Genomic DNA, 144,179 nt, shown 5'->3' with positions numbered 1-144,179 from the left:
TGAATGGCATTCTTTGAAATTTCACACAATGCTGTTTGGAGTGGAATTTGTATCTTTGCAAATATAATAATGAAAGTAATTTCTACGATGTTTTCTCATCAAAGAGCCCAGGCATTCTGTGATTATGACGTGATAATCCTAACACGTATATTGCATAGACCACTCATATAATACACGTTTTTATAGGGAGATGACATTTTGTTTCCAGAGGATATTTCAATATTAGTGACATTAATTTTATACTTCACTGGAAATCTATTAATTCAAACTACGAGTAAAATTGGTCGTTACCTGGGCGTTAGATAGGCTACGTAAGTGTGAATAGCAAATTTGCAATTTCTTCTTAATAATCCAATTAAAATAATTAAACGCATCGCACGATTAATTAAAAACTCTCCGGAAAACTGTTTCTTTAGACTGGTTCGATTTTTTAAACTGCAAATATGGATTTTTATTTTGGGTTCAACTTTTAGTATAAAATCCTGATAATGCTGATTAAACTCATATAATCACATCAGAAACGTAGAAACACGATGCAAAATTGATAAACCACAGGGTCATTAAAGACAATAAAATAACTTCTAAATTAAAAGCATAGCTTAATCCGAGTTTGCTCTGAGAGTAATTATCGATAAAATACGATAATATTTACAAATATCAAATTAATTTTGATAAGGCTTCGGGATTTCAAAACTGAATCAACGAATGCAGAGATCGGTCTCTTTTGGAAGGCGTACAAACGGAATTTAGATTGTAGATTAATTTCGATATGAATTAGTTTACTTTTCGTTTTGATCACAGACTGATCATGATTCAAGAGTTTCGACTATGGTTTCAGATTATGTCAGAAGTATCAAAATGTCAGTATAGTACCTCTACCTGATTCTAGTATGCACCAACAACGACCATCATTATCGAATAAATACGCATCTTTATATCGCTGACAGGTGAAACACACCTTCGGGGGAATCATCTAAATTTTTTCAGGCAAAAATCTAATTTTTGGCATCTTTGGGGAAGATTTCATGGTCGCTAGATTTTTATTAACTAACATTTTCTTTATTCTAGTTAGGGAAGACTACTCTGAATTAGGTCTTTGAGTAGAGTAGACACTGTCTCCAGCATATGTTCTGTTACACGTTTACGTCTGAGCAACTGTCTTTGCAGCAAATCTAATTAACAGATAAAAAAGATTATATCGCTTAGAATTTATTTCTGTGGAAATTCGCTAAATTTGCAACCTGCTAAAATTTGCATTTAGCTGATAGATTGAGAGATTATTTCGCGTACATTGTTTTAATACATATGTATACCTAAGATAGTATTATAGTTTATTTTCCTCTTACAACTGTTTATACGTCATTTCCGGAAAACATATTAATATTCAAATACTCTAATTCTGTACAGAACAATTATTACAATGTTTGATGGTTTTAAATTCGGACGCTTTTCATTATAGTTGCAATTTACCTGAATGAATTTTACGTCAAATTACTATAGCGAGTAGATTAAGCAATTTTAAACTCTCGTAGCTACCTGCCTATCGTGTGAGGCTGTTGTTATCGTAATATAAAACGCTCTCATTCTTATTACAATATAGCGTCCGATACCCCGCCGTTACAATTTAGCAATCACTGATACTTCATCATTGTGCACTTACCTTTCCATTAAATGGTCATTCCTGACAAGAACGAAACATTACACAGAATGGGAAGTACCACGTAACATTCGAACATTTCATCATCGTGTCATTGAAAGTCAAGAATGTCATATAATCGAGATAGAATTACAAGGTCAGCTCTCGTTGGAATATAAGGAAAATTGGAGAAAGCTGTATCGGAACCAAGTATCGTAAATGCTTTGTTTCCGCAAACGCCTTTGATTGTCTATTTTAGTCATATAAGATGTATTTAAAAGACATTTCAATCAGGAATCTAATCACGTTCTCAGTGGAGCCCATTTTCATCATTTATTTTTCTTCCTGTCTAATTTACCTTGTATTTTTCGGTGATCTTGAAACAGTTAAAACGACAACTTTTACCAGTCACTAATGTCTTTAAAAGAAAATCGATTAATTTTACGAAGTATTTATTTGGAAATAACAAGCCATCCTTTCCTAGTTCGTGATTCGATGTCTTTGAGCAAGCAACATGTTTGAATTATTCTAAAAGAAAATATCATAGTAGAAAGCTTCGACACCTTAAGCAAGATTTGTACATTTTACATCACGTTTTACGCCTCGTAACAAAACCCTATAAAAGAAACATGCTTACTACATTTTGAGAAGTAATGAATGGAAAAAGACATAGCTGTCATCGGGAACAGTCTTTTTCAGGCTAAATCACCCTCTCTATATGTGAACGAACCTATTCAAAAGTATAAGCACGAGAGACTCTTAAAACGTTTACGAAGGTTTATTCCGAATCAAAGCGCCCAACTTCTTTGAAGTGTGACCTACACAAGGACATGATGATACGTGCTTAGATGAATCCTCTCTCATCACATTAATTCCTCCATCAATATCATTCCTGTGAAGTATGTAATTTGTGCTGTTGGTTGAGCAAAATCCTTTCTTTGTGTAACAGAAATTATGGGTTTTGTTCACTCATTTCTATCTCCAAGTTTTTGCTTCTTTGAAACTGTTTGATAATTGCTGTCCTCAGAACGCTATATTAGAGAGCAAAGAACGTCACGATTTTCTTATTAGTGTTCTAGAGATGGCTTCCGGTACAACAGAAAACGTGCACCAATATCTGTTTCACTGTGAAGTCTGCAGTTTTACGAAAAGAACCCCCGTATTTTTAATCTATTTTATTGTCATATACGATGTAGGGAAGTCACTCTTATTATAGACATTGCTTTATTTAATAGGAAAGCGTTCAAGAAAAACAAGTCCCTCACTTTTGCATTAAAGCTCTGAATACATCAATCAAGTTACTCGGAACAGGAGAACACGCGCAAAAATGTCGGCGTTATTATAAATTATTTTCCCTGGAAATGGTCTGTGACAGTGCAACAATTAAAAATAATAGTGAAAGTGCTAGTCTACTGTTCTTTTCATCTGAATCTTTTCAAAGACTCTGCTAATCACGATATCGATACCAAAAGATGGGAAGTTATTTGCACTCGCTTCCGGTTACGTCATATAATAGTTTCCGAACCACTGGAAAAATGGTATTTGGCGACAAAAATACCGTTAATTTGAACACTTACTGTCAAAATTCTATCAGATAAACATTAATGATTAGTTCAGCCATTTTTGTGTTAATTGAAGTTTGATCGCCATAAACAATTGGGAACTAGCATTTTCATCTCAATTTTCTCTGTTGATCATGCATGTGACATACATTGTTAAAGAAATTATCGATTTAGAAAACTAATACGATTTAGAAACCATTAAATTTGATAGAATACATCTATTTTCGTTTTCTGTCGTGTTCTTTCAATCTTTTCTTCCTAGATAAAAGTTTAATTTCGATTTTTTTATTGCTTTTTCACATTGTAAAAAGTACATGTATTCTAACATTGTTAGTGTTGTTTCGGTCAGAATCGCATTAAACATATAGAATAAAATGAAAAGAAATGATTGTGGAAAAATTCCAATAAGTATCCTATCAAACGTTTCCATATCCCCTTTTCTCTGATTATGAAAGGTTAACTTCAAGAAAAAGTTTCTTCATAACCAGGAAGTAATTTTTTCACATTGTTTATTTTCCTCTTTTAGAACATTCAGGTGATCGAAGGTTGTATTTGAAATACACTTATGATATTTTATCTGCACATTAATCCTTTTTTTTGGTTGAAGAATTATACAAACACTGATTAAGCATGAGAGTCCATCAAAGCTAATGGCATTTCAGATGGATTATGTCATTATTTTCTCATTTTTCTAACACTCTGGAAAAAAAGCTTTTGAATAGTAGGCTTAGCACCTGTGGAGTGAGATCACGTGGGTTTCCTCTGAAGCATTCATTCTGCTTAAGTATCTTTTGTTGCAAGAAACCTTTCTCGTCGTAATCATAAAAAATCATTAATCTTTAACTCCTCATTAAAAACCATAAACTGGTCTTCTTGATTACTTGATAGATATATTTCTTAAGTGGAAATAATCAATGTGACATTTATGTCATGGCGCATATGGGTGGATATTTACTGGCGACCGTTGGTGACCTGCAGAAGCGCTCGATTCGTGCATCAGGGTAAAGGGCAAAGATTACGGGTATGAATGGATGTCATCTAACGACACTAAGAGGTCAAATGAGAAAAAAAACCGTAGATAATTCAATAACCCACACATTTGACGAGGCTGGCCGTTGTGTACTCGTTAGCAGGCAAGAGGAATGGTTAAAATAAATGCCCCCTGTTGTCTCGTGTTATTTATTTTCCTCATCTTTGCCGATTAGGACGGAAATCGACGGGCAGTTAATTGTGAATCATTATTCTTCCAACTTTTGATCTGTCACTTGGCAAGTATTTGCAAACCTTTCATTAGTTTGGATAAAGTAATCTCGCAGAATATTAGAATTAAAGTTTTACTCCGGGCGAAGTCTGGGAAATTGAAAAAAAGGACATATTTTAAAAACATAAGTGTGAGTTACAACAAGGCACTAGATTATCCGATATTCTTCAATAAAGATGTACTCTGCTATGAAATACATGTCGCGTTATTCAGTGTTGGCCAATATAAGAAACTAGCTCCCAACATTCAGTGAATTAATACCTCAAGTATATTTCAAGTTTGAAATTTTGGAAGAAGACTTATATAGGCTCTGCCTGCTATCTAACTCTTGTTATGTTATTCATAATGAAATATTTTAAATTAACTCAAACTTTGATATATAGAATTGAACACGGTCGCATTGAGTCCTGTCTGATTAGATTGAAGATTTGAGACAGCGCTGTTTACCATGAGATTGATATAATGACGTCATAAAAGACTGACCATTAATTTAAAACAGAATATTAGTTATCTATTATGATCAAACCGGAAGCTGGTTCCGCCACACTGGAGAACTGAATGGCCGAAGCTGGCAGGCTGATAGTGACAGTGACATAAGAAAGTTTTATTGCATTTTCATTATTTCCCGAACAAGTTCACACGACAGTCATTTTATCGTCTCTAATTGACGTTAATGTGCTAATTGACGATTTTGAGTCGTTCCGTCACTACATTACACATTTCTGCTTTGACATCTTCCATTTTCTCTCACCAACATCGCGTGACGACGCATTCGTCGCCTATAATAAGACCGTTTTTCGCAGTTCTACATTAGGCATAATAAGAACGAATCGCCTGTTTTATTGCTGTCCACACAATAATTCCCGCCGCCGATAAATTTGTTACGAGTTCATGAAATGTTAAGCATTAAGTCTGATTTTTCATTAAGAGGTTTGAGTCAATGCTAGATTCCCCCCCTCCCCCTTTTTATTTTGCAATGCTATATCATTGTGAATAAAAATCTTAGAGACTTCTAATATTATGCATTGAAGCCTTTATCAATGGCTAATGATAATTTCGCCCGAACTCATTCCAGGTAAAGGTACTGACGTTGAGTTAAGTTATTACCCCGCCTTCAATGTTTTACTCTCCCTCCGTTTCTTTCTTTTTGAAACTCCTCATACAACAGCCAGATTTATAGCTTCAAAGGATACCATAGGTATTCCATCAGCATTGTTATCTGCCATTGTTCTCCTAACGTGTAACTTACTAATCATTTGCAAAATACTTATCCTGGAAATGAAATGAAATACAAATTTCAAATTAAAGCACCACTGAAAAATCAAACAGACCAAATATAAAGGATTAATTTCATGAACAGTGAGTTGTTTTATTTCAGGATAGTAATTAATCAATGTGGATGTTTTAATGGAAATTTAAAAACTTGGCGAAGCTGGAGTGTGGCGCCCAGTGTGAAATTCCACCTGCAATTATTTGCATTACCCGCCGTCATTCCAGAAGTTGCGCAATTTATGATCAATTACATCGAAGGAAACACCTTAATTAGCCATTTTTCTCAGTTTTTCTTGCAAGGTGTCCCGATTTTGTTTTGCATTTTTTTTTTAAATTTACAAGTCATTACAATGAAACAATGAAATGAGTATTTAGAATTTTAATTTTCTTGTGATGCCTTTGACTCACAAAAGTTTATTTTCCCTGTTTAATGATAAAACATTTCCATTTGTTAAGAGAATAACTGCTGAAATCTAAGGCGTCTCATTCATGTTTATATATAACCTGTACATTTGATACATGTAAGAGATAAAGGAGAAATCATACCGACATAAATGAAGATGATCGAACGTGTTAATTGAACGCGTGCTAGTAAAAATCTTCCCTCATTCACTAGATATTTAACGAATGTTTACACCGAGTAGTTTTATTTGAAAACTCTATAAGAGAACACAAGTATAAAAAATCATCAAATAACGACTAAATTTTCGTTGTAACACTCATGATGCCGCTGTTCACGATGACTTTCGTTAGGAATTTTTCTTCTTCACGTACCCGTCTCTTGGTTTTAGAGTTGCAAAAGGAATGCAACTAAACAGTTCAGAATTATTTCAGTTTTGTTGTTGCTTCTCACCCACAACACTGCGATTCAACAAGAAAAAGATATGTTTTTGTAAAGATCGTACAATACTCGGCAACATTCAACTTGATCGCTCAACGTGACATGCAAATAAGGGAATAATAAATTTACGCATTCCGTAGAAAAAGATCTTCATAATCTCATCGAAATCTTTAGCGACCGGGCCAAACCATTCGAACACCCGCCATTTTCCCGCCTAATTTCCTATTTACATTAATAAAGGTTTCCAACAAGATAAAGCAATCCCAGCGCAAATGATCTTGTCTTCTTATTTCAGATAAAGCACTCATTTCCAAATGTTTAATTTGGTCTCGGTAATTAGGAAACATGGAAAAATGATGAAGATTTCAGATCAGAGATCTTTGCTTGGCTTGTTGCTGATGACAAGATTAAACATCTCACCGTATTATACAAATCTTTTCTTAATCACACTCTGCTGCTTTGCATAGTACACTTTGTCGTTAGAGCAGATTTTATCACGTGACCTACCAGAACGTTTAACAACATCGGTCGTTCATTTGACAGTGATTAATACTTGTAACATACTAATTTCTTCACAGTATATACTAGTGATACAACTACAGACTAAATGAAAATAAATTGCTTTCCACAATAAAGAGTATTCCAAAAGAAATTTCCTTGGTGAAAAGTACAAAAATATGTTCAATGCACCGCATGATTACTTTGGTGTATTCACACTTCATATCTAAATACAAAATAATCTGCATTCATTTATAAATATAATTTCACAAATCATTAATCAATATGCTTGAAGACGAAAAAACAAAAAGGCTTTTTAGTAAAATTCATTTCCGGTGCACAGTTCTATTAATATTTTTTTTACGGATATTATATATATCAGGAATTTTGATATGTCAATGGCCTGAATCAATCCTAATCAGAACAATATTGTCAATCATTGAATCGTGTTATATCCTATTTATATTTTGTAAAGCCAAGTATGTAATAAAGCTACGTGACACAAATCAGTCGAGTAAAATTAAAAAAAAAAATTAATTAATAAAAAATCAACATAATTAAAGTAAGCCTATGAACTGCTTTAAATTAATGTAAATAATCAAGCGTACACTGTATATACCACCGCATGTACATCCAAAAGTTAATCGACTCTTCCTTAAATTAGTCAATGATTTTTTTGTTATTTGTATCACATGTGTTTCTCTCTCTCTCTCTCTCTCTCTCTCTCTCTCTCTCTCTCTCTCTCTCTTCTTCTTCTTCTTCTAGTAATGATGTTTAGCTATCTTTACTCAACAGATAAACTAAGAACGGCATGGAGTCGGGACATGACCTCGCTACATTAATAGAGACAACAATCTAAATATTACCGTGTTTAGCACAAAAGCATCACACCGATTCATTAATACTATTGACCACGCCATTAAATTTGATAGAATTGTAAGAAAATGTGGGGATACTTAGCAATTTGTTCCGTTCTATCTGATGGTTGTAAACGTGAAGATGCCCGTGAACCCGTTTTAGAAAAGGCAACGACCATCAAAAGCTATTTGTTTAACACACAGGATTAAGTGAGATTTACAAAAATGCTATTGTTTACATTCGTGAGTTTTTAATGAAAGAGAGGCTTATGCGATAGTAATCCAAAGTGTTGGTTATATTTACAAGCAATTTGGAAATAACTTCATTTTCATATCGATTGAAATATTCCAAAAATGAAACTTGTGTAAATGTAATCTCAAGTTAAAGTTTCTGTGACTAAACTGAGGAAGGGGCGGCCTGACGGACGGGCTGACAGACATATTTCATCGTCCTCAACCTTCAGCTGAAACAGAGGGAAAATTGGTTTAAACATTAATCTTTCATTAGTTTATGCACAACTATACGAGTTGAAGTTTCTCTATTTGATTTATCATTTTAAAACAGTACAGACTTTAAACACCTTTTACACGTTCATTACTTGTACATTCTGGAAAAAACTTATGTACATGAAAGGTGAACATAACGAACAATGATCAATCTCATAACTCCTATAAGGAATACAAAATAGAGAGTTGGGCAAACACGGACCCCTGGACATACCAGAGGTGGAATCAGTTGCCCAAAGATCAAATATGGGCGGAAAGTAGTATTAAAATTGTAAAGAAGCCATGTAAGGAAGAGACAACTGCACTTAAAAGGACATTGGCTGCCAAAGTACCTAAAATCACCACTGACATACCAATATTTATACCTCGTGCAATCCATTATTGCAAACTTCTTTTGTTTATGTAGAAACAATAACTGAACCATTATTGTATGGAAGTAAAGCATTCACTGCTCAGAAGGTTTTACATTAATTTTATAAAATTCGGTTGGAGATTAATTCTGATCACTAGTAAAATTATCTTTCTTCATTTATAATGCTTTTCAGGATTTTAATCATGGTTCAGAATTATTGGGGGGGGGGGGTACATACTACTTGACAGCAAATGCTCCTTTAATGAGTTTTTTTTTTCCTCTTAAAATGCAATAATCATATCAATATATGAATTTGATATATCTTTCAATTGAGTCGTAGTTTTTTCTTCTAGATGTTTAAAAATAAATTGCCTATATTTTCAGCTAACAATATAATTAATTAATTTTACTGGCTTTTCTTCCCTTTCTGGAAATCTATAAATAAAAGGTTTGAATATCAAATATCAACTTTTCGTCAGACTTTGCAATTATTCAATCTGGCAAAGATATCCATAATATTTTACTGTATGTAGAGAGGAAAGGTCTTTTGAAGTTTTTGGTTTTGTTTTGTGAAACATACACTGTACTGAATATCACTGACGATCTTTATTTCTTTGAAAGGTAAGCAGAAATGTTTAGTTTATACCAAATATCCTATCTATAATTCTGTAATTATATCAGGTGAAGCCCGAGTCCTTGGTGACTGGGTTTATATTATTGTAAACTGGTTTCCAGTTCTAAGCTGAGGGTACCTCCATTTTGATTTACACGTGGGTTTAGGTTTTATTTTCGATATCAGTAGATCCGGGCCCTGTAAAACGTCTTCTTTAGCAGCATTCAGTTTAAGATTTTCTGCTTTATATCAGTAGATCCGGGCCCTGTAAAACGTCTTCTTTAGCAGCATTCAGTTTAAGATTTTCTGCTTTATTTTCGATATCAGTAGATCCGGGCCCTTTAAAATGTCTTCTTTAGCAGCAATGAGTTTCAGACTCATGTGGTCTATGTATCAATTCAAGCCTAATTTCATGTAGGTAGTATTGCCCTCGTCACATCTATACATGAAGTAAATGACAGTCTAAACTTAGTAGGATTCTAAAATATATTTCTTATAAAGTTCAAACAAGTCGTAATCAATATGTATGCCATAAAGAGGCCTATACAAAGGGATTTTTGTTTTTTTCTTACCACAGTGGCCCCAATAAAATATTATACAAACATTCTTAGGAAAATTCAATTATTCATGGAAGTTCGGCCAGCTACTGCAAATGACAATTCTTACGAAATGAAAATCATTCTGAATAGATCGAAGTGAGAGTGTCACAGCTACTTTTACATACTTTGAAATAAAAGTCATGGAATGACCTACTCTCTAGCCCCTTTGAAAAGCTAAACTTGCTCATTATAGCGATGTCTTCCTTATTTGCAGGCTCCACAGACTCCGTGGATGAATCGCATTCCAGAGTGAGGCGAGGTGGACTGAGCATGCTCAGACTTGGGCGCGGATTACAAATGTTGAGACTGGGAAAGCGGGGGATGCCCATGCTCCGGTTAGGTCGTTCAAATGGACTGAGTGAATCTGAAGACGAAGATTTTATGTACCCGGATGAGAGCGAGTTAGGGGAAGGCAGAAGACAAGTACCGTTGCCAAGATATGGGAAAGATTTGCAGCAGCAGTTACAACTCAACTGGTTATTACAGACCATGTTAGACAATGATGTGGATACAAATGGAATAAGATATATTCGTCCTGCTGGTCGCCCTGGACGCTTCAGGAGATCACTAAAGCAAGATGATAGCGAGGAGAAAGACAGCCAGGAACGAACCGTACCACATCCCCGCATCGGCCGCTTGATACAGATCGATGATTTCAAATATCCATCTTCCAAACTTGACGGATACTATTTAACCGATTCTAATGTATTTACGGATAAACGTGGAATGCCAATGTTACGGTTGGGACGAGGAATGCCCATGCTTCGTCTGGGCAAGAGGCTTCAAGATGGCGGATCAAAACGAGGCATGCCGATGTTAAGACTGGGGAAACGCACACATGTTCAGGCAAATTCTGCTTCGCAGAGAGATTCAGAGTCAAATCAAAATAAACGTGGAATGCCCATGCTTCGCCTAGGAAGAAATGCAAATTAAAGTTAACATACTTTACCATATACTAAACTCATCTCTTTGCAAACAAACATTGTAGTTATGGCACTCCGAAAACTGTACTAGCAAGCAAAATTATTATTTAGTATGATGTGTATAAAGAATTTTCTTTCGAATATATCTAATGTCCATACAATATTAATGACTTATCAAGTAACTGTCGCAATTATCAAAGTATTATTTTGTGATTGTTTAAAATATAGAAGCACTGTGATCATTACTGACTTATTTTGAATTATTTTGTATACATGATTAAAGGTGTTGATACAATTTGTTGCGCTAGTATTTGATTTCTCAGAAAATAAAGAGTATTAACTGCAAGAGTTTAGTGTCGGAGGTTGATTAAATGTTAAATTGAAGAAATAACAATGAACACTCGGAGCAAGGTTTATCAGACACATACTCAACGTGGCTATAATGCTCTTCCTATTTTTAAACCTGTCGCATAATCACTGCCTGAAAACTTTGAACAAAAGGCGTGCATATCAACCATCATTATTTATATGGCAGGCGCTTTCAACCCCACCCCACTCAAACCCAGAAATAAAAGGAGAAGAAAAAAAACCACGAATATATTCTGAATAGCGCATTCATTCTCGACTTTGACAATTTTGGATTTTTAATATTTTTCTTTACATCAGCATTGCATGTATGACAGCACCACAATGTCTATGCTATTAATTAATTCGCCATGCTGAAATGAATATACAATATGAGTAAATTGTTCCTATACAGATTGTAGGTGAATTTGATTGCCACACTTAATATGATACAGACAGTACAATGTTAAGGATAAACGGTATATACATGAATAAAGAGCTGGAATTTCAAATTTTCCCCGCTGCTGAAAGAAGGCCGTGCCTCGGAGTTGTCGAAGTTACGGGCATTGTTTTCTTTCCGGACATCACACTCTCTAACACTACTAAAATATAACAACAAAACCTACACAGCATACTGAATTCATGCCAATTTACATCAGATACAATTGGGTTTTTTTCTTGGAGTTTCTTATGTAGATAAAAAAAATTGCATTCAATATTGCCTTCCGTTTTTTGTGACGCAGGAACTAATAGAAGGCCATTTCGATTACGAACGTACAATTATTTGGTAACACAGTGAAAACCACTAAAGTGTAGGTGAAATGTTGGAAAATATGTCTCTTCCTGGACTAAATGGTACTTGTTTCTGGTTCATAATCATTTCGCACTAGATGGGAATATCGATATAATATTTGTTCAAGTGGCCTACAGATTAAATTACAATCCACAAGTACCTATGATTGAATTTCAATTAGGTGGTGGAGAAACTTTTCTTTTTAACTTTATACATGAGATTTCTGTTCGTCCGACCAACAGAGACAAATCTGTGACTAAAATGATAATTTCGAGTTCCGTAACTCAGACACACGACACACACTAAACGAATCCTGCGAAAGAAACCAGGTCGGTAGTCAGTCACAAACTAAACTGTTTGTAAGGATATGTTACTAGATGGATAACACTTACAAATCAGTGCCAGGCAGATTATTGAAATTCTGATTAAGTCTGAGTTTATTTCACGAACCCAAGGTCTCGTTTTAATATTCGAATGCAAACTGCACATGGTTTATTAGGGGGAGGGGGTTCAAATCGTGTCAGTGCCACGTGGTAGCTCTTCAACATCATATATGAGCACATATGTGTGCTTAACCTGAATATCAAGTCACTAATTCGTGATCTGTGATAGGTTGTTCGAATCAGATCAGAAGGGAAAGTTCCTACCGGCCATCCTTCTACAATTTATTTCATATGTGGAACTGCAGAACCGTAAGATATGTTACAATGTCAAAATTAATTGATTGCTTGTAGCGAACTACATTGCAATATACCAAGGAACACGAATACATCGCTAATTAATGGCAAAGAAAGTAAAGGTATAAATTGCAAGCTGATAGTCTGCGACGGTTAATACAAGGTTATGAATAAAACATGAAGGTCAATTATCTTTTATTGACCTTTGGCTAAAAAAATTTCAGAAATAGATTTCGCCCGAAAAACAATTTCAAATCACATTAACAATCAATTTGAGTATATATTTAGAACAAGTATTCGAAACAAATCCCATTCCGCAAAGGTGCCGATGTGTATTAATTAGAAGTGCGTGTAACAGATGGTTTTAAGAATAAGATTTATTGTTCAAAGTAGTATAATTATTTTTATATTTTCTTCTTCTCCAACCTTAATGAAATGAAATTGTAATACATCATACCAGAATTACAGCACTAAATAGCGAGAAGGAAATGCTACAATAAGCCACCAGAGGGCACTGAGATGCTGTAAATCCGCCAACACCATTGTTAAAATCCAAAATAAATTCCATTTTTATTACCATACGCCTAAAAGTAGGCCCACTCTCTCAAAAAATGTCATTGAAATCTTTGAAAACATTGCGAAACATCTTTTGGATAGACATGTAATGGTGAGTACAGGACCAGCGTCTATTTCTTTGTTAGAGGGATGGATAAATATATGAATAAATTTTGAGAGAGAAAACCCACTATTTTTGTTAAAGGTATTTGTAATTGTATGTCAATCAAAAGGCGTTGTCTTTTAACTTGCAACCAAATCTTAAAGATGATTTTACTGCGACAAAGAATAGAAAATTATTCATCAATAAACATCGAAAACCTTCTATTGAGTGTTTTCAACTCTAAATGCACCCAACTTATGAATGAACATTTATCACTTAAAACTGCTGGAATTTATATGGAGATTTCAAGCCAAAGGTTGGTTTTTTCTTTTACCAAAGATTACAGGTAAATCATACCTGGAAATCACAGGGAGGTGTAATTATTTCGAAGCTTGGGGAGATTATTATTTCCAAAATGATTCTCAGCCAGAAAACAACAAGGATATTATTGGAATAACATTTGGTAAGCGTTTTACTCTATGTGCCTGAAGAGTCGATCGGTGTTCTAATTAAAGGTAACGAGGACGAACACAGAGAAAAGTTTCCAATGTTCACCCAGGGGAGATCCGGTCCTTACAAAGCGACGACTTCAATCAAACGGGTTTGGAAGACCCATTAGATCTCGTTATACCTCCACAATCGATGAGGCAATGATGTTACTTAATCACCGGCCGTAGTCACCGCTGTATCGGACCCGGTCACAAATAACTCTAAAGGTATTAAGCAAGATATTGAAATAAAGTGTTCCAACGCACAGAGGATGGTCATCAAGTTCTGAGAAATCTAATTATGAAAATATCCCCAAAATAAAACCGGACACCCACTTCCGGTTCTTCCGTATTAACAACTCCATTTTTGTATTCACATAAAAGACCGATCATGGATTAATAGATTGTTTACATGAAGTATATTGTTGGTGACCTCTTATGTTTAGTAATAATCAAAAGTTTGACTGCAAACTAGGTATTAAGACTAATAACACTTATCAACATTATAAAATGGCAAAGTGTGTTTTTCTTGGTTTTTTCCCCTTACATGCTATTTTGTAAATTGTTATGATTTGATTACTTGGTAAATAAAATCTCGCATCATAGAAATGCCGGCATTGTTTTGTGCATTCTCAACCAATACCAAATTTTGGACTTCACGTAGTATCATACACGTGCTTTCTGGGACCTTTGTAAATACCCGGTATGGCATAATTTTTGTTGGTGAAAATATTAGATATTGCTCAAATTCCGTAGTGATATCGGCTGAATATTGAAGCCATGACATTTAGGGGGGGGGGGGGGGTAAATCAGTTGTCTGAGTACGTTTTCTTTCCAACCGCTGAACTTTTGAATGCTATTATGTTATCAGAGTATCGTATTTTTGAACAGAAAAATCTGCGAAAACTGAACTGGCATATTTATTCCCATTATGCATTCTCTCTACATAAAATCCATTCAGACCAAAGGTAGATCATTATATTAAACATGAACACGTTCTCTTCGTAGGTTTATCTCATTTGGGAGGTGAGATGACCGCTCTCGAAATTTTCACTTCTCTAGGATTTTAAATTTCAAATTTTGTAGAATTTTCAAACACTTTCCATGATTGCTGGGTCCCTTAGGAAATATTAAAAAAAATTTTTTTTAATTTTTGAGATTTTGTAGAAATTCTAAGATCTTTTTTAAAATTATTATTTGTCCACAGGAAATTCATGCCGGTATTTTAATCATGTGGAATATTTTTTCAAATTTCTCACCAATCAGATGAGAGTACCCTGTGACAAAGGTAGCTTTGGAGCGCGTTCTGAATCTTTTTTTTTTTTTTTTTTTTTTTTTTTTTTTACATCGTTCCTATGTTCGCAAACGTGTGGAACATGTTCGCAAGGAGTGGGCGCGTGTTTGTTGTATAAAAGAGCGAGAATTTGCGTTATTGGTGCTTTATATAATTCTTAAAGTAAGTGTAAGGATAGAAAGAGTCGCAATGTCGTGTCTGTTCTCGAACATTATACTTCATGTAACTCTCAAAATAAATGATACAAAAGAAAGAGGGTGTATTAAGCTTTTCAAAATACGTGAGACAAGTCTGAAACTTTAGTTTCAAACAACAAAGTATCCTCACTAGTCCCTGAGCAGTTGTTTCGTGATACGGAGGTCGTAGGTTCGAGACCCTGTTCTGGGACTAGAGCGGTTGTTTCGTGATAAGGAGGTCGTCTGTTCGAGTCGTAGGTTCGAGTCCCTGTTCTCAGAGACTAGAGCGGTTGTTTCGTGATACAGAGGTCGTAGGTCCGAGACCCTGTTCTGTGACTAGAGCGGTTGTTTCGTGATATGGAGGTCGTAGGTTCGAGTCCGGCTCGTACGTTGGTCACAGTAAACCTAAAACGTAAAAATTCGGAAATGACTGCTCTCCGCCACACGCTTGACGTTTAGAAGTGAGAATCTTGGGTCTTTCGGACATGCTTTTGACATGATAAAGAACCCTTTCTGCTACGGTCCTGAGCGTCATGCGTAGTTCTAATTTGTGGTACTTCACCTACAACTGGTAACGATATGAAATAAAAAATTCTCGAAGGGACGTAAAACAGAGTGTACCTAATGCATTAGGGAAGACTTCTCGTATCACGAACATGCTCCGGTTTTGTACGATGTTTTCGCCGTTTGGATGCACAGATATACGTGTCTTGTATTAAGAACTAGCTGCAGAGGTGTAGCTTTCTGGAATAGAAATTTGGATACATCAGAGAGCCCCTGATCCACCCTTTATATTTATAGCACAACCTTTTCTGTGCACGATTTAGACCTTACATTGCTGTATTCTTGCATCGCTGACTCAAAATTTCAATAAATCCTAGCAGATTTTTTCATTTCACTTGTGTCAAAACATCTTTAAACACTCATTAAAGCCCCATAGGGACTGAAAACGCACAGCTTCAAATAATTTTGTTTTGTTGACGTAGCCTTATTAGGTTGCCAGTGGAACCCAGTCAGTTATTGTTTTTATTCGTAATTCCAATACTATGTACATATTCGGTCTTCATTTATCATAAACACATGTAGCTGACAAGGAATGAAAAATGTATAATTCATTTAGACGTAAGATAAGCCCTGGAATATTGGGAAGTGTTCAGATTTGTATATTATGAGATCCTAGTCTGGTCCCTTTGTTTTTGATAGCAAAGTGTCAAAACGGAGTGGCATGGGTGGGGACCAGACTAATGTGAATTTAATTTCATATTCAAACCTATTTAATCACAATTTTCTTTTTTAACTGAACTGGAATGATTTCATCCTAAATAATTAAGTGTATATATGTACGTAAATGAATCTATGTGATCTAGATGCATGTATTTACTATTTCAATTACATGTACTTTGCAGTTGTATGTATATGGGTGCTAAATGGTATTATAATCTGTTAGTGTGTCCGCGCATCTGCCTTTAATGGATATTAGCATGAACCTTTTGGCCCCAAGGATTTACAGCGTGGTCTAAAAAAAAAAACTTCTATTTATGCAGAAAAAGTTTCCAAAGGAAATACCAGCTCTCTCAAAACACGCGGAGACAGTGCGTGATGTGGCGTCTCCTAGGAAGTCTTGGCAAACATATGATAAACAAATAAGGATGGATAGGCAAGTTTAAGGGTACACCGTGGGAAAAACGTAATGTTGAGTTCATTCTTCAGGCTCAGAAATCCAAGAATGAGAGTCATCAGCCTTTCGTTCTTCAGAGTGTGGACACAAATTCGGTGGAAAAAACATGTTCGCCGAATGTGTTTGCTGGTTATTCAATGGGAAAACTGCAGGCTTCAAGACATGTGTTCCGAATGTAAATCAACCGTCCTAAAACAAAATGAGGAGCACACACGATTAATGAAAACCAAGGTCACAAACCCTATGTTAGAACATCGAAACAACAATGACGCGGTGACCCCAGTTATCCCCAATGTTCTGCAATATCTCGTACAAGGTTATGATATTTCAATTGTTGATTATTTGGTTGTGGGTTTGAATTGCATTATCAGGGAGCAAGATTTTTCAGGTCATCTAGTAATCGGATTTCCGCTTCACAGAATCCAATCCTTGTCAACAGGAAGCTAGATAGGGAGCTTGATACTCATAGATTTACAGGACCTTTTCGTTTCACCTTCATTTGAAAACTTTCATATATCACCAATTCATATCGTCCCCAAAAGAGGACAGGGTCAGTTTAGACTTTTACATCATTTATTTTTTCCTGAAAAAGTTATATTAATGACTCTATACCAGATTCATTTTCAAGAGTTCATTATGCCACTCTTGATGATGCAGTTGACATTATTGTCTCACTAGACAAAGGGTCCCTTCTGGCTACAACTGATGTTGAATCGGCCTTTCGCAAATAGATCACTACATCAACAACTTCCTTACGTACCTTCCTATAACCCATTTGCAAAGAGGATCATGGATTACTAGGCATACAATGGGAAGGTTTCTTTTACTATAAGTGTCTAAGCATGGGTTGTGCAAGCTCCTGTGCTTTATTTGAGAAATTTACACAGCTTTACAATGTATAGGTATAGGCACCTGATCACAACTCTGGTATGTCCAGGGGTCTGTGTTTGCCCAATCTATTTTGTATTGCTTATAGGAGTTATGAGATTGATTACTGTTCGTTATCTTCACCTTTCATAGGTAAAATTAAAAGTAACATTCGTCATATTGTCCATACGTTAGACGATTTTTCCATTTATTAGCCCTCTTACATCAGAGATATGCAATCAAAGCTTAAAAGTGTATTTTTAAGGGCATAGGGGTTGGGCTTAAAGTAGAGAACACTTCTCAGGCATGTAAAAAGTTGGTTTTTCGTGGTATCGACATAGACACGTCGGTAATGGAAATTCATCAAACAAGCCGTAGATGAGATGAAATGTAGACGTAATGTTCGCCTGATGGACCTTCAATCTCTGATAGGACTTCTTCATTCCTCCTGCCTAGTGGTGGTTCCAGGGCGTGCATTTGTAAGGTGTTTAATTGACCCTACGGAAGGTCTTACTAACCTCATCACCACAGGGATCTTGTTAGGGAGAGTAGGTGTGATCTGGCTGCTCGGTCATTATTCATAGAAAGGTGAAGATAACGGAGAGTGATAAATCTCATAACTCCTATAAGCAATACTAAATAGATAGTTGGGCAAACACGGACCCCTGGACACACCAGAGGCGGGATCAGGTGCCTAGGAGGAGTAAGCATCCCCTGTCGACCGGTCACACCCGCCATGAACCCTATATCCTGATCAGGTAAACAGAGTTATCGGTAGTCAAAATCAGTGTGCCAAGGACGGTCTAACAGTCGGTATGAAACACGTCAGACAGCATTTGACGAACTCGATCGTTATAACGACCATATAATTTGCGAAATACTTACTTTAAACAAGACTGTTCATAGATCACCTCAAGTCTTTAATGTTCAAACATATTTGGAAGACATCAAAACAATTACATTTGTACATTGATGCAGCTGGTTTTCTGGGGGTTTGGAGCAGCATTTGGGGGGAAATGAGTCTTGGCCACATCATTTAAAAGATTACAATATTCATCTAAAAGAATTGTTCCCCATGGTGTTAGCTGTTGAAGTATGGGGACCTGTGTTGCAAAATTCCTTTGTAGTTTTCCATTCGGATAATGCAGCTGTTGTTCACATGTTAAATGCCCAAACATCAAAACATTCTGTAATCATGATACTGGTCAGGGGATTAGATCTAGTAATAATGAGGCACACTATTTTGTTTTCCGCGCAACATCCCAGGGATGGTCAATACTTTACCTGACTGTCACGTTTACAGATCAGGAATTGTCTGTAGAAGTGGAGGCCAAGCCAACGAGTATACCAATGAAAGGTGAAGATAACGAACAGTGATCTATCTCATAACTCCTATAAGCAATACAAAATACAGTGATCCCCCACTATATTGCCTCCCATTATAATGCCACCCCCACATATCGCCAAAAAAGTTCAAGGTCCCGTTTTCCTCGCTATGTAAAACCCCGTTATATTGCCATCCCCCGCATACCGCCAACCTATTTACTGGTACGATTTGGTCAATTACCGTTATAATCACCCCACCCCCCTAATTATCACCAATCAACGACAGGACAATTTCAGTGAGCAGGCTTAGGTAATTATCCGCTATTAGTATTCAAGGTATCAAAGTTTGGTTATGTAAATTATAATCAACTGAGTTCAAATACACAGTATTGTTTTTGAAATCGGAGTATGGTGGATACACCGAAGTCTAAGCGTGTTGGACATAAACAAAAAACTGGAAATCATTAAATACCCCTACCATTACTAGTCATTTACGACCATTGGACGCCGGGATTAAAAGTGGACTAAGTATAAGTTGGTCCATATCTAGGCACTGCAAGGTTTGTTTATAATTAAAAAGTTTGGATACAATAGTAGGAAATAAAGAGTGTAGACTTGAACTTGAAATGTGTTGGAATGCAAGACTAAACTCTTTGATGACGAAGAATGTTGCTTATGTTGACAGCATCTATTTCTTTGTTTGTAAATTGAACTTAAGGAACTGATGGCATTGTCCGGAAAGAATATCATCGATGACCCGTGGTGGTTTAAAGAGCCTGTGATTGGCAACATCCATAATCATAGAGTTCAGTCCATATTCTGGTATTGAAAAATCCAAGTATAGACTAGCTTTGCCTTCCTCAAATAACGTATGCAAGGTGAAGATAACGAACAGTGATCAATCTCATAACTCCTACAAGCAATACAAAATAGACAGTTGGGCAAACACGGACCCTGGACACACCAGAAGTGGGATCAGGTGCCTAGGAGGAGTAAGCATCCCCTGTTGACCGGTCACACCCGCCGTGAGCCCTATATCTTGATCAGGTAAACGGAGTTATATGCAGTCAAAATCAGTGTGCCAAGAACGGCTTAACAATCGGTATGAAACACGTCAGACAGCATTTGACCCAATGCGAGGTTGTATTGACGAACTAGATCGTTATAACGACCATAGAATTTGCGAAATGCTGACTTCAATCGAGACTGTTGAAATCCCTGTTCCATCAACTTGTTTGTCAGTAGCTTACCTCGATTTAAAAACTGACTATACCCAGAACAAGCGCTTGCATATCGAATCAGTTGAGATATATAAACACCATATGCAGGTGATAATGGAATATTGCTACACAAATATGGGAAGTTGACGATGGAGAAGCTGAAATCATCCCATTTGTCATACAGTTGAGTTGTCAGTTTGCCGTTAATGTCTACTTTCAATAAAATATCTAAGTATGAAGCAGAAGTGGACGACTCTGTGGTGTCCTTTATTTCGAGCTCACAGGGATATATCAAATCGACATATGAATGAAAGCTATCATTGTTAATAGACAAAACGTCATCGATCTCGTATCTAAAACGCAAATGTTGATATATATAAGTTTTGTGACAATTTGTTATTGATAAAGGTGTTACTCTTTTGAGTTTTCCCTTGTGTTGACCTTCGTCGCCATTTTCCGTGTAATTGATCATGTCTCAGTCACGTGATTTGCCACCATATTTTCCACGTGTGAAATTCTGTTGAGAAGGTGACTACTCTAGACAAAATGGTGACTACTGTAGACAAAGTGACTACCATAGACAGAATGGTGACTATTGTAGACAGAATGGTGACTACTGTAGACAGAATGGTGACTGCTGTAGACAGAATGGTGACTGCTGTAGATAGAATGGTGACTACTCTAGACAGAGTGACTACTGTAGATAGAATGGTGACTACTATAGACAGAGTGACTACTGTAGATAGAATGGTGACTACTATAGACACAGTGACTACTATAGACAGAATGACTACTGTAGACAGAATGGTGACTACTGTAGACAGAGTGGTGACTACTGTAAACAGAATGGTGACTACTGTAAACAGAATGGTGACTACTGTAGATAGAATGGTGACTACTCTAGACAGAATGGTGACTGCTGTAGACAGAATGGTGACTACTGTAGATAGAATGGTGACTACTATAGACAGAGTGACTATTGTAGACAGAATGGTGACTACTGTAGACAGAATGGTGACTGCTGTAGACAGAATGGTGACTACTGTAGATAGAATGGTGACTACTATAGACAGAATGGTGACTACTGTAGATAAAATGGTGACTACTGTAGACAGAATGGTGACTGCTGTAGACAGAATGGTGACTGCTGTAGATAAAATGGTGACTACTGTAGACAGAATGGTGACTATTGTAGACAGAATGGTGACTACTGTAGACAGAATGGTGACTGCTGTAGATAGAATGGTGACTACTCTAGACAGAATGGTGACTACTGTAGACAGAATGGGGACTACTGTAGACAGAATGGTGACTACTGTAGACAGAATGGTGACTACTGTAGACAGAATGGTGACTGCTGTAGACAGAATGGTGACTATTGTAGACAGAATGGTGACTATTGTAGACAGAATGGTGACTACTCTAGACAGAAAGGTGACTACTGTAGACAGAATGGTGACTGCTGTAGACAGAATGGTGACTGCTGTAGACAGAATGGTGACTACTGTAGACAGAATGGTGACTGCTGTAGACAGAATGGTGACTATTGTAGACATGGTGACTACTGTAGACAGAATGGTGACTACTCTAGACAGAATGGTGACTACTGTAGACAGAATGGTGACTATTGTAGACAGAATGGTGACTGCTGTAGACAGAATGGTGAATACTCTAGACAGAATGGTGACTACTGTAGACAGAATGGTGACTATTGTAGACAGAATGGTGACTACTGTAGACAGAATGGTGACTACTGTAGACAGAATGGTGACTACTGTAGATAGAATGGTGACTACTGTAGACAGAATGGTGACTACTGTAGACAGAATGGTGACTACTGTAAACAGAATGGTGACTACTGTAGATAGAATGGTGACTACTGTAGACAGAATGGTGAATACTCTAGACAGAATGGTGACTGCTGTAGACAGAATGGTGACTACTGTAGATAGAATGGTGACTACTATAGACAGAATGGTGACTACTGTAGATAGAATGGTGACTACTGTAGACAGAATGGTGACTGCTGTAGACAGAATGGTGACTGCTGTAGATAGAATGGTGACTATTGTAGACAGAATGGTGACTACTGTAGACAGAATGGTGACTGCTGTAGATAGAATGGTGACTACTGTAGACAGAATGGTGACTACTATAAACAGAATGGTGACTACTGTAGACAGAATGGTGACTACTCTAGACAGAATGGTGACTACTGTAGATAGAATGGTGACTACTGTAGACAGGACAACGACGGACGAAAACCAATTGCAATAGGTCATCTGAGTTTACTCAGGTGACCTAAAAACTATTTACCCACTCAGAAGATCATACCAGTGGTCATCAACAGCAATATTCGGCATTCAGCACAAACCATGATATAATTCAGGTGGACTCCCATGGCTCACAATCAATGCTGAATATAGATGATAACCATCAAGATGTCTTCTGAGATGTACATTTAATCAACATGTTCATTTTCTGAAAGTATACTAAGATTAAATTTAATAAATTCCAACACTTGCTTTATGTCAAATTTATTTAAACTTTCTATGACTAATTTATGGTTTCTATGGGTAATTTAGTATTTCTGGTTCTAAACCTGGTTAATATACGTTGTTTATGTATTGAAATATTTGGCAATATATATTCTTGACATTTAAAAGTAAGATTTGTTAAATTATGCCTTTAAAATATTCGTTACATTTAGATACCCAGTCTTGAATAAACTGATCTTTCAATCTTTGTTTAACATGACAGATAATCCAGTTAGTATTCATTTTGTCAACATTATACAATACATTAGACATTCCACAGTCATCTAGTATTTTCTTTAAATTCAAAAACCATTTTGGTTGACATCCATTGTGAAATATATGTACAAGAAATTTATATAACAAATAACAATATTTTTCATTTTTCCAATACATCATCCGACGCCATAAACTAACAATTCTTGATTTTATATGTAAATGTAATGGTGGTCGACCTAGCTCACCATAAATCATATAATTTGGAGTTGATGACTTGACATGTAATAATAATTAACAAAACTTTAAGTGTATCTTTTCAATATTTTCATTGTTTCCAACACCCCACATTTCATATCCATATAGAAGGAGAGGAAAACAATGTTGTCAAATACGTGTGAATGATCTATTGAAAGATTAAAATCACGAAATTTGCTTAATATTGAATACATAGCCTTAATGTACCTATCAACCACGCCCCAGGGAGTATACCTGTATCCAATACACTGTTAAATAGTTTCACATAAACTGGCATCATTCGACACATATTTTTTCATTTTCATTTTGTATTGCTTATAGGAGTTATGAGATTGATCGCTGTTCGTTATCTTCACTTTTCATAAAGGAGCCAGTTCTTGGGGAAAAAAATACACCCAAATATTTAAAGTGGTTCACAATTTCAACGTTCCTTCCTTCAAAATAAAAGTTTCATTAACAGAGCAACCTCTTGAAAAAATCATGATTTTAGTTTTATCAATGTTTACCTGAAGTTACCAGGTATTACAATATAGTTTTTAAAAAAGTATCAAGATATGTTTGTAATTCATTTTTTGATTCAGCAACAAGTACCGTGCCGTCTGCATACAATATCACGAGTATTTTGCTATATAAGTTCAATTCGATTTCTATTTCATTTGTAATGTATGGAAGCCCATTGACGTCATTTGAAGAAAGGAATTCTTCTAAATCATTTGAGAATAGAGGAAAAAGAAATGGTGAGAGGTTTTCACCTTGTCTCACGCCAACATTACATGCAAAAAGGTTTGAACATGCATTATTGGATTTGATCCGAGATTTACTCTCATTGTACATGTTAAAAATAACTTTGAAACATTTCCCTGAGATCCCATACTTTAACATTTTCGATTCTTCACAGCCCAATCCTCCATACATTGTCAAATGCTGCCTTAAAATCTAAAAAAGTACAATAAAGTTTCTTTTTGCCCATTTGATATAAGTCTAGTAGAGTATTTTGCTCTAAATCTAGCTTGATTTTTTAGATAAAACTTCATACATATCAGAGAAGGCATGCATTCTTTTTGAGATAATTGATGTAAATAATTTCCCGAGACAACTTAATAAAGTAATAGGCCTGTAATTAGATGGACAAGTATCAAGGCCCTTGTTTTTATAAATTGGTACAATTGTACCTATCAACCACGCCCCAGGGAGTATACCTGTATCCAACACACTGTTAAATAGTTTCACATAAACTGGCATCATATAATCATTGGATGATTTTATGTACTCGTTAACAATGTCATCTACACCACCTGATTTGTCATTCTTCAGTGTGCTAATACATTGCCTGATTTCGATCTCAGTTATATCTACATCCAATATTTCATCATCTACTTCAGTTGATCATCATCTTCATTATCATTTGTATTCATGTCTTTAAAATATCTATAAAAATCAGAAATATGTATAGGGCAATTTTTGTTTTTATTTTTCTTATTTACAGTTTTCCAGTACTCTTTCGGATTTGATGTTTTAGTTTCCGAATTTTCCCCATCATATCATGTTTGTATTTTTAAGAGACTTATCTAAAGTAGATTTATACCTTCTTTCAGCTGTGCAAAGTTCATCTTTAAAAATTGTAGAACCATACTTTCTATACAATCGTTTTGATTTCCGAAAATGTTTACGAGCTTTATAACAATCAGAATTAAACCAAATTTTATTATGAGTACTTTTATCTTTGTTCAGTGTGTTGTTAATGTTTACATTTTGTGTACCAGATGTTTTTCTTGCTGATTCTAGCATCACATCTGCTGTACGTGTAAAGAGACACTGAGTGTCTTCTTTGTTAACACTATTTATATCTAGTTGAGTTAAATCGTTATCAATTAAATCAATACACTGTCTAAATTTCTACAATACATTTAACTATTTTCCCGTTTTTATCTTTCAATAGTCTCGTCTGAAATCGGCATTTCACATGTTCTATGATCGTTATGATGATCTTAATTGTAAATTTCATTGAGTCCAATACTGCCAGACTATTGGTGCTGATTGTTGGGCCGTTCTTTACATGCAGATTTTGGCTGCGGATTACTCAATTTATCTGATCAAAATATACGGCTCACGGAGGTTGTGACCGGTCAACGGGGGTGCTTACTCCTCCCAGGCACCTGATCCCACCAATGTTTCCAGTGGTCCCGTGTTTGTCCTACTCTATGTTTTGCATTCTTTAAAGGAATTATGAGATTGATCACTGTTCATTATTTTCACTTTTTCATATTGACCCGGTTTGTCTTTTGAAACGAGTGAAAATTCATCCAAATTTCTATCAAAATGTAAAAGAAAAAACCCCAAAAGCATGTAATTTTCAAAGTACCTTTGCTAAACAGACTGAATAAAGTGCACTCCATGTCAATTTATAAATCAAAATTTCTAATCAGTTTTCTAATCTAATATTTTGTTCCCAAAACTCCCAGACCGAGCTTTAACTCCCACAGAATTTAAGCAGTGTTGATCGTCTGATCGTACAAACGGAAACAAAACGTTTATTTCCGTTTTCCGTCATATAGTTTTCCAGGTTTCTTGGGCAATCCGGTATACTTTCCGGTTTAAAAATACTTGAAACAAATTACCCGGAAGCATCATCCGGCATGATCGTGTGATGAAACAAGTGCGCCCAAGGGGTTTCGGATCATTTAAGAACATGATTTTCTCAACCTTTTTCTTAAGAGAATAACCCAGAGGAGGTGTAGACAGTTCAAAATATTGCTGACGAAGCTATTGTATATGCTACTACTACCGGTACATGCGCAGATCTAGATTTTTTCATTGGTAGTAGGTTCCACACCATGCAATTCTTTTAGGGTTACAATAAAAACAAAGGACTACCAATTAGTATTTTAAAACTGAAAGTGCATAAAAATAGGCAAATATATCTATTTTCTATCAAGCGCATGGGGTGGTGGATTAGGATCCACAAACCCTGATATGGACGTCTGACAAAACCTCTGCCATTGGAATTAGGAATTTTAATGACTAGTTAAGAAAACTTAAAAATATATAGTGTTGTTAGAGTCGCACACTAGGATGATAAAAGAAATCCTCAATATACCTCTATTTAATAGTTACTAAAACACGCTGAAAATTCTAAATAATCCCCGTATAACAATGTCATTAAAACAAGAGGACACTAAAAACAATACATCATTGTACATAATCCTAATCTTTAATACAAGGATTAGATAGTTCAACATTCGGATATAATGAATAAATGTAGATTGATAACTCAAGATTATTTAATATCAGGCTTACAGTTACATAAAGTGACGTATTTCTTTATATCATGATAGGTGGCTGATTTTTATCATAACCTCTCCATACTAAACCCAGCCTAAACCAATTAATGTGGGTGGAGAGGGGGTGAGGTCTGTCACCATTTTACATATGTACATCACCGGGCATGCCAAGGAGCTGAAACTCGTCACTATATGTGAGCGCGGTTGCTATTTTCAGATGCGGAAGAAACAGAGCTTTGTATATTTTCTGTCACACAAATTCTCTTCAGTTAGATCCACTGCTTCCTCTACAAAGACTGTGTCGACTCATTTATCCGGGTGCGTTCAGAGTAAACCCAATGGTACCGTCACCGATTTGCCAATGGTAAATACTTAAGTCATTGGTACCATTGGATCCTTGTGTACTCTGAACGAGTTTGGGTTACAAATGGTGAGAAATCCAACTATGGTACCATTGGTATACCACTAGCTGATCAGTTAGTACGAAATGTCAAAGATATAAGCTCTTATTATATACTTTCAATTTCATCTCTTCTTTTTTCTTTAAAAGTTTGCGGGCATATATCACACGATATATGCCCGGAAACATTCCGGCCCGCAAACATTACGTCACAATCAAATTTCTACGCCGTTAATTTTCAAATTTTTCATGTTTTTCATCTTTTACTCAGTTAAACCGATAAAGTTATTGTTAAAAATAAGATTATTGTTACTTTCTAAATGAAATTGAAAGTATATAATAAAAAGGTTATAGACATTGTATGGGAAATATGACGACCTCGTTTTTTGTCGCGAACGGACCTCGCAAGCTCGGTCCGTCTACGCGCCGAAAAACTCGGTCGTCATATTTTCCCATACAAAGTCTATAACCTATAAATATTACCGAGCGAAGCTCGGACGGGCCCAAGGCCCGTCTGCGAAGCAAGGCTCTAAAGGTAACACGTATGTAAAAGAAAAAAGTCAAAATCAGCAAAAGAAAAATAGATAATCTCTATATACTTTCACTGAAATTTTCGTGATCCATATGGGCGCCGCCATTTATTTTTTCATTACCTGCTTCAACAGTTATTCGTGTTTTATTTTGAATGCCAATAATAGAAGACTCTGACGTGCAATTCGTAATTTAAACACCCAGTTTGTTCAAAGTGAATAGTACAATTATCATTGTAACAGTTTATAGCAAACAAATACATATAAAACCGTAATACGACTAAATAGATGAACGAGTTCATGAGTTTCTTTGAATAAGAATATACGATAAAATTACGGTTACTTTTTTACCATTTTGAATTCATTGGTTAATTTTGTTTAGTTTTAACGGCCTTTTTCATTGCATACGGTATGTATTATTGTTGTTTATAATTGTTTGCTTTGAAAAAGAGAAAAAAGTCGAGGCTAAATGTGACGTCACAATGCACAGTTTACGTCGCCTTGCGTTTTATTTCCCGCGTTCAATGAATAGGCGGATCATGTAAAACTGCTGTCCCCATATAAACTCCTTTAATGAGATGTTACTGGGTGTTTAGCGCAAGGAAATTTCATTCAAAATATATATTTTTAAATGAATCATAATCTACCGTACTTAACAGAATTATGATTACTACTCGGGAAACGGAGTTACGTACATGCTTCGCTCGATCCAACGGTCACACCGTATACATATTATTTGCACCAAGAAGATGCGTTCAGAAATATATTTTTAAGTCCTATTAATTACTTTCTCCTGCAAATTATTTTCTCCATCTTCGATAGCCAAAGGTTTGCGGTCCATAAATGCGAGGCGGGGTGGACCAAAAATCCTTTGGCTAACGAAGATGTATTTTCTCTTGTAAAACATCGTAAAACATGTAATCGGATGAAATGGTTAGTCTGGGAGATTGCTATACCATATCACATACACTTGATGTTTCTAAAACCCATTTCCGTCTATACAGGGGTATGTTTGAAGCAATATGTCTGAAATTGTCTTTAGTTTATGTCTGCAAAGATTTATAAGGGGGAGAGATATGATACAAAATCGGTTTCTTTCAGTGTATACAGTGTGTACGCGATGCCCGCCATTTTTAATTACGTCATAAATAGAGTTACCAACGCTAGCAGAGCTCTAGGCAAACTCCCCGTCGAGGCCTCATTACGTCACCTACGAATAGACCTCTCCTATGTGACGCACCACAATATACAGATTTGTATATTGTGAGTCCACGATTATCACGCAGACAAATTACACTAAAGAAGTAGTTCGCAATTAAAAGTTTGAAGATATTAATATTAAGAGCATTAATATAAAAGTATGGATTTTATTTTAAACATAAAATGATCAAAAGATCATTAAAAAGTAGGGAGACTCTGTTCAAATTATTGTGTAAAGTAATGAACTTGATGTTTACGTTCTTGTTTTGAAAGTTGTTTACGTTTGACGTTATGTTTTTTCGTCATTCTACAGTGACGTCACAGTATACGCGGCCTAAGAAATCGCTATCCCATAATGCCTAAGTGGAAGAGTTTGGTTTGTAAGCAAACGAACTCTGGTGGAAGTTTGGAGCTCTAGGTTGTCAGCAGAAATGTTTACCATTGGTAAATTTTATTGGCGAACATTGGTACCATTGTCGTACCAATGGTAGAAAAAATTTCCATTGGTAACTTAAGTCAACCAATGGTAGTGCTCTGAACGCACTTGTCCCGGATATAGTCAATATACACTGTACATTCATATATATACACATGCCTACCCATTTCCAATGCAAAATGAATCATCAAACTGAAATAAAACTGAAGTAATCAACGTAGGGTCATGATGTCACGTCAACGAGATGTGACGTTGCGAAATAAAAAAAGAAAAAAGAAAGAAAGACGGTCGCTAGCTTTTTGTTCAAGCTAACAATTCTGTCAATAGTCGCTCGCCGTGCTCGTTACCAAGCGTAATTAAAACTCAGTTCCACGATTTGAAAAACAATCTTTTCTATGAAAAATTGAAGATAACGAACCATGATAGTATTAGTTACACAGTTAGTTAGGACCTGATGCGGAAAAATACATGGTGTAAAAAGAAAACCCGTATCGGGCGAGGCGAAGCCCCACGCGACTGTTTCCTTTTTCCAAAACTTAAAAAGTTATCTGGTGGTCATTACAAATCCCGACAAGCCCTTGGCTCAGCCCTACCTAAATCAGCGTACCGTGACGCATTTCAGAAATGGATTCAGAGATTGAAATTATGTATTTCAAACCGCGGAGAATACTTTGAAGGAATGTAATGTTCATTTCACTATTTGAGTTGAATGCTTTTGAGATATCGCTCAATACACATTACATATCAAACAGCCCTCGTAAATATGGGAAGTTGACGGAGAAGCTGAAATTTGTTTGTCATAAAGTTGAATCATTAGTTTGATATTTTTTCAATAAGATATCTAAGTACCAAGCAGAAGTGAAGGATTCTGTAGTGTCTTTTATCTCAAGTTCACAGAGATGTAACGAATCGACATATCAATGAAAATGATTATTGTTAATAGATAAAACGTCGTCGATACATCTAAACGTCAAGTTGAAGGCCACTGCCAGACATTTTATCTTCTCACGTTGAAGTGTTTGAATAAATTCTGCTTCATAGAAATATAAAAACAGCCCAGCTGACAAAGGAGCACAATTCGTGCCCATGGGAATTCCAACAGACTGTTGGAAGACCTGATCACCAAAGACCACGAAGATATTGTCAATGAGGAACTCTAGCATATTTTTATTTCAACTTCAGAGTACTTGTGCGTGGAATCAGAGTGGTGTTTAACAAAGTAAGTTTTTAAATCACTAATCACTAGATATGAATATTTCTGTTTTCCATTTTTGTTGAAGAAGCAACTGTCTATGATGCTTCATATGAATATAAAAACAGGTCAGCTAACAAAGGAACACATGTCATGTCGGTTGGAATTTCAAAAGATTGTTGGAAGACCTGATCTCCAAAGACTACGGAGATATTGTCAATGAGGAACTGTAGCATACTTTATTTCATCTTCAGAGTAAGTGTGCGTAGAATCAGAGTGGTGTTTAACAAAGTAATTTTTGGATGACTGATCACTATCCCCGTTTTGCATTTCTGTTGAAGAAGGAACTGTTTATGATGTCCAAAAAGTATAGTCTTTAATCTATCGTGAGGAATGGTCGTTTAAAGTGTTAAAAAGTCATACGTTTTGATGTTGTTGATCTGAGAAAAGTTTTGCGATTTCAATTTTACTAAGAGTTCTTTAGAAGTTTTTAGAATCCACATTTGATTTATACCACTTCTGTCATATGTAGTCGCACAGTACGTTTGGTGTTTCCCATCACAGTTGTTAATAGTTTCGTGAGGAGCCAAGATAGGGGCTCGTTGGAACATTTACTTGATCCAGCAATGTATCTTTGTTTGTAAGGGTTTTTGTGAAGTTTAGGAATCCAGTATAGATACGGTAACTCATATTCACCCATCCCATTGACTGGGATATTAAATGTGTCTAAAGCTGAAGCATAGTTTTGAAGAATTTCATCTTTTGAAAAGGCAGTTGGAGTATAAGTACGATTGTCAAATGCGGAATTAATACCAACTTCGTTTAAAATACAGTTGTAATAATGAGCCTGTTAAAAATGGTAATGAGGGCGAGCATCTCAGGCCCCTGTGAAAGTTACCACATATAAATGAAATTCGCCTCCCCGTTGATGCGGTCTTTCGGGTTGACTGATACAGTCTATCGGTTAGCATCAAATATTGTTTGAGGAAAGTAGAATCACTTTGCAACACTTCGATTTCATTTCGTTTTATTTCGTTTCTTTAGATTTCGTTTTTATTTCGTTTCGCATTTTACAGGTACCCATATGCACATACATATCTGTACACAAATATGTCTTAAGAGCCAAAATACTGTTTCTTCAGACCGATCACTTGTAACTCCCTCCCCCTTTCTGAAATAGATCGCGTCAACATAAGCAACACTCTTCGTCATCAAAAAGTTCAGTCTTGCATTCCTTCATATTTCAAGCTCAAGTCTACATCCTGTATTTCATACAAATATATTTCTACTACTGCACCGAAAGTTTTTAATTGCTAAAACAATTATAGTGCCTAGATATAGACCATTTTAGATTCAAAATCGCCTTTTATATTCTTGTTCTGCTTTCAACTCTAGTCCAGCTGGATATGAAAATGAAGACCTGAAGGCACGTATTAAGTTCAGGGAGATCTGATCTTTCACTTGGCTACCCTATTAAGAAATCCGTCAAAAATTGTGGAAGAGGATGGACCAATTATGAAAAAGTTTACATCTTAGAGTGGTTGGTTGGTTGCATGCTGTTTAACCTCCCGCTCGAGAATGTTTCACTTAAATGGAGACGTCATCATTGCCGATGAAGGGCTGCATGATGTATGCCTATGCTCGGCACTTACGGGATTTAAAAGGGGGGATCTTTATCGTGCCACACCTGCTGTGACACGGGACCTCGGTTTTTGCGGTCTCACCCGAAGGACCGCCCCATTTAGTCGCCTCTTACGACAAGCAAGAGGTACTGAGGACCTATTCTAATCCTGATCCCCACGAGAGGATAAAAAGTATATTAAAATCTCCTAATAGACACATTAAAACCAAAATGCGAACAGCAGCTGTCCTAAACTACAGGTAATGAAAGAATGAGGTGAAAAGGTGAAGTTAACGAGCAGTAATCAATCAGATAATTCCTATAGAGAATAGGGCAAACACGAACCTCTGGAAATACAAGAAGTGGGATCACATGCCTAGGAGGAGTAAGCATCCTCTGTCGACGGGTCAAACCCACCGTGAGCGCTATATCTTGATCAAGTAAACAGAGTAATCCGTAGTCAAATTCCATGTGTAAGGAATGGCCTAACGATTAGTATAAAACCCATCAGACATCATTTGACCTAAGAAATGGTTGTACTGGTAAGTCAGAAATTGAATTACATTTATAGATCGTTATAACTAGATAGTGTAAGTCGACAGGCGATGTTTACTCCTCCTAGGCACCTGATCCCACCTCTGGTGTGTCCAGGGGTTCGTGTTTACCCAACTCTCTATTTTGTATTGCTTATAGGAGTTATGAGATTGATCACTGTTCGTTATCTTCACCTTTCATCGTTATAACTAGATTGTGTATTTGAAGAATGTGCGATGATTCCAGCTGACAGAGCTTATAACATTATCTTTGTTTGTAAGGCTATTGTTAAAACTATATTTTCAAATAACTTGGCTTTAATTTCACATATAGTAATCCAGCTTATATTCCAAGTTCCCTTTCAAAAGACGTAATTCTTCAAAATCACGTTTCAGTTATATACACATTTAAAAAAATTTTAAGGTCTTTGATTTTATTAAGTAAGTACATAATTCTAGTTTTGGGGTAAAATATCCGAAGATATCCCCTAAGTATTCCTCACCTGGGGTGCCAGGGGCCCCCCTGGATTAGAAAAGTATTTAGTTCATATAATTCATATACATAAAATTTCAGAAATAAAAAGATAATAATATTGTACAATATTATATTATACATATAGTCAGGGGTCACATAATTCAGAGTCCAAGTTTGTGCCCCCGACCTGTTTATCTTGAAGGACTGTCCCCTTCAAGTATATCAACTTATTACAATGCATACAAACAAAATATATTTATTTATTATACATTATATCTTTTCAGCAATATCCTTTAGTATTTTATAGAAATAATTTGCTTTGATTTTTTCACATGCATAGAATTCATAAAATAACTGTTTATTAATATACACCATCAGACCGTGAATACGTTCTTCAGAATTTTCAAATCTACATTTTATTTTAAATTTATGTATTTTAATAGCAATAAAAGATATCACATTGTTGTAGCTGTTTGTTGTATTGTTTTCTTGTAGATAAAAACCTAGAACAATTAATTTCCATGTAATCTTGAAATTTAAATATTTTCCTACAGTGTTCCAAATATATTGTACATTTTTGCATTCAAAGAGTAAGTGCTTTGAATTTTCTACAACATTACATAATCGGCAAAAACTGGATTGTTCCTTTTTCCATTTGCTCAGTGACAAATTACAGTGTGTCAAGTTATGTAATAATTTGTAATTGAATTCCGCTACCGATTTGTTTAAGATATTTCTTACTCTAGAAATATAAATTGAATTTCTAAATTCCTTGAAACTACAGTTTAATTCTCTAGACCATTTGTTTCCATATATTGGAAAAACAAATTTCATGAACATAATAATATTATATATTCCTTCACTATTTAATTCCTTGATTAATACAGTTGTGTTATTTCTTAAATGTACTTTTACGACATCCTTGATGTTAATATGTATGGATTTTTGGCAAGCAAATGGTGTTTCAATTTTTCTGAAAATTATTTTCAGAATTGTGTATTCACATAGCCAGTTGGCTTTCACTTTTAAGATTCAGTTCTTTTAATTTTCCGTTTTCATCAAAAAGGTCCTTTACATGTAATATTTTACTTTGAATCCAATTTTTGAAACATAGTGTATCATTTTTGTACCTAAAGAGTGTATTTAACCAAATTGGTTGAGACAAAATTTCATCGGTCGATGTAAGTGTGATATTCTGTAAAGCTTTGCATTTATCAAAATAGTTGATCGCTTCGCAATAGAATGTAGGAATATTTGTCAACAGTGTCTTACTTTCTTGTTTATTCTTTGTGCTTAGACTTAGGATATAACTTGGGTTAATGTTATATCTTCTTAGGAAAGAATAAAACAATTAAGTCGTTTTGTGATGCATTTAAATTAAATAGACGTTTAATCCACATGACTTTTAAGGCTTGAAATTTGCTTTCAATATCTACTACTCCTATCCCCCCATCTTCTATTTGTCCAATAAAATTTTTCCGTTTTATTCTTTCTCTTTTATTCCAAAGGAAATTGAAGATAGCTTTGTTGATTTGTTTTATAGTATTTTCATTTGGATCCTCAAGAATACTTGCACTGTATAATAGTTTAGACAGTGCTAATGTATTTATTACTGTGCATTTTCCAAAAAGATTTAGTTTTCTAGATTTCCATGTATTTAGTGTCTTGGTGAGTTTTTCAATCTTTTCGTCCCAGTTAGGTTTATAACATTTAGCATGATCGTGTCCTAAATATATCCCTAAACACTTTACTTCTTTATTGGTCATTTCAATATTTTCTAGATAGTGATATCGATGTTTTAATGGTCCAAGTAAAATTCCAATAGTTTTTTCAATATTTAGTTTCATACCAGATTTAGTGCAGAAAGTACTTATAAACTCAATACACTTTTTTAAAGACTCTGAATCTGCTATGTACAGGTAACGTTGCGTCATCCGCGTGTTGCAAGATATTATTTCATTTCCCATGTGGGTTTTTTTAAAAATCCTTTTATATCATCACGAGATTTTATTTTTAAAGATAGAATTTCAACAACAAATAGGAATAGAACAGCTGATATTGGAGACCCCTGTCGAATTCCTCTTTGCATCTCGCAGGATTCCGAAATCCAACCATTATTTTTTATTCGAAATAAAGGATTCTTACATAAAAGTTTAATCTATTTAATAAATTCATTTCCAAAGGTATACTTTTTTAGTACATCAAATATGAAATTCCACTCTACTGAATCGAAAGCTTTTTGAAAATCTTAGAATATCAGTATTCCTTCTTGATTATTGGTTTCACAATACTCAAAACTGTCTAAGATTGTTCTTGTGTTTGTTCCGATATATCTCCCCTTTATATAAGCGGTTTGATCGTGACTGATTAAGTTACTTAATAAGTTTTGTAATCGTTTTCCTAAAACAAAGGCGATAACCTCCATGTGCTTTCCACAATTAAAAGCATTTTAAAATGAAAGATGTGTAAAAACGTCTGGATACAGGAAAATGAACTTCTGAATTTAGCTCGCGAAGCTATATATTTTGACGCAAGCTCTTCTCAGCTTTGGGAATTTCCTGGCTGACAGCAGTGGGGAAAAATCCACCACATTTCCATTAAAATATAATATTATCAGTTGTGGGTATTTCTGCGTATTATGTTTCTTTCTTGAATCATTGCTACAGTCTAATGCAATGCAATGATAGTACACCATTGTTAAAATCGGGTGAATCGATCACGACAAAAGTTGCACAACTGGTATTATTTACCAACATGCCCAAATTCTCGCATACTCTGGGTCTCGCAAGACTTTGAAAGGGGAAAATAAAATTTAAAACCATGACGGAAAACGTAGTCGCGATTTTTCCTATTTCATTTGATCATTACGAATAGCATTTAACTCATTTTCATTACTAGCGAATAAATCTTTAAATCCTTTAATATAATCTGTATTCAGTAACAAGGATGTGTTTAACTTCCAGTAACCCGGACCTCGAGAGTTAATATTCAGTGGGAATTCGGCACCTTTCTTAAGAAGATTTGTTGGGTTTCCAGATTGAAAATTTTTGAAATAAATATATAATCTATCCTGCTTTTAGCATTATCATTCCCGTCGCACCACGTATATCCATTTCTTCCATTATTTTGTTCTTTCCATAGATCTTTAAGATCTATTTCTTTTAAAATATCAATTAAAAACTTTGAACTTTTATCTTTAAATTTTTTGTCTCTATTTTGTCTGTCGTCTGAAGAAAGACCACAGTTGAAATTTCCCACTAACATGATATTGTCACTATCAAGAGTATTTTTGATAATCCAGGTTTTAAGTCTTTTAAAGAAGTCTGTTCGAGCATTTTCATTGTTTGGGGTGTATACATTTAGCTGACAGTAAGTGTTGTCATTATGTTTTATGTTTGTGAGAATTTTTCTGCCGTCAATTGATCTATGCGACTTCACATTCAAAGGTTTTCTCATCAGAATTAACACGCCCCTACTATGAGCTGAATCTGAAAAACAATACAGGGATTTGCCTTGCCATCTTGAATCAAATTTGAAGTTATATACACATTTGATACCCCTATCAATGGAACGAATGAACATTACTTGATTTAAAAATATGTTGGGAGTTTTTCAATTACAAAATCCGTGTAGTCTTTTTTGTTTATGTATTTCAACAGTCTGTTGGAATTCCCAGACACGAATTGTGCTCCTTTATTAGCTGACCTGTTGATATTTTTATGGGTTAGAATTTATTGAAAAACTTCTATACGAGAAGAAATCAAACCTTGCTGGGACCCTCAACTCGACATCTAGATATATGAACGACGTTTTATTCATTAACAATAGATATGTCGATTCGATATGTCCTTGTGAACTCGAAATCAAAGATATCACAGAGTAAGGTACCCATGCGCCATGTGCATAATCAATATTCATTTAATTTAGATTAAAATGATGCAATTTAATCCAATGTGCAAATGCTGAATGGTAAAATTGAATGTTGGTCTACAATTACTAAATACAGTTACACAAATGGTCATTCAAATCGTAGCATCCGCTGCATTGAATCATTTACAATTAATGAAAGCTTTCAGAGAGAGTCAAACTTTTCAAATAAAAATCATTAAAAACAAGAGACCCAGGGGCCTTATAGGTCACCTGAGTATCATGTAACAACCTTCCAATGTTTGAATTAGGTTTGTGTGTAAATATAAGAATTTTACTTTTGGATGGAAGAAACATTGAATAGCTATGTGGTCAGCCCCGCCTTTGCACCAGAACCCCTGACCCAGGGGCCATAAATTTCAGTTTTGAAAGAAGCATCCTTGATCATCATTATCATACTATTAGTTTGTCTACTTAATACCCAGCAGCAGAGGAGAAGATTTTCAAAGAAATAAAATGTATTTTCACTATATGATCAATAGGGCCCCACCCTAAAACCAGAACCCCTGACCCAGGGGCCATAAATTTCACAATTTTGAAAGAGGCATCCTTGCTCATCATAATCATGCTATTGGTTTGTCTACTTAATACCCAAGGACAGAGAAGAAGATTTTCAAAGAAATAATGCATTTTCACTATATGACTTATAGAGCCCCACCCTAGCACCAAAACCCCTGATCCAGGGGCAATGAATTTCACAATTTTTAACAAGAGGTACTGTGAGCAATGCTCACTAAGAATATCCCCCGCTTACCCCAATCTCCCAAAGGGTGTTGGTAATAGGTATAAACTACCTCTTTTCTGAGTGTTGCTACTTCGATGTCCAGTGCGCATGACCTTTGACCTTTTGACCCCAAAGTCGATAGGGAACATCTTCATCCCATGGGTAGTTCATATGTATGATATGGTGACTGTAGGTGGAAAGGATAACGCTTTAGAGCCCGGAAACGATATTGCTACTTCAATGTCCAGTGCGCGTGACCTTTGACCTTTTGACCCCAAAATCGATAGGGATCATCTTCATCCCATTAGTAGTCCATATATATGATATGGTGACTAGGTGGAAAGGATAACGCTTTAGAGCCCGGAAACCATATTGCTACTTCAATGTCCAGTGCGCTTGACCTTTGACCTTTTGACCCTAAAATCAATAGGGAACATCTTCATCCTATGGGTAGTCCATATGTATGATATGGTGACTGTAGGTGGAAAGGATAACACTTTAGAGCCCGGAAACCATATTGCTACTTCGATGTCCAGTGTGCTTGACCTTTGACCTTTTGACCCCAAAATCGATAGGGAACATCTTCATCCCATGGGTAGTCCATATATATCATATGGTGACGGTAGGTGGAAAGGATAATGCTTTAGAGCCCGGAAACCATTGCGTCTACAGACGGACGGACGGACGGACAGACGGACAACTCGATTCCAGTATACCCCCCCCCCCCCCACAACTTGTTGCGGGGGGTATAAAGAGGCATCCTTGCTCATCATTACCATGCTATTAGTTTGTCTACTTAATACCCAGAGACAGAGAAGATTTTCAAAGAATTTCTACATTTTCACTATATGACCAATAGAGCCCCACCCTAACACAAGAACCCCTGCCCCAGGGGCCATGAATTTCACAATTTTGGTAGAGGGCTCAATGCTCATTATAATTATGCCCACAGTTTGGCTTCTTGATGTCCAGGAGTAAAGAAGAAGATTTTTTAAAATTACACTCATTTTGATGGTTTTTGCCCCACCCCTCAGGCCCCAGGGGGGCAGGGACCACGAATTTCACAATTTTTGTTCCCCTCCACCTACAGATGCTATATGCCAAAATTGGTTCAGGGGTTTCAGAGAAGAAGCTGAAAATGTTCAAATGTTAACGCACGACGCACGACGAACGACGACGGACAAAAACAGATAGCAATAGGTCACCTGAATGAATTCAGGTGACCTAAAAATCATAGTGCACATATTTATTAGATAAAACTCGAAACATATGGCGATTGATTGATTGATTGAGGTTTTACGCCGTTTTGGAAATATTTCAGTCATTTTTCGGGATTAACTAATTGAAGTATGTGTGGTTGTGAGTGTTTGAGGTTCCCTGAGCGCCCCCAGTGAGCCTACTCTTTTTCGAATATCAGGGAAACGATCTTTTGCGTGCCAAGGGGGTTGTGACCCTTGACACGGGACACCCTTTAACATCCCATCCGACGGACATAAAAGTTAAAAATACATTAAAAAATCATTTCGTGTATATAAGCAGTTGTATTATAAAGTTTCCAATGTGTGTGTAAAAATCGCATTCTTGTAAATATTGTATTATATTTTGATTGTCGGTGTAAACATATGGCGAAATAAGATGGATTATATTTGATAATGAGTTTATGACATCATTAATGATAGTTTGTGACATAGGACTCTTGCCGTCGCATAAGGTAACGTCAAAAATGAAAGCTAGAAGATGAGTTAAAATATGACTGGTTTGCATTTTATAAGGACTAGGTGCGTTTGGGGCCAAATTTGGCCCCGCTTCCAAATTAAATAGTTCTCAAAATTCTTTCATAGCATTATTATCATATCTTCATATGAAGCTTTAAATTACTTGTATATACTTCATATGTAGATATATAGTGTCGTTTACGATTATCGTACTTACCGGACACTGTTCAATAAGTGAACAAAGGAAACAGACCTCTACGCATGGCTGGTTATATTGTCAGACTATTACCTGAGCCTGTCCATTCTTAGAACAAAAGATGTGATGTTTTAAGTAGGATATAAGCCTCAAACTGTCCATTCTGTGAGAAAAAGAACTGATCGAGGCCCGTAGAGCCGAGATCAGTTCTTTCTCTCACAGAATGGACAGTTTTTGGCTTATATCCTTTACATAGGTTATGCCACACCAGTTCAAAGTCACAAGGTCAAAGGACGTAATATGAAACAAAAGGTCTTGCCATAAGAGCACAGGCAATCATATCGCTGGGTTCGATTTTACTAATAAAGAGTACTCTTTAATAGTAAATTCGAACCCAACAGATATAATTGCCTGTGCATAAGAAACATAAAAGATCTACCTTAAATAGTTCAGGACATATTGAATATGGGTCAGATTTTATCAAAAGTAGGTCAAACCTCCAGGTCAAGGTCATAAACCAAATGCATCATGTGAAAGGACTTGCCGTAAAGAATGTTTATACAAAATATTAAAGCCCGATCTTAATAGTTCAAGATATATTTTTAAAGATTTTCCCTGTATATCAGCATATATTATATAACTTTGATCCCCTCTTGTGGCTCCACCCGACCCGGGGACCATGATTTGAACAAATGTGAATCTACTCTATGTCAGGGAGCTTTCATGTAAATTTCCACTTTTCTGACCCAGTGGTTCTTGATAAGAAGATTGTTATAAATTCTCCCTATATTTCTGAAGGTAAAACTTTGATTCCCTATTGTGGCTCCACTCTACCCCTTGGGGTCATAATTCTAACATCTGACCTTGGGGTCATAATTCTAACATCTGACCTTGGGGTCATAATTCAACATCTGAACTATGTCGACGTCTCCATATGAGTGAAATATTCTCGACGAGACGTTAAGCAAGATACAATCAATCAATCTGAACTATGTCAGAAAGCTTCCATGTAAATTTCAGCTTTTCTGACCCAGTGGTTCTTGAGAAGAATTTTATCCTGCATTTAAACAAACTTAAAAGCCCTTCTCTTACGGATGCTTTGTGCAAAGTTTCAGAGAAAAGCTCATGAGCTTTCAGCTCAGGTGAACTAGAAAGTCGCACTGGCTTAGATTTCAAGGTAGTTTTATCGAAAAGAAAGTAAGTTTTAAATTAATTTCACGATAATTACTCAAGTAAAATTTCATTATAGCTTACGGACTTCACCACATTTGTCTCCGGTTAAAAGTGCAAGCAGTAACTCTAGAGCAGGCGTTTTGGAGTTTATTGGCAAAATCTATATTAGATCTGTTTTGGTGGTACCGAACTCTCTGAATTCCCTTATGTGAAATCTATTCTGTGCACTGAAGCAAAATAAAACTGGGAAAAACAAGTTTAAAAATTAGTTCAGAATAACTTTGCACAGTTGGTAACATTCATGAACTTCTAAGAACTTGGGGTAAATAATAAACTTTTCTTAAGTTTGCAAAGTTCAATGCGAATTAATCCCGTGCGGATCCAGGTTAGAATAGGTCCTCAGTACTCCTAGCTTGTCGTAAAAGGCGACTAAATGGGACGGTCCTTCTGATGAGACCGCAAAAACCGATGCCCCGTGTCACAGCAGGTGTGGCACGATAAAGATCCCTCCCAACCCAACAGCCGTAAGCGCCCAGCATAGGTCTAAATTTTGCAATCCTTCACCGACAATGGTGACGTCTCCATATGAGTGATATACAATCAATCAACTAATACGAATTATCAGATAACTCGCCAACAACAGTTTCCCTTATGAATAGTTTCTTCTTATATCGACTACTGTAGTACATGAGACCCGTTTTGTGGATCGCTGATATTTGGAACCGGACAAATGAGGTCATAATAATGCAAATCTGGATAATTTTATCATGCAACCTATTTTTTTTTTGTTTTGACAATACACTCATGTGCATTGAAACAAAATAACGTATTACAAAGAATTTCACAGAGTGTACTGACATCGAACCAAGATCTCCGGGGCTTTAAAGGCCACCTCATCACCACTCAATATGCATCAGAAGAGTTGCACACCGTTAGTCTTTCAAACTAGAAATTTCTTCTAATGTAACTCCATTATAAAATCATAGTCTGGATTAATACTACTGAAGTTAATCATCTTTGATTGTTTGACCAACTGACCAAAAAAAAAAAACAAAAAAAAAACGGAATTAGGGTCAAATTGGATTATTTCTGTGTAGGAGAGAGTGTGTGTGTGTGTGGGAGGGGTACCAAGCTCTTAAAACTATATTACTTTTCCGCAAATTTCTGTGAGTGCATGAGTTAATATTTTACCGATTATAAAAGTATTTACTTTGAAGCTTTGATACGCTATACTACTCAAACATGGTTGTGACAAGGAACAGCAATCCAATGAACAGCGTCACTGCACGCCGTCTGCTGCACAGCATAGATGCTCTGTAATTGTGCATGAAAACAGCCAAAGGACAGACGATTTCCGACGTTCTCATCAATGAACACGCTTTTGTTCCCATTTCCTCCATTGAATTTTGATTATTTTTAATTGTTACCTTCAGTACTGGACTGTGAGCTATCGGATTAAAATCCGTGCCAATCACGTCTGGTCATGTGATCTCAGACGCGGGCTGTTTCGGTAATTAATCACAAAGGGTTCTGCCCTCACTCTAGGTCTTCTGTTGTGTCATCATTTCCGTGTACTTTCGGTGAACTTTCAGTTACGAATTGTGGTTTTATATTCTCCAGCAGCAATTCTATCTAAGCATGAGCCAATTACAATTACAAACAATATCCCTGCTCTTTTATCAAGCTCATCCGTCAATGCTAACTAGAGCTGTACATCACTGGCCTTTTCTATCTTTAATTCTCCATCCACAAAAAACCCTGCCATGAGCTGAGAATTGTGTGAGATAATGCTAACAAATATATCTACTCAATACAAATCATTTATATACCTATATACAACGTAACTCTGAATTTTCAACACATCGCTGGTTTTTTGGCTTTTTTTATTATTGTGTCATCTACATGCTGTTTATGCAATCATTATGGACAAGTTTACACATAATCTAATCGAAATCAAAAATATTTCAAAACAAAAGAAATCAACAAATGAACATATAATCACGAACGATTATAAAAATCTACCACACAAAAACAACTAGACAAAGAGCACATTATCGAAATAATCTGTGGAATTACCATTTATCACAAATAATCTAACAATGCATTTAAAAATCAAGAAGCCCTGGGATTGACCACTTTCATCCTATCCCTTTGCATTCTTACTTATTTGAATCCAATCCTAGTCAACTTCAAAGGAATACACATAATGGGGAAATTTTACGTTTGAATTGGTTACTTAAAACTACAATTTCTTGTACTAGTGCTTCAGTTTCTGGAACATGTTGACATACTTTGAAGTGAGGTATGCAGTAAATAAAAAGAACCTTAACTGTAAGAAAATAAAATACTCTTTATTTATATTGTTCTGTGAATTTTGAAAATACATGACTGTATGAGTACTTTAACTATTATAATCTCCTCTGATTGTCAAAACTACCATATCAATAGCTGTCAACTGTAGATTAATGACTAACATTAAAAAAAACATACATTTTACAACAAAGTACTACAAATAAATAACTAAAATACAACTGAAACAAATTACAACAGGTTATACAAATAATAAACACCCAGTTCTTGTAAGCTCTTGAAAATAGCTACTTTCATTTAAAGTATTCACAATATAGGGTTACTATTTCGCAAATGCATATACCAGAAATTCATAAATATAACCATTCTTTTTATTTCTCTCTCATTCTACTACTATAATTACAACGCCTACTACTACATGTAGTTCTTATGGAACTGAGCCACGATTTCAAATATTAAGTCTTAACAAATTCATTCAGAGGGACAATACACAAATTCTGCAATACTGTATTGCTCTGCTAATGGTTTTCAAGAAATGGTTCCACATACTATGTTACACAATGCATGAAACAATGGCCACAATAACAATTACTATGAGGAAATAAATGGCAATAGTAAAAATAACTTCAAATTTCCTTAAAATGTTTTTTCATTGGGAAATGAAATGATTCACGGGAAAACTCTTCACTCTTTCTCATCAATATCGTCCTTGAAGAAATATGTACTGATATGTGCTTACAGTCCCGCTTACCAATACCCACATTCCTCGATGTCCCAGTAAATGACCAAACTATTAATTCATTGAATAAATTGTACACTAAATCACCAAATGAAAGTAAAAAATGAAGTGCTGCTCTGTAGGACCATTTTTTCCATCAAGAGTTTGGTCTCACATCCACAAACTATGTCACACACTGAATATATTGTCCCACTTCTTTAACAAGATCTGTAGGGTACCCTTCTAATGGTTATGGAAAAGATGCACTTTTAACTATGCTTCTCGCAAAGTCGATCATAAGCATCCCGTCTTCAGTTCTCCCACACGCTATTTTCACAAAGTTGGTATTCAACTGCAAATGACAAATTTGTCTATCATCTACATGTTACATAAAAAATCATTGTCTACTTTAAAATGCATTAAGTATATATGCACAGCATAAAAAAGAAATGCACAGCATCAGAAAAACCAGCAACTCAAAGTCAACAGGCCTGTGGACAATTTTTCGGAAGGTCAAGTTTTTGAGGGTCTGCAAATCAGCAAGCCAACCATTAAGTTTTATTTTGATATGATAATTTTCACTGTAAGTGGCAGGTACTGTATCTAGACATTAAGTTTTATTTTGATATGATAATTTTCACTTAAGTGGCAGGTACTGTATCTAGACATTAAGTTTTATTTTGATATGATAATTTTCACTTAAGTGGCAGGTACTGTATCTAGACATTAGGATTTATTTTGATATGATAATTTTCACTTAAGTGGCAGGTATCTAGACATGCAGTTGTAATATGTTGGTGTAGTAGTTAAGGCTTTACGGATTGTGGATATCGACCTGGGTAGCTCAGAGCACCTGACTAGTAATGCAGGGATACCGAGTTCAATTCCCAGTCCAGCCACCGATTTTCTCCTCTCTCCTATATACATTAGTTTGAAGATACAATTTACTTGTAATATGATAAAAGAAATCATTTGTATTCATATCGAAATTTTTGGCTTATCATTCACAAAATGAAAATAGAATAAGCCCACAGCTATAGTATAATAATATGAGTTTTAATGTACGTCTGTACATGCATTTAGAAGTGATTCAAGGAAAAGAAATTATGAAATGTCTATGCAAATGATCTCATAAAATCCATTATAATATGGGCACCTGTAAAGTGCGAAACGAAATCGAAACGAAATCCACCGAAATGAAACGAAACCTACCGAAACGAAACAGATTGTACAACCGAACTCTCTTAATTATAATAATTAAAAATGGTACCTTAGGCCCCTTTGAAAATTACCACATATAAATAAAATTTGCCTCCCCTTTGATGTAGGCTTTCGGCTTAACTGATACAAAGTTTTAAAATTTGGAAAAAGGGTGGGTGGGTAGGGTGTGTAGTAAGCACAAAGTACATATCCGAAGTTGATTAGATACCATGTGCAATTAATCTCGCATCCATAAATTTCAGAACGGAGGGTTACAGTCTCACAGGTCAGAGGTCTGGGGAAACACACTAGATGAGGGGTGGGGCTGCCGGCGTTGGATCCGCCTTTGGGCATAAATACATGTTTCAGTATTTTTTGCTCTAAAGACAAATATATGTATACATGTGGATATTGTATATTTGTATGTAGTATATCAAACGGTGGATTCTAAGTATGTTCTCCTGTTCTCTTTGTAATTTCTGCTTCCCTTGTTCATAAACCTTTTGATTTTACAAAATGCTGACCTTCTCCTGATAGTATTGCATTAAAAAGTCTCCGTTTTCCATCCCGTTTTCAATTCCCCGTCTTAGCAACACCCAAAATGTATACTATTTAATTTTTTCCATTACTGAAAGTACTTGCACCTCAGCAGTTAGAGATAAAAAAGAGGTTAAGAGCTTTGAACTTTCTCAGACACCAGCTTCTTCAAACAATGTAGCTATGCCCAAAGGCGGATCCAACGTCGGAGACCCCACCCCTCGTCTAGTGTATTTCCCCAGACCTCTGAGACTGTAACCCTCCGTTCTGAAATTTATGGATCCGAAACTAATTGCACATGGTACCTAATCAACTTCGGATATGTACTTTGTGCTTACTCACCCCCCCCCCCCCCCCCCCCCCTCCAACTTTTAAAACTTTGTATCAGTCAAGCCGAAAGCCTACATCAAAGGGGAGGCGAATTTTATTTATATGAGGTAACTTTCACATGGATCTAAGATACCATTTTTAATTATCATAGTTAAAAGAGTTCGGTAATACAATCTGTTTCGTTTTGGTAGATTTCGTTTCGTTTCGCACTTTACAGGTACTCTTATAATATGACTACAAAATGCTTTCATTCAATTTTGTGCCATGTCTTAAGATTATCATTTGTGTTAACTTTTATCATTCATTTCAATAAATCATTATAAAAATCAAGAAATTTGCAGTGCATGGTGTAAACTGTCACCTGCACAAATATCCAATTTACATGATACACATTCAATACACAACCCATTTAAGGTAGCTCATTAAACTAAAGCTTATACTCTTTATGACACTACGTCACAAGATGGCAATCTAAATGTTTTGTGAAATTATTTATATCAATCAATTTGTTTGTCTATCATCGTAGCTCAGTGGCTAAAGCTTTGGGCTGGTGAACCGCAGATCTTGAGTTCAAATCCGCCAGTCTTTTGTTCATACGTGTTGAAATAAATTTTTGAAATCATGTTTTTTCTCCAAATTTTCATATTTTCTGGTATACATTTATTATATATCATCATATCTATTATGATTAAATCAATTTGTACTGATTTGAGAAACTATTTCAGGGTGTAGTGAGTCACCTTCAATCTAACCCAGGCAATAGCCAAATGTCCCCAGATCAGACCTCCATCTGACTGTTTGTAAAATCAAACATTTCCTGAATACTGGGAAATGTTTGCTCTCTAATTTTTACCTATATGTAGTAACAAACAATTTGTTTTCAGTTCTAATTTGGCCCTAGTAGGAAAAGATAAAAAAAAGATAAAATGATGGCAAAAACTTCCCTGTGTATAGTATCTGACAGTTGCTACAAGAGGCCCACAGGCTTTATTGCTCACCTGCTTATCACAAGTATCACAAGCCACAAGGGCTGCCAAATCTACCATATTTTTCCTGTTCTGCATATCTAAGCTAAATTCTGATATTCAGCAAAAGTATAAAACAAGATGTATTCTTAAAACACAAATGCCCCCAAAAGTTCTTTTACTGATGAAGACTACATAGCATGTTATATTAACACTATATGACTATGTTGGATTTGCCCCAAGGTTAGAACCCTTGGGTTGTTTGGTACATTTTTTTTTCTTTTCCTAAAAATACATTTAGTTTTTATACAGTATCAGCAAATTTAAAGAAGTCTTTCCAATGATAAGATGATAATCACTATGATAATTTTGGCCTCATACTGAAACTAAACCCTTAAATACCTCTGGGATCATGAAATTTACAATTTTGATAAAGGGCTACCTGGTCTTTCTAAATATCTATTCAGATTAAGTCCCGTGGGGATCCAGGTTACAATAGCTTCCCAGTACCCCTTGCTTGTCGTACCAGGCGACTAAATGGGGCGGTCCTTCGGATGAGACCACAATAACCAAGGTCCCGTGTCACAGCAGGTGTGGCACGATAAAGATCCCTCCCTGCTTAAAGGCTGTACGCGCCGAGCATAGGCCTAAATTTTGCAGCCCTTTACCTGCACTGGTAACGACTTCATGAGTGAGAAATTCTCAAAAGGGACGTTGAACAATATTCAAATTAAAATTATTTACAATTTATGTCCCACTTGTCCCAAAGATGCTTCATACCAAATTTGAAAAGAATTGGAATGATAATTATCAAGAAGCTAAAAATGTTCAGCAGACGCAAACCTATAGAAATAGGTCACCTAAGTGACTAAGGTGACCTAATAAGCCAATTAGTACTAACCTTTGAACTCTGTGATTCTGGCTCAGCAAACTGGATTTTTCTAATAGATTTCTTGACCATTGAATTCTGAAATAATTTTTGGGATTTGTCAGTGATAAGGCTCTCAAACCCAAGCAAATGCAAAAATTGCTGGGGTGTGAATTTTTGCCCCCCCCCCCCCCCCCCCACTCCCTAGAATTTGAAAAAGTATTAAAAATAATTTTGATTTGCTCTTTAGAATTCTTAATATTGATAAGCATTAAAGGTACCATTTAAGTATATGTAATGAGAAAAGGCAGTTATAGTTGTGCGAGAACACAAGGTTAAAAGTCGCTGTAGTTTAACATCGAGGTAAGCTCCAGTACCCACAACTTATTAAAAAGTCCATAAAAATATTCTATTTATTGTTTGGAAGAAAAATTCATTGATGATCGACACATTTTGTTTTGTCTGTAACAATAGTGTAAATGACCCCAAAATCGATAGGGAACATCTTCTTCCCATGGGTAGTCCATATGTATGATATGGTGACTGTAGGTGGAAAGGATAATCCTTTAGAGCCTGGAAACCATTGCGTCTACGGACAACCCGATTCCAGTATACCCCAACCTCCACAACTTTGTTGCGGGGGTATAACAAGGGGGTTATTTATATTTGGTTTTTACTATCGAATATAAACAAGTCCCTCATTTCCACAGAAATTCCGTCGATATTGCCCATGCCATCTGAGATATCGGAGGTTTTTTTTTTTGTTTTTTTTTTACTTCGATTGCGATCTCTGAGAGGATCTCTTTCTATTGGCAAGTATTTTGAAGACTAAAACTGTAAATTGTATTGCTGATTTTCACCTCATACATTTGTATAGAAACACAAAAAGGGATATTTGGCTCATTAGCAGGACGCTTTACACTTCACACTGACATTTTGTCGGCAACTGCTTGTCAACAACGGTCATCTAAATGCTTTATTACAGATAGCAAGAAAAAAAGAGTTTTACTGATTCAACTGATTAAATAAATGAGGATGTCAAACCCGATGTTTAAAGATAAGTAATACGTCGATCGAACAAAATCATAAACTTTTTTTATCGATGGAACAAAAAAAAATCATGAATTTTGTCAATATAATTTTTCCAGTGGGAATAATTCTAATGAGGCGGGTGGCAATTCCAAACAAGCTATAATTTTATTTTGGCCTTGGACAGAAATGAACTTCAGAGAAAATTTAACAATAGCGTCCATTTCCTTTAGTCTGTGTGAATTAAGGACAGAAATTAACTTCAGAGAAAGTTTAACAATAGTGTCCATTTCCTATAGCGTGTGTGAATTTCAGACAAAAATGAATGCCAGGGAGGACTATGAGGTAAAATGAATGCCAGAGAAAGTTTAACAGGACTATAACGGAATGTGAATCAGTTTTCAGGAAAGGTAACTCTTCCATTCCCAGAACAAGAACTTTCACATGATCTGGACATAAGATGTATTTAGAGTTTATTTGGGTATTTATTGTCCCCAATACTACAATTTTATCAAGTATCAGGAAAATTCATTGACATAATATTTTTTATGCCACTGTCCTAACTATCCATAAAAATCAATACAAAATGAAGCAACGCTGCAATGTCCCTAACATCATCGCAAACCAAAGGTTATTGTTTCATTCTATTGTTTGTGAAATAGAATGAAACAATAACCCGTGGTTTGCAATGATGAATAAAGAAACTTGCACCATGGTGACCCAAGGGGGTCTTCGAGGTTATTTCCCTTAGATCCTTCAAAGACACTACATGCAGATTCAAATTGAGTATGCTCAAAATTTATTCAGTTGAGTGAGCATATGATTGGTAAACTAGGAGCACTAAAACACTAATTAAATGACAGGATTTAATTAGAAGAGTATAGAAATACCTTTTTGGTTGTCTCCTTTCTGGGGGGTCTTGTGTCTTCCTGGATTTCCTCTGGCAGGGTATCTTTGATGATGGAGGGAGGGGAGAAGAGCACACTGGCATCATTCAGTAAGGATTTACTCTGAAAAGTACAGTAAAATACAATTATAACGGAAAGGCTTATAATGAATTCTGAAAAGTATATACAGAAAATACAATTATAATGGACATGATTATAATGAACTCCGAAAAGTATATACAGTAAAATACAATTATAATGGACAGACTTATAATGAATTCACTCCTCTGTTGAATAAAAAGATCATTGGATATGATGAAGTTTGGTTATAATGAACTGTTTTTAACTGGCCCTTGAGGTTCGCTAATTGCTATAACCAAATTTACTATACATTGTACTATATACATATGCACATCATATATTGGGGGTTGCAGGTTAACCTTGCTCTGTTGATATAGATTGTAGCTATGATCATATGAAATAGCTGATTATATACAATATAGCTGTGATCAGAAGTATGAGAGAATCACATATGGAGTCAATTTCTGAATTATCTAAATCAACCAGTTTAATTGTTTGGTGTCCAGGAGTTGATGAAGATGAATTATAAAGAATACATTTTCAATATTTAAGCCAGAGATTAACCTCAGCAATCCTGGGGGTCATCAATTTCACAACACTCCTCAATACCGACTCCTCTCAAAATCTGCCAATCTTGCCTGTCTTGTCAAATGTGTGATGCATTCATTATACAGAAATTCTCGTAATACCAGCCACTCTTTAAAATTGGACATTGGCCAGTTTACTGTTGACAAATATAGGAAATAGTTATACTCCTTAAAAAAAAATTGGCCACAGTTTGTGATGGAAGAAGTCACATGTTTAAACCCAGGAACACAGTCCTTGCTACCTACCACTGTTTATCACTTGGATGAAATAAAGGACAAAATTACGTAATCAGTTGTTGCAATTCCTTTTACAATAACATGGAATCTGCCTTATTCATGTGGCTCACAAATGCAAGTGCTCAAAATATTCCAATTTCAGACAAAATCTTAAGAACAAAAGTGAAACAATTCAGAAATGGTGTGGGTGTTTCCACTATACTCAAACAAAGGTTGGTTAGTTTGTTAGTTGTATGCAATTTCAGGTCATTGACAATTGATTTCCTATGAAGTGCAGGGGTGGATCATAATTTAATTATGGGTGGACAACAGAAAGCTGTTAACGTCATTAAAGGATAGGAACCTAACAAGGCCTAATCGATCACCTGACTATTTGATAAAAGTATCACTAGCCTCGTGGGCTATGAAATCTACAATTTTCATGTTCCACGTATCTATGGTAAATTCTAATACTTGGCAGCAGTATAAAAACACGTGCCATACTGATGAACGATTTCACATAATATACAAGTAGTATATGTTATATTAACACTACCAGACTAGAATCAGAATCCCCGGGTTGCAAAATTCACAATCTTGGTACATCTTTTTCTGCTTTTTCAATTTTTATAGAGTATGAAAAAAAATTAAAGAAATCTTTCAAATGATAAAAACACTTTATCACAATGGCCATTTTGGTCCAATCCTGGTACCAGAACTCCTACCTCTAGCATCAGGAAATTTACAATTTTGGTAAAGGTCTACCTGCTCATTTGGATATCCATTCAGTTTCAATCTAATATCAATAGCATTAAAAAAGACAATTATCTAAATGTTTTAAACATAAACACTGTATGCCAATTTTGGCCCTGCAGTCAGAACCTCTACCCTGGGGATCATTTTGGTAGAGGTCCCATGCTCTACATGACTATGCATTTAGTTTTTCTTACAGATGTGAGGGTTGTGGAGAAGATTTTTGATCAATTTATGACAGTTTTTGCCCCACCCTTAAGCCCCAGGGGTGCAGGAATCCTGAGCATTATAATTTATGTCCCTCTTGTCCCAAAGATATTTCATACCAAATTGGAAAGAATTGGAATAGTAGTTATCAAGAAGTTAAAAATGCTCAATTGTTAACGTAAGATGGATGACGATGGACAAAGACCAATAGCAATAGGTCACCTGAGTGAAAATAAGGGTGAAAAAAAATTAAAGATTGACTTATGGTGAATCTATGTTGAAATGCTGATGGAACTGAGACAACAGGCCAATGGGTCACATCGCTTATTTGAGTGATTTGGCCCTGCTGTTGTGATTTAAAAAATAATAATTCAATCTTTATTTCCGTTCAGTATTTTGACCCCATATTGTGGCCCCACAGAGTTACAACAGTCATACAACATGGTCCTCAACACCAGCACGACTAACATGACCTTGCTGATGTGGTTTAAAAAGATTTTCTTATGTATATACATGCACTGTGTTAATCTTCTTCACCTCACTCCAGGGTTAATAATCTGAATTTTAAAAAAAATTGAATCTACACAACTTAGGAATGTTTGATTTTTTAATTTTTTTTTTTTTTTACAATTTAGTGTGGCCCTGCTACTTTTTAAAGACTTTGTTTCAATTAATTTCCTGTATATTTCCATATAAAACTTAAACTTCCTATTGTGTCCTCACCCTACCCCTGGGGTCCCTGAAATGAACAAACTTGAATTTGAACTTCTTGAAGATGCTTGCATATCAATAGGACTGAACATTGCCTTCTGTTATTGATATAATCCCCCTCCCCCAAAGCTGTTTCCCTATATATTTCCCATGTAAAATTTTGATCCCCTATTGTGGCCTCACTCCACCCCTAGGGACCATGACTTGAACAAACTTGAATCTACACTGTCACTAAGCTTTCATGCAGTCCATTGGTTCTTGAAAAGATTTTTAAATGACCCCACCATATTTTTGCCTTTTCTTAAATAAACGTATCTCCCCTTTGACGGAAGGATGGCTTTTTATTTGTACATGTTTAAACTTAAATTCCCTTTACCCAAGAATGATTTGTGTCAAGTTTGATTGAAATTGGCCAAGTAGTTCTGGAGAAGAAGATAAAGATGTGAAAAGTTTATCAACAGACAAACAAAAAGTAATCAGTGAAGCTCACTTTCATCTCAGGTGAGCTAATAAAAGGTAATCAGAAACGCTCACTTTCATCTCAGGTGAGCTAACAAAAGGTAATCAGAGAAGCTCACTTTCATCTCAGGTGAGCTAATAATGCATCCCTTTCTTATTTAAAAAATTAAGAAATCCATTGTATTTCAAAAGGTTCCATGTCAAATCTTGTGTAAGTACATGGACAGAGATGCAGTGCTAACTGAAATAATGACAGAGAGAAATTCTGGCAACTCTTAATAAGATAAACCTGAAAGTGAGAAAGACGAGGAAGATGAAAATCCATGTGTACTATCTGCTGTTCAAACTACAGGCAAGGTTAAGCACGAAATGGACACTGGTCATTTCCCTTGACAAACTGATCACCAGGAAACCACAAACACTGCTGACGGTGATAAATTGACAAACGCTTTTATATTCAAATACATGTCAACAAAACATCTGTTAATTTGTCAAAACAAAAATCAATTCATTACTTTCTCAAAACCCAGTAATAAGCTACAGAACATGTATAATTAGTCTACATGTATCTTACGTTTTCCGTTTTTACATCTGCATAATTATTAAAAGAGTTTTATAGGTCTCTTTAAAAGGATGTCGATACTAAACTCAATATGTCATTCACATTACAAAGCTAAAAGGGTCTTGGACAAAAGGCTGTTTGATGTTCAGGAACCAAGAAGAATTTTAAAGAAATAATGCATTTTTACATTTGGGAAAGATAGAAGCAAAATAAGTCAAATTGGGAATTTTCTTTCATATTATTAAACAAATGGTATTTGCAGGTGACACTTGGTAATTTGAAGTCCAAGGGACCTTGATAAAATTTCAAGAGATCAAGAGTTTGAGAGATCAAGATTTGAGTAAAATCAAAGGTCCGACCATTATGGTTCAGATTTTATAGCAACCAGAGTACAAATTGACAACATCCTGGCATTGTTTTGACACATTGTCCTTCTTATTTTAGGTACATGTAATCGATTTCATTTTAAGAACACAGAACTTCGTCTTGCATAGAATTAGATGAAGACTTTTTAAAGTCTGTTAATTTGCTTGTTTTTCTCGTGTTAAGACAGATGAACATTTACGACACATATTTCTCATCCATAACAACGTTTTGCGCTCCCTTACTACACGAAGCACAATCCATCACACAATCGTTACAATTTTCAGTCACTTTACACAAAGCATACATTCTAAAATATCACAATGATTCCTTGGCATGTCTCTAAATTTTATTCTCAATATTACCATCTCATTGTCTAGTCCAAACAAATCTCATGTGAGGGTTAATCTGATCAATTAAACAATTAACTATCAACCTTGCAAGGAAACATGCAATGAGTCGCCTCTAAAAACACCTAATGAACACAGCTGAGCTAGCTCTGACATTCAACGTTATCCAGGCAAAGTCCAAGAGGAAATAATTATACCCATTAGTGACGGTGTGTATACGCTACCACCTCTTCTCGAGATCGAGAGTAAAAAACAATGTAACGTTTTATGGGACCCAAATTCTACTTCGAGAGATTGGATGTATGAGAGATTGAGAGTAAATTTGCTTTGTTACATAGAGAGAAAAATCGGGACCATGATTTCACTTCGAAAACTTCAAGAGATCGAAGTTCAAGCCATCAAGAGTCACCTGTATTTTAAAATTAACACCAAGCAAGCCATATTGTAAAGAATAAGCAAGTATTTATTGTTTACAATCTTGTAAATGAGAGCCATTTTATTGACCTCTACTTCCTAAAAGAGGAAGTGAAGAAATAAGTTCACGGGTACATTTCGTATTATGAGCCTTGTATTATGATGTTATAGCATTTTGTTACTGAGGATTTTTTTGTCTCAAAATTGGGGAAAATGGATAGTATTTAGTGGGAATGGTACCATTTATTGGTTCCAGTTACATATAAAGGATTGTTATAAAGGGTGTTATAAAAAAAAAAAAAACCACAAAGAGGCCTCCTTGCTCAGGACAACTAACCTGTTTACAGTAATCTTGATATTTAGCAGTATCATTTCAGCTAGGTAACTATAACATGTATAACTGAATTAGAACAATGGATGTTTTAGAACAATTGATATTTCGATTCAGTTTTCAATCCATGATCGATGTATACACAGGCTTCCTGGGTTCTGACCTACAGAGAGACATTGACTTTCTTTCTCATCCTTTGGGCAAGTAAACTCAAAACATAAATATGTCCCAATGGGAAACTTTGTTGTCTGAAATTTTTGATACCTGTTCGTTTTAAATGCATAATATTTCATTTCTTTCAATACACAAAATGTGTCAAAAGTGTAACAAATTCATTTTTATTCAATAACTCAGCAAAAATGTGAATAGATTCTATCTATTCGATAAGTTGTATAACTTAAAAGAAAAATGAAGTGCTGGCAATGGTGCAGAATTTCTGTCACAAGGTACCGACCATTCTTTTGTCAGCATCCAATAAACCTGTAAATGCAGACTGACGAGCCACCTGAAACTCATGTTTCCGTATTCACATTTCTTTTTCTATTTTCAACCTCGCCTTCTCTTTTATCAGACAACTGTGTCCTTACTGAGCTCTCACTTCCCCGGGACAATCGGACAACTATTAATGCTTATCCCTGTGACCGTTCTGTATCTATAACAAAATAATACACAGCACACTTACTGGGGTTTCAGGAGACATAACCATTGGTTTTCTGTCTGGAAAGCCAGCATCTCTCCTAGGTGACAGCCATTTTGTTGCCAGGCATTTTCTCATCTTGCGTTTTGGCAGTGTCTACAGTAGATACAGATTATATGTGAGGTTTTGGCAGTGTGTACAGTAGATAGATTATATGTGAGGTTTTGGCAGTGTGTACAGTAGATACAGATTATATGTGAGGTTTTGACAGTGTGTACAGTAGATACAGATTATATGTGAGGTTTTGACAGTGTGTACAGTAGATACAGATTATATGTGAGGTTTTGACAGTGTGTACAGTAGATACAGATTATATGTGAGGTTTTGACAGTGTGTACAGTAGATACAGATTATATGTGAGGTTTTGGCAGTGTCTACAGTAGATACAGATTATAAGAGAGATATAAATACTTTATCCCATGTGATGCACTTTTCCACTTTATTAGTCACTGTGGTCATAAAAAAAATCTACAGTGCACAATAGAAGCAAACTAACGAGTGAGATCAAATGATTGGTGTTGGATAAAAATCTAAATTCAAATAGTTAGGGGGAGGGGGATAAAATCCCCCCCCCCCCCCCCCCCAAGTATCTGTCACCCCACACCAATTACACTTTAGTGGAAAAATACAAGCAACTGTTAAAAACCACATGATACTACATTTTAATGAACATTTTATAGTTTTAATATACACTTTCATTTGTGAATAAACAGTAGAAAAGGTATACAAAGTGTTATTTATGATCATATGTTTTTACTTGTTAATCGATTAGTTTCAACATTCATCATATTTAGTTTTAAAGTGGGGTGGGTGTGGGGGGTCTTGGTGAAAACTATGTGAATTTAATTTTTGTCAGACATTGAACTTTTGATTTCGCCCCTAAATATATGTCTACAGTCTATGGTCAAGTGAATACATGTCATTTCTGGCACAACTTTCTTCTATCTCAAGATTTGAGAATGTTAGTTTACCAGTGGATCCAGAAAAACACATGTTAGTGAACAAACAACTTCAATTCTTAAGAAAGAAGATAAATGTTCTCAATCAAAAGCAACTTCCAACGTTTAAATTCTGGTAATTTACATCTCTTGTTTTGGAATTCATTTCAATGTAAAGAAAAAAAAATTTCACAACATGTCAGGTTTGTGCATAAATCTCCTATGTCATAATCAATAGCTTTGCATATCATAGTTCATTATCCATTTAAAATGCACAATACAGTCAAACTTATCAAAATGGTTACACTTTTATCTCCAGAAAGCAGTCACCTATCGAATGTGATCATATCCCACCTTGATCAATAACATTCAATTTTTAAAACTCTTTTGAAGTGGTCATTTGTCTAGCAGTCACCATTTTTCATCCAAATTGCAACTTCCCCTACACTTAGCAGCCACTATGGCTGATCAAATGATTCACATCTAGGGTTGTCTTAATAGGATTTTCAAATGCTAGGTGATTCCGAATACTTGGTAATTATGTACTGTCACAATGAAGTCCAAAGTGAGGGGGGAGATAAATCCATCAATTACATATGATTAAGAGTTAATATACGGTTAGGTAAGCAAATAGATATCTGGATTGTATTTACTGTGTTTGTTTTATATAAATTCAGGGGGAAAAGGTGTTGAAATCTTGCAGTAGAGCTGACTGAAGCAAAAAAGATTCTTTCACTCAATGAGCGAGATAAGACTATTAAATTGATGGATTTGGGGTTTACTGCCTGTACAGTTTAGTTTAATATTGGAAAAACATAAGTGAGAAATCCATGAAAGAGAAAGGCAGAGATTATAAATGATATCAAAAATAATGTATCTAGTGAAATGCACAAAAATGTCACAAGACAGAGAACGAGGACATTAAGGACTTGTGTTGGCGATGTTCCGAGATGCAGTTAGGCGAAGAATGTGTCAGGTCCACTTTTCTTAGGACACGTCTATAAGTTGGACATAAGAGTTTTGGACCAAAAATTGACTCCCAAAAATCTGACTTATAGGCGAGTATATACGGTAATCCCTGGCTAGACAAAAATTGGAGTTAGTTGAAGTTGATGTATTAGCAGTCTGGTGGTGAACCTAATAGTATATTCTGTTCTATTGTTAAAAATTTACAGTATTGATAGAAATTGAGTTCCAATGTTTGCTTTTTAGCTACATCCATTTGGTAACCACAGTGAGAGGGATGAGGCACGATATCATCATATGTGGAACCATACCAGGAAGTGCAGATTTCTTCCTCATGGCCACATGGAAGTTGACTGTTAAAACTGGTTTCTGGATAATAACTCAAGTACTTTGCATTCTATTCAAACCAAATTTGGTCATATGGATACATACAAAGAAGGGAAGATGCCCATCAATTTGGGGGTCAGAAGGTCAAAGATCAAGGTCACAGTGCATGGAAATTAGAAAATGCTGATGAGGGGGCATATGTTTTACACATTCTTTAGTTATAAATGAATTAGTATTGTATATATATATATGCATATATTATTTATGTTTTCTGATTATTTATCATATAATGAAATAAATATATAGAATTTGTAAATATGAATTGAAAAATACACATTTTATAACAAATCAAATATTGTTATTGTTTAGAATGTATGTCAGTGTAAGAAGGGGTGGGGTGGGGGACCACAAAATGGTTCAAATCTTTGTTCCAATGTGCACCACCCCACACATTTTTTCATTTAAATTAAGCAAAAATATGATTCAAATCTACATTAGTAATTTCAGAAAAAGTTTGATACAGATATTCTCCCTAGGTTGAATTTTTTTTATGAAATAGGTCTTCAAATTTGTGTGACATTCTATCCAATTAACGTAGTTCCACACTCCTGTGACGTCATAAGATTGTGCAAAGTCAATAATTTAATGACTGAACATAAATTTTGTTGGAGTCTTTTTCAATAGTCATTGTAAAAAATCTTGTTAGCCATAAAATATTTCAAAAGTCTTAGTTATATTTGAATAGTCAATTATGCGTTTCAAAATATTGAATCCAAGGACAATAACTCTGTTTTCATTAAATTATTTATCAAGTCCATTATGCAATAGATTTCCTATATTTTTCACAAACATTTTACCAAGGTGATAAGGAATTATAATCTGTGTCTTTTCATGAAATTACATAAAATTTTAATCCATGAGTGGTTTTGAATAGCTCAGTTGTATGGTGCCAGACTTAGGGTTTTTATGGGGGTATACATACTCTGGAAGCTATAGACTTGAAATTATTAAGGAAAGGTATGGATTTTTTTTCATAAATAACTATAACAGATGTACATTTACTAATATAACCAGAAAAAATGATATGTAAACCATGCTATAAGGAAATTGTGTCCATTTTTGTTTGTTTTTTAACATTTTGGAGAGTAAGGCTAATTCAATATTTTGCACTTATTATACTAAAACTTGATGAACATAGTGAAAATGACATGTGTTTTAGTTCTTGACATGTTTCCTGATAAATAAATGCAATTAAAAATTTTTGTTGTTGTTTTTATTTTAAAATAACAACAGATAACTGTTTCCAATGAATTTCATAAAAATCTACATAGGGTACATTACTTCAGTAGTGTCTGTAATGAAAATAAATCTGGAAATCTCTCTCTCTCTCTCTCTCTCTCTCTCTCTAAACATAAAACTGTAATAAATTATAAATAGCTCAACTCTCTCTCTCTCTCTCTCTCTCTCTCTCTCTCTCTCTCTCTCTCTTTTTATCTTTATAAATATAAAGCCCTGATAAATTATAAATAGAAATATCTCAGTAACTCTCTCTCTCTCTTTCTCTCTCTCTCTCTCAATATAAAGCCCTGATAAATTATAAATAGAAATATCTCAATAACTTATTTATGCTTTTTTACTGTTGTTTGATTTCTGATTGTGTAATTTATAATCCATGTGGTATCTCAAACAGAAGCATTTTTTAAACTACTGTAACAGTTTTACGCATGGGCAATATAACCATTATACATGTTGATGTGCTGCGCCAATAAAGAATTGTTCATGTTTTTATAAATATAAAGCCACAATAAATCATTAATAGAAAATATTCCAATAACTTATGTTTGTTTGGTTTTTTTTATTATTATTATTATTGTTTGATTTCTGATTGTTTAATCTATAATACATGTATAAAGATGGAGAGAGAAAATACGAAGATAAATTGCATTGTATAGGGGACGTTAGAAATTAAAATATTCTAGGTGCGAGTCAATGCTATCAAAACTCAGGTATACTGGGGCTTTCCTTGAGATCTGAAGACTGCTGGTCATCATTAGCCATGATTGTTATCAAAACATCTTTCTCAGGTAGCTGTAGACCAAGGTCTCTGCAAATGTCAATCAATCTAAGCTCTATTGTTAAAAGTTTGATTGACCATTGATCATGACACAGGTAAAATTTGGGGGCGTTAACTTAAAGTTGGGTCTTTAACTAATTTGCCTTTTCTCATTACTCTGAATGTTAATCTATTGATTCCAAACAAAAAAATCCTACCTAAACCCCAAAAATCCAGGACTAAGGACCCACCTTAAGTTAATCAATACTTGATTTTTTGTAGAATTGGTGATATATTTTATATAAAAGTTTTTGAAATAATCAATTATGCTTAATTTTCATAAAACAAAAGAAAGTCAAGATTATTCTATCCTTAATATTTGTTTTATAGTGTGTTTTTTTTGTCAAAATTGGTGATTTTCACGAAAAATTAAGTTTCAGCAAAGGGGCAACTTTGAGGGGCTGTAATTCTTTAAAGTCCACACTAACATATTCTTTTTTTATGTATTAAATGTCTTTTGGATAAAGATGTACAGTGTATCAGTTAAAATGGTTTATCAAAAAAGTTTGATATTTCTGAAAAAATTCAAACCAGGAGAGAACATCCTTAAGAGGTCACTTTGTGAGTTTCCCCGTGGGTGAGTGCTTGATACAGGTCTAACTGTATATAATAGCACACTGTCCAGCATTTGTTGACCAAAAATTAGGACTAATTTAAAGGCTAAAATTCTGAAATTTTGAGACTAAAATTAGGAATTTTATAAGTAAATTAGGGTAGTTTCAGACATTAAATAGACTTACCTTTGCAAATATTAACTCAAAACATGAGACCCACTGGCCTGAGTACCATAGCCCAAACAGGGAGTCTCGTATATGCATTTTTAAGTCTCAATATGGAGTCCTTTGTGCACATGTTTATTATCTTCAAAATATGTACACAATTCCTATTCATTTACAGAAGGAAAAATGGAAGTTTGAAACATCTAAATCATTTTGACTCCCCCCACCCCCATGAATTTCATGATTTAAGGAGAGGAATACAGTACAGACATGCATTTAATTTATCTCCCATGACTGTGAAAGTAGAGAAGATAAAATAAATTTTATTATGTGGTCGTCATATTAGCCCTGCTCAAGGGCCTGAAACCCTGACCCAGGAGCCATGAATTTCACGATTTAGTAGAGAGCTTCATGAACATCATGATCATGCATTTAGTTTTTCTCATTTCTATATGGCAGTGGAGAAGATTTTCTAAGATTTAATACATTTTCACTATATGGTTATATTGGCCCTGCCCTAAGACCTGAACCCTTGACCCATGAATTTCCCAATTTAGGTAGATAGTGAATCAGGTGACCTACAAATACTGTAAGTGCAGGAAGGGCATCTTCCAGGGTTCCATTGTCCCCGCTGTTATTGGCTATAACCTTAGTAGTAACATCTTTGTCACATACACAACCAGTAAACAAACTTGAAACATGGATCCACTGGTCAACTGCCTTTCATTGCATTATCTGAATAAGATCTGCAAACTACGTTAATATACATTTATTATGAATACATTTTCAAAATTGCTCGAGTGGCATGGTAAAAAAAAAAAAAACTAAATAAAGAATTGACATGAAAAATTAGGGCCTTTTTTGGATTTCCCCTCCAATTCAACATATTTGTAGGAATTTTAGCAAAACTAAAGAAATTAGGATTTTTTTTAGGAAGGTAACTCCATACTCGCAGTTTTATCTGATACAAGTTTGAAAAATGTATTTATTTCCATTCATTAGAGTTAAAACTAACAAATTATCAAATAAAATACATATGTCATCACACTTTTTAAGATACGAGACGTACATAAACAGAATCATATATCACTGTCAGAAAATTGCTATTTTCCTTTAACAGCGTTATCAAAATTTCATACAAACTGGTTATGACGATATAGTAGCATTCATAACAATTTCATGAAACTGTATCTTCACAAAAATATACAAAATGTCTGTAAAAAAAAAAAGGAAATCTATCGCATAATAGACTTGATAAAGAAATCAATAGAAACAGAGTTATTGCCCTTGGATTCAATATTTTATAACATATCATTGATTATTCATCTATAACTTAGACTTTTGAAATAGTTTATTTTTAACAAGATTTTTTTTACAATAACTATAGGTAAAGACTCCAACAAAATTTATGTTCCTATCACGCATAAATGTAAATAAATCATTGATTTTGCAAAATCTGATGACATCACAGGAGGGTGGAATTACTTTAGTATAGGTATAACTGTATGTAAAAGTTAAAAGTGAGTTTCCCCACAGGTAACTGCTTAATATAGGTATAACTGTATGTAATAGTTAAAAGTGAGTTTCCCTAAAGGTAACTACTTAATATAGGTATAACTGTATGTAATAGTTAAAAGTGAGTTTCCCTAAAGGTAACTACTTAATATAGGTATAACTGTATGTAATAGTTAAAAGTGAGTTTCCCTAAAGGTAACTACTTAATATAGGTATAACTGTATGTAATAGCTAAAAGTGAGTTTCTCCACAGTTAACTGCCTAATATAGGTTTAACTGTATCTAATAGTTATATCAGAATCCAATATTGTCCAGTGTACTCAATAACCTGTCATTCTAAATGACTATGCTGCCATCATAAATCATACAAACACAGAGTCTAAGTCACTTTCTTCTCATTCAGATCCAATTCAATATTTATTTCTCAGTAACTGCCACTAACAAGTGTATGTAAGTCACGTACAACATGAACAGAAGCCCTGACGTGTAAATAAGTTATAATGTTGTCTACCTTCTTGACAGGTGCTTGTTTATCCGTTGTCATGAGCGTGCTTTCCGGGGTGGATTTCAGCTTGTTGTCCTCTTTACTCGGAACATCCAGCTCCTCGGGCTGTATACATTAAAAAAACCACATCTATAACAGACCTGCTTATGTACATGTAGAATGAACACTATTGAAATTTTTATTATTGTCTTCCTGTTGCTTAGAAATCAAATCTGAATATGAAATCATAAAAATGAAAACTTTAAATTCCTTTGCAAGCGAATTTTAGTGTCATGAATAATGGCACCTGATTACAAACTATTTCCCCAAACCTCCAACACGGGTTCTTTTTAGACATTCAAAATGTACTAAAACATTTCAGGAAAATGTATTTTAATTTATTTTTTTCCTTAAGACAAGGCAAATTGAATACAATCCTCCCACTTTTTAAAAGAATAATCTTATAGCTGCAGGTTTCTATCAATACAGCATAATTAACTGTACTTTTAAAATAACATTTGATTTAAATATAAGAAACATAGGGAACACTGCATACACAGAAATTTTCAACCATTTTCCTCTCTTAAATTTAAACCTGGAGAGAATCTCAAATTTGTGGATGTTTTATCATATCTATCAATCTTGTTATAGAACACCGCAGTTTTATCACTATTCATAACATACCAATTTTCACTAATTTCAAGGTTGTGTCAGATACGATTCTACACGCTCAAAGGTACATTTACACTTGAAAATAAAACAGAATTTTCCCCTGAAATCCATGCATTTTGATCCCCACAAAAATTACTGAAACCACAGCGTGTTTGTGTATCATGTGAAATAATTTGTTTTTAACTTAAATATCGTTTCAAAATTAGACTTTGGGCTATTTAAATAACAAATTTCATGTTAATATGTATATTGAGCATCTGCAAAAAAGTATGCACTATCCAAATCTAATTGCAGGAAACAACTTGAGCAAAAATTTCCCTACTTCATTCACTACACCTAATCTCTTTTTAAAGAAAACTTCATGCCTACTGGTAGTTCACTGATAACAAATAAACCCGTGATATTTCTCAAACAGAAAATTGACGACATAAATCATTCCCAATACAAGTGAATAACAATACATTAATTCTGTTTTTCTTGTCAGCCATAGCATCCTTGAAGGGAGTTGGTGTTCGTGGGGTAGCATTCAGCAGGGTTCTCCTGATCCTGGGCGTACAATTGGCAGATCTATAAAGGACACACATACAGCATATGTAAATAACTTGAGATTGTTTTTAAGAAAAAAACAAATGTCTCACCAGCTCCCCTAAGGGCTGTTCCAGAAATGATGAAATGGGGGGGGGGGGGGGGGGGGGGGGGGGGGGGGGGGTGGTGTCAGGCGGCAAATGATATTTTTTTGTGTGGGTGGTCGTATTTTTTCATATTTTATTTGGTCCGTGGTTGGACTGTTAAAAAAATATTTATTATGGGTAGTGGGTAGTTTCTATTGTTTTATTTTGTGCCACGTGGGTGTTGAGTTTTCAGAATATTTTTATTGTCGCTCTTGTCGTGTTGGTTACAAAACGTCGGAGGGAAAATTGAAAACGTGCTTTCGAAATCGGAAGCAACATAGAACTATTCGTGTTGTTGCTCTTTGCAGCGCATAACTTTCTATTACGGCACTCTTCAAATTAGAGGTGCGTTTAGTAGGGTCCCTTTAGACGTGATGGCGGTGAACTCTGTTCTGTAGATTATTACAGTTTACAGTGCATCGATTTTGGGAATATTTTGAAACCAATAGGTATTCCGTTTTCTAATAAAAATAGGCAAACCTTAGTTGATTTATACGAGGGTACCGATGCGTTATATTTATCAGTCTGTGTGATGGTGATATAGAGGCCTCCGGGCGCGGGCTCCATTAGAAGACGAACGATTCGTGGAAAAACATATCCATACCCATTTCATGATAATAGCATCGTTTGGACTCCCAATCTTTCCAACATTCCCGCCATAGATGCCTTTGATTGTTGATGTGACATCGTTTCTTCAGAACTACTGTGATACAATGTCGCACAGGCATTACCGCGTCATTGACTAGAATGTTTGTCCCGAAAACCTCGCGAGATTTGTACCGTTTTCATTTTTAAAAATATTTTTGTGGTGGGTCTGGTTAGTTTTTTTTTTAATTAGGTGGGTCATTGTAAAATGAGTTTATCAATTTGATGGGTCATGGGGTAATTTTTTTATTTTTTTTTATGGGTGCTTGGTATATACAAAAGGTGCCTCCCGACCCCCCCATGTATTTATTTCTGGAATAGCCCTAATTGAAAGTGCTCCAAATGAAACCTCCTCCCCTTAATGTACTGCATGGTATGGAGGAGAAAGCATGAGCAGGAACATGGACATTATGAACTCCGATAAGCCACATAGGAGTAGTGTTCACAAACTATTTTACACCCTCCATTCCTCAGATCCACTGTAACTTTAAGGATAACAATTGGATCCTCCTGTCCCTACAATATGCACATCTGCAAATGGCATTGAAGTATTGAACAAAATTTCAGTTTATCGGACGAGCCATATAGGAGGAGAAGCATTCACAAGCTATTTTAACATCCCCCACCCCTCTTAGATCCACTATCACTTTTAGGAAAATAACTAGATCCTTCTGTCCCACCCATATGCACATCTACAAATGGCAATGAAGCATTATACAAAGTTCCAATTCTATCCAATAAGCCATATATGAGAAGTGTTCACAACATTTTGTGACAGACAGAAAGTACGAAAACAATATGCCCCCCCCCCCCCCCCCCCCCCCCCCCCCCCGCCCCCCAAGAGGGGAGGCCTAATTACCTGTCTGATTGTAGAGCCTGTACATTTAATATTAAACATATTTTTAGGGTTGAAAAGGATTAATACATGTAATTTGGGCATCATTCATTATGAAATTTCTTCCACTTCTACACTGCCTTAAAATGGCTGGAATATTGCCAGAAAGGCATAAAATTGTAATCAATCAATCCATCCACTTTTCTATACCTTGGCTGTAGAGTTTTGGCTGTGCTATTCTGCGTAATACAGGTGGGCGTGATTGCCTCTTTCTGGGTACACACAGGTGTAGAGGTCACTCGTCCAATGGGAATCCCAGGACTGTTCAGAAACTACAATATACAAGTGACAAACTTTCAGAAAAAGAAGTGATGCTTTAAAACTACAAAAATCATTATAGTTTATTATTCATATATTGGTATATTACTGATACTGTCCATTTACTTGTATATATACATGATTAGCAATTCATATGTGTATGTACTTGCTTCCCCAACATGCTGCATCCACATGCAGTTTGCAGTCTATGTAACCTGTAGTTAATGTTGTAAACTTTCTTTCTTTTTTGAATTTCCTTCTTTATAAACTGTCTTACTGTTATGCCCTCTGGGCCCAAAATTGGAATAAACTTATCTTATCTATACAGACCCCAAACAGTGAAAATTCTACAAGTTACCCAACACGCAAGTACCTCTACCATACATATTATGTTTTGGTCCTGTTTCTGCTTGTGTTTACCTGTGAACAAGATAACAAAATATGAGGCCAATGGGCCACATTACTCACCTCACAAATGTAGTTTCAAATTTTAAGACCCAATTGTTGCCTCACCATGACACAAGGGATCATGGCATAAACACACTTGAACCTACACTTCACAAAGAAGCGTACATATTAATTTGGTAAAATGTTCCCCTATTCTAAGACTTCTCCTGTACACATGTATTCCTGTGTAAAACTTTACACCCTTATAAAGGTTCTGGATGCCTTACTCCGAGATCATGGGTGTGAAGAAATTCTAATCTACAATACATCTGGATACTTGCATGTTGATTTGACATGTTGTGTTCTTGTGGCTCCTGAGAAGACTTTTCCTGTATATTCCTGTGTAAAATTTTGAACCCTATTTTGACACTCCCCTAGCTCCTGGATTTATGGTGTAAACAAACTTGTATCTACACAACACAAAGACTCCTGTACATTGTACTCTATTGTGTAAACAAACTTGTATCTACACAACACAAAGAATCCTGTACATTGTACTCTATTGGTTTTTATATTATGGATTGAATAAACTTAAATCTTATAAGTAATTCTCCATTTCCAGTTGAAAGACATCATGGCCCTTAATTTTCATAATCTTGAATCCCCTATGCCCAATGATATTTTGTAGCAAGTGTGGTTGAAATTGGCTAGCTGGCTCAAGAGAATAGGTTAAAAATGTGAAAAGTTGATGGCAAACAAATTGGGGTCAAAGTTTCAGGTTTGGGGAAAATGGCATGTTCCTAGCTCTCGTACCATATAGTCAGGCTCATGTTAAGTTTTACAATCCTGGAGCTTCAGTTTGTAATTCAGTTGGGTTACTTGTTTGATTTTTCTTATATGGAGTTCATCAGTTCATCTTATCTTGTTCTGGAATTTGAGAATTCTTCAAAAGATATTGAAAATGCTGAATGACCTGGATGGCTTATTGAGTGGAGAAACGGAGTATGACACAAAACTTACCACTGAAGGAGAAAACGGCAAGGTTTTTATTGGCGTTCCATTGGGAGTTAATGACTCTAGATCCTGGAAGGGATCCACCCCCTTCTCAATTTCATTAAACGTAACTTCCTGTTTTAGCTCAATCAAAACATCTTTTTCCAGATCCTTTAGGTCTTGATGCTCCTCACTGTAAGATGTGAAAGGGAGGCTGACTGGTTCCCTGTTTTCTGTGTCACTACTTTCACTTTCATTTCTGAAGGCTGTATCTAAGTCAGCTGTTTGCAGGTAATGTCTCTTAGTTATATTAATAATGTTTCTCTTCTTCAACACTTTGCTCTGAAACAAAGAAATACATGCATTTAACACAACAAAACATAGAGCAAGGTATAAAGCAGACTATTCCTATTTTCTACAAATTATACAATAAATCTACAAATTATACAATAAATCATATCGTACTAACAAATCAATTCCAAAATATCATATGGGAAAAAAATATCTATCAGAATTGGATGCTTTAAAGGATGTGAACATGAAAAATATTTAAACTAGAGATTGTTTCTATGAAAAACAAATGTCTCCCCAGCTCCCCAAATTGGAGAAAGCATAAGCAGGAACATCTAAGACATTATGAACTCCGATAAGAAACATAGGAGAAGTGTTCACAAGCCATTTTACACTCTACAACCCTCAAATCCACTATAATTTAAAGGACAACAATTGGATCCTCCTGTCCTCACGATATGCATATCTGCAAATGGCATTGAAGTATTGTACAAAAAATCAAGTCTATCGGATAAGCTATATAGGAGAAGAAGCATTCACAAGCTATTTCAACATCCTCCACCCCTCTTAGATCCACTATAAATTTTAGGAAAATAATTGGATCCTCCTGTCCCGACAATATGCACAAATGACAATGAAGCATTGTACAAAGTTTCAAATCTATCCAATAAGCCATATAGGAGGAGAAATGTTCACAAGCTATTTTACATCATCCACCCCTCTTAGATCCACTATAACTTTAAGGAAAACAAGAGGTACTGTGAGCAATGCTCACTAAGAATACCCCCCGCTTACCCCAATCTCCCAAAGGGTGTTGGTAATAGGTATAAACTACCTCTTTTCTGAGTGTAAAAAACAAATGGCATGACAAACCGAACCATATTGCTACTTCGATATCCAGTGCACGTGACCTTTGACCTTTTGACCCCAAAATCAATAGGGAACATCTTCATCCCATGGGTAGTCCATATGTATGATATGGTGACTGTAGGTGGAAAGGATAACGCTTTAGAGCCCGGGAACCATATTGCTACTTCGATGTCCAGTGCGCTTGACCTTTGACCTTAAAATCGATAGGGAACATCTTCATCCCATGGGTAGTCCATATGTACGATATGGTGACTGTAGGTGGAAAGGATAACGCTTTAGAGCCCGGAAACCATATTGCTACTTCGATGTCCAGTACGCTTGACCTTTGACCTTTTGACCCCAAAATCGATTGGGAACATCTTCATCCCATGGGTAGTCCATATGTATGATATGGTGACTGTAGGTGGAAAGGATAACGCTTTAGAGCCCAGAAACCATATTGCTACTTCGGTGTCCAGTGTGCTTGACCTTTGACCCCAAAATCGATAGGGAACATCTTCATCCCATGGGTAGTCCATATATATGATATGGTGACAATAGGTGGAAAGGATAATGCTTTAGAGCCCGGAAACCATTGCGTCTACAGACGGACGGACGGACGGACGGACAGACAGACGGACAACCCGATTCCAGTATACCCCCCACAACTTGTTGCGGGGGGTATAATTATTGGATCCTCCACTAGTGTGGAAAATACCCGTACATTTGCACGTAAATAAAAAGGAACCTATAACAACAACTGTCCCGACAATATGCACATCTACAAATGGCAATGAAGCATTGTACAAAGTTTCAAATCTATCTAATAAGCCATATACACTGTAGGAGGAGAAGCGTTCACAAGATTTTGTGACAGACAGACGGTAAGACGGACAGAAAGTACAAAAATAATATGTTTCCCCCTGAAAGAGTGGAGACATAATTTCCAGTGTTGTTGCCTTTGATATCTTTACCAATTAAAATGTTAGCCATATCCTTATAAATGTGAACAATGTGTGTAGGAATCAGATGAAGCTTGAAAAATATAGCACAACTATCTTAATGGCTGGAAATTTCAAAATATAGCAGACTATCTTTTTTTTTTTTTTTTTTTTTTTTTTTTTTTACAATTTTTTATTTTTGTGCACATACCGGTATATCAGATATACAATATTATATCCAGAGAAAAGAAAAACAAAACAAAAAAAAGAAACAAAGAAACAAAGCATATGAGCTAAAGGTATGTGGGATTTGAGAGAGAAAGAAGAAGAGAGAGAAGTTAAGAAAACAGAAGGTTCCATCGATTCCATTGGGAATCAAACTTTTCCTTTTTACCATTTTTATATGAAATAAATTTTTGAGTTTCATAAAAAAAATTCAACTGTGAAATTGCAGCACACACACTCAATGACTTCTCAGTGCATCTTGCTGTGTACACATAGTATTTAAGCCATAAGACAATAGTGTTTTGTATCATACTATTATTTTCAATAAAACCAAGAATAAAAGATTTTTTCTGTAATAGCTATCTGTAAATCAGTCTTATCTTCCAAAAAATGCTCAAATTCTGCTAGGAATACCTGTAAAAAATCACATTCCCACAGAATATGTTCTATTGTTTCCTCTTCAGAATGACAATGATTGCAGTACTTTGAGTATATTTTTTTGATTTTGAATAAACAAGATTTGTAGCTAAGATTCAGTTTATAATTCTGTATTGAAACCATTGGATTTTGCTATCTTTTGTCACTCTGAAGGGTATTTTATGAATTATTTTCCATTCTTTAGTGTCAACTTCTAAAAGCTCACTCCATTTTGTTTTGCCTGATGTGATTGAGGTATTTTGATTGATAATTTCATAAAAAAGTTTCAACACTGTATATATATTTGACATACTCAATGGATTTGTGAGCTTTTAGATAGTTTTGTCACATCCACAATTTTTCACCTAAGCCTTTACAGCATGAATAATGCTAATTATATTCTAAACAAGAGCAACGCCAACGTGGCATAATATGCCCGTAGATTTTGTACAAGGAAAACATATTTTAGTGGGATTCATATTTTAGTGAAGTTAGCACTCTCCTCTGTGAGCTAATTCATTATCATGGTGATCAAATATACCAAGTTATAATATCCAGGAGCTTACGGTTCGGTTTGTATCCTGCCCACAAGGTTTTCCTTATAAGTGATACAACCTTGACTTTTGACCTTGAAAAACAATATGCATCTTCCTCTCATCATGGTGATCAAATATATATATTATAAGTTATAATATCCTGGAGTTTATGGTTCGGTTTGTATCCTGCCCACAAGGTTTTCCTAAAAAGTGATACTACGACCTTGACCTTTGACCTTGAAAAACAATAGGCACCTTCCTCTCATCATGATGATCAAATATACCAAGTTATAATATCCTGGAGCTTACGGTTCGGTTTGTATCCTGCCCACAAGGTTTTCTAATAAGTGATACTACAACCTTGACCTTTGACCTCTCACCTTGAAAAACAATAGACACCTTCCTCTCATCATGATGATCAAATAAACCAAGTTATAATATCCTGGAGCTTACGGTTCGGTTTGTATCCTGCCCACAAGGTTTTCCTAAAAAGTGATACTACGACCTTGACCTTGAAAAACAATATGCATCTTCCTCTCATCATGGTGATCAAATATACTAAGTTATAATATCCTGGAGCTTACGGTTCGGTTTGTATCCTGCCCACAAGGTTTTCCAAATAAGTGATACTACGACCTTGACCTTAGACCTCTCACCTTGAAAAACAATAGGCATCTTCCTCTCATCATGGTGATCAAATGTACCAAGTTGTAAAGCCCTAGGGCTTATGGTTCAGTCTGTATCCTGCCCACAAGGTCCGGACAGACAGACGGACGATGCCATACCATAATACGTCCCGTCTTCGACGGGTGTATGAAAATTAATCTTTGTATTTGGATAAGTATTGCAAAACGATTTAAAACCAAGAAATGAACCATCTTCATTGATTATATCATTAAGATGTCTGATGCCGCTGTCAAACATTTGTTTATTATAAAATGGTTTTCCACCAATATGAATATTTGGGTTATAAAATAGAGGTGCATCGGCAGCAACACCAGATTTTTTACTAAGGTTATGCAATGTAAGCCATGATTTAAATACATCTATCCAAAATTTATTTTTCAATGTTTTCAAGAATATTGTAATGTATTCAATTCCACAGTTTACTAATTTGCTGAAGTCCAACTTTGGAATAAAATGTTCCATCCCTCTATTTGAAAACATGAGATATCTTATCCAAAACAACTTCATAGATGCTATGAATGCCATTAGGTTTACCATTCTTAAACCCCCATCTTCATATTTTTTAACAATGACCTCCTTTTTGACCCTATGTATTTTATTATTCCATATAAACAAGAAAAATATCTTTTCTAATTCCTTAAGGTAGAGTTCAGAAGGATTTGGGATTGACATTAAAATATGGTTTAATAATGGGAAAAACCAATGTCTTAATAACTGTAATTTTCCCTATGGGAGTTAAAAACCTCTTCTCCCATTGTTTGATTATAGATTTGATCTGCACTAATTTTGGTTCATAGTTTAATTGTGGTATCTTATCTAATTCCATGTCAAAATGTATTCCTAACAAAGTAAATCTGATGGTACCCCACCTAAGCCTGTAATTTGGCTGCAAAGTTTCATTACTATATTTTTTGGAACCTAACCATATTACATGAGTTTTTTCATAATTGATATATAGTCCAGATATTTCTGAAAAATAATCTAAAGTTTTGAAAGTTTCTGCGAGAGATTCTTCACTGCCATCAAGGATAAGTGAGGTATCATCAGTTAATTGTGAGAAATTTAATGGCTGGAAATTTCAAAAGAAATGAAAGTAAAATGGAAATTCATTCTTGAAAATACATGTGGATATGAACAGCAACGCTTCATGTTAACAAAGTAAGCATTGCAGTTCATGCCCTTATTCATTTTCAAAAATGAGATAAATTTCTTAACTTTTGACATAAAACATCTTCCATGACCTCAAGCGCAATAATGAATGTCACTACATGTACATGCATGATTGTAAAGCAAATTCAGATTTCTTATTTAGAGGTTGATTTCATCTACCGATATCAGAGTTTTCAAACTATCTGTATGCCATAAATCTTGATTGATTATCTGCAACTGAATAATTATTGTAACACACGATTAGAATGTTTGTAAAGTAAACAAAAATTGGACTGACAGTGCTATATATGCAGTTTTTCCTTACTTATTAATTTAAATGCCTTGGCATTCTGGAGTGAGCCACTTTATCACAGAATTTAGGTAATTGAATAAATAATCAATGTTCGAACTTATGACATTGAGTTGATATAGCACTTCCTTCAGGAGTTAACATCCACAAACTTTTCTGGTGCTGTACAGCTTAACTAGGGATCCAATATATATATATATATATATATATATATATATATACACACACACACACACACATACATATATCCAAATTTTAATTTTTTTTTTTCACAGTGTCCGCTATAAGATATTAAAAGAAATAGAATTAACAGTACACAAAGTTAAAAATTTTAACGCAAGTGCTTTCATTTTATAATACTTTATAATGAAGTCGTTATGTACGTGAAGTGTTAGGACGCCTTTAAAAATAAGTGCCTTAAAAAAATGATAAAAGTCTTCTTTGAGTACAGTGCCACCAACTTTGACATATGAAAGTTCAACTATAGTTGAAAATGGAGTAAGGGTTTCTGAGATGAAGTTGAAAACAATTCAACTTTACAGAGAGAGTAAGCGCATAAAGCTAAAATACACTTGGTATATCTACTTATAATTGTACACCATGTACATCAAGCATTTCAAAACACATTCCTTCTTGTAAATACTGGAGACACACCATAATCTCATCAGTTCCAGCCTGAACAGGGTATTAATATTCCCAATATTACTGATAATTCACAAGCATATCGGTAACACAGCAATCTAATAAAAGAGTAGTCAATCTTCCTGAAATAAAAACCACCTTCAATGCAAAACTTTAGATCCTGAACTTCAGGGCAATCATTAACAAACTTTTATTCCCAATTCTTGAATGTCATTTCCTACTCTTAGAGAAATTGTCATACTTTTATCTCTGAGAAAGGTGTTTAAAAAATAAAATTAAGACAGTTACATCCTATTACACGAGGAAATCTCTTTTGACCAGTCATTCTCCTCTAAATGTTTTAATCATGTTATTAAAAGACATTTAATATTTCAAAAGAAATAATATCCTCATATCCAGTAATTTGTAATAAAGGATATTTTTGATTTTTTCCCCCACTCTCTCTGCTTAAAGCCATACTACAATGGACTCCTCTGTTAATCTGCTTTACAATTGATTTTAAATAAAGACATCAGTTGATATAAATATGCACATGTATTTCAATAAATGGATACTGTAGGCTTACACATCTAACATGTACAGATATGATCCTACATTCTTTATAAACATACAAGTACACAGCAATCCTCAAAATCAAACATTCAATTGATTCTGATCAATGGTAAGTAAAATATATTTACACTGCTAACCGTTTTAGCCAGTTTTCTCCTCTTGGTTTTTCCTCTTCTCAGGATAGATGGAACAGCAGAAAACTTGGAAGTCACTGGAGATGGGATAGGGATCAGCTGTCCCGGACTCCGTAACTTTTTTATGGCTTTCCCATCAAATCTATATTCTTTAAAAAGAAATTCAATATCTAGTTATAGAACATTGAATCTTCTGTTTATCATATTTTCCAGTTTCCTCTTTTCTCCCGAATATCAAATAACAAAACATTGAGGAATAAATGATTTTTCTGAAAATACTTGTCCAATTTTTCATCTATGAAAATGAACATTGACAACAACAGTGCCAGTCAAAAGAAACTAAATTTATCCTAACTGGACGTGTCATATATTTAGATAGTCCCAGCAAGCTATCCTAACGGGACATGTCATATATATTCAGGCAGTCCCAGCAAGCTATCCTAACGGGACATGTCATATATTTAGATAGTCCCAGCAAGCTATCCTAACGGGACATGTCATATATTTAGATAGTCCCAGCAAGCTATCCTAACGGGACATGTCATATATATTAAGGCAGTCCCAGCAAGCTATCCTAACGGGAAATGTCATATATTTAGATAGTCCCAGCAAGCTATCCTAACGGGACATGTCATATATTCAGGCAGTCCCAGCAAGTTATCCTAACGGGACATGTCATATATTCAGGCAGTCCCAGCAAGCTATCCTAACGGGACATGTCATATATTCAGGCAGTCCCAGCAAGACAGTAAAAAATTATGTAAATATTCATTTCCAACAAACAGCTCATTGACAGATTGTTTCAAAATTAGGCAATCATTCTGAAAATCATTAAAGTGAACTGTCACACACAGGTGAATGAGATAATTAATGCAAGGCTATCAAGGCTGCCAAAGCACGTCTACATCTACTGGACTGGAAAGTTCAAACAATGACAACTAAACCAGGTCCAATTTCTGTACTGCTCACAGTTAGAAATTAAGTGATGCAATACACCTATTACTTTCTCTATCATGCTTTGGGGGGGCAATTAGTGGAATATTAAACAATGAAAAAGTGTTAAGGTAGTACTCTACATCGTCATAATGGCTGACTTCCTTTAAAAACATGGATGAAAAAATCAATATCAGCAATATTTGACTTTTCCTTTTCTATTTAAATACCTAGCCGAATAGCTCAGTAGGTTAGAATACTGAATGCTGAACTGTAGGTCGCAGGTTCGAGTCCAGCAGGGGTTTTAAATTTTTTTCAGATTACCTTCTACTAAAACTGTATTTTTTGACAAAATAAAGTAAATTTGAAATTTTTCAACTTCAAAATATTGTTGTACATATCCTCCACTTTTCATCTACATCAAATTTCTCTGGTGTAGCATACCTCCTTAAGTACTCAATGATCCATCTTTCTCTACCATGTTTTATGTTTACAGTTAGTTGAATATTAAACAATGAAGAGGCCCATGGGCCACATCACTCACCTGAACAGCCGTTCCTAGCAATAAACAAGCTTGGGCAAAACTAACATTATACAAGCAGCTTGGTTCAGAAAAAACTTTTCAAAGATAATGACTAAAACTTTGTTAATTATCAACTTTAATTGTTAAATTTGACTACAAATTCATTAATTATCATATGCCCTTGAAGATGGGTATGGCCTTTCTCTTAACAAATTTCATCTAAGGATGCTTTGTGTAAAGTTTGGTTCCCTTATACTTCCGCATGTCAAACTTTGATCCCCTATTGTGGCCCCACACTAACCCTAGGAGGCATGATTTTTACAAACTCGAATCTCCACTATTTTCAGGAAGCTTTCATGTAAATTTCAGTTTTTCTGGCCCAGTGGTTCTTCAGATTTATAAATGACCCCACCCTATTTTGCATTTTTGTGATCTCCCCTTTTAAGGGGCATGGCCCTTCATTTGAACAAACTTAAATCCCCTTCACCCAAGGATGCTTTGTGCCAAGTTTGATTGAAATTGGCCCAGTGGTTCTGGAGAAGAAGATGAAAATTGTGAAAAGTTTACGTCGACGACATCGACAGACAACGGGCAAATTTTGATCAGAAAAGCTCACTTGAGACGAAGGCTTAGGGAGCTAAAAAGTATTAAGTCCTCAATGATCCATACATTAGTGGTTCTGAAGGCTATAAATAGTTCACAGTTAGATGATACTAATGCACTATATTAGTAAATGCATTAGATCTAGAGTATATCAATAAATTTTCATTATTTGTCCCTTTAATAAGGTGTATTGCTAAACCAAAACTTTATTTAATGGCTTGTTCAAATATCTCATGAATCATGGTTTCACCATTAAATGAGTAATACAAGCTCTCAATTATCAATTATTCTATATGAATTTTTATCTGTGTTTTTCCCCTGGAATAATAAAGATGCTGTGTTTGCAAATTTTAGAGTCCATGCAAATAGAAAAAAAGATTATCAGACAAACCTATTTAAAAAGACAACTAAATAAGCAAATTTAAGAAATATCGTTATTTAATTTTACTTTTTTAGAAAAATTATAAACAAACCCAAGGAAAAAAAGTACTAATCCCAATCAAAATTGTTACTTATTTGATGTATTCATCAACAAATTAGTTTGCTTTAAAAATTCATTTAATTTGTAACCACTTTACAATGTCAACACAGTTAAAACTTTTCTGATTAAATGTTATCTTTTTATCATTCCCATCAGGCTTGGTTCAAATTTGAAAAATCCAAACTTTAAAATCACTTACTTGCAAACTTTTATGTCAGAAAAAACACACCAAAAATTAATATAACGTAACTGAGAACTCATATTACTCTTTCGAAAGTGAAATCATACTTCATACAAGATGCTTCAATGGCCATTAAATAAATTTCTAGTGTAAAATCCACCTGAAATTGTCCTGACACACTGGGTTACATGTTCCTTAAAACTGCGACCTGTCACATTTCACTCCACTGTCAGCACTAGTCACGTACTGGACAAGCATTAGACAAAACATCTTCCCCCTAACAAGTCCACACCAATATACATTTACTTCTATCAATGAAAATATCTAAAGGGACTGATTCACGATTTTCCTCAAAATTTTGTATTTCATTTTTAACGATCAAAATCTACTGTTTCATGTGTTTAAATGGTTTTTAAAAAAAGAGGTACGGTTACACATTATAACAGAAGCTCATTTTAGAGAATTTATTAAATATTGTGTAAACAAAGATTGAGGTATGTTATTGTTTACAAAGTTATCGATTTAAGTTTATGATACATATATATCATATCTAAGGTATTCTTAAGGTGAAATGTGTCATTTATAAGTTAAAATTGTGAGAAGGTCCATCTAAACTATCCATATTTATCAATTTTATATGAGTTATATTCTTAATGTTTAACATCAAAAATCTAAAATATTTTTTTCAAAAAAATGTGAACCAGACCCTTTAAGATAATACCCAGTTAAACATCAGTGCTTGGTGTAAAATGCAGACTTTGGAATTTGGGGAGAGGGTAAAGTCACTGACAAAACTTTCACAAACCTGTTTGTCCTCCTAGTATATGCAGAGGAGGGGCCTGTGTTAATTTACATTTAAATTTCACAACACGTCCGTTTTATGAGTATTATCAACCCATTGGACAAACAAACCCAGGTGTAGAGTTTGTTTAAAAAAGTACATGATAAATACAAATAACCTATATCTTGACATCATTAAGAATAATCAAATTGTATATGTGAAAAGCAACAATAAAAAAAAGAGTGCAGGGTATGACTCAGTTTGACGCGATGTTACAATCACACCGAGTAAAATCATAACAGTTTGGTTCATTAATGTGAACTCACTACACCTCTAGTCAACGAGTAAGAATACGATACTCTTTGTATTTCAAGGCAACAAATCAGAAGCAAGTCATAACACAAATGTCAGATTGACTTATCAATGTATTGCATCAATGTCAATTAGATTTAACTGAATCATTGTGTATTCCAAAGTTTTTACAACAAACTATGTTAAGCTCTGTAAAACTGTCAGTTATCTTACAAGTGTCCAGATGTTTGGACGTAAGGTCGTTGACTATACATGTAATTTTGACAAAAATTTCACCCCTACACTTACACATAACTTAGTACAGTAAAGTGCCTGAATTTTGTTATTGGATCCACCTCTCCAAACGGCTATGTCCACTGTCAGTATTTTAAACCAAGATAAACATCTGACCTTTAGAATATAGAGAAGTGAACTTCGTAGATAAATTTCTGACCTTTAGAATATAGAGAAGTGAATTTCGTTGGTGTCTTTTTGCAGCTACCACTTCCACCTGCTGACAGCACATGCAATACATTCATCTGGCAACCATCTTGACTGTAAAAATATATTAACCACTGAAGAATAATCACTAAAATCACACATTTTCATGATTTCAAAACTTTCACAATGTTCACAAAGGCAATATTGTTCTTACACCGGTTGTCATGCCTTAACAGAATGTCAATCACAATGATTTTGAGCAAATAAACTTACCAGTCAAAAACCATTTTGAGCTGAATGTCCGATAACAACCAAAGAGCCAATTACTTGTTTACCCGCCTGTACATGGATTTTTCAACAATAAAAATCTCAAACTTTAGTCCGAGTTTTTCTGTTATTTGAGCAGTCAACATTTGAGTAAAATCTCAGACTTCAGTCCAAATTTAGACTTTTAAAGTCACTAGACAATGAACATGGGATACCTTGAACTGTTAACGACTGTAATTATCATTAGTGGTTGTGAAACATTGTACTGTGACATCATATTTGTGTTACCAATAAATCATTTCTCATGTTGTAAAAGGAACATGAATTTTATATGCATTTCTTTTTATGATCAGTATATTTGATTTCATTCCAGATGAAAGGAATAGGTTGAAATTTTTAGCTCCTTCTTGATTAATCTAACTCCTGGACTCCCTGTGTTTGCATTGTACGTGACTTCTTCACACATGTTCGGAAAGAAAACAACGGTGATTGTAGACATAGGAGTAAGGATTGATTGTATATTGCTTAATGTCCCTCTCAAGAATTGTTCACTCATATGGAGATATCACCATTTCTGAAGAAGGGATGAATTTAGGCCTACGTTCGGCGCTTATGGCCATTGAGCAGGGAGGAATCTTTACCGTGCCACACCTGCTGGTTTTTGTGGTCGCATCCGATGGACTGCTCCATTTAGTCGCCTCTTACGACAAGCAATGGGTACTGAAGACCTCTAAATTCGTTAAACTAGATCATGTGTAATACATTAGTGTTGCAAAATCGGACCAAAGTTACACTTCGATTATCAAATTGAATCAGAATCCTACATTGATTAAATAATCGATAGTTTGAACTTCAATTTACAGCTGCATTAAATAGGGAGCATGTACACTATAAAATATCCATTCTGATTAAATGATATCCTAATGAATAGATAGAAATTAAATATCTGTACCATTATGTTTTATAAATCTAATGAGTCAATGAACATTGGAAAATGTGGAATTACATACAGAATAGTCTACACCGTATGAATGTTTATCAACACGGATTGATTCACTCATTCCAAAACTGATCCATTTTCATTGATCTATGAGTGAATGAACAAGTGCTTGTTTTAATCTGGGCCTTTTAACAATATTTCCAGCCAGACTAAAAACTCACTCACTACGGACAGAGGAGACAGGAATACCAAATACCTCCATGCTAAAATTGATAATGTATGGAAGATACTTTGATATATTTTTTCACCACTGCAACAAGCTCAAACTGAAATCTTTGTTTGATTTTCTTAGCTCCCAGATACATCGAAACATTTTCTCTCATTAACATTATGTACATCATCGAACTGTTTTTGAAATATTGAACATTTGAAACTTTGCTGTCTTCGGAACTTCAGATTTATGAGGATAATATTTTTCAATATGAAATTGGACATTAGTATACCCTAAATCAAATAAAGTTAAACATATCAAAGTAGTGGATTCCCATGGGGATCCGGGTTAGAATAGGTCCTCAGTACCCCTTGCTTATCGTAAGAGGCGACTAAATGGGGCAATCCTTTGGATGAGACCACTAAAACCGAGGTCCCGTGTCACAGCAGGTGTGGCACAATAAAGATCCCTCCCTGCTCAAAGGCCGTAAATTTTCCAGCCTTTCACCGGCAATGGTGACATTTCCATATGAGTGAAATACTCGAGAGGGACGTTAAATAATATTCAATCAAAGTGTTGGAAAGACTTTATTCAGTGATGCAAATTAGAGTTACGTCCCTTGATGATGCTAAAACTTATACGGGTTCCGTTATCTATATTATTTCCGGAATAGCCAGCGACAATCGATGTTAAAAATTTATAATCGATTGTCACTGTGTGCGACCTTCAGCGACAATTTTTCGATAGTCAGCGACTATCGTAACAACACTAAGGGTAGTTAGATATTAGATCCTTGAATACGCAAGATCGCGACTACTTTTTCCGTCTTGGTTTTAAATTTTACTTCCCCCTTTCAAAGTCTCGCGAGACCCAGAGTATGCGAGAATTTGGGCATGTTGGTAAATAATACCTGTTCTGCAACTTTTATCGTGATCGATTCACCCGATTTTAACAATGGTGTACTATCATTGCATTGCAGTAGACTGTAGTAATGATTCAAGAAAGAAACATAATACGCAGAAATATCCATAACTGATAGATTTTAATGGAAATGTGGCGGATTTTTTCCCCACTGCTGTCAGCCAGGAAATTCCCAAAGCTGAGAAGAGCTTGCGTCAAAATATATAGATTCGCGAGCTAAATTCAGAAGTTCATTTTTCCTGTATCCAGACGTTTTTACACACCTTTCATATAAAAATGCTTTTAATTGTGGAAAGCACATGGAGGTTAAATCGTCTTCCGATGCCATTGTTTTGAATAAACAAAAAATGCCCAAGATCGACACGCTTTTCCGGACTTCTTTACAAGAGAGTTCCGCTAACTCGGTATTTACGATCTTGCGTATTGCTGGAAAAATAGCATGGTGTATGCCAATAAGACAGTCATGAGGTCAGCACGGCTTGTTTCAGAGTTACACCCCCTTTTAAGTTCTTCAATGCCAAAAATGATTTTAATTGCAGAGAATGAAAGTAGATCTATCAGAATTGTACATCCAGGAATGGTAAAGTATATTCACCACCACACATACATACAAATATATGCCTTATTCACCAAATTGAGACAAGAAGGAAGGAATAATTGCATACACTGTACACATCTCAGTGTAACGAAATTTTATGCACATGAACTGTTTATTTCAATGCACATACATACCTAGCAATGAGAGCATTTACAGCATCTTGGCTGCCATGGGCATTTGGGAAAAGCTGGACCGGCTGAAGTGAAGGGACAGCAGAACTACTGGGAGTACAGGGATGCCCCGAGATGATCGCTGGGGTGCATACAAAATCTGGGGGTGGAATTCGTTCTTCATACTTCCTTTTCATTGTAGAGTTCCAATGGTTCTTTATTGCATTATCAGTTCTAAATCAAGAATTGTCTAAATCAACAACAATCAGACGCTCAGAGTGAAACACAATTCAGATGCTCAGAGTGAAACACCATTCAGACGCTCAGAGAGAAACACAATTCAGATGCTCAGAGAGAAACACCATTCAGACGCTCAGAGTGAAACACATTTCAGATGCTCAGAGTGAAACACATTTCAGATGCTCAGAGTGAAACACAATTCAGACGCTCAGAGTGAAACACCATTCTGATGCTCAGAGTGAAACACATTTCAGATGCTCAGAGTGAAACACAATTCAGATGCTCAGAGTGAAACACATTTCAGATGCTCAGAGGTACATTTACACTTGAATAAAACAGAATTTTTTCCAGAAATTCATGCAATTTCATGCCCACAAGAATTGATGAAATCATTTTTGTGTATTATGTGAAATACAAGAGGCCCATGGGCCACATCGCTCACCTGAGTCACCTTGGTCCATACCTGAAGATTTTCCATATATATTTGCATGTAAAACCTTAGTCCCTATTATGGCCCCAACTACCCCTGGAGGCCACGATTTTTGCAAACTTGAATCTACATGTCAGAGAGCTTTCATGTAAATGTCAACTTCTTTGGCCCAATGGTTCTTGAGAAGAAGATTTTCCCTATATTTGTACAGTACACGACACGAGTTTTATGCGTGTTCCACGCAACGCGGTGGAACAAATTTGCCCCAAACACGGTGGACCTTTAAAATTGTCGGCACCTTTGAAGTCCTATTTTTCCGCGCGAGCTAGACATTGAAGTCCACGGAGGATCTCCGTGAATGCCACCGCGCATCTCCATGGATGTCACCTGTACCTCTGTCGATGCCACCGTGTACCTCCGTGTGATAAAACAAAGAAATATTTTCCGAAGTGATTCACCCAAAAAACCTTTTCGCTTGGCCAGCATGCATACCCCCACCCCATTACTTATTTAGAAATTAGCTATAAATCATTCAATTCTTGTAATTGTTGTTTAATGATACGTTGGTGTTTTCGGTACATATCTGTATGTAGACTTCCCTGCAGACGTTCACACCTTTTTATGAAACACCCAAATTCTCGACATCCTGTATATAAACACCTGTGTTATTCCTACCACTCGTCGGTACATTGTTTCACGGCACGTGCAACACAATTTCACCAAATAAAAGAAGGGTCATGAACAACGACAATCACATGCCAGTAATTTCAATTTGATAAATAGCAGTTCAAAGAAATGTGTACCATAAGCAATGGTTTATTTTTACGTAAAGTTTTCATTGTAATTAGGAATACATGTATGTGATTAAGGTCAGCGATATACATGTACATGCTTATATTGGATATGAATTTCATTATGTACTCAACTGTGAAGCAATGTGAACAAAGGATCAAATTTTCATCACCTAAACAAATAAAAATTAAAAGTGTCATTACTTTTAAACAAACCTTTAGAAAACTCCGTACTTTCATTAAGAAAATAATGAAATAAAATGTGCTCCCCTACCTAGACTGCCCATACTTCACATTAATAATAACACGGTTTTTTTTAAATAGTTTTTTTTTTAACTTGATAAATACTTTATTACACGCATGTATTATTTACTAAGTGTATATATAACAGCATTTTGTCTTTATATTTTGTATACCATTGCATAATGGTGATGAGATCCAATAAATTGAATTACGTACATGTAGCCTTGAAATATCACAAAGTATAGAGTTGACAACGATTGAAATAAAAATGCAGACGTTTTCTCGTTTATTCAGTAACTCAATAACTTGCGCGTCTTCTGAATGAAAGTTGTAAAATAAACGTACTAAGTTTTGGTCAGTTATAACATAACAAGGGGGTAAAATTCATCTAATCTCCGCTAGCAATGGGTTTTGACTCAACTGTGCCTTCGTGGACGAATAATTTCGGCTAGCGAAGATGGAAAAAAAGCCTAGATAGTTCGCTTGCATTAACATGTATTATGAAGGTGAAATCGAAGAATTATCCAGTAAATCCCATGATGTTGCAGTATATATAGCATGTATTTATTTTATTTTTGACCGAGAGGGAGATTATACAGCTAAGCACGTTACATCGTTTTAGAAGGGGGGGGGGGGGGGCCTCATTCATTAGTCCTAACCCGGACCAGCCGAAAAATTTAAACATGTAAAGAAAACAAAATGGGAAATAAAAAAAAATATCAGAATGAAAGGGGATGGATAATTAATCAGAAAGAAATTGTACTTTCAACATTTATACTAAACGTATTAAACTTCCCGTATCTGCATACATTCATGAATATCATAATCAATGCTTACCAATGCTCTCTCTCTCTCTCTTGCTTTCATTACCTAATGCATCTAAAGATTAAATTAAAGATTTTAATAATCGATAGCGTATATGAATAAAATCCAATAATCGTTAAGTCATTTCTGTTTATATTGATATTAGTTTTTTTTCATGAACTAGTTGCGTTTGACACTGAGGATTTACATCCTTAAATATTGATTACAAGCACGTAGAATCGGAGAGGGTGTACTTTGAAAACTTGAAAGTTAAGGATTTAGCCTCCTAGCTTGTAGCGACCTACCCACTGCACGATTTAAGAAATTGAAGTCGGAAGGGGAAATTGAGACAGTTTCAGACTACTACCCCCCCCCCCCCCCCCCCCCCAATTTAAGGTTTTCGTAATCGGACAATTTAAGCACCATTTTTGTTATTTTATTGCTTGTCAAGAAATTTACACAACTTAACCGGCAACATACCCCTTCTGATACATTGAAAAATATAAGTAATGTTAGCACGGGGCTCTATAAAGTTCAATCTGCAGTTTGGTCATACTTCGTCATTATTCAAAATAAAAGAAAAATGTTTGTCGGGTTAGCGGTACTATGATGTATGACTATAACAATGACCTGTGTATAACTTGTACATTCCATGCAAATTCGAAGGGGTTTTCGCCTCAGTAGAACAATTGGGGTCAGCTAATCCGTGTATTTGAAATCAACAGAAGTGCTTCAGCAGAAGTGCTAACTTCTTGCGGAAAGTGTGAAATATATTGGGTCAGCGCAAGATACCCGTGATCTTAGACTAGATCTGATATCGCGCCGACCCAATATATTTCACACTTTTCATGAGAAGTCAAAACACACACTAGCTAACCGTAATTTAGTAAATACTGTGACAAAGACCCTAGGAATTTGCATGGTATATACTTATTATACAAAAATCATTGCATTATCCAGACACTCCCGATGAACTTTTTGTTTTTATGAAAACCTCTATCAAAGTACATCAAACATAAGTCTCGGTCAAATGTAATTAACTCGGGATTTTAAAAATAAATCATCCGATGTTTTGTATTTTTGCTTCTATTAATTACGTAATAAATTAATTCCAATTTGTTAATCATCGACAATGCTCTAATTTCTATATTGGATCAAGTTATATTTGTCAAGATGCATATTAACACAATGTGATGGAAGTAATTATGTTAAACAGCGCATTTGTCAGAGAGAGAGAGAGAGAGAGAGAGAGCACATCGGTAATTATTAAATATCCCCATCACATGTTGTACATGTATGTTTTTCATTTACTGAATACACTAATTCGCATTCAAAACAGGAATTGCTTGCAAGTACGCATTATTTAAACATAGAATTTAAGAATATTTTAATGAAGAAAGAAGACTAAAAGAAAAAAAGAATTCAAAACCAGGTTTTCTTAAAAACATAATATATAGTGTTTGGTATCGTTGGAATTGGCTCAAAATGCTGAAAAACAATATAAGTATCAGGGGGGAAAATATTTACATTTTTTTCTTTTCTTAAAATTTCACCCTTATCTTGATTATTTGGCCTGCGGCACATTTTCACATCTTCCGCAAGGCGCCTGTGGCCAGAACAAAGGTCTTAGCAGCTGTGTGTATTTGCAAATAACACACACCGTGGAACACGGGGGACACGGTAGTGTTGTACTGATAATCAGAAAACATCGATTAACGACGAAAAAAAGCTACCGATTCCGATGATCGATTATTTTTTTCATAATTGATCATCAGATCCACACATTTCATAGAGCGCATTCCGGAATTAGACCGTTTCCATTATCGTTTTACCGGTGCCAGGAAAAAAAATGGCGTCAAATAATGGATTATATGATCACCCGGGCGTGAAAAAGAAGTCAGAAGTATGGAAGTATTTCGGAAGGTAGATATCAATTTACCTCCAAGTAAAACGAACCTAAATCTAAATAAAGCTATGTGCCGTTAATGCTACAAGGAATACACCAACACGGGTAAGTCTATTTTTTCATACTTTGACATGTGGCGCGTATTTTTTAGTGCAACACACCAGAATCATGTGCACGATATACTTGTTTCAAATGTATATTTTTTCTATCATATACGTTGCTGATTTATAACTGCCATAACTCTCATTTCTAACGATCGCATCATATGCAACTTGATATTAAATTCTGAATTTTCTTGAACGTACTTTACTATATTCTAGTATTTTAAAGAGACCAGAGGTTACCTGGGGATGGTACTGAAAGAAGATGACAAAGGGCTCACAGTTCTAGAGTGTTGGCAGAAAAATGAAATGTTTTTCCCCAGAATAGCAGTTCTTGCAAAAAGATTTTATGTGTTCAAGCTAGTAGTGTGCCATCAGAGAGAGTATTTTCTCTTGCTGGTGGGTTGGTGTCAAAATAGAGAAGTAGGCTGAGTGCAGATAATGTAGATTTGTTTATTTTCTTGAACAAAAACATGAGTAAATTTTGGTGATAGATTGAATGATATTATGCTTAAGCCAGAGACAGTAGAGATTTAGATTAAAATGCTGAGTTTTACATCATACTGGTGTTTAGTTTACCGTGCTATTTCTCTCCTAGAAAGAGCTGTTAACTATTTGTTTAAGAAATGTAATGCTTTATATTGAATAAAAAACAAATCTGCACTAGTACTTTTTTATGTTTTAATTTTGAATAATATATAGTTAAATTTCTGTCTTTGATCTCCGTGTAAGATTCAATATGGATATGCATCTCACCTTCCAATGGCATCCATCATAATTATGAGCTAGTTATATATCCAACCAGCACAAAGCTAAGGTGATTATGAACTATAAGGTGCTTATATAGAAAGTGCAAAAGCATCAAGACAACATAGAAAACATCATATTGAGTTATTGATATTAGCTAATTGATATATAATTGAAGATTATGCTTTATATACTAAAAATGTAACATCCGATTATAATCGGAAAATCGCATCGGAAGCAGCAAACGATTCCAACCGATGATCGATTATGAAAGTGAACCGATGTCCCATCACTAGGACACGGTGTATCTCCGTGGATTTTCCACCATGGTCTTTCCACGGTGGGGTGTATAAAACTCGTGTCGTGTACTGTATGTAAAACGTTGAACACCCCCCCCCCCCCCACTTGTTTGTGGCCCCATCCTAACCCCCGGGGGCCATGATTTGAACAAACTTGAATCTGCACTATGTCAGAAAGTTTTCATGTAAAAATCAGCTTTTCTGGCTTAGTGGTTCTTGAGAAGAAGATTTTTCCTATATATTTGTATGTAAAATTTTGATCCCCCCTTGTGGCCCCATCCTACCCCCAGGGGCCATGATTTGAACAAACTTGAATCTGCACTATGTCAGGAAGCTTTCAGGTAAATTTCAGCTCTTCTGGCCCAGCGGTTCTTGAGAAGAAGATTTTTAAATGACCCCACCCTATTTTTGCATTTTTGTGATTATCTCCCCTTTGAAAGGGACATGGCCCTTCATTTGAACAAACTTGAAAGCCCTTCACACAAGAATGCTTTTGGCCAAGTTTGGTTGAAATTGGCCCAGTGGTTCTGGAGAAGAAGTCGAAAATGTGAAAAGTTTACAGACAGACATAGGACAAAATGTGATCAGAAGAACCTTCGGTTCAGGTGAGCTAAAAAACTTTTAAAGTTAAAAGTTGGATATCATTTAAGAATTAGATTTTGGGCTATTTAAAGAACAAATTTTGTTAAGGCTAATTTTTTTTTTTTTAAATTGGTTTACAGATTTCAAAATTTTTAAATCAGAGGTAAAAAAAAAAGTTCAAATGACAAAATGTTAAGTAATAAAAATGAACTTGATTTGAGGTCAATGTTTTATCATCAACTTTAATATTCTTTTCACAGTCAACTTCGGACGGTGGTTTATAGCGACTATTGTGCACCTTGGCAACAATGCTGTTTCCTTCAAAAATGTGATTTGTTTATTAAATTAACTTTCTATTTATATTATCAAATGTCCATTGTTTACTGTTTAGTTATGTAAATCCCAAAATAAAAGAACTACATCGTTTTCCCATTCAAAAGATGGCATCCATGACGTATATAGGGATGCACTAATCACCTGAAGTACTAAAATCCTGACTGACCTTACCAAGCATATATTTTGTCTAAAAATTTACTTTATGAAGTCAAGTAAAGTTATAAATAAAATTCATGAGCCCTATACACATTTATTAAAAAATTCTGAATTTTATATAAGTCCGATCAATTCATTGTTCAATGGTAGTCAACAAATTTTATACAATGAATGAATTCATGAACTCAATAATGTTAAATATGTTTTCAACCTCCTTCAACATATGAGGAATTACACATATTAATTATGAAGAATATTTCTTTAAAATTCATTCATAAGAATTTAATAGTGTATCCTCGGCAAAATGTATGCATGGTAAGGTCAGGTAGAGTTATACTTGTTTAGGTGATTAGTGCAACCCAACATACGTCATGGATGCCATCTGAAAACAAGTGTTTGTTTTTATTTTGGGATTTACATAGCTAAATGGTATGCAGTGCATAACTAATGCTAATAAGAAGTTAGTTTCATAAACAGATAACTTATTGGAAGCAAAAAGCATTGTTACTAAGATGCAGAATAATAGTTAGCACCGGCTGAAGTTGACTGATATTCCACACATGACACATGAATATTGTGGACAGTGTCCAGAGATTTCGACGAAAAAAAGAAAGAAAAAGATTCCGCTGGACTGGATATTTGGACAGACATCCAAATATCCAGTCCAGCGGAATCTTTTTTTTTTTTTTGTGAAAAGGAAAAATTACAGCGTCAGAAATATAAAAAGGAGTGAAAAACCATATCATTTTTTTTCCAACATCCCAAAAAATCAGTGTAGCGGATCCGTAAACCAACTCAATAAAAACAAGAGGTACTGTGAGCAATGCTCACTAAGAATACCCCCCCCCCACCCCAATCTCCCAAAGGGTGTTGGTAATAGGTATAAACTACCTCTTTTCTGAGTGTAAAAAACAAATGGCATGACAAACCAAACCATATTGCTACTTCGATGTCCAGTGCGCGTGACCTTTGACCCCAAAATCGATAGGGAACATCTTCATCCCATGGGTAGTCCATATGTATGATATGGTGACTGTAGGTGGAAAGGATAACGCTTTAGAGCCCGGAAACCATATTGCTACTTCGATGTCCAGTGCGCTTGACCTTTGACCCCAAAATCGATAGGGAACATCTTCATCCCATGGGTAGTCCATATATATGATATGGTGACGGTAGGTGGAAAGGATAATGCTTTAGAGTCCGGAAACCATTGCGTCTACAGACGGACGGACAGACGCTCAACCCGATTCCAGTATACCCACCCCACAACTTGTTGCGGGGGGTATAATAAAAGGCCTAATATGTATATTGAGCATCTGCAAAAAGTATGCACTATCCAAATCTAATTGCAGGAAAGCAACTTTGGGCGAAAGTTTCCCTACTTCATTTACTTTTAAAAGAAAATTTCATGCTTACTGAAAGATTAAGGTCACTGAAATGGATTTACAATATTCATACACAGTAACCCATATATATTGAGGTCATGGTTTGGTATTCATTGCACCAATTTAAAAATTATGGAATTTGATGGTATAATGGCCTGAATACCTTAATCAAATATCAAATTATCAGAATTTTGAATAACATCATTCAGAGGACATTTGCCTTTAAGGAAGAATCAACACACAAGAAAACGATTTCCCACTGTATATAAAATTACCCTATCAATCATATATAATATGAAATTTTTTGCATAAATCAAAACTCCATAAAATATTTAGATTTTACATAATAGAGTCTAACACAAGACGAATGATAAAATTTCTTGCAGAGGTATTACATTCCTACTGATATTCTGTATAGTAATTTGAAGAGTGAAAAAGAACAGCTGTCATGGCTATTGGGTTTACCTCCCAGGTAAATACTTGGCTATTTCAGCCCATCTATTTCCCAGGGTCCTGTGAAGTCGGTAAATTAGTACATCTTCATCTCGGGTCCAAGCTGACTTCTTAATATCTGGATTTAAATGATTATGCCACCTAAAAGATGAATTCTACAAACGTTATACTGGTACATGCAATCTTTATTCAAATTGTAAATCTCATCACTTTTCATTTTGGGAGGGAAATTATTCAGAAACCTTTACATCTTGTGGATTTGATCAAATTGAAGAAATGAACAAGAGTATCAGTAAAATTGATAGATGCCCTACAATCTGAACTGCATCTAACCAATGAGCTACTTCATATGACAAACACAATGATCAATAACTGTTGAAAATAATGGTTTTTAAATATATACAAGGTGACCTTTACAAAATGACCTGAAGTTACATTTATCTGAAAGTCATTTGCATATTACATATTTGTGTGATATATGATAGATACCTGTTAAAAACTGTTAAGGTGGATCAATCCTCATGTGACTTATCAATAATAATGGTAAAAAGTGCAAAAACTATTAATTTCCATTCAATATAGTTAAATTTAATCAATAACCAAAGAAAATGTGTATGTTGCCACATTTTTAAAGATGTTAGACCAAAAAAAAAAAACAGAAGTATATGTTAACATCAGAAAATCACACATTTTCGTTATACAGACTAATCAAAATACAGTGGAACCCCGTTATTACGTTTTCCACTTTGTCACGATAAAATAACGTAATACCGGGGGCAACGTAATAAACGTTCCCAGTTAAATCCGTTAAAAAAAAAATCATTTGGAAATTGTATATCGTCCGTTGGTACTCCGTGAAGGGGTGTGTGAATATATCTTTACTGTTTCTTTGTTTAAAAGACTATGATACTTTGTTTTATTTACATCTTATCTTTAATGTCCGTAATTCTTCATGTTCTTATCCCTTTTCTTTATTTCGGTGTAAGATACATAAGGATGTTTTGATAAACGTTGCTTTTTCTGCATTCGTTTGGACTGCCATTTTGTTCAACTTTAAAACAATGCGTTCATGTAAATTTCTCTCAATAACTCGTTCCGGTTCGTATTCAACATTCGTATTTAAAAAAATAACAAAACATCGTTTTTATTAAGTTCTCTAATTACACAATACACAACACAATAAAAAAAATCCCACCCAAAAAACAACAAAACTATAGACACAAAACGCACACGATACCCAACACTTACACACTTCTCACCAACGATAAACAAACATGCACGGAGAACAATTTAAGCGCAATCCACATAAAAAAAAATATAATGATGCACGAAGATTTCTTTTATAATGCTAAATGATGGCACTAAAATCACGTGCGCATCAAGGGATTTTAAAATATTCACTGAGGTAAATGCCGTGCACGAATCGGCCGATAGATTGGTGTATGTATGGACGAGATTTACGAACACCCAAGCTGCATGTCCAAACAACGAACAATTTTTTTAATTGAACACCTTTAATCACCTATGTCCAAGCAGTTACCCAAGCGGTTGTAACATTGCTACGATAAATCTTGTCTTTCTTGTTTGGTACCAAAGCTTTCCGTGAATAGTTTTAATATCGAAGGTAATCACACTATGCTGAAAACGCAGGCGGTTGAGAAATTATTTCTTTGATTATCAAAATATGAAAAATGAAGTAAATTTCATTGAGTACAATTTCTAAATAAACATTATTTAATTGTTTATCACTGGCTTCTATACGGGGTATTCACCTGTATTGATGTCGCAAGATCTATCGAAGCGTGGTGAGTCAAGCGTCTCTAATCCCCTAACAGACCAGGAAATTTATGTGGCGACTGCCTCAGGCAGTCAAGGTGTGAATGGCTTATTATTTTGAGAATCACTATTGAATAATTAGGGGTTTATTACGTTTTTGTCGGAATTTTTACAACGTAATACCGAGTCCCGGCATTTTAGGACAACGTAATAACGAGGTCTATTTTATATAGGTTTGTTAAGAAATGGTTTTGTGCTTTGAAATTCCAACGTAATATGCGGACTAACGTAATAAAGGGGGAACGTAATAACGGGGTTCCACTGTATATAAAATCTTGTTGAAATGACAAATTTTAAATGTCAACAGTTAAAAAAAACCTGTTAATTCATAAATATGTATAAATTTATTGTGCATATTAGGGAAATCATGCACGACAGACATGCAGTAGAAGAAATACCAGCATAGGAGTTATTGCCCTTGACAATATTTTTTTAATCATAAAAAAATGATTATCTATAGAAAATATACACTTTTTCAATATCAATAGTATACCAAATTTTTTATTTCATGCAGTGAATAAAATTCCTCTGAAGATATATTTCTTTCATGCGCAAAGTTTAATTTAATAAAGATTTTTGCAAAAACCTATGACATCACACGAGGATCGATTCACCTTAAATACTTTTAAAGAGACTGATTCACGATTTTCACCAAAATTTTGTTTTTCACCTTTAATGATAAAAATCTATTGTCTAATGTGTTTAAAAGATTTCACATAAAAATTGAGGTTAAACATGATCACAGAAGCTCATTTTAGAGAGTTTATTATTTGTTTTGTAAACAAAGATTGTGGTATGTTATTGTTAATGAAAATTTCGAAAGAAATGGTTATCGATCTAAGTTTATTATATCCTTCACATTTCAAGCATTCTTTGAGTAAAATGTGTTATCTAAAAGTCAAAATCTGTGAGTACATGCAAAATTAAGATGCTTTATATTACAAAATTAACATTTCACTGGTTTGTTTGTATACATGAAAAGACTCTAGTCTTTGTTTACATAACACAGATTTAAAGCTAAAATATTGCTTTTATTCTTGCGTTCAGAAGGTCAAAATTTTGGCTGTCAACATTAAATCAGTTATATTTTTAATATTTAACATAAAAAAATAAAAAATATTTTATTAAAAAATCGTGAACCAGTCCCTTTAAGTTATATGTTCCGAGTCACCTTAACCTTTCTAAAATAACCTTGAGAGACTTTGGTCCAAAAGATCAATAACTGTTGAAATATTGTTGAAATGAAGGTTGTTTTTTTTTTATCTATAAGGTAAATATTCTGAGTGTCCTTCATCTTTCAAAAATGACGTTGAGAGACCTTGGTCCACAAGTTCTTGCCTAAAGGAACATTTGTGATCAATTTCTGATATAAGGTTTAGAAGATATGAGCTCAGATGGACAGAAGGACAGAAAGACATAGAGACATGCTCCACTGAAATTTTTCAGAAAACATAAAAATGAATTAATAACTCTTTACAATTTATTGGCTGCCTACCTTTCTCGGCACTGTTTTCCAGTTCTACCGTGAAGGTGCTTGGAGATTTGTGTCCAATGCTTAGCTCCAATTTCTCTTACAAGATGAATTACCTTTTCATCCTCCTGAAAAGAAGAAAATAGTGTAAATCAGCTGTAGAAATAGTAATATTTACAGTGTAAATCAACTGTTAAGGTATTCAATGTATAACGATCATATTTCATATCTAATAAATGGACAGTGGGTTTTTGTAATCATGGTATGATTTTGAAGAGTTTATTGAACAAAAATATTCCAACATAAAGATTTACAAAATTTTGATTACTGCTTGATTCATTTCACCTAGAATTTTACATTGAAGTCTATAGGGAGAACAAGTTTTATAAAAATATTTTTTAAAAGAATTATATTTTCATACAAATCTCTTGGTAAAAAGTTGCATAAATTTCTCTCCATGAAAATTATAAAATAAAATTAATCACTTACAATGTTTACTGCACATATTTTTAGATAGCAAGACTTTTCTTATTTTTACATAGTGTGAATATCCAGTAGCTCTTCCAAAAAGTTTCAAGAGCAAAAAAGTCAGCTTCTAATCATTTACAAGTCATGTGAATTCAATCTACTTCACTTTCATCATTATTTAAAAATAAACATTTATTGAAAGAATAAAAGTAAATTTTACTCATTTTATGCAGAGCGGTTTATATAATAGTGTTAGCTGTCCCAACTCACTTTACATCATATAAAAGAGTAAAAATCTGCTCCCCAACTATCTGATATCTATCTGATATCACAATGCTTACACTCTCTTTTTCCTGTAATAACATCTACATGTATAATTAACGCATCCCTCTCTGAAAATTCAATTCCTTCCAGCTTCAAGGAGGCAGTCATAACACCGCTGCTTAAGAAACCAGGACTAAATAAGGAAATTCTTTCAAACTATAGACCTGTCAGCAATTACCATTTGTCTCTAAAACACTTGAAAAGGTGGTGGCTAATAGATTGGACAATCATCTTAATTTGAATTGTCTCTGTGACACAATGCAGTATTAAAGCATACAAAATATAGCATTCTACAGAAACCGCCGGAAGGCTGAAAGTCCATCATGACATTATACAGGCATACTCTCTCTGATAGTGGGTCATCATGACATTACACAGGCATTAGATACTCTGATAGTGGGTCATCATGACATTACACAGACATTAGATACTCTCTGATAGTGGGTCATCATGACATTACACAGACATTAGATACTCTCTCTGATAGTGGGTCATCATGACATTACACAGGCATTAGATACTCTCTGATAGTGGGTCATCATGACATTACACAGACATTAGATACTCTCTCTGATAGTGGGTCATCATGACATTACACAGGCATTAGATACTCTCTGATAGTGGGTCATCATGACATTACACAGACATTAGATACTCTCTCTGATAGTGGGTCATCATGACATTACACAGGCATTAGATACTCTGATAGTGGGTCATCATGACATTACACAGGCATTAGATACTCTCTGATAGTGGGTCATCATGACATTACACAGGCATTAGATACTCTCTGATAGTGGGTCATCATGACATTACACAGACATTAGATACTCTCTCTGATAGTGGGTCATCATGACATTACACAGGCATTAGATACTCTGATAGTGGGTCATCATGACATTACACAGACATTAGATACTCTCTGATAGTGGGTCATCATGACATTACACAGGCATTAGATACTCTCTCTGATAGTGGGTCATCTGTTGTCATCGTGCTTCTGGATCTGTCTGCTGCATTTGATGTCATTGACCATCACATCTTACTTGAGACTCGATACAGCTTATGGAATAACAGGTGGTGCCTTAAAATGGATCCATTCTTACTTAGAAGAGTGACGTCAATCTGTATCTATTAACTCTGTCAAAAAACCAAGCGAGTTTTTTCTGTTGGCGTTCCTCAAGGGTCAGTTCTTGGGGCTAAATTCTACTGCCTGTTTTCCAAACCAATCAGAACAATCTGTCGACAACACAGAATGAACTACCACTGTCATGCGGACGACTTTCACATTTACCTTGTAATATGACCAATGGAAGGATGGAATGATTAATTTTCAAGATCAGAAGCTTGTTTAGTAGATATTAGTCCATGGATGGCTACAAACTTGTTTAAACTGAACCACAACAAAACAGAGCTGATCATCTTCTCTTCCAAATACAATGCAGAAAAATTCAATTAAACACCTTAAAGTTGGAGAAAACAACATATCTGCTGCATCGTGTGTCAAAAATCTTGGTGTGCATTTCGATCCCTATCTCACTTTTGAGAACCATGTGTCATCTATTGTGAAAGCATGCCACTTTTAAATCAGCAATAATGGTTGAATTCACCATTTCATAACTACAGAAGCATGTAAGACTCTTGTCAATGCACTCTTTACATCAAAATTCAAAATTTGAATATGCAAACTTTCTTATGTTAGAATCAACAAGACCACTTTGGACCGCTTACAGAAGATACAGAACACCGCAGCCAGGCTTGTGTTTAGGACAACGACACGAGATTATATTTCCCCAGTCTTAGCATAGCTGCATTGGGTTCCAGTGCAGTATCGTCCGTAATACAAAGTCTTGGTGTTTACTTTCTGCACGCTGACGGAATGTATTCCCGAATATCAACAGGAGCTCATTGACATGTATTCCCCATCTCGACCATTGAGATCTGAAACATCACTGAGACTCACTATGCCAAAAATAGTACATCTTTTGGGGAATGCACGCTTAGTTGGGCTGCAGCCAGTTTGTGGAATGACCTTCTGAAACATGTGAAAGCTGTCAAAAACATAAAAGTTTTTAAAAAAAACTGTTAAATACCCATTTTTTTTAAAAAATTGCTTACCCTGACTTTTAAGGATTTTTTTTTTATCAATTGCCTTTTTAAATGAATATTTCTAAATCTTCTTAATAAACGGCAACTTTGTCTTCAAGGTAAAATAAAAGAATGTTGATAAAGTGAAACGAACCACTCAAATTGCGTGTCACAAGTCAGTCTGATTAAAATCAAGCCTCTCACTTCACTTGATATACGGACAATCTGATTAAATTAAAACCTCTCACTTCACTTGATATACGGACAATCTGATTAAAATTAAACCTCTCACTTCACTTGATATACGGACAATCTGATTAAATTAAAACCTCTCACTTCACTTGATATATGGACAATATGATTAAAATCAAGCCTCTCACTTCACTTGATATACGGACAATCTGATTAAAATCAAACCTCTCACTTCACTCGATATACGGACAGTCTGATTAAAATCAAGCCTCTCACTTCAATCGATATACGGACGATCTGATTAAAATCAAACCTCTCACTTCACTCGATATACGGACAATCTGATTAAAATCAAACCTCTCACTTCACTCGATATACGGACGATCTGATTAAAATCAAACCTCTCGCTTCACTCGATATACGGACAATCTGATTAAAATCAAACCTCTCGCTTCACTCAATATACGGACAATCTGATTCAAATCAAACCTCTCGCTTCACTCGATATATGGACAGTCTGATTAAAATCAAGCCTCTCACTTCACTCGATATACGGACAATCTGATTAAAATCAAACCTCTCACTTCACTCGATATACGGACAGTCTGATTAAAATCAAGCCTCTCACTTCACTCGATATACGGACAATCTGATTAAAATAAATCCTCTCACTTCACTTGATATACGGACAATCTGATTCAAATCAAACCTCTCGCTTCACTCGATATATGGACAGTCTGATTAAAATCAAGTCTCTCACTTCCCTCGATATAAGGACAATCTGATTAAAATCAAGCCTCTCACTTCCCTCGATATAAGGATAATCTGATTAAAATCAAGCCTCTCAATTCACTTGATATACGGACAATCTGATTAAAATCAAGCCTCTCACTTTGCTCAATATACGGACAATCACTGCGATTGTCTGTATATCGAACGAAGTGAGAGGTTTGATTGTAATCAGACTGGTTACAAATAAAATAAAATTATTCTGATCTAAATCATTTAAAATTGTTCAATCCCCTTTCGTTATACATTGAATACCTAATACTGTGGTAATACACCTTTAAAAACCATTTATATACAACCTCCTCAAGAGAACAAATATAGTAGTTTTGTGGAGCTTTCTTCACATAAATTGGCACATGCATAACCTAAACAAGTTTTTAAGCTTACAGCTTTAGTCCAGGCTCCTTTGACAAGATTGGGATTAAGGACTTTACACCACCTGTGTTGGCACTGGATGTCTGAGCGATCAGGGTAGTATCTGGCTATCCGTTTCCAGTCCGAGTCACCTTTCACTTCAACGAGACTTCGTAACTTTTCGTCCTATGAACAGTAATACTTAAAATATTAACCGATACATTTTTAACATGAGCTTTTTTTCTAAATTCTTAAATACTGTATATGTACTTGATTTAGTAGGATTCATAAATTGAGCAATGAAGCAAGAGCACTAATTCATGATTGTACTGCAATATAAAAGTATATATCAAACAGGTACACAATCTCCCCCTTACAGTCCAATCACACACACACCAAAAATTATCTGCATATGTGCTTGTTTTAAAACATCACATTAAACCCAAGGCTAATGATAGACAGTGCTCATCAGTCGTATTTTCTCTCAGTACATGTAAAACTTTAAAACCTTTCTGTAGAACCATTCTGCTCTTAGGTGCTATGGTCAAACCTTGTGTTTCTTGAGTAGATTTTACAGAATTTCCTTACATAATCCTTTGTAAAACTTAAACCCCTACTGTTGTCCCACTCCATGCAGGACTGTCACTAACACAAGAATCTGCGTCCTAGATGCGGAAAATTCATCTTGGAGACAGATTTCTAATATCATGCGTCCCACGGATGCTTCCCAGACTCGAGTAAAAATCAGACCAAAATCCATTATTCCTAGAAGCCCTGTTATTGTGTATAATTTCAAACCCATAGATGGTAAAATCCAATTAACATATTACACTCTAGAGAAACGAAATAATACCCTCACATTCACTGTGCACCAGTTGTTCGTTAGTGTAGGTCAATTAGGTGTGAATAATGTTACATTGTACATCAACCACTCTGCTCAATTATACAGATGGATAAATACAAAGTAAAAGGTTTTCGTGCTTATTCATTTCTTTTTAAAATTGATGATCTATGTTCCAGTAGCCATTTTTAATCAGAATCAAACGTAGCATCGTGTCATATTGACATCGGCTTGTGGTGATAATACCAGAGTCTGGGAAAGTAAGTCAATCCGGACACTGGGCTAGAGAAGATGGGAAAAGTATTGTTCACCGCATGGACAATTATTATAAATCGTTAATAATCTGAGGCCAATTAGCAAATTATATCCCAATTAAGCATTGGGTAGTTAGTAACACTTCAATGTTTGCAATTTGGTGAGAATAATGATTGATTGTATCTTGTTTAACGTCCCTCTCGAGAATTTTCACTCATATGGAGATGTCACCAAGACCGGTGAGGGACTTCAAATTTAGGCCTATGCTCGGCGCTAACGGCCTTTGAGCAGTGAGGGTTCTTTAGCGTGCCACACCTACTGCGACACGGGACATCCGTTTTTAAGGTAATCTCTGAGGACCTGTGTCATTCACACAGTGCGTTTGACGATGGAACTGTCATTACCTGTTTTAACGACTTAGGTCTGTCATGGCTAGGATTCAAACCCAGGCCTTCTGCCTGCAGGGCGAATGCTCTGAGAATAAAACAGCTTGTGTTCATTTCGAATATTACTGCTTCATTATGTTTATTGAAGATCAAAAAGGACTCGTAAAATTTTCACAGGACTCAAGCTTCTCATACACCACGAGTCCGGAACTAGCCTTGAAAAATTCATAGCAGCAACCTTGCCATGGATCGAACAAACTTGAACCCCTGATGTGTCTCTGCCATGAAGTGGTCATGTGAACAAAACTGAATGTACACCACACATGGATGCTTACATACTGATATGACAGTTTGTTAATACCATTGTTATCCTTCATTCTGGAGAAAGTTTTAAAGAATTGTCCTTTATATATTCTACTGTTAAATTTTTAAATCCTTATTTTTACCATCATGAAACTGGAATGTCATGGTTTAAACAAATTTGAATCGACATTAACATAGGGATGCTTGCATATCAACATATGACAAACAGTATCCTTGTTTAATAGGAGGAATATCTTTGAATATTTATTCAAATGTTGAACATTTAACCTCTATTGTGTCACCAACATGGCCCTTGAGGTTCTTGAGTGAAATTTACATAAGGAATCGGAAATTAAAGAAAATAGTGGAGACAGATGCAGATCAGTTTGTTAAAATAAGGGGGTGGAGAAATGTGGACAACTAAATTAAGATAGACTGTGAACAAATTCAAGTGTCAAGTCTTTAAAACAAGGGAACAAAGAAACCCTCTCACACAGCCTTATTTCGGAGAGTACAATTTCTTATTAATAGGAAACATTATATACCAGAAATATTTCATATTCTTACCTAATCTACTTTATGAATTGATATTACATATCTTTTTCTATTTTCAGACTTTAATCCGCAGAGAAAGGTACACAAAATGAGCAGGGGTGAAACAGTTCATCATGTTACTCATCTTCACAAGTCAAGGGTTATTGATTCGTTACCTCGCACTAACCCTTGACATCAGTGACTATCAAAAAGTTGAGCTCGTTTTGATTGTTTCCACAAAAGAGTGGAAACCAATGAGAATGCAGTTCTATTTGTAACAACGCGAAGCACGAGATTCAAATAAAAACGTGTATTGATACCTACACTTATGGCTATTTCCATCGTTTATGCAATATTGTCTTAACCAAAAAGGTTTCCAAACTTGATCTACTATCAATAAACGTAATTATTGGTGTAGATTACAATTGCACGCAGGGCTCGAAATTAACATATGCCCGTCAGTCTGTGACTGGTTAAAAGTCTGGCGGACTGACTGACATTTGTTTTAGTCAGTCCAATGGGACTGGTTAATTTTCTAAAGCATCATTTTGGAAAATATCTTCGATATGAAATTTTATACACATTTGGCATGCTTCAATCTGTAGATATCAGACGAATCTGATTCGTAAATATAAATCCCCCATTTAAAAGCGTTACAATATTGTCTGAGACATATTGAGTTAAATTTCATTTTAATAACATTAACGAAATATATATATGTTTAATTATTTCTGAAAAACTCTGCCAGACCAGTAAATTTTCTGCGGACTGGTTGAAATTATACCCCATCAGTTCGGCTGGACTGGTGACATAAAAAGTAAACTTCAAGCCCTGGCGAGTGTTTATCAATAAAGCAGTATGAGATCCCGTCATTTGTATCCTTGCACACCATAACCAGCGCTTAAAGCTAACTTTTTATGTCACCAGTCCAGCCGGACTGATGGTGTAATTAAATTCAACCAGTCCGCAGAAAATTTACCAGTCCAACCGATTTTTCCAGAAATAATTAAACATTTTATTAATGTTATTAAAATGAAATTTAACTCAATATGTCTCTGACAATATTGTAACACTTATGTGAGATTTATGTTTATTAATCGGGTTCGTCTGATATCTACAGAAGCATGCCAAATGTGTGTATAAGATTTCATAAGTATATTTTCCAAAATGATGCTTTAGAAAATTAACCAGTCCCATCAGACTGACTAAAATGAATGTCGGTCAGTCCGCCAGACTTTTAACCTGTCACAGACTGACGGGCATATGTTAATTTCGAGCCCTGATAACAAGATTCAATGATTTCATTGGATGTTTTATTTGTAGTGGATTGCGTAATAGTCTAATGAGCCCAACTTTTATATAGCGACTGATGTCAAGGGTTAGTGCGAGGTAACGAATCAATAACCCTTGACTTGTGAAAATGCACGTGACCTACTATTACCCGATCATATGACAAACTGTTTCCCGGTCATGTGACGAATTGTTTCCCGATCACGTGAGAAACTATTACCCGATTAGGTAATAAAATAATTATTTCATGCCTACTAGGGAAACAGTCGAAATTATAGCCCCTCAGTAGTGGCAAAGACCCAGGAAACTGTTGTCCTCAGCCTAAGGCCCCCGACAACAGTTTTCCAGGTCATCGCCACTTCCTCAGGACAGTAGTATACGATTATTCCATGCCTACTTGGGAAACAATTAAAACTGTTGGTAGTGGTGAAGACCCGGGAAACTGTCGTCAGAGGCAGTAGACAACAGTTTCCCAGTTCTTTGCCACTACTAAGGGGCAATAGTTTTGACTTGTTTCCCTAGTAGACATGGAATAATTGTTATCATTAAATAGCTAATAAATAGTCTATTATAAAATCTGCGTAAAATCTAGAGAATGTTAGTGTTCAATATCCTGAGAATTTATTGAATGCTAACTTTGCATTGTGTAAATTGTATGCGCCTGAAACATTCCAAGTATGAGCGTTCAATATTGACGTTACCACAGTGATTTTTCTACATTTTTCACAAGGGTCCTGTGGCTTTCGAATTGGGAAAATTGTCGACATTTCAATCAAATTAGGAAAATCAATTTTATAGTAAATAAGTTTTAAAATCGTATCAAACATATTATTTTTATTTTACACATGTAATTTTCTTTTAACTTCTAAAATTTTCAACTATTCTATCCAAATCATAATTTCCATAACTCTGTAAAGTCGTATGTGACATCGAATGTTTATATTTTTCAAATACATTTTTCGAAAATTTCATAATTTTATTATTGGGAAAAATGCAAGCTAAATTGGGAAAAAATTGACAATTTTTAGGAGGGGAAAGGGCCAAAATTCGGACCCAAAATGGGCCTTAAAAAATCACTGTACCATAACGACGTAAACAAGCCAAAGTGGCAGACGACGGTCCTCCGAATCTGACAGAGCCGGTATTTGATATTTACTTAAGCAAAATGTTTTACTGTACATAAATTATGATGTCCCCATTTACAAAATCAGTTTGCTTCTTGCATTAAAAGGTTAAATATTGAACAGTTAAGAAATGCATGCTGTTATTGCACACCTTCACCTTAGATGCCAATATTGATGAATTCTCGTCTATTTTGGAGTAGTTTGAGTGAAAGGGATATAATTTAACAACTAAATACTTTAGCTATATAATAAAAGGGTTATTGAACTTATATTGGTGAATATTGGCACTCGTTGGCTGTCAAAATGCACTCGCAAGCTCGTGCATTTTGACAGCCAACTCGTGCCAATATTCACCAATATAAGTTCAATAACCCTATATTACTACCTAATCTGCTAATTGGGCAATAGTTTCTCATGTGACCGGGAAACAGTTCATCACGTGATCGGGTAATAGTAGGTCACGTGATGAAATGTTTCACCCTTGCTCATTTTGTGTACCTTTCTCTGCTGATTAAAGTTGGAAAACAGAAAAAAAATATGCAATATCAATTTATATAGTAGATTAGGTAATAATATACTATTATTTCATTCACCTCTAGTGATCAGAAGTATCAAAGAAGTGACATTTCACATCTCACTGTGACTCCAACACTGAACTTACCTCTTCTGTTGACCACCTTCCCTTATTAATAGCTTTCTTGTTTGGAAATACTTGACTGTTGTAATCGTGGTCAAATAATTCTGAATCACTAGAATCTTCACAACTGCTGTAGGACTGTCTGCTATAGCTGGCTGAGCTAAAATTATAATTATATTTCTTAAGTTAATGCAATTTTTATAGGTACATTTACACAACATATCTGGGTATATCAGAATAATTCAGGAAACTGAATTGGGTGGGTAATGCTACACATGCATATAAATTCAATGTTTATCAAAGATATATGATAGCCCCAGGGAGATTCTAGAGGTCCAGAGGATATTAAAGTTTTCTGTCAATACAAATCATACCGCATGATGATGATAAACACTTAGTATGTTCAATAACTCATAAACCTGACAAAAACACAAGCATGTTGATGCAAATTCTCCATTTCTCTTCCCAAGCGATAAAAGGTGCTTTCTCATCCACGCGATGACATTCTACTAGATCAGCTGTTGAACGCAACAAAGAACCTAAATGACGTCACAATACCGATCGTCGAAATCATTTTAGCGCCCAAATGTTAAGCCAATATGCAACATAGAATACATATGAACATGCCTTAATATCCATGTCACGTATGTCAATTAAATAGACTTACCAAATAACTTGTTTGTTTAGAAGAAAAAAGTACATTATCTAGGCTACCCATTGACGACATGCTACTATCAGCACGCGTTTCCTCACCTGTCAGACAGATCACACATGTCTACTTGATGTAGACACATAAGTTGCATTTGCCATAACCATTAATTAGTTTTCCTTGTTAACGTATATCATTAATATTAACTTTAGCACGTCCATGTAATGTCAATGTTACTTTTAGCAACACCAAATTGCGCGCGGTAGATCAACGATTGGCCCCATAAAGCGGAAGTAACCTAAACATATCTAATATCCGTAAAATATGCTGTAAAATTGTACTGGTACATATTGACAAAATCACCCTGCTGTTCAAAATATGTCAAGTTTTTATTTCAATTCTGGCAAATTAATATCTATGTGCAACTATTAAGCACTTGAAACCTGTCATTTGGATTATATCATTGTCATTTAAAAACTTTTAAAAGTAATGAATAATTTGATATATTTTAGATAACTCGTACTTTGTAAATTCATATTCTAAAATGTTCTGGTAACATCAACTTTGCAGCGCCAACCATCAATGGAATACATATGTTGCTATATACATTACTTAAATTATTGTCTAGAATTATGCCATGAATTCATATCCATAATCTGCAAGCCTAAGATATCCAGAGATCTCATCATGATTGGCCAACAACTTCATATAAATTTTATAATTAATTATTCATATATAACTTAGACTTTTGAAATAGTTTATAACAAGATTTTTTACACTAGCTATTGAAAACGATTCCCAAAAAATTATGTTCCTGTCATGAATAAATCATATTAAATCATTGATTTGCAAAATCTTATGACATCACAAACATTTTCAGACCCCCCCCCCCCCCCTTGGAATAAAATTTAGGAGGAGTTGCCTACACTTTAACCCCACCCCCCCCAATTTGACATGTATCTGGTAGAGAGAGAGAGAGAGAGAGAGAGAGAGAGAGAGAGAATCATATTTATAAATGAATGCTGGTATTGAGGAACAGCAAGTAAACAATACATGTATTCTAGCAAAGTTGAACCTTACAACTGCCCACCTCAAGCAGTGTTTGAAACTCGCTGTAAAATTAGCTGGACATGCAGGACTGACTGCTTGTAAAAGTTGTTAGCCCTGACAAAGACCTTCTAGCCCTGAGAAAATAACTGCATTTTTAAAAATTACTATTACATATATGTATCTTCTAAAGAAGTACGGTGGACCTAATTCGTTTCTAGTACATTTTATTTTATTGAAATTTTGATATACGGTAGAATCTGCAGTGAAATGTATTAAATTGACAAGGTCTGTCCATTTAGTTACAGGTAAAATAATGAAGTTGATTCATCTAAATTTTAATTAGCGGAAATTTTATCACGTCCGATCTGGAGTCTATACCAAGGAATTCATTCGCCCGTGGTAAAATTTATGCGTCTCTGGCGGAACCTAGGGTGCACGGTTATTTCAAACACTGCAACGGGCTCAAGACTCTAAATGTAAAAAGAACAAGAGTGAATTTAAGTTGGTCGAAATTTTTTTAAAAAGTAGCTGATGTTTCAAGTGAATCTGCAATACAAATTTAAAATAATTCCAATTTTAAACCGAGTTCATGTTTTCGAGGGGTTGTTTGTCTTGGGGAAAGTGAGCATTTCTATGTGTTTGTGAGGGGTGTGTGTTAAATAAACATAAATATATTGTAAAATAGAAACTTTAGTTGTATTTCTGGATAGAATAATAAGACAGGATTAAACTATATGAAATTAAAAATTTAACCTTAATGAGATTCAAAAATAAAATTATACTATTATATTAGTTTATTCATTGTTACTGCGATCATGCGATCGCAAAAGAAGGGAAAAAATAATTGTTAGCCGCGCAACACATTTAAGAAATATAGAGCAATATATGTACGCATTTATATATACTAAAATTTTTGCGATAGGTATTTTGTAAATAAATGATTATTTTGTCCATACATATTTGATTTCCCCTTCAAAACCAGTTGTTTTGAGTTTTTGAAAAGTAAACGAACGACGTTGTTGAATGACGTCGCGAATATTTGTAACGTTATTTGTTAAAAACTGCTGCTTTGATGGTTTTTATCAAACTTTAACATCTTTTTCTTTAAAAAACGAACTCGATTGCCCCATTTTTTTTCCCATAAATATTTTTCAAATTCTTTTTGTTTCGCTTTGATATTAATATTATCAAGATGAACAGCACCAAATTCTTCAGAATTATGTAATGAATAAAGTTAATCACCATTATTTTCTATATAATTCAATGGAAAACATTGTCGCTACCGTTAAAACAATGGTATGTTGAAGACGTAATAACTAAAAAAAAAAAAAACTGTGCTGTTGAACGAAAAACAATTTTCACAGAGTATTATATACATTGGCAAGATACATCGGTCAAATTTTCAGGTGGGGTTTTGGAGCGAGAAAAAAAGTTCTTCGCATCAATTTATTTGAAGAGAGCAACAATTCAATTATATAGTGTTCACCAATTCAGGAGAGTAATTAATACCATCACCAATTCAATTAATACGCGTACTAATTCAGAATTGAAAATATCAATGAGTATTTGAAGAGATCTTAAAATTAGGTGAAATTTTGCGTGCATCAAATGAATTGATGATATCTTCAAATAATTAGAGAAATCTTCATTCAGTTGACTCCATATGGAACTGCTTGCCAGGAGATGGAGGGAGGAATCCGGTGGTCATATACCCAAGTTGGTAGAGACTTAAGATTCAAGGGCCCCTGGTTCAAATTCCAATGTGGTTCATTACATTTTCTCCCTTACCATTACATTTGGTGCCGTGGACCAGCCCCTGGAACTGACAGGTGAAAATGCCTGCCAAGAGATAAAGATCCTGGGTTGATGTCTTCAAAGATGTGAAGACATTTAAGGAGGGAGAAATGTGTGCTGGTCAGACAGGTTCGATTGCTGGTGGCCAGAAAGCTCAGTTGGTAGAGCACCTCACTAGAGATCCAGGGGACCTCAAATCCCAGTCTGCCCCCTTGCATTTTCTCCCTTCCTGTTACATGTGCATATACAGACAAGGGAGAAACTATAATCAAAAAGCTCATTTCTGCCTATAGATCAGGTGAGCTAAAACTGGTGCACTTTGAACTCACTATAATGATAAGGTTTGAGGATATACATGAGTTTTTGTGACATTTTACGAACAATTCACTTGCATTCTATGTTGTTTCTTTAAAAAATCTTGGGGTACATTACCCCTCTGTTTTAGAGTTGGCATATTTTGATGGTTCCTGTTTGTGGCAAGTAAAAATGTGTTAAGTTTTAGAAGGTTATATACAATGTATATATAATGGGCACACACACACACACATATATATATATATATATATGGGCATTACAAAGTTATTGTAGAAAAGGGGATAAAAATCTTTGGAACAATCAGGTATCAAATCCTGGGGCGCGTTTTACAAAAGGTCTTACGACTTACGACCAACTTTACATACTGAAATTTTCCAGTTTTATTGCAAGATAATTCACTCCAAACGCAAAATATTTTTTTAAAATGATGAAAACTAAGCCTCAGAAAAGTTTTACTTCATTCATTTAAAATAACAACCATGTAATACACTTTAAGATTTGCGACTTTGTCATAAGTTGTTTTGTAAAACGGGCCCCAGGACCCTTGCATTACTAATTTAATAGGTGATCTAACCACTGAGCCACCTGAAATACAAAGTATGGTAATGTCACTACAATGTAAAATTTAAGACCATTTCTGAAATCGTATAAGAACTCTTCATATCGAGATGAAAAAATAATTTTAGAGAAAATGTCAGAAACGTCCAGAATGTCCTTAAACATGATTTCCTCATTTTATTCACATACTCATGCAATGAAAACATAGGAAATAGTTGAATGGCAGTAAAATTTGGGTTCACAAAGCTTTATATTAAAATCATATATTTACATTTGATGACAAGTTAGTTCATGAAAAATAATCACAGGCACTTGAAGTATGGATAGTACTACCCCCCCCCCCCTTTTTTTAATATATTTTTTTTTTTGGTGGCAATAATTTCTCTTTAGAGATTGGCCTTCTACCGATATAATAATATTTTATTATACCTGTAGAAGGCCAATCTCTAAAGCTTACAAAAAGCGTGAAACGATTACATGAATCGAAAGAGGGATGAGATAGACAGGGAATTCACACATTTCAGAGAAATTATTGCCACCAATTTTTTTGATATTAAAAATAGGGGAGGGGGGTTGTAGTAATATCCATACTTCCTGTGAAAATAATGTGATTTAATCCTATCAACATAAAATGAACACATTTGTAAAACATTGTTAATGAATAAAGCATCAGCCTTGACATTTAGTTCACTGTTGGTATGGAAGAATAATCTTGAAGGTCACCTAAGTATTGCAGGATAAATAACTTTAAAATAGAAGAGCTTTATTTTGTCACCTGAGTATTGCAGGACAAATAAACTTTAAAACAGAAGAGCTTCATATTGAATAAGTAATGAATGAAATTTTCAAATGCTGAAAACAGGATTTGTATTTATTTATTTGTTTTTTTTTGTTTTTTTTTTTATCTAACTTGACATGTACTTCTTTTAAATGTTCTGTCACAAAATTATGGTCTAAATAAATATTTCAAATTTCGTTATCAGCAAAATTTATCTTGTCCAAAAGACCATTATTCAGGGTTACAACATGTTTTGTCTTAACCAACCCTTGTGCTACATTGTAAATATCAGCTTTTCCATCTTTCCATTTAATACTTTAACATTTAACAATGACCTTGAACTTTATCAACTGACCTAACAGTGAACCATGACCTTGACCTTTTTACTCTGCATTTAGATATTTAAAGGAATCTCAACCTCAAGTGACCCCCATGATTAGGGTGATATGGTACATCATAACATGTTTATTTTGGCTGAATTGCATGTACATGTATAACTCTGTAGATTAACAGCTAGTCACTACATGGACTACATATACACCCATACAAAAAGGCAAACATTTCACGGAATACTGAATCTCCATGGTCTACTGAATACATGATATATGAAGTTTTGTATCTTGACATGTAAATGCCACTAGTGATTGAAAACTCAATAAAAATCACTTAAAACTACATAATATGCACATAGTCTATACATTGTACACTATGAAAACTATATTTCTAATGCACTTCAAAACTTAAAATGATTCTGGCAAATGAAGAATAAACCACTGAGTAAAGTTAATTTCCATGCTCTTTTCATCATTGTCTGCATTTATGAATTCAGTGCATACTGACAAACATGCATGTATTTTGTTATCCACCAAAATATCATACAATGATTCAAGACACCTTTTTGAATAAAGTATATATATTTGAATTCAAAATCAATTTATCTAATCAAAATCAGCCGCTTAGATATGCTCTTCTCCGACAACAATTTGCAGCATAATACCGATTCATGAGAGCAGCTAGAACTGCCGATTTTAATCAGATTGAAATTCAATAGTTGCTGTTTTGAACACAACCTTAAATAATTACAATCAATGTTATTACAGGCTAGTTACCTTACAATGTGAACAATCTTTGTTTTACAATACATGTAAATGGACCACATCTTACACCCAAGTCATAGCAGAATTCATCAATGAAGAGTTGCTTCAATACTATACAAATAATATACAGACTACATACAGAGTAAAAACTCTACCTGGAGCGACTTAGCAAAGTTGCAACCAAGCAAGTATTCATACAAAATAGACAAATAAAACAAACTTCAGTCAATCAAAAACCATAAAATTTAGTCTGAATTGCTGATTGTTCCACCTTAAGAAAAATTCCAAGAAAATCTCTCTCCCTATAAAAAAATTGCACGTCTTCGGAGAGTAACAAAGTGACAAGTGAGCTGGAATGAAGCTGTTCTGGAGAATAAGTCATAAATTTACCAGTGAAAATCAAAGTGGATCAAACTGGAATATTTGCTCTGTCAAACATTTAAGTAATTTAATCTGGAATTGGTCATTTTTATACTAAAATTCCACTCACTCTGAAAAGCAATGCTTTTTCTGGATCAGTGTAGAACTTTTTACCAAGCTTGATAATTTGGCATATAGATGTTTTGATTATTTTCTATGTGAGTGGATGGAAACAGGTACAAGTACACAATGAACAAACTTCAATCAGAAAAGCTCAATGAGCCAGAGACATAATTAACATAAATTAGCAATTTCTTTCAGATTCGTCTAAAAATATTTTGAATAATCACAGAAATTGAGATATATCAAATAAATATCAACTATGATTCATATGTAGGACATGCCTATGGGAATGAAGGGTGTAATTTCTGAGGATGACACATACACACCAATCAATGTGATTTCATCAGTGTTTTAGGATTAACATGTTTTGCACTTTCTCATCTGACAATTGTTTTCATCATTATGTTAAAAAATATGATCACTTCAAATTCAATTCATGATAGGAACGGATTAAACTCGATCTTAAACATGAAGTATTACAATAACAGAGAAAAATATAATACTCTACTCCTCACATATTTTATGGGGTAGGCCTACCGCTGAGATAATCATAGCTCTGTTTGAACCTATCCAATTAGTTTGGTGGTTCTTTCTCAATGAATAAGAGATTATCATCATTGTGCTGTACATGTAACTCAAAAGAATGAGTAGACAATGTATTAAAGGACATCATCCCTCTACTTCTCTCAATCACTGTTCTAGCTTTCAAATTACATGGGCATATGTATGCACATAAAAGCTTTTTCAATATGGACGATGACAAATAAATAGCATAAACTGTCTCCATTTTGTTCACACACGCAAAATTTCAAGACAGTTATTATAACAAATGGCAATCCAGTCTGGCTGTGTGGATGACCACTGAATCTGATTTATCTCCCCTGCTGATGTATAGGCCAGAATAGGATCCTCAATTGCTCTTGGCATGGACTGGATATCCCAGATCAATGCTTGATGGTCATCAGCTACATGATAAAAACAAAATGTGCCCTCAGATTACAACAAAGTGGAACCAGTCAGAGGTCAATGTTAAGGTCACCAGGTCAAAGATTTTGGGGTCAATAGAAAGGCAAGCTCTACCTCTTATAGTGTAAATGATTGATTGATTGATGTTTTAACAATTTTTCAGTCATCTGGTGGCGCCCAGTTTTTATTGGTGGAAGAGAGAACCCAGATACAATGTACCTGGGAAGAGACCACTGACCTTCCAAAAGTAAACTGGGAAACTTTCTCACTTAACAGCGCCAGCGGGATTCGAACCCGCGCCGACAGAGGTGAGAGGCCGTGTGATTTTGAACGTGATGCTCTAACCACTCGCCCACGGAGGCCCCTCTTATAGTGTAAAAGATATGACCAAGGTTAAAGTTTTTTATCAAAGACCAACAGACAGGCCAAAACTATATCCTCCCAAATCTTTGATTACAGGGACCTAATCATAGAAAACTATTTAAGATTTTAATCCTGACTTTCTTTACCACACAGAAAAGTTCAAAGTTAGACAAATCCTCATCTATTACAAAGTCTTACACTGCCAGCTCCTGATGATTCATCATTTACAAATGTTTACTTAATCTAGGACACAGTTATCCAATTAAATCAGCTGAAAGATATGACACAATTTTCATCTGAAAGAAATGACACTATTTATCATTCAAGCATTCTCTGTTGCATCTTACCAGCGGTGCAGATATGACAGCTGGAGTGGGGGGCCCAGGCGATGCCATTCACACATGCCCGATGATTGTTCAGACGAGCGACTGGGGTACAGGGCACTCGCACATCCAAAATGATGACCTGTTAAAATGTACCACAGATTGAAAGATAGTTCAAATTTTGGCATAATATATGAGGGTCATTAAAAAAATACGTAGACTTTTGCCATAATTTTTTCCCCAAATGTCATATTACATCCAAAATTGGTGGTCATAACCAGACAATAAATGATTTTAATTATACTGAAGAAAATTCAGATATATCACAAAATATTTCAAAAATTAAAAACCGAAAAATGAGTTCACAGTGCATGGTATAATTTTTTTATTTACAAAAATGCATCATGTAATGTTAATTGTCAAAACTCTCAAAAATGGCACCAAAACAGAATGAAATTCACAAGTTCTAGTAGAGAATTATTACATCATTCTATAAGCGAAGTTTTGATGTAATAAAAAAAAAATACTACTACATAACTTATTTAACTAGTAATATATTACTTTTGATCAATAGTTTATTATTCTGTAGTATACTAACATATTTTTATAATGACCCTCATATGGTATATTGCATTTGTGCCTTTCCTATCATTTAAAGAAAGAATACTAGTACATTACTCATTTAACTAACAACATATTACCTTATACCACTAGTTTATTATTCTGTCACTTGCATCCTCTATACATTACTTTATGTCACTAGTGTGTCTATATCAATAGTATTAATTTCAACCGACATCATGGCTACACTACCATGACTATGAAGACTGTTTTGACAAATCTAGACAGATGAAGATGACCAATTTCTTTAAGAAGTTAAAGTGTGATGAAATGTGTATAGTGTTAATGATTGTTAATCACTAACAATTCATTAATTTTTCAGATACATATAGTGCTTCATCATTTGCATTTTAGTGCGTGCGGTACACAGTTTTGTACATTTGTTTGTAGTGTGTGCGGTACACAGTTTTGTACATTTGTTTGTAGTGCTAATATACATGTGTAAAATGTAAGCACATGCAAATACACTGTACATGTACAGTATAATTCAATCTTAGTGTTTTGAAATGCATATAAATGTGAACATTATTATGGTTAAATCAAATGATAAAATGTGTTTAATTCACTATATGAAGATCTATCATGAATGCAATTCAGTTATTCGGATGCTTTATTTATTCGGATGATTTTGCTGGGAACCAAAGTGTCTGGATGAACAAGGCACCACTGTATATCACTAGTCTATTACATAATCATTTAAATGTCACTAACATACTACTCTTTGTATATGTGTATTCCAGCAAGCAACAAAAGTTTCTTCTTCTCTGATCAGATCAAACTTTTAGAAAGTTGTCTCCTACGAATAGTGAGTCCACAGGTTTAAATTAGTGGCAATTTTCTTATAGATACATTGATTAATTGATTGCATATTGTTTAACATCCCCCTCGAGAATATTTCACTCATTTGAAGACATCACCATTGCTGGTGAATGGCTGCAAAATTTCGGCCTATGCTCGGCACTTACTGCCTTTGAGCAGGGAGGGATCTTTATCATGCCACACCTGCTGTGACATGGGGCCTTGGTTTTTGTGGTCTCAACCGAAGGACCACCCACTTTAGTCGCCTCATACAACAAGCAAGGGGTACTGAGGACCTATTCTAACCCGGATCCCTATGGGACTCTATATATACATACTGAATTACTATTACAATACACCACACAAACGACACACTGTATTAGTATAACAATACCTCCATGGCATCCATGGCCATAGTAGCAAGATAGTTAGGATCTTGTTTATTCCAGCAAAGTCGTAATAGTGGGTGGTGCTGGGCGTCCTCGTAGATTATTGTGGAATGTTCAAGGTGACGCAAGTCGAACATTCTAACAGATCCATCAGCACCTGCAGGAAAATATATACCATGCATCTAAATTTGTATTCCCATATTTAGAAAGCAATACATTTGGAAGATTAATAAATATTGAGAGAATCAGTAAAGTTATATTAAAATATGCTTACATATTTATTCATGTGAACCAAGGTTCGAAATTAACTCATGTCCGTAAGTCCTAGACTAGTATAAAACGTGTCGGACTAGTGAACTCTCTATAGCACTAGTCCGTACGGACTAGTGAAAATCCAGAAATCAATCTTGAATTGGTAAAGATTTTTAGCAAGATTTGTCTGAGTCGCTTAGATGTTTGAACTTATGGTTGATTACCTGCATGGTCAAGTGTTTGCATGACTATGACAGCCTGATCTTCCTAACACATGGAGTGTGTTCGAGACCGCCGTTCTTCGAACGTGCACAAATTGTCAAATTCCTGCCGATTCCGAACGCCGAGTACACATCACGAGAACGTGTTCTAGGTGCAAGAATTGCAAGTAGTGTGGTCTGAGAACATGCACGTTTGTGCGCACATTTTCTCAACATTCGTGACTCTTAACACAGTAGTTCATAACATTATAGCTCATGACTTGGTCAATCGAGTGAATTTTTTTTACTTTATTGATAAGATTTCGAACTCCTGTGACTCTAAGATCTGAGCACCAAAAACAACAGGAACGTCGATCTCGAACGCACTTATGGACATTTATAAAAGGATTAACTCGGAGGTTAATATTGTATGCTTCTGAAGACATTGAATGCGAAATAAAATATGGTGGTCTCTTTTTCTTCTGTAGGTGTCAGAAATTGAATTGTTTGCATCTGTGATGTATTTGATTTGATTAAATACTATTGAATAAAATGAAGATCATTTTATTATATAATGGACGGACTAGTGAAATGCTTTGCTGACTAGTGAACATCAACAGTTACTAGTCCGTATGGACTAGTGCTTGAAAAAGTTAATTTCGAACCCTGTGAACAGTTAGCAAATGCAGACTAAATGAAAATCTAATAAGGCCACATCAAATCGATTCTCTGGTTCTCAGACAATTGTTTTTCAAAAAATGGGTAGGTAGGTAGGTAGGGGGTTTAGTTTTCCAGTTTATCTCCATGTCGTAAATGGGTAGGGATTTTTGGTCCGTGTTTTTTTTTTTTTTGTGTTGTGAAGAAAGTTAAGAGTTTTACAAATGGTATTCAACACCGTATAGCTTCTTTATCGTTGTCAGCCGTTTTATTTCGACCTACGATAACGTCGTACTTCAACTCGGCCTTGCTTTCATCAATTTGTTCCTTCACGGTTTCAATTTCTTTAAATTCACCGCCCAGAAGTTTCTTGCAAAGCGTATAAACCGTCAAGGACGAGTCTACCGGTATAATTGTCCATGGAATAATCTGTTTTGAGTTAAAAATAATCTCAATGCTGACAAGAACTGTTTCTGTCGCCATATTGTTTACATCAACTAAGCAGCACGTCTTATTCAGCAAGGTGCTTTATGATTTTGGCACCAAAACACAAATTTTATTTTGATGGATCAAATACAGGTGGCGGTGATTTTTTTCCGGGGCAGCAATAAACTCATGTCAGCGGCCGATTTTTTGGGGGGGCGGCGGTGTCTAAGAACCAGAGAATCGATTTGATGTGGCCTAATATTAAAGGCATATTAGGTCAACATATATACACTAGAAATTGTTTTTATGAAAAACAAATGTCTCCCCAGCTTCCAAAATTGGAAGTGCTCCAAATTAAACCTCCTCTCCTTAATGTACTGCATGGTATGGAGGAGAAAGCATGAGCAGGAACATAGACATTATGAACTCCAATAAGCCACATAGGAGAAGTGTTCACAAACTATTTTACACCCGCCAACCCTCAGATCCACTACAACTTTAAGGAAGACAATTGGACCCTCCTGTTCCTACAATACGCACATCTGCAAATGACATTGAAGTATTGTACAAAATTCCAATTCTATTGGATAAGCCATATAGAAGAACAAGCATTCACAAACTATTTTACATCCTCCACTCCTCTTAAGTCCACTATAACTTTTAGGAAAATAATAAGATCCTCCTGTCTCGACAATATGCACAGCTACAAATGACAATGAAGCATTGTATAAAGTTTCAAATCTCTCAGATAAGCCATATAGTAGGAGAAGTGTTCACAAACTATTTTACATCCTCCACCCCTCTTAGATCCACTATAACTTTTATGAATATAATTAGATCCTCCCCATCCCACAAATAAGCACACCCCTCTTAAATCCATCATAACTTTTAGGAAAACATCTAGAAATGGCAATGAAGCATGGTACAAAGTTTCAAGTCTATTCGATAACCCATATAGGAAAAGTGTTCACGAACTATTTTACATCCTCCACCCCTATTAGATCCATTATAACTTTTAGGAAAATAATTGGATCCTCATGTCCCTACAATATGCACAGCTACAAATGACAATGAAGCATTGTACAAAGTTTCAAGTCTATCCGATAAGATAACCCATATAGGAGGAGAAGTGTTCACAAGATTTTGTGACAGACAGACAGACGGACAGACGGAAAGTACAAAAACAATATGTCTCCCCATGAGACATAATAATGCCAAAGTCCCACACACATACCGACACTGGCAAACATGTCCCTCCCACCTCCAGCTCGACTAAATGCAATGTCGTACACTTCCTTGTCGTGGGCGATCAGCTGAGTTTTCACATGGCCTGATACCACATTGACACGACCAAGCACCTGTCCTGTCTAATAAAACAATACACAATAGTCTTATAATGACCAAGCACCTGTCCTGTCTAATAAAACAATACACAATAGTCTTATAATGATCAAGCACTTGTCCTGTCTATCAAAACAATACATAATAGTCTTATAATGATCAAGCACTTGTCCTGTCTATCAAAACAATACATAATAGTCTTATAATGATCAAGCACTTGTCCTGTCTATCAAAACAATACATAATAGTCTTATAATGATCAAGCACCTGTCCTGTTGATCAAAACAATATAAAGAGCAAGGACCTATCCATTTTATCTACACGGTAAACAATAACTTTATTATCTGTCCATTCTATCTAAATAATACACAATAACTTTATAAGGACCAAGGACTTGTCCATTGTATCAAAAATTAAAAATAATACAGAACAGTCTCCTTGATTATCATCTTTTCATGACAGTACCAGTAGGGGAAAACATCCCTAGTTCACATAACATCATAAGTTCACAAAACATTACTGGTTCACATAACATCCCTAGTTCACATAACATCACTGGTTCACATAACATCACTGGTTCACAAAACATTACTGGTTCACATAACATCACTGGTTCACATAACATCACTGGTTCACATAACATCACTGGTTCACAAATTATTACTTAGACTGCTACAACACATACAAGTAAATGTCTGTTCAGTCTGATTGAAATATGTGACTGTATGATATAGCAAATAGAAATATGTGTATAATAAATTATGCAGATATTGCTTTCACAAACTGACACAAGGTTACTTATGAAATGAAGTTCAAAATTGATAAAATACTATGCTATGTACCGGGTACTTTCACTGATCAGAAACAGTGTCAACATAGAATATACAATGATTTACAAAATAATAATAACTATACCTCTAGGCCCCATATTGTACAGGTAGTGTCAATATTGGATGTTCCTAAAAGTATATACAATGATTTACAAAATAATAATAACTATACCTCTAGGCCCCATATCGTACAAGTAGTGTCAATACTGGATGTTCCTAAAAGGTTTGGGTCCACCTCATTCCAATCAAATGAAGTCAGAGGAGCGCAAAAATCGGAGTTCTTGTTCTGTAATATAAAAATCAGAATAATTTCAAAACTTCTAATTGCATGTGTGATTACAATCCGCTATTACATGGCACGGTTTCCTGATCTAGTTACAGAAAACAAAGTAGAGCAGAATAAAGTCTGTAGCTCAACTGCATGTACCCAGCATCAGAAATTCTTCTGTAGATGAAAGATAACGAACTGTGATCAATCTCATAACTCCTATAAGCAATACAAAATAGAGAGTTGGGCAAACACGGATTCCTGGATATACCAGAGATTGGATCAGGTACCTTGGAAGAGTAAGCATCCCCTGTCGACCAGTCACACCCACTGTGATCCCTATATCTTGATCAGGTAAACGGAGTAATCCATAGTCAAAATCAGTGTTCAGAGAATGGTCAAACAATCGGTATGATAACATTCTCTAAACACTGCAGTAAATTTCTATTACATTTGACAGTACTCACATTATTGAGGAGACACTCCAAGCGAGATTCATTGTCATTGACTCTCCACACTCTCAGGTAGTCTCCACTGGTGGCCAATAAATCAGGATAGCCACCTTTCTGTAAACAAAGATTTCTAGTATTCTTAAAGTGGAAACATCATGCTACACATACATTAATTTTGTCAGTATGTTCAAATCGAATCCAACATACGGACTATTTACATATTATTATACCATACTTACAGCATCTGGAATCCAATATACGGACTATTTACATATTATTATACCATACTTACAGCATCTGGAATCCAACATACGGACTATTTACATATTATTATACCATACTTACAGCATCTGGAATCCAACATACGGACTATTTACATATTATTATACCATACTTACAGCATCTGGAATCCAACATACGGACTATTTACATATCATTATACCATACTTACAGCATCTGGAATCCAACATACGGACTATTTACATATCATTATACCATACTTACAGCATCTGGAATCCACATAATTTTGGTGGTTGGATACGGATGATCAAATGTGCTCTTTGAAGTAAATTCTGAGGTTTCTTCATCAAGAGCCACAATCTGTACCTTGTAAGAGTAATCAGTCGTGGTTTATGTTTGTTCTAGTCATTATCTTTCAAAAGATTTATACATTTTAAAGGCATATATGACGAGGGCTCTTTTTTATCCACAAAATCTGATATTTGTGCTGTTATTTAAAAAAAAAATTGGAATTATGACACCATGAATATTGTTTCTTGTGTAATAATAGTTGAAACAAAATCCAAATCTAATCAAAATTAGCTGTTTTGAATCCACTACCACTTTTCTTTGAGGAGCATTACCAGTGCTCGAGCTGGGTGAATTTTTTTCAAAAATGGCGAAAAAAAATTTAAAGTGGTGAAAATCCCTTTTTGCAATATATTGTATTTTAAAATCTGTCTTGTGTTTTCCTTTAATTGTCAGTGACACATTATCGCCTGTTTGTTTATACAGTCAACGCGTGCGACCGGAAATCTCGCGTCGCTCCAGTGCACACAGAGCTGGTCACGAAGGCCAGATAATACCCTCAGGTAAGGTATGGCTGCAAAAAAGTCAGTGATTATGTAATAAAGTACATCAGACAGCTGTGTACCCTGTTGTGGTCAATTGTTTAACATTTAAAGTCTTATCCATTATCGTGTTATCATCTTCACATTAATGTCAATTCTTAACCACAGAACCGACCGGTAATTAAATTGGCCGTATTATTGTGTATAATGTATATACATCAATTGTTTGTTTTTGCGGCCAAGCTCGTTGATTACAAGATTTTGATGGGTTTAATTTTAGTTCGAAAATTTCAAAAACAATGCGGTCGGTCACCATTGATATGGACATAGCAATTTTAATAAATAATTTTCTTTGAAGGTCTGTGCGCAACAGTATAAAAATGTTAATTTCATAAGACTATGCACCCCATTCTATTTTGACACAACTCGTAGCTTCTGACCCAAGTCAGTCTAGAATTAAAAAAAATATCTGTTTGGCTTTACAGTCAATCCCACCTGCTCAAACATCTTATTCTGTCCAAATTGCAAAATCTTCCATACCAAAACGGAAATTTAATAGGGAATGGTTGAGATACGACTCTAAATTCAGGGCTTGAAGCTTACATTTAAAGTCTCCAGTCCAGCCGGACTGATGGGGTATAATTTCAACCAGTCCGCAGAAAAATTTACCAGTCCAACAGAGTTTTCCAAAATAATTAAACATATATATTTTGTTAATGTTATTAGAATGAATTGAACTCAATATGCCTCAGACAATATTGTAACACTTAAATAGGGGATTTCTATTTACCAATCTGATTCGCCTGTTATATCTACAGATCGAAGCATGCCAAATGTGTGTATAAAATTTCTTAAGTATATTTTCCAAAATGATGCTTTAGAAAATTAACCAGTCCCATCAGACTGACTGAAACAAATGTCAGTCAGTCCACCACACTTTTAACCAGTCACAGACTGACGGGCATATGTTAATTTCGAACCCTGAAATTGGGCTTGATGTTTTGTGACATCTGCATTTCAGGCAATGTACACAATGTTTTCACTGAGGGGTGTAGCATCATGAAGTTTATATGATTTATTATCTAATTTTTGATTTCCATAATAGAATTTATCAAAAACAAATCAACTTCATAATAATTCAGAAAGAAGTGTTTAGGTATGGTAGCTGGATATGATTAAGTAATATAACCGATTCAAAATGCTAAAATCAGTGTAATGAATAAAATAATATGATGGAAATAATTGTAAAGCATGAAATTATTTGCGCTGCGCCGCACCCCGAAAAAGTGGCGAAAGGGAATTCTGGTCCAGTGGGAGCACTGAGCATTACTTGATTCAAAAGCACTAATTCTAATTAGATTGAACAAAATTCATTATTGTATCTCATTTAGTAATGCTTCTAACAAAAATCATTATTGTTCCCTATTCAGTAATGTTCATAATATAGAACATTATTATTGTTCCCTATTCAGTAATGTTTATAACACAGAACATTATTATTGTTCCCTATCCAGTAATATTTATAGCATAGAACATTATTATTGTTCCCTATTCAGTAATGTTTATAACATAGAACACTTTTATTGTTCCCTATTCAGTAATGTTTAAAACAGAACATTAATATTGTTCCCTATTCAGTAATGTTTATAACAGAACATTAATATTGTTCCCTATTCAGTAATGTTTATAACATAGAACATTAATATTGTTCCCTATTCAGTAATGTTTATAACATAGAACACTTTTATTGTTCCCTATTCAGTAATGTTTATAACATAGAACATTATTATTGTTCCCTATTCAGTAATGTTTATAACATAGAACATTATTATTGTTCCCTATTCAGTAATATTTATAACATAGAACATTATTATTGTTCCTTATTCAGTAATGTTTATAACAGAACATTAATATTTTTCCCTATTCAGTAATGTTTATAACATAGAACATTAATATTGTTCCCTATTCAGTAATGTTTATAACATAGAACATTACTATTGTTCCCTATTCAGTAATGTTTATAACATAGAACATTATTATTGTTCACTATTCAGTAATGTTTATAACATAGAACACTTTTATTGTTCCCTATTCAGTAATGTTTATAACATAGAACATTACTATTGTTCCCTATTCAGTAATGTTTATAACATAGAACATTACTATTGTTCCCTATTCAGTAATGTTTATAACATAGAACATTATTATTGTTCCCTATTCAGTAATGTTTATAACATAGAACATTACTATTGTTCCCTATTCAGTAATGTTTATAACATAGAACATTAATATTGTTCCCTATTCAGTAATGTTTATAACATAGAACATTATTATTGTTCACTATTCAGTAATGTTTATAACATAGAACACTTTTATTGTTCCCTATTCAGTAATGTTTATAACATAGAACATTAATATTGTTCCCTATTCAGTAATGTTTATAACATAGAACATTACTATTGTTCCCTATTCAGTAATGTTTATAACATAGAACATTACTATTGTTCCCTATTCAGTAATGTTTATAACATAGAACATTATTATTGTTCCCTATTCAGTAATGTTTATAACATAGAACATTACTATTGTTCCCTATTCAGTAATGTTTATAACATAGAACATTACTATTGTTCCCTATTCAGTAATGTTTATAACATAAAACATTATTATGGTTCCCTATTCAGTAATGTTTATAACATAGAACATTATTATGGTTCCCTATTCAGTAATGTTTATAACATAGAACATTAGTATTGTTCCCTATTCAGTAATGTTTATAACATAGAACATTAGTATTGTTCCCTATTCAGTAATGTTTATAACATAGAACATTATCCCTATTCAGTAATATTTATAACATAGAACATTATCCCTATTCAGTAATGTTTATAACAAAATTCTAGATTTCATACTTTGTTGTTGTACTCTTCTACAAAGCTGCCGAGAGCTAGTCGGAACCGCTTGTCTGGGCGAATACTCCAGTTCATGCTGTAAACTGTCCATGGTGCCTCGTACTTGTATATTTCCTTCCGCTTCACTTGGCCGCCTGGACCAGGTAGAGCACACATCGTGTCTAAAATGCAGGTAAAGTTTAAATGCTTAAAATAAATACTATTATGATTCTAATAGCTCTGTCAAAAGCTCTCTAACAGGTGGGAAATAATTTTAAGATTGCATACTTGTGAATGGTTTCTGTTTTGCCAGATGTTTCACAGTTTTGAGATGCTCTCTACTAGCTACCCATCCAATCATAGTATATCTTAGCTACAGAACTGTAGCTCTCTGAGAAAATATCTGATCTGTCCCAATATTTTCTCAGAGAGCTACAGTTCTGCAGCTAAGTGTGTCATGGCCTTTCTTTCTTAGACCCCCCCCCCCCCCCTCCCCCCCCCCCCCCCCCATCATTATTAAAAACACTGCAATTTGTTTTTCTGATATTATTGCCAAAGTAAGACTAACATTTAATACTTATGTGATATTTTACAAAAAACTAAATCGACATGATAGTTTTCAACAAGACCTCCCCCCCTCCCCCCCAAAAAACCAAAATATGATGAATGTTGAACCTTATTGATTAATAAGTAAAAACATACAAGTATAAATATTAACACTCTGAATACCTTTTCTAGTGTTTATTCACAAATGAAAGTGTACATTAAAACTATTTAAAAATGTTAAAATGTAATACTATGTGGTTTTTAACAGTCACTTGTTTCCTTCTTCTTTTTCCTCTAAGGCGTAAATGATGTCAGACATGTCAGATGACAGAAAAACTTATGGGACTATTTACTAGTGATGGGACATCGGTTCACTTTCATAATCGATCATCGGTTGGAATCAGTTGCTGCTTCCGATGCGATTTTCCGATTATAATCGGATGTTACATTTTTACTATATAAAGCATAATCTTCAATTATATATCAATTAGCTAATATCAATAACTCAATATGATGTTTTCTATGTTGTCTTGATGCTTTTGCACTTTCTATATAAGCACCTTATAGTTCATAATCACCTTAGCTTTGTGCTGGTTGGATATATAACTAGCTCATAATTATGATGGATGCCATTGGAAGGTGAGATGCATATCCATATTGAATCTTACACGGAGATTAAAGACAGAAATTTAACTATATATTATTCAAAATTAAAACATAAAAAAGTACTAGTGCAGATTTGTTTTTTATTCAATACAAAGCATTACATTTCTTAAATAAATAGTTAACAGCTCTTTCTAGGAGAGAAATAGAACGGTAAACTAAACACCAGTATGATGTAAAACTCAGCATTTTAATCTAAATCTCTACTGTCTCTGGCTTAAGCATAATATCATTCAATCTATCACCAAAATTTACTCATGTTTTTGTTCAAGAAAATAAACAAATCTACATTATCTGCACTCAGCCTACTTCTCTATTTTGACACCAACCCACCAGCAAGAGAAAATACTCTCTCTGATGGCACACTACTAGCTTGAACACATAAAATCTTTTTGCAAGAACTGCTATTTTGGGGAAAAACATTTCATTTTTCTGCCAACACTCTAGAACTGTGAGCCCTTTGTCATCTTCTTTCAGTACCATCCCCAGGTAACCTCTGGTCTCTTTAAAATACTAGAATATAGTAAAGTACGTTCAAGAAAATTCAGAATTTAATATCAAGTTGCATATGATGCGATCGTTAGAAATGAGAGTTATGGCAGTTATAAATCAGCAACGTATATGATAGAAAAAATATACATTTGAAACAAGTATATCGTGCACATGATTCTGGTGTGTTGCACTAAAAAATACGCGCCACATGTCAAAGTATGAAAAAATAGACTTACCCGTGTTGGTGTATTCCTTGTAGCATTAACGGCACATAGCTTTATTTAGATTTAGGTTCGTTTTACTTGGAGGTAAATTGATATCTACCTTCCAAAATCCGAAATACTTCCATACTTCTGACTTCTTTTTCACGCCCGGGTGATCATATAATCCATTGTTTGACGCCATTTTTTTTCCTAGCACCGGTAAAACGATAATGGAAACGGTCTAATTCCGGAATGCGCTCTATGAAATGTGTGGATCCGATGATCGATTATGAAAAAAATAATCGATCATCGGAATCGGTAGCTTTTTTTCGTCGTTAATCGATGTTTTCTGATTATCAGTACAACACTACTATTTACCCCCCCCCCCTTACTATTTGAATTTACATTTTTATCCGACATCGATCTTGCACTACTGCAACATAGATTTTTATGTCATATATTTCTGGAAAAAGATAGACTGACTGTCTACAACTCAGTAAAGCCTTGTCTTGTAGAATTTGTATACTTCATCTATCATGTTAATGAATGAGTCTATCAATATTTTTGTTGGCAGTGACAGGATTGGTAACATTCCATTGGTATTGTATATATTCACATAAAGGTCAATCCGTGTGCAAGTCGGAGACCTGTTTTTCAGGGAAATTTTTAGGAATTTTACACTGATAGAATAATTTTGATCAGATTGCCTGTCTACTCAGTACAAAGAGCTCAGCTGTTTTTCTTTGATGTCTATATTTTATGAATGTCGGTCTCAATCTTTATTACCGATTACTCCATGTTAAATACACTGGATAAATAAAAAAATAGATTTACAAAGTTTATTTGTTTTATTGTCTCTTTGGCATGGTGATTGGACCTATAATTTTAACACACAAAATAGGATATCTGAAATAAAAATTTAGTGATGAGATGTTCACTGCCCAAACTATTTAATATTAGAGTGTGTTCACTGCCCAAGCTATCCCTCTGGTAAAATATGGTCAAATAATTAGATAATTAATTAATTACGGTAGCTTAATTCTAATGTATAACAATAATCTCTCACTGCATTGTTCAATATCAATGTTGTATACTACAGTCTGTGTTCATTTATTAATAAGTACAAAAACAGCCGTAATTTTGACAGCAAGTCTGCTGAAATTTTTTTTATGGATGGTTGTACGCTTTAAGTTGGACAGCATAATGAGGTATGAAAAATCTGTCCAGCTTAGAAATGTGGTTCATGTTTTGACAAATAAGGAGAAAAATCACACTTGTAGGACTTGGATCAGTACTGACCTGTTTCATGACTTCCTAGACAATATACAAGTATAATGAAGATTCACTGACAATAGTGACCTGTAATAACGGACATTACCTGCACTGAAACTTTCAGACCTCAGTCAAAAGATGTGGAGATGCCTTAAGAGGAATGTCCAAATCAGGAAAGGTGGTAAAGACTACTGATCAGTTCTGAACTGCTTCCATTCTGTAACTATAGCAGAGCTGCCTAAGTAATTATGCTGAAATAAAATGTAATTAAACTAGTTGGGTTATCAATTATACATATTTAGGTGATACATCTGGAGCATGTATGGTGGAAACTATCCACCGAGGTCTATCAACCTTGGATAAAGGATTGGTCCAAATACCTGCTTTGTGCACAGAATTTTGTTCCGTTAAGTACTTTAAAAATAAATGTAAATCACAAAAGTGTACTGTACACAAATTCCAAACAACAGCAAGGATTATAGGCTAGTCGTTCTTGGTTTTATTCGCGCAATTTGGCAGATGCTAATTAACGCAATCACAAAAAGCACACCCACAGCGCATGCACGTTACGCATGCAGTGTACGTTAAGTAAAACTATAGTTTACCTGATCCTGCTTTAGTTTGCCGGAAGTGAACGAGTCTAGTAGAAAATTACTGGCTATTATCCCACGTATTGCATCATGTACATTAGTTAGAATAATCTAACTATGTCTCGGGCTGGGTCCATAGGACATTATCACTTTAACAATAGAAAATCAATATATGGACCCATGGGTGCATGAGCCGAGTTGCATGGGATATATTGTAAAGTCAGGAATGATGTGGCATATTTATAATTGTGAAGAACTAATTGTTGGATATAATGTAATAAATTCTTGTGAATACATTTTTAAAAGGAGTTTGGAAATGGGCATCCTTCATTGTTGTATATTACCTCTTAGAGTTATCATGCAGATCCAGATATTTCTAAAATTTTCAATCTTTTTTCAGGACTAGCTGTGACCTTGACTATTTTTCTCCAAAATCAATAGGGGTTCTTCCTAACCTGCTATCCAACAATATAACCAAGTTTCATTTGATTCAGTTTTAAAGTTTTCGAGTTACTGTCCAAAAACCATATTTGTCTGAAGTTTTCAATCTATTTTCGGTCACTGTAACCTTGAAATTTGACCTTTTTTCTCCAAAATCAATAGGGGCCTTGCTTTGCTGGTATCCAACACTATATCTAAGTTTCATTTGATTCAAAATAAACAATTTCGAGTTATCCTCCTGAAACCAAAATATTTTGGAATTTTAAATCTATTTTCGGTCACTGTGACCTTGACCTTTGACCTATTTTCTCCAAAATCAATAGAGGTCTTCCTTATCTGGTACATAACAATATCTTTAACTATCATTTGATTCAGATTTAAACTTTCTGAGTTATCATCAATTTTTCTGAAATTTTAATTCTATTTTCGGTCACTGTGACCTTGACCTTTGACAATTTTTCTCCAAAATCAATAGGGGTTTTCCTTACCTGGTACCCAACAAAATATCAAAGTTTCATTTGATTAGATTGTAAACTTTTCGAGTTATCATCCGGAAAGCAATTGTTGACGCCCAACCGCCCGCCCGCATCACCAAACCAATAGCCGAGTTCAACTTCGTTGATTTTATGATCAGTTCAATGAATAGTACCATTATAATGCATGACAATACATGCATGTATATTTCTGGTCAGAGAAAGATATTTTGTACAAAGTTAGAGGATGAAAATAAAAATGGAGGGGGGGGGCTAAAATCATGGAGGTCAGACTAAATCATATTTCAAATAAAATTTCTGTGTTAATTCTCAATGTTTCACGCATAGTAATACTTAAACGAGAAAGAGATGAAACGTCAGCTGTGTAGAACGGATTCGCACGTCCTGAGTAACTTTAGTGGCGTCCGAACGGATTTTTGCCACCTTAGCATTTCTTGTAAACAAAATTTGAAGACAATAGAATTATTTCTTTAACATAAACTTGAAGCCAAATATTGTAATAAAAAATAATTACATGATGCACCGTTCTGGCATGGCTCTGCAAAAAGTGAACATTTTGAATTTCTACAAATATTCCTGCTTTCATGCAGTTTTTGTTCACATCTTTACCTATCGAAGCACTCGTCATACTGTTATTTAGTGAATTAAAAAAAAAAAATGAAGCTAAAATGAAATAAAATAATACAGTAATTGGGGATTATAAGTTTTAACGATTAACTGGTTAATTACGTGTAATCGGTCAAAAGAATTTTAAAATATGACTAATCGGTTACCAAATTTTCACCCTATGGCCATTGTCATCCCTACTAACTAAATATTACTGCTGTGTTTCACAAACAAGATCTTCAGTGTTTGCACCTCTGGTGTGTTTGCTAAACATTTATTTTTGTATTCTTTATAAAATCGATGGACTATTCGTTCGTTATATTTACTTTTTTCATACCCGCGTACAATGTTTTAGGGGGGGGGGGGGGGGGGGGGGGGGGCTAGTGGAGAAGGGTTTTTACCACGATTTTTATTGCTTGTAAATTGATATGAAAAATGTGGTGTTTTGAATCGTGCTATTATTAATTTTTCGATATAAAGCGTGCTTTAGTGATTACTTTGTATCGAAAGTGGCAAAAAGCCAGATATGCAATTTCTCGTTAGAGATTTTTCGCGCCATTAGTATGTGACGTCATACGTGTCAATCGCGGTGAAGCGAGCAAGCATGAAAACATTTAAAGTTTGATCGATCATCCTCATGTGATGTCATAGGTTTTTGCAAAATCTTTATTTAATTAAATTTTGCGCATGATTGAAATATATCTTTCAGAGGAATTTTATTCACTGAATAAAATAAAAAATTTGGTAAACTTTTGATACTGAAAAAGTTTTTTATTTTCCATAGATAATCAATTATTTATAATTTCAAAAATGTTGTCAAGGGCAATAACTCCTATACTGGAATTTCCTCTACTGCCATGTCTATGACAATGATTTCCCTAATATCCACAATTTTTTATATATCTATAAATTATCAGATTTCTTAAATGATTGACATTTAAAATTTGTCATTTCAACAAGTTTTTATTAATTTTTCATCATTCTGTTTAACGAAAATGTGTGATTTTTTATGTTGATGTATACTTCTGTTTTTGTATGTCTGACATCTTTAAAAGGGTGGCAACATACACATTTTCTTTGGTTATTGATTAGATTAAACTATATTGAGTGGAAATTAATATAGGTTTTCCACTTTTAACCATTCATATTGATAAGTCACATGACGATCAACCCACCTTAAACAAGTTGTGAACAGCATATACAGCAGGCTATTGATACAAAATGGAAAGATTCAACAGTTACAAGTCCCATTATAATGTGCTGTACAGTATATAGCTGTAATAATCAGCACAAAAAAGAAGAGTTTCTTCACTTAAGGTATTCCATGTATAATGAAATATAATGAACAATTTTGAAGGATTTAGATCAACATAAAAGTTTATTTTTAAATAATGATGAAAGTGAAGCAGATGAAATTCACATGACTGGTAAATGATTAGAAGCTGACCTTTTTGCACTTAAGACTTTTTGGAAGAGTTGTCTGCCCTTTGTAAAAATAAGAAAAATCTAATTTTCGAAAACTGTGTGCGGTCAATGATTAATTTTATTTCATATTTTCATAAAAAGAAAGTGTATGTAACTTTCTACCAAGAGATAATTATGAAAATATAATTTGTTTTTAAAATATTGTAATAAAACATACTTTTCCCATATACTTCAATGTTAAATCCTAGGTGAAATAAATCATGCAGTAAACAAAATTTTGAAAATTCCTATGGTTGATTATTTTTATTTGATGAACCCTTCAAAATGATACCATGATTACAAATATTCTACCATCCATTTATTAGATATGAAATATGGTCATTATACATTGAATACCTTAAATTACCAACGAGGCAAGTCGGAGAAATTTTGTGAGCTTAGAACTAAATTTAGAAATACTTCAAACCAACGGAAAACCATCTTCAATGACAAACTTACACATTGCATTCTAACCCATTTAATTCATGATATCGACATTTCTGTTTATAAATTAATAGGCTCGTTGTCCTTCAGACTGGACATAATCAGAGACAATCTAATCAGAGACTGCCTTCAGTTTGAGAACTCTTATTGCCTACGGGGAGCAGGTTCGCGAGCGATCGCGAGCACTTTGGCGAACTCTACCGTTCAGAAGCGAGCGCCCGCGAACAATCGCGAGCGCTCGCTCTGCTGAACAGGCCTCAGGTATTGAGGCAATCATTGAAGTCGCTGCGGGTCTGGCAACCACAGAAATTTCTGTGTAGCATACACTTTTTATATATATGCACCTTTGATTTCATATGCAACGATATATTGCCCCCCCCCTCCCCCCACGCTTGAAGTTTTGCGTATTGACACCATGTACGAAATGACTACACTGTGTACACACCACCCCCCCCCCCCCCCCGATAAAATAGTAAGAATATGAAAAAGTCGAAAAAATGCCAGTTAATAATCATCAAGGCGGCTTTATTTTTTAAAAATGACAATATAATGAATGACAGCCCCCCCCCCCCCCCCATATTTTTTTTAAAGTAATGAGAGGGACGATTATAAGGTAGAGGTTACGACTATTGGCCCCATGCCCCCCCCCCCCCCTCTCCCTCTCCCTCTTAAACACAAACTATACGATTTAAGAAGTCGATAGATTTTCATCAGATTGGTGATTTTAAAATCCGGCGCCCCCCCCCCCCCCCCTTTGAAAAATAAAATTATAAATTAAATCGATATCGGTAAATCGACTGTTTCCTTCGACACATTGTAGGTCAATGCATCAATTTAATTAAAAGCAAATCTTCTCTACCTTCTCCAGTGTAACGGTTAGAGAAGAACTGATTTTAATTAGATTATCATTGGCTAATGCATGTTACACTCTACAAATACATACCTCTAATGCTTTAAAAATATTATGATCTACAAGGGAACACAGTCAAAATGTTTGCAAACGAAATGTGTCATTCAGATATATACCAAAAGTTGAAAATTCCATCCTCTCTGTGAACGGGATCTCCGTCCGAGTCCGTTAATGTCGATGTAGTATTAGGCTAATATAAATGTTTGCTGAGGGAATTTCTTTAAGATTTGGCTCAGCGGCAGGTTCAAATATGTAGGGCGGAATCTTAAATACTAACGGGATGTCATCGATGTCGGAACATTAATTATCCATTCTGTATATTTTTTTACTTTTAATAGAACCTATTCACACACATATACATAGCTGCTGCAGCACATTGAAACGTATGACGTCATGACGTATCACGTAACTAGATAGCTCATTAGTGACGATTTGAGAAGCGGAGGCTTTGAATATATATGCAGATAAAAATGTTTGTATCAATTATTGGGAGTAATGAAACAATATAACAGCAGAAACGTGCTTTATCAAGGTTACTCCTTCTGATTTTAATTACATTAAAAATCGTGGTAAAAACCCTTTATTTTAAAATAAGATTAGCCTACTAGTGGAAGAATATGTTATGATTTTTTTAAATTATAATTTTACAGTTTATTTTATTTCAGTTTTTTTTTATATATATATTACATTATTGTACAATTTTGACCTCCGATATTTAATTTAAAACCTCAACTGTACGCAAAATAATTCTGCGCCGCAGAATTTGGAAAGGTGATAATGCTTTGGGCTGGGTTTTGTTTTGGTGAAATTCAATATTGTGCATGTAATATGATGATTCACCCAATGCTGTGTGTGTGTGTGTGTGTGTGTGTGTGTGTGTGTGTGTGTGTGTGTGGACATATTTATTACACGTGAATGTGCATTACATGTCTGATGTTGATTGACGTGTGATAGAGGTATCTTTTCGAAAATCTTGCCTGGCTCTAAGAAGAGCCGTTTTTCGCAGTCAATGCGTATTCTGTGGTAAAAGCTCAGTAGTCCTCATCCGATTCGGAGTCTGACATGTCGTCTGCAATGATCTGTACATTTTCTCCAAACATCTGCAACAATCTGGGCTCTTCTGTAAGCGTAATCGTAGTACATGTCTCTGAGACCCTCTACAACGGCAAGTCTCAGTCTTAGGCTATATCTGGAGGAACGATGATTTGCCGTGCTGGCCTTGGTGTATCTGGACAGCAGGCCGGACAACTTCAAATTGAGCAGGACAATCTGGTCGCAGGCTCTCTTGAAACGGCGTTCGCTGTCCATCAGAGAGAATCTCTTGTCCATGGACTTCCCCCTGGGACAGATGACTGGTGTAGCTTTCATCTTTGGTAATAGTAGTAGTAATTTGACAATGAATTCGATTGCAATGTAGTTTAGCGTTGTGATGTCCTTGCCTGTTGTGCGACCTCCTATACAGTGCACAGTGACACTGCTAATTGAGAAACTCGTTTCATTTCATAATGCCACGCGAGGCGCCTGAATACACAGCTTATTATCTGCCTCAACCGGCGAGGTCGGGTGCCATGAATGCTGAGCTTGGACTGACAATTAATATACCGTTAATTGCGTGCATTAAATAAACAAATATACGGCGTGGAACTGTACGCGTCATGTGGCGTGGAATTGATTATGATTTGATTAAGGTCTTCCGTAGCAACGGAAGACCTTCTACTTATTGTGCTGGTTAAGATTATTCTTATTATTCTTTTTTCTTTTTTTTTTTTCCTAGACGCTAACTTTGAAGCTTCATATCTCGCTCATTCCTCAACCGATTTTGCTCAAATTTTCAGCTTTAATACATTTTACTAAAGACTTTCAAAATACTTTTAAACAATTTGGATATTCTCTTCCGCTTGCGAGTTATTTCCCTTTTAGTGAAATTTTAGGGGCTTTGGTTTCCAGATAAAGGCTCCGAGACTATAATAATTGGAGCAGAGAAAACACTGAATTGGTAAAGTAGAAGCATTGTAGTTGTGCACATCATATTTTGTTTTTTGATTTCGCCATTTAAAATGGCGATAGAGAGGGGTCAAAAATCAGGACGCCTGAAAGAGCGAAAATTTGCACATAATTTCCTTTGTATCTTTTAAACTAAAAATATTTTGTTAAGACATGTAGAATAAAAGTTGTGTAGAATTTCAAGAGCTTTTATTTGACACCAGTAAAAAGGGGCTGGCCCCTTAAATTAGGGATCTACGGCCCCTAAAAGTTTTCGCTTTATAGCTCAAAAACGGCAAAGAATTCGATATGGCTTCCGATGGAAAAGTTGTTCTTTAACATCTTATTTATCTCATGAAATTGTTATTTTGTTCGAATCTTGTGTTATATATTAGAGTAAAAAGCTATACCCGTAAACAAGTAGTCATTTTCATTTGGCAAGTGAGCGACAACTCTTCATGCGTATAACTGAAATAAACTTGCTAAAAATAACATACCTGACTACAATAGATACTAATATTCATTTTAAATAAGGTTTTTAACATGCTCTGTGGTTCAAATACAAATTATTTAATGATACATTTCTCTTTTTCTTTCGTTTTAACATAAACAAACCTTCAACAACAACAAAAGGAGAGAGATAAATTATCTTTTATTTGTTTCATATTAGAATTAAAATAAGTAATATACATAAAAATAAAACGTTCAAACGTAAAATAAATCATGGTCAATAACTGCAAGCTGTTTACATTCTTCACGGTCAGCGTTGTTTATACAGTTATGTAACCCAACTCTCGCCTCGCTCGCAGGTGGCCAGAGTGACAAGCTTGCATAATCAAAACAAAAACATCGAAGCTAACTCGGCTTTCGTCCATCGCATAAATAAACACATCAATTACTGGAAAATTATGTTTGAAATCATTTTGAATCCTTTTACATTATATCATACTTAATTAACAATTATATTATGTTTTATTTCAATTATAAAGTAATTGTAAAGATTATACCGCAAACATTTCGAGTTAGTGATCAATGGACCTCATAATATTTGTGTCAAGTTATACATACATTTAAAAAAAACCTACACAATTTTCCTGATTATTTATCGGGTTGTCATTTTCCTCACAATAAGTTTACGGTAAGGGTATGTGACGTTTCTAATTGTCAGAAAAAATCGTACTAAATAAAATGAAGTAGTTTTAAGTTTTATTAACTTATAATTGTCTGCATACAGAAGGATTTATTTGTCGGTTCATTTCATTTCATCTAAATACAATCATGCGTGCAAGTAGATGCGGTTTTTGTGAAAAGCAATGTTTTTATGATATCCACATCATAAAACACTACTTTTCATAAAACCTTCCCATTAATATCTGACAATCTAACAAAAGAGACTGTCTCTTCGAGCCGGAAGAACAGATAGCAATATTACCGAACACTAATTATAGCTCCAGCAAACAAAGTTTAAGATATCACCAAGTCCGCCTATCCGTGCAAATGTGCCCAGACCGTAACTTTTAAAAATACACCGTAAGCTCAATCTTCACATAAAGATTATTAATGACAATAACATAAATAATCTTGATGTAAGGTCATTTGCACCATTTCTAAAGGTCTAAAAGTTAAAAATTGATTAGAGTCTTAATAGATCTAACTAATGGCAAATTTTAATTAATACTGAAAGAAAAGTTTCCATATGATCAAAAAAAGTGTCCTGGCCTTGACCCATGCTCATATTTTCAAGTTCACTTTTTTGAAAATACAAACCCTGTCCTGACCATATGCTGTAATGAAGAAAGATTTAGATTTCATACTTACAACAGATTTTCATGTTAATTAAGGCTGCATTAGGACCTGACCCAAGGACATATGGTCAAGTTCAAGGTTTTTATGTCACACAGCTCCGACGGAAGACCTCTCGTTGCTTTGCAACGAGCTTTGCTCTAGTTTTAATAATTATTGTTCTTTGAATGGTCATTTATTGATTGTGCTGAGTTAATACGGAATTAATGACTGTTTCCAGTTCTGTTTGAGTAAGTAAAAAAGAATCGGAGTTTTCCCCCTTTTCGGCTAAACGACGTTCTGTATTGGTAATTGTGGCGAGAGAAAAATAATGTACAATTGTATATATATATAGAGGGTATTACTGTAGTAAAAATATAATTTTTATACACTGGATAAATTATACTATTTCACTGTTGAAAATGTAATAAAAAATGAATAAAATTGCTACAGTAATGCAATCGTTGGCATAGAAATGTGATTTGAAAAATGAAATAGAGAAAGTAAAAGTCTACGACACTTGGTATTCCCAGGCGGTCACCCATCCAAGTACTAACCAAGCTCGACGTTGCTTAACTTCGGTGATCGTTATTTCGTTCCTGTACAAAATGTTGGACGGAAGTAATGACTGGTTTTAAAATGTTTATTTTGACATCGTGCGGGTTGTTAATGTTGTTTTATGTCGAGGGCACAGTTTGCGGTCAGATGAAAAGAAGGGAGGGGTGGTGGTGGGGGTGGGGGTGGGGGTGGACTATATGGGGGCGTGCGTATGTTGGTGGCGGTTGTTTTTCACACCTGGTTGTATTTATCTGTCATTTCTAATTTGGAGGAGTGATAATGCTTTGGGTTGGGTTTTGTTTTGGTGAAATTCAATATTGTGCATGTAATATGATGATTCACCCAATGCATTGTGTGTGTGTGTGTGTGTGTGTGTGTGTGTGGACATATTTATTACATGTGGATGTGCATTACATGTCTGATGTTGATTGACGTGTGATAGAGGTATCTTTTCGAAAATCTTGCCTGCCTCTAAGAAGAGCCGTTTTTCGAGTCAATGCGTATTCTGTGGTAAAAGCTCAGTAGTCCTCATCCGATTCGGAGTCTGACATGTCGTCTGCAATGATCTGTACATTTTCTCCAAACATTTCATGCCGTAGATCTGCAACAATCTGGGCTCTTCTGTAAGCGTAATCGTAGTACATGTCTCTGAGACCCTCTACAACGGCAAGTCTCAGTCTTAGGCTATATCTGGAGGAACGATGATTTGCCGTGCTGGCCTTGGTGTATCTGGACAGCAGGCCGGACAACTTCAAATTGAGCAGGACAATCTGGTCGCAGGCTCTCTTGAAACGGCGTTCGCTGTCCATCAGAGAGAATCTCTTGTCCATGGACTTCCTCCTGGGACAGATGACTGGTGTAGCTTTCATCTTTGGTAATAGTAGTAGTAATTTGACAATGAATTCGATTGCAATGTAGTTTAGCGTTGTGATGTCCTTGCCTGTTGTGCGACCTCCTATACAGTGCACAGTGACACTGCTAATTGAGAAACTCGTTTCATTTCATAATGCCACGCGAGGCGCCTGAATACACAGCTTATTATCTGCCTCAACCGGCGAGGTCGGGTGCCATGAATGCTGAGCTTGGACTGACAATTAATATACCATTAATTGCGTGCATTAAATAAACAAATATACGGCGTGGAACTGTACGCGTCATGTGGCGTGGAATTGATTATGATTTGATTTTAATAATTGTTGTTCTTTGAATGGTCATTTATTGATTGTGCTGAGTTAATACGGAATTAATGACTGTTTCCAGTTCTGTTTGAGTAAGTAAAAAAGAATCGGAGTTTTCCCCCTTTTCGGCTAAACGACGTTCTGTATTGGTAATTGTGGCGAGAGAAAAATAATGTACAATTGTATATATATATATAGAGGGTATTACTGTAGTAAAAATATAATTTTTATACACTGAATAAATTATACTATTTCACTGTTGAAAATGTAATAAAAAATGAATAAAATTGCTACAGTAATGCAATCGTTGGCATAGAAATGTGATTTGAAAAATGAAATAGAGAAAGTAAAAGTCTACGACACTTGGTATTCCCAGGCGGTCACCCATCCAAGTACTAACCAAGCTCGACGTTGCTTAACTTCGGTGATCGTTATTTCGTTCCTGTACAAAATGTTGGACGGAAGTAATGACTGGTTTTAAAATGTTTATTTTGACATCGTGCGGGTTGTTAATGTTGTTTTATGTGGAGGGCACAGTTTGCGGTCAGATGAAAAGAAGGGACTGGGGGGTGGGGGTGGGGGTGGACTATATGGGGGCGTGCGTATGTTGGTGGCGGTTGTTTTTCACACCTGGTTGTATTTATCTGTCATTTCTAATTTGGAGGAGTGATAATGCTTTGGGTTGGGTTTTGTTTTGGTGAAATTCAATATTGTGCATGTAATATGATGATTCACCCAATGCATTGTGTGTGTGTGTGTGTGTGTGTGTGTGGACATATTTATTACATGTGGATGTGCATTACATGTCTGATGTTGATTGACGTGTGATAGAGGTATCTTTTCGAAAATCTTGCCTGGCTCTAAGAAGAGCCGTTTTTCGAGTCAATGCGTATTCTGTGGTAAAAGCTCAGTAGTCCTCATCCGATTCGGAGTCTGACATGTCGTCTGCAATGATCTGTACATTTTCTCCAAACATTTCATGCCGTAGATCTGCAACAATCTGGGCTCTTCTGTAAGCGTAATCGTAGTACATGTCTCTGAGACCCTCTACAACGGCAAGTCTCAGTCTTAGGCTATATCTGGAGGAACGATGATTTGCCGTGCTGGCCTTGGTGTATCTGGACAGCAGGCCGGACAACTTCAAATTGAGCAGGACAATCTGGTCGCAGGCTCTCTTGAAACGGCGTTCGCTGTCCATCAGAGAGAATCTCTTGTCCATGGACTTCCTCCTGGGACAGATGACTGGTGTAGCTTTCATCTTTGGTAATAGTAGTAGTAATTTGACAATGAATTCGATTGCAATGTAGTTTAGCGTTGTGATGTCCTTGCCTGTTGTGCGACCTCCTATACAGTGCACAGTGACACTGCTAATTGAGAAACTCGTTTCATTTCATAATGCCACGCGAGGCGCCTGAATACACAGCTTATTATCTGCCTCAACCGGCGAGGTCGGGTGCCATGAATGCTGAGCTTGGACTGACAATTAATATACCATTAATTGCGTGCATTAAATAAACAAATATACGGCGTGGAACTGTACGCGTCATGTGGCGTGGAATTGATTATGATTTGATTTTAATAATTATTGTTCTTTGAATGGTCATTTATTGATTGTGCTGAGTTAATACGGAATTAATGACTGTTTCCAGTTCTGTTTGAGTAAGTAAAAAAGAATCGGAGTTTTCCCCCTTTTCGGCTAAACGACGTTCTGTATTGGTAATTGTGGCGAGAGAAAAATAATGTACAATTGTATATATATATAGAGGGTATTACTGTAGTAAAAATATAATTTTTATACACTGGATAAATTATACTATTTCACTGTTGAAAATGTAATAAAAAATGAATAAAATTGCTACAGTAATGCAATCGTTGGCATAGAAATGTGATTTGAAAAATGAAATAGAGAAAGTAAAAGTCTACGACACTTGCTATTCCCAGGCGGTCACCCATCCAAGTACTAACCAAGCTCGACGTTGCTTAACTTCGGTGATCGGACGAGAACCGGTGCTTTCAACGTGATATGGCCGTAGACACTTAACATGCGTTAACTTTACGACACGTTTTGTACGAGATGCTTGGGATTATTTCGTTCCTGTACAAAATACTGGACGGAAGTAATGACTGGTTTTAAAATGTTTATTTTGACATCGTGCGGGTTGTTAATGTTGTTTTATGTGGAGGGCACAGTTTGCGGTCAGATGAAAAGAAGGGACTGGGGGGTGGGGGTGGACTATATGGGGGCGTGCGTATGTTGGTGGCGGTTGTTTTTCACACCTGGTTGTATTTATCTGTCATTTCTAATTTGGAGGGGTGATAATTCTTTGGACTGGGTTTTGTTTTGGTGAAATTCAATATTGTGCATGTAATATGATGATTCACCCAATGCAGTGTGTGTGTGTGTGTGTGTGTGTGTGTGTGTGTGTGTGTGTGTGTGGACATATTTATTACATATGGATGTGCATTACCTGTCTGATGTTGATTGACGTGTGATAGAGGTATCTTTTCGAAAATCTTGCCTAGCTCTAAGAAGAGCCGTTTTTCGAGTCAATGCGTATTCTGTGGTAAAAGCTCAGTAGTCCCCATCCGATTCGGAGTCTGACATGTCGTCTGCAATGATCTGTACATTTTCTCCAAACATTTCATGCCGTAGATCTGCAACAATCTCGGCTCTTCTGTAAGCGTAATCGTAGTACATGTCTCTGAGGCCCTCTACAACGGCAAGTCTCAGTCTTAGGCTATATCTGGAGGAACGAGGATTTGTCGTGCTGGCCTTGGTGTATCTGGACAGCAGGCCGGACAACTTCAAATTGAGCAGGACAATCTGGTCGCAGGCTCTCTTGAAACGGCGTTCGCTGTCCATCAGAGAGAATCTCTTGTCCATGGACTTCCTCCTGGGACAGATGACTGGTGTAGCTTTCATCTTTGGTAATAGTAGTAGTAATTTGACAATGAATTCGATTGCAATGTAGTTTAGCGTTGTGATGTCCTTGCCTGTTGTGCGACCTCCTATACAGTGCACAGTGACACTGCTAATTGAGAAACTCGTTTCATTTCATAATGCCACGCGAGGCGCCTGAATACACAGCTTATTATCTGCCTCAACCGGCGAGGTCGGGTGCCATGAATGCTGAGCTTGGACTGACAATTAATATACCATTAATTGCGTGCATTAAATAAACAAATATACGGCGTGGAACTGTACGCGTCATGTGGCGTGGAATTGATTATGATTTGATTTTAATAATTATTGTTCTTTGAATGGTCATTTATTGATTGTGCTGAGTTAATACGGAATTAATGACTGTTTCCAGTTCTGTTTGAGTAAGTAAAAAAGAATCGGAGTTTTCCCCCTTTTCGGCTAAACGACGTTCTGTATTGGTAATTGTGGCGAGAGAAAAATAATGTACAATTGTATATATATATATAGAGGGTATTACTGTAGTAAAAATATAATTTTTATACACTGGATAAATTATACTATTTCACTGTTGAAAATGTAATAAAAAATGAATAAAATTGCTACAGTAATGCAATCGTTGGCATAGAAATGTGATTTGAAAAATGAAATAGAGAAAGTAAAAGTCTACGACACTTGGTATTCCCAGGCGGTCACCCATCCAAGTACTAACCAAGCTCGACGTTGCTTAACTTCGGTGATCGGACGAGAACCGGTGCTTTCAACGTGATATGGCCGTAGACACTTAACATGCGTTAACTTTACGACACGTTTTGTACGAGATGCTTGGGATTATTTCGTTCCTGTACAAAATACTGGACGGAAGTAATGACTGGTTTTAAAATGTTTATTTTGACATCGTGCGGGTTGTTAATGTTGTTTTATGTGGACGGCACAGTTTGCGGTCAGATGAAAAGAAGGGACTGGGGGGTGGAGGTGGACTATATGGGGGCGTGCGTATGTTGGTGGTGGTTGTTTTTCACACCTGGTTGTATTTATCTGTCATTTCTAATTTGGAGGGGTGATAATTCTTTGGACTGGGTTTTGTTTTGGTGAAATTCAATATTGTGCATGTAATATGATGATTCACCCAATGCAGTGTGTGTGTGTGTGTGTGTGTGTGTGTGTGTGTGTGTGTGTGGACATATTTATTACATATGGATGTGCATTACCTGTCTGATGTTGATTGACGTGTGATAGAGGTATCTTTTCGAAAATCTTGCCTAGCTCTAAGAAGAGCCGTTTTTCGAGTCAATGCGTATTCTGTGGTAAAAGCTCAGTAGTCCCCATCCGATTCGGAGTCTGACATGTCGTCTGCAATGATCTGTACATTTTCTCCAAACATTTCATGCCGTAGATCTGCAACAATCTGGGCTCTTCTGTAAGCGTAATCGTAGTACATGTCTCTGAGGCCCTCTACAACGGCAAGTCTCAGTCTTAGGCTATATCTGGAGGAACGATGATTTGTCGTGCTGGCCTTGGTGTATCTGGACAGCAGGCCGGACAACTTCAAATTGAGCAGGACAATCTGGTCGCAGGCTCTCTTGAAACGGCGTTCGCTGTCCATCAGAGAGAATCTCTTGTCCATGGACTTCCTCCTGGGACAGATGACTGGTGTAGCTTTCATCTTTGGTAATAGTAGTAGTAATTTGACAATGTATTCGATTGCAATGTAGTTTAGCGTTGTGATGTCCTTGCCTGTTGTGCGACCTCCTATATAGTGTACAGTGACACTGCTAATTGAGAAACTCGTTTCATTTCATAATGCCACGCGAGGCGCCTGAATACACAGTTTATTATCTGCCTCAACCGGCGAGGTCGGGTGCCATGAATGCTGAGCTTGGACTGACAATTAATATACCGTTAATTACGTGCATTAAATAAACAAATATACGGCGTGGAACTGTACGCGTCATGTGGCGTGGAATTGATTATGATTTGATTTTAATAATTATTGTTCTTTGAATGGTCATTTATTGATTGTGCTGAGTTAATACGGAATTAATGACTGTTTCCAGTTCTGTTTGAGTAAGTAAAAAAGAATCGGAGTTTTCCCCCTTTTCGGCTAAACGACGTTCTGTATTGGTAATTGTGGCGAGAGAAAAATAATGTACAATTGTATATACATGTATATAGAGGGTATTACTGTAGTAAAAATATAATTTTTATACACTGGATAAATTATACTATTTCACTGTTGAAAATGTAATAAAAAATGAATAAAATTGCTACAGTAATGCAATCGTTGGCATAGAAATGTGATTTGAAAAATGAAATAGAGAAAGTAAAAGTCTACGACACTTGGTATTCCCAGGCGGTCACCCATCCAAGTACTAACCAAGCTCGACGTTGCTTAACTTCGGTGATCGGACGAGAACCGGTGCTTTCAACGTGATATGGCCGTAGACACTTTAAATGCGTTAACTTTACGACATGACCAGTGTACACGTTTTGTACGAGTTGATTGGGATTATTTCGTTCCTGTACAAAATGCTGGACGGAAGTAATGACTGGTTTTAAAATGTTTATTTTGACATCGTGCGGGTTGTTAATGTTGTTTTATGTGGAGGGCACAGTTTGCGGTCAGATGAAAAGAAGGGGGAGGGGGTGGTGGTGGACTATATGGGGGCGTGCGTATGTTGGTGGTGGTTGTTTTTCACACCTTGTTGTATTTATCTATCATTTCTAATTTGGAAGGGGGGTAATTCTTTGGACTGGGTTTTGTTTTGGTGAAATTCAATATTGTGCATGTAATATGATGATTCACCCAATGCAGTGTATGTGTGTGTGCATGTGCGCGCGCGCGCGCGCGCGCGTGTGTGTGTATGTGTGTGTGTGGACATATTTATTACATGTGGATGTGTAATACATGTCTGATGTTGATTGACGTGTGATAGAGGTATCTTTTCGAACATCTTGCCTGGCTCTAAGAAGAGCCGTTTTTCGAGTCAATGCGTATTCTGTGGTAAAAGCTCAGTAGTCCCCATCCGATTCGGAGTCTGACATGTCGTCTGCAATGATCTGTACATTTTCTCCAAACATTTCATGCCGTAGATCTGCAACAATCTGGGCTCTTCTGTAAGCGTAATCGTAGTACATGTCTCTGAGACCCTCTACAACGGCAAGTCTCAGTCTTAGGCTATATCTGGAGGAACGATGATTTGCCGTGCTGGCCTTGGTGTATCTGGACAGCAGGCCGGACAACTTCAAATTGAGCAGGACAATCTGGTCGCAGGCTCTCTTGAAACGGCGTTCGCTGTCCATCAGAGAGAATCTCTTGTCCATGGACTTCCTCCTGGGACATATGACTGGTGTAGCTTTCATCTTTGGTAATAGTAGTAGTAATTTGACAATGTATTCGATTGCAATGTAGTTTAGGGTTGTGATGTCCTTGCCTGTTGTGCGACCTCCTATATAGTGCACAGTGACACTGCTAATTGAGAAACTCGTTTCATTTCCTAATGCCACGCGAGGCGCCTGAATACACAGCTTATTATCTGCCTCATCCGACGAGGTCGGGTGCCATGAATGCTGAGCTTGGACTGACAATTAATATACCGTTAATTGCGTGCATTAAATAAACAAATATACAGTGTGGAACTGTACGCGTCATTTGACCTGGAATAGATTATGATTTGAAAATGTAATAATAAAAACTGAATAAAATTTCTTCAGTAATGCAATCGTTGGCATAGAAATGTGATTTGAAAAATGAAATAGAGAAAGTAAAAGTCTACGACACTTGGTATTCCCAGGCGGTCACCCATCCAAGTACTAACCAGGCTCGACGTTGCTTAACTTCGGTGATCGGACGAGAACCGGTGCTTTCAACGTGATATGGCCGTAGACACTTACAGTGTTTTTACCACGATTTTTATTGCTTGTAAATTTACAAAATTTGAAAATGTGGTGTTTTGAATCGTGCTATTATTATTTTTTCGATATAAAGCGTGCTTTAGAGATTACTTTGTATCGAAAGTGCAAAAAAGCCAGATATGCACGGATGTATATTTAATTGCTGTTATAAAATTTAGATATTCATTTCAAAATTAAGGATTATCTCCCTCATGCATAGCTCTTATCCTTGGACGAATTTGGCTCCACTTTTTTGGCACGCTGTTTTTGGCTATATTTAGCTCTAAAACTTCATAGTTATTTCGGATTTCAAAGATTTCGGTTGAGCATCACTGAAGAGACATTATTTGTCGAAATACGCATCTGGTGCATCAAAATTGGTACCGTATAACTCTGAATACGTTAGTTAGAATAATCTAACTGTGTCTCGGGACAGGCCCTCACCACAGTTAGAATACCTCCCATTTACCCATAATGTAGCAGAAAATTGCGGGATCGCTCCAAAACGATTTTAAACTTATCAAAGAATAAACGCGTACATTTAAAGTTAAATTTATATACAACTAACCTCATTGGTAATTTGTAAGTCCTTAACACTGTAAAAATTCGTATAATAATATTGTAAACTCAACACTTTGAAATGTCACTTTTCTCGATTCGAACTGACTGCCATTTTACCGGAAACTGCCATCGGAACACCCTGCTGTTTTCGAAAAACGAACGCTTACCTAATTTGCAAATAAGAACGGCCCACTACCATATAAGGCATTGGTGGAAGAAAAAAACCGGTTTATACACATGACGTGGAGACAGAAAGTTGACGATCTGCTGCGTCTTTACCCCTTTACCCCATAGTCTTTCTGTAAAAGATCTTTCACAGTTCTGTCAATCCTAACCAATTTAGAAGTCAGACTTTTCTTGTTTCCAGGTTTTTTGGAACATGAAAAAGTTTTTCCACAGCTTATGCAATTTTTGGATTCCATTTTGATTATGAGATCATATAAACCATTAAAGGAAATTAGGAATGTTGATGGCTTCATCCGTACCCGCCATTTTCTGAAGCATCCACTGTTTTCCCATAATTCCTGCATGCCTCAGTGCACTCTGGTTAATTTTCTTTATCAATGAAATCAAATTTCAGCAAAAGTTTATATAGGGAGAATATTACTTCAATCCCATGTTACAATATTTAGTTAACATATATTTCTCGATTTCTAACGTTTATTTCAAACTTTAAATTCATTTTCATGTCAAATAACGAAGTAGTAAAGAGCGTAGTAGCAATTTCCGTAAAAGGCTATATCTCCATATTTGGAACGTCATTAATATTCAGTATTTCACGCTGTGCGCATACGCAATGACAAGTTCCGGTAAAATGGAAGGTGTTAGCAGCGAAATTCAAACTCGTGGGTTTACATTCTCAAATTCAACTAATTAAAATGGATTTAACGGCAAGTGGGTCGTTAAGGTAACTTTCCAAATGCATATGAGTGATGTGTTACATAATTTTACCGAAACATGCACTGTGTGCAATTTTCATTTTGCTACATTGCAAGTATATAGGACGCATTCTATCGTTAAATCGGGTCCGTAGGACATTATCATTTTAACGATAGAACATTCTATCTATGAATACGTCAGCCTGCTTTTCTCTTAACTGGTCCCCTATTGTGACAGCTCCCAAGACCAGTTAACGTAAACCCAGGTGTAGCGGTGATCGCTGTCGCTGGTGCTCAGGGTCGCTCTACAGGTGTATAAATAAGTGTTGATTTCCTTGTGACAGTTTTGTGCACTACTGTAAGTGTTAAATGTTTGAAAACAAGTTGTCTATTGCGTAAATCCAGGCACATCTGAGTCGATACGTCGGTCCAAGCATAAACCTTCACCGACTCCGACATTTACACGTTTTCCAGAATCAAAATATGAATGCTTGCGAAGAGAAGTGAATGAAGGCTATGCCGCTCGACTTCTCTAAAGAGAATAGCGCTGAGCTTCTCTGAGCGGGAGGAAGTGTAGCGGACAGTATAATGAGCTAGCTTTTCTAGTCGTGTGGTAGAGTTCTCTCCCCCCCCCCCATCCCCCATTTTCATCTTCTTCTCCAGAACCATTAGATAGGTAAGTAGGTATATTGAATCAACATTTAAATGAAAATGAGCATTATTAATTAGATAAAACGTCGATATATCTAAATGTTGAGTTTGAAAGCCACAGCAATCAAACCTCAATCTCATAATTCCTACGGAGAATACAAAATTAAGGTAACTCCACACTCGCAGTTTTATCTGATACAAGTTTAAAAAGTGTACTTATATCCATTTATTAGAGTTCAAACTAACAAATTATCAAATAAAATATATAGGTCATCACACTTTTAAAGATGCGAGACATACATAAACAGAATCATATATCACCGTCAGAAAATTGCAATTTTCCTTAAACAACGTTATCAAAATTCAATAAAAACTGGTTATGACGATGTAATAGCATTTATAACAATTTCATAAAACTGTTTCTTCACAAAAATATACAAAATGTCTGTGAAAATAAAGGAAATCTGTCGCATAATAGACTTGATAGAGAAATCAATAAAAACAGAGTTATTGCCCTTGGATTCAATATTTTGAAACTTGTCATTGATTATTCATCGATAACTTAAACTTTTGAAATATTTTGTTTTTAACAAGATTTTTTACAATAACTATCGAAAAAGACTCCAACAAAAGGTACGCTCCTATCATGCATAAATTTAAATAAACCATTGACTTTGCAAAATCTGA

General features: G+C 35.3%; 3 protein-coding genes and 4 non-coding genes across 12 annotated transcripts in view; 1 reads left to right on the top strand and 6 right to left on the bottom strand.

The window, feature by feature from the left end:
• Nucleotides 1–11,218, top strand: part of LOC125646785 (myomodulin neuropeptides 2-like) — a 12,237-nt gene extending 1,019 nt beyond the window's left edge. Inside the window, exon 2 of the mRNA XM_048873319.2 lies at nucleotides 10,213–11,218. Coding sequence (XP_048729276.2) covers nucleotides 10,213–10,931 — 719 coding nt within the window. The 3' untranslated portion in view covers nucleotides 10,932–11,218. The remainder of the gene's footprint in view (nucleotides 1–10,212) is intronic.
• Nucleotides 11,219–42,705: 31,487 nt separating this feature from the next.
• LOC125646782 (transcriptional activator Myb-like) lies at nucleotides 42,706–103,917 on the bottom strand. 4 transcript variants are annotated; one of them, XM_048873310.2, is made up of 16 exons: nucleotides 103,145–103,917; nucleotides 102,416–102,551; nucleotides 97,055–97,207; nucleotides 92,831–92,934; nucleotides 89,512–89,640; nucleotides 81,051–81,260; nucleotides 77,993–78,093; nucleotides 73,740–73,894; nucleotides 67,040–67,354; nucleotides 65,525–65,646; nucleotides 63,625–63,730; nucleotides 62,519–62,617; nucleotides 55,415–55,525; nucleotides 49,702–49,821; nucleotides 47,816–47,881; nucleotides 42,706–44,234 (listed from the first exon to the last, which is right to left on the bottom strand). In XM_048873310.2, exons 1-16 carry the CDS (start codon nucleotides 103,192–103,194, stop codon nucleotides 44,133–44,135), a joined length of 2,079 nt encoding a protein of 692 aa, XP_048729267.2. In that variant the 5' UTR covers nucleotides 103,195–103,917; the 3' UTR covers nucleotides 42,706–44,132. The 4 variants fall into 4 exon arrangements, with proteins under 4 accessions (XP_048729267.2, XP_048729268.2, XP_055997635.1 ...); XM_048873311.2 differs by having other exon boundaries at nucleotides 73,749–73,894; XM_056141660.1 differs by lacking the exon at nucleotides 81,051–81,260.
• A 2,976-nt stretch (nucleotides 103,918–106,893) lies between these two features.
• On the bottom strand, nucleotides 106,894–124,654 carry LOC125646789 (DDB1- and CUL4-associated factor 7). 3 transcript variants are annotated; one of them, XM_056141663.1, is made up of 10 exons: nucleotides 124,519–124,654; nucleotides 124,245–124,361; nucleotides 120,984–121,144; nucleotides 117,506–117,607; nucleotides 117,017–117,115; nucleotides 116,454–116,567; nucleotides 115,345–115,477; nucleotides 112,581–112,732; nucleotides 110,792–110,909; nucleotides 106,894–110,080 (listed from the first exon to the last, which is right to left on the bottom strand). In XM_056141663.1, the coding sequence occupies exons 3-10, from the start codon at nucleotides 121,137–121,139 to the stop codon at nucleotides 109,908–109,910; spliced, it is 1,047 nt and encodes a 348-aa protein (XP_055997638.1). In that variant the 5' UTR covers nucleotides 121,140–121,144; nucleotides 124,245–124,361; nucleotides 124,519–124,654; the 3' UTR covers nucleotides 106,894–109,907. The 3 variants fall into 3 exon arrangements, with proteins under 3 accessions (XP_055997638.1, XP_055997639.1, XP_055997637.1); XM_056141664.1 differs by having other exon boundaries at nucleotides 124,245–124,389; nucleotides 124,519–124,652; XM_056141662.1 differs by having other exon boundaries at nucleotides 124,245–124,389; nucleotides 124,493–124,630.
• Nucleotides 124,655–136,504: 11,850 nt separating this feature from the next.
• On the bottom strand, nucleotides 136,505–136,623 carry LOC125648521 (5S ribosomal RNA). Its single transcript, XR_007360340.2, has one exon. It is a non-coding gene; the product is annotated as a 5S ribosomal RNA (ribosomal RNA).
• A 1,548-nt stretch (nucleotides 136,624–138,171) lies between these two features.
• On the bottom strand, nucleotides 138,172–138,290 carry LOC130047481 (5S ribosomal RNA). Its single transcript, XR_008796371.1, has one exon. It is a non-coding gene; the product is annotated as a 5S ribosomal RNA (ribosomal RNA).
• A 1,546-nt stretch (nucleotides 138,291–139,836) lies between these two features.
• Nucleotides 139,837–139,955, bottom strand: LOC125648515 (5S ribosomal RNA). The gene has a single exon (XR_007360333.1). It is a non-coding gene; the product is annotated as a 5S ribosomal RNA (ribosomal RNA).
• A 1,322-nt stretch (nucleotides 139,956–141,277) lies between these two features.
• Nucleotides 141,278–141,396, bottom strand: LOC125648522 (5S ribosomal RNA). Its single transcript, XR_007360341.1, has one exon. It is a non-coding gene; the product is annotated as a 5S ribosomal RNA (ribosomal RNA).
• Nucleotides 141,397–144,179: the final 2,783 nt, after the last annotated feature.

Source organism: Ostrea edulis, chromosome 6, assembly GCF_947568905.1.
Source record: "Ostrea edulis chromosome 6, xbOstEdul1.1, whole genome shotgun sequence".
Classification (NCBI taxonomy): Eukaryota; Metazoa; Mollusca; class Bivalvia; order Ostreida; family Ostreidae; genus Ostrea; species Ostrea edulis.
Note: the sequence above shows the minus strand (reverse complement) of the source record. Positions and strands in the feature narration are given on the sequence as shown.

Excerpts from the sequence above, each read along its gene's own strand:
- LOC125646782 (XM_048873310.2), bottom strand. The coding sequence starts at position 103,194 with ATGCAACTTATGTGTCTACATCAAGTAGACATGTGTGATCTGTCTGAC. Across the intron at positions 102,552-103,144 it reads ATGTGTGATCTGTCTGACAG|CTCAGCCAGCTATAGCAGAC; the intron begins GTGAGGAAACGC and ends TTATAATTTTAG. Across the intron at positions 78,094-81,050 it reads GTAAATGCTCTCATTGCTAG|TCAAGATGGTTGCCAGATGA; the intron begins GTATGTATGTGC and ends ATATTTTTACAG.
- LOC125646789 (XM_056141663.1), bottom strand. The coding sequence starts at position 121,139 with ATGTGTGCTCTACCTGGTCCAGGCGGCCAAGTGAAGCGGAAGGAAATA. Across the intron at positions 112,733-115,344 it reads GGACATGTTTGCCAGTGTCG|GTGCTGATGGATCTGTTAGA; the intron begins GTATGTGTGTGG and ends ATTTTCCTGCAG. Across the intron at positions 110,910-112,580 it reads TGGCCATGGATGCCATGGAG|GTCATCATTTTGGATGTGCG; the intron begins GTATTGTTATAC and ends ACATTTTAACAG.